The following is a 142,469-nucleotide window of genomic DNA, read 5'->3' on the forward strand; positions in this document are numbered from 1 at the left end:
AGGGTACTGTTAATTTACATTGATGGTAAAATTGGAGACAAAGTCAGCTGCTGCTGCAAATTCTCTCAAATACTTGTTTTTGAACGCACAATGAAATTACCATTGGGAAATGTTTGGCCAGCCAGCATTTAATTGTAGCCAGGCAGCTCTTTTAAGTACAAAGAATTATTGTTTCCTATAATTGCTTATTTCAGCCTGGCAGCTTTGTAAATACTATTTAAAAATGGGGGTAATGTACATGTTTTCATTGGGTGACAGGGAGAGGTAGCCCCTGTCCTATCAGCTCTGTGTGAAGTTACGTTATGACCTTGCGTATATTCAAATGTTTTATTTGGTCATCCCTGTTTATGATTGGACGTGTTAAGAATGAACAGGATAGTAATGACAGTCGGAGTCTAACCGCAAAACATCATTTTTTCATCCCAAGAGGAAGTCTGCCACACATGATAAAACATTCAGCAAACGTATAAGATGGCTTTTCTTCTTGTGTCTGTGGATCAGTAGATGAACATAGGGGCAATTACTTCTCTGCTCCATTTCAGCTGCCTTAGACTGATAACGTAAACAGCAAAGAACACTTTTCCCAATGGACAGTGAAAGGCCGACAGTATGTACCATAAAGAACAGCTTGGGAGGGACTGATGGTATTCCCGGACCCTTTATTCCCAGATCCTACAATTTTAGGCAGGAGAATAATACCATTGGTTTGGTAGGAACTCTACTCTTTGTTTCATTCCTCCCTGGAAGCTCTGTGTCTTCTAGCACCTTTAGGTGCTTCTGTGGTGATAAAGATTAGATTCTGATTTGCAGTGCTGTCAATGGATCTCTGGGCGTGGCTAAAGGTGCTCTTTTGCACCCCTCTCTCTTTCATTCACTCCACTCTCCAGGATGTTTCTGGTGTACTGAGACTTCAATGAATTTTCGGTACATAGTTGCTGCCGTTCCAGTGCTGGACATGGATGCTTGACCAGAGCGGAAAAAGTGAGATGTTGATTCAAATAAGTGGGACATCAGTGGGAATATGCAGCCAAAAGTAACACATTCACATCTCAGTAGAAAATCATACATTGCAGTTGTCAGAGAGGTGTTATGAAATGATATCCATTGCTTGTTTGTTTGCTTTTTTTAAGCACAAACTTGTGTCCTTATCCATATCAGATAAGTGGCTTCAGCTCTCTTGGTTCCAAATGACTCCTCCTTAGGGGAGCGAGTGGGCAGATCTTACCACTGATTCAGATTGTGGACACACCCGGTATGATGATAGCTCAGTCCTGAGAACACAGACCTTGTGATAATGTACTTCTGCTTTCAGTGTTGACTGAGATTCAAAAGACTTTTAAGTCAATCTTCGTACCAAGACTTCTGACACAGTCATGTAGGCAGTTTTACTTCTCAATCAGATGCAGCCTGTATTTTCAGCTCTTCTCCCATTTCAAGATTCAAGATTTTTTATTTGCTTTCTGTACTTCAGAACTTATGAATTCTTTGTCTGTGCATTCAGTAATATGTAACATGTAACAGAATCAGCAGGGCTGCCAGCTCTCACGCATCTGGTGTGACACATTTTCAGACTCTCATGGTCATGCAAGAAATCTTACGGCAAATCTATATTATTCCATTACAAACCTAAAATGAGCTGCATCAAAAGCTTTGGGGTATTTCGCAAACCCAACGGACTATTTACAAAGTAACAGAACAGTTACATGCATGTAAATACGTGTGCATGTGTGTGCAGACTTGTCTTGAATTGATCATCTCACGCCAACCAGCTGAACGAAGTAGGTAACCCTGAATTAGAAAGCAAAATAGCACAAAAAGGCACTCACAAAACAAGAAAGATATAAGTAGGAACTGCCGAGATACAATAAATAATGAATAAATATGAAATAAAGAGACCAGCTGAAAAGTACAACCTGCAGTATTGCTCTGCCCAGTAAAGTATACTGCCGATTTATGAAGCTACAGTATTATTACTCTGGATTGTATCTGGCTCCACCCTCCCACTTCCTGTGAGACCCCTCTTGCAGGGGATCAAAAAGATCACGCTCGGCACAGCCTGCTCTAGATATGTGCCACATGGCCAGATTTCTCCTCTGACCTCATTGCTCAGACGTGCTTGGAGATTTCAGCTAGAGCTCTTGTAAAATAAAAATCCACCGACCAGCAGAAGTCATCGACTGCGCTGCAACCAGCTTTTAACCAACACCGGCCAACTGTGGAAGAGCCTCCAAGTTGCTCTCCCAGAAATGTAAACATGCCGCTTCTGAAGAGGAAATGCCACTAAAAGGTCTCCGACTACAGATCTGGGGCTGAGGGCTCTGCACGATCTCCATGTTTGTCTGGGATTTTCCTGGGCCCTTGCTCCCTTGACTAATGTAAGTGATGTAGCTTTGCCCAAAACAGGAATACTGGTGAAAAGTGAAAATTATTCTCTGACCCCTTTCAAATGTGAGAAGCGCTCTTGTAAAAATGCCCATAATAAATGACTAATTTAACTTCAAAAGCCAAGCTAACCCTAACTCAAACACTGATTATAACTCTAAGACTAACATTAACACTAACCCTAACACTACCCCTAACTCTAACACTAACTCTGACACTAACTCTAACGCTAACACTAACACTAACCCTAACTCTAAGACTAACACTAAACCTAACTCTAACACTAACCCTAATCCTAACTCTAACTCTAACACTAACTCTAACAGTAAGACCAAAGGCGCCCCATTCAGACAAACTGCTGACTCAGTGAGTGACTGTATCAGTACGTAAATACGTGCACGAGCACAAAGACCAGACTGCAGTCTAAGGAGATAAACCAGCAGCATGGTAGCTAACTTGCTCCATGCCTTTCGGCAGCCAGTTGGCCTTGGACCTTCCAGTCGTTTTTTTTCGCCATTTTTTTCACCATTTTCCTGTATTTTGCCTTTTTCCTTTATTTTGCCAAGCCTACTGCACCATATTTCCAGCCAAACCCCATCTCCCAGTTCACAGGGTTAACAGGGTATTGTAAGGGAGATAAAGTTTTTCATAATAGATATGTGGTACGAACCCTCCCCCATCTGCTCCTAATTATTACCGTTGATACTTTTCTCCCCCATTTTGAGGTGATCTGCTTTGCTGGCACAAATCTCTCTGCTGGATTCAGTGTTCTGTTTGAAACAGAGATCCCTGCACATCCCACCAGTCCTCCCACAGAAAGGCCTTTAAAGCTCAAAAGTTTCAAATGCTGACGTAGAAAATCCAGCCCCACTGACAAACAGGACGCTGGGGGTGGGGTGACTGTGTCTGACATCCAGCCTTCGTCTGAAAAGGTGACCACTTCTGGAATCTTTTCTAGAGCGTGGCAGCCGGGACAAGCTGTGAGTCTTCAGAGTGTTTTTGTGTGTGTACTGGGCTGGAGGCCTGTGTGTGTGTGTGTGTGTGTGGGGGGGGGGGGGTAAGTTAAACAAAAGGACATCCTTTAAAGCTTGGCAATAACATGCAGTTTACAGACATACAGGCCCCTTGGCTCTTATTAAAATGATGATTTTTCCATCCAGGGTGCTTGTGTTGAATTCACTCCATTCATTCATGCTGGTAGCTGCTTTAAACAAGCTTGTACTGTCCATCTCTTCTCTTCTCTTCTCCTAAAAAGATGAGCATTCCCCAGTCATGGAAGAACTGATATAGAAGGTATGCAGTCACATGATTTTCTGTTTTCATGTGTGGTTCACACACCGCATGTATACAGCAGAGATTAAAAGTCAAGTCAAGTCTCTCTCTCTCACTTTTTCTCTTTCTTTCTCTCTCCCCCCCCCCCCCCCACATCTCCTCCAAGTCTCCGCCTCTGGAATTTCACATCTTGGGAGGTGTTCACCCCTACCCGCAAGCCTGCCCCCACTACATCCCAGTATGACAGACCGGGGGGAGCATTACTGGAGGGATTCCACTGGAAGAGAGAGGCCGAGGGAACAGGAACGAGGGCAGCGCTGAGGTCCTGCTCTACGGAAACACTTCACTGCTTCTCCTCTGCTGGGAGTCCAACTCCATGTGATCCAGTTTTTTTGTTTGTTTGTTTTCTGTTGCAGCACTTCAGACCAGAACATTCTTCACTTTTCCCTCAGTCCACAGCAAGTCATCCAGCCTAATTGGGACCAGTCCCAGATGTTCCTTTGCACCTGCATCTATTTGGGTGCTGGAGATTACAACCTTTGCTCTAATTCTGCGCCAGTTCTCCACATCTCACCCTCACAGTTCCTCACACAGCTCTCCTCTAAGGATTCTCATCTCTTGGAAACCTGAACCGTTCAGATTTTGCTGTTGAGTCATTTCGCGTCTGGCCAGCTCTGGTTGTTTTATTTTCCACGGCAGTTGCAGGAAACATCAGGATTTTGGAACTAGAGTTCTCCCTCCAGCTCTTCCAGGACCAGCCTGGGACCCCCCTGGACGGGTAGAAAAACACAGCCGGATTTAAGATGAGAGGCACTGGGATGGTGCTCTGTTGCGCCGCCCTACTGGTCATGGGCTATGTGTTGGCATTCGCTGAATCAGCTGACACTGTGGCCTCGGTGGCCCAGGTGCGACAAGGCGGGAGACATGCTGATCGGCGGAAGGAGGAGAGACAGGCTGAGATCAGAGAAGATGTCCTGATGGATGATCCAATCGCAAAAGGAGATGCTGAGAAAACCAAACCAAAAGTCAAGAAATCGCCAGAGGAAGTACTAGCAGGTAAAATAATTTTTTTTTATAAAAAACCTGAAAACAAAGCTTTGTGAGAAATGCGTGGCCCAGGGTAACGTCTCTGTCATTCCAAAGCACTGAATTCATCACCAGGTTGTACAGCAGTAGCATTATTGTGCAGATTTCCATTTTGATTGTTTACATATTGAATGTAGCTGTGGATTTTTTTAAATTTACTGTTTAAATTAATCTAGTCACTGGAGCTAGAAAAGCATAACGTTTCTTTGCAGATGAGAGTAACAGAGCTGTGGCCCCAGGCGTGAGCAGAGGTCTCGCTCTCTCTGTATGAGGGGAAAAAAAAGTACTGCTCACTGCACACTGGCTCAGACACCCACAGCCATCCGCATGAGGCTAAGCCTTTGATTTACAGGGCGTTTTGGAAGTACACCATGCGATTTTGGTGTTTTTCTCTTTTACAGAGGTAGGTTCATTAGTGGGATGTTTTTATCGGGATGGAAAAATGTCTGTGACCTGACAGCAGGGCAGCATTTGTTTATGGTGGTTTTTAAATGATTTGTTGACGTTTGAATACCTCCATGAGGATGGTGGTCCACGTCTTGCCTGTTATTTTTGAAATGCTTTTTTGTGGTTTTGTTAGCAAACCCCCACTGCACAGTTTACCATCAGGTCACACCACCAATAAACTGCTTATAAGACAAAATTAAACTAGCATCGTACAAAAATGTTCTACTAATTTGCTCAGCTAACAAAGAGTAGGCTTGGATGGAGTAGAGCTCGCTTTTCTGTAAGCTGATCGCCTCTGTCAGAACTTACCGATAGCAAAGGAAAAGGCTGAATCAGCAGTCTCATGGCAGAGGAGAAAGAAAAATATAATATCCTTCTGAAGGAAGTTTGCCAAGATGGCCAAGTGTGATCTGCAGAATGACTGACTGTGTGCAACTTGATTAATATAAATGCCGTGTTAGTTTTACTGGTTTGATTTATAAAGACTTACAGACTTGGTGCATAGAGAAGAAAGTTCTTAGTGAGGACTGGTGTTATAAGTCCTGGCCAAACTGAGTCATTATGTGGGATTATTTACACTAGTAGGATTTGAAGAAGGTGCCTTGTGTCCCAGCGCCAGTTAAGGCCACCTTCTGTGGCGATTAATGGACAGTCTGGCAAACCCGTGCTGGAACCTCTCTCCATGTTCTAGTCACCCCATCCTGGACCATCCACACAGCCAGACGCAAACGTCGCCAGCGTTCCTGGAATCAAGACTGTAACGTCCCCAACATAACCCATCATGACTAGCCAAAAGCTTTCATGGTGATCTGTTTAGTCTGAAATCTGTGCCAGCTATGGAATTTTCTATCCAAAAAAGAGTTTGGAACCCTGAAGCAAGTATTTCTTGGAATACCTGAGCTTGTATTTCAAAGGTACATTTGGATGCTTCTTGCAATGAGGGTCTACACTATATGTTTTGCAGATTTACTAGGCTGAAAGTTAAAGAGCAGACCTTGTTCAAGTAATGGAAAAAAATGGCAGAAGGACAAGGAAAATGGAGTTAATGGTTGACAGACTTGGGCCTCTCTTTGGCCTTTTGGGGTTATGTCTCTGCACTCTGCCCAGGTCCACTTACAGCAAAAAACACAACGGAATCATTTGAGTGCAGGAAAGACTGCTCCCCGATGACAGGATGTGCTCGGCGAGCCGTGCCAAGCTCGTGGTTTTATTGGAGCAAGTGTGAATTTGAATGAAGAACCCAAGTCCCAGTGAAGCAGGGCAGTAAAAGATCTCGCAGCCTGCAAGGCCCTCAGAAACCCAGAACCCATGTCTGTCCTCATCTCATGCATGATCCCATGATTTTGTACTGTAGAACCCAATGCAGGACAACATAGTGGCACTACCCTACTCCAGAAGATTCAACTATGTATTGCCTGTCACCCTCAGAAAACATCTCCCTGTCCATGAAGCTTGAGCAGCAGTTAATGCAGACGTCACTTTTGAAATGGGTGCCAGAGTTTTCAGGCATCTTAAAGCCATGATGCCCCAAGCTTTGAATATTAATCAGAGCACCGTAGCTTTTAATCAGAAAACTACAGAGCTGTTACTCCCACCGCAGAGAGGTAAGCAGGAGTATTTGAGTGATTAATGTGTCTGTTTTTTTTCCTTCCAACTCTTTCCAGCTAAGGCCAAGAAAGAAGAAGAAAGGGAGGCAAAAGCTAAGAAGCTGAAAGCCCCCAAGCCCACCAAGAAGCCAAAGCCCCCCAGGCCCACCAAGAAGCCAAAGCCCCCCAAGCCCACCAAGAAGCCAAAGCCCCCCAAGCCCACCAAGAAGCCGAAACCCACCAAGAAACCGACAGCCAGCAAGGAGCCCAAAGAGACAGAGGAACGACTGACCAAGAAGACAGACCTTGAGGAGAAGGAAGAGGAGCAGAAGAGCCATCCAACTAGCAAGGGTACGTATGCCCCCCTACCCACTGCGGGGCCATACCAGCCCTAAAGCCGGCTCAGTTCTGTTTGGGAGATATCCTGAGATTGATTTCATAGTACTCAGAATGTGGTTAACAGTCTGAAGCACAGCGGCATCTTACATGGCTTACTGGTTAGACTGGGATGCAGATTTAACCTCAACCTGTCAGTTCATATGATATAAGTACATATACTTGAGATTTTAACTTTCCAGATATATTAGTTCAATTTGTAACTACTAGCATCAACTCACTAAGTGAATGAATCATCTAATCATCATTTATGCTTGATCAGTGAAACTCAACACAATGAGGTAGTGGAACACTGATTTTGAAAATGGTTACAGATTTAGACAGCATCATCCTGAATTTGTTGTGGATTCATGACCCCGATCACTTTTCCCCCACAGCAATCGGCACCACAGACCATAAGGGCTCACAAGAGGAGGGAACTATATGGTCTAAACACGGTGAGAAAGCAGAATTAAATATATAAGCCAGTTACTAACCATTACGTCATGCTTTCAGCCCTGTGGTACCTTGTTTTGTTTGGGCCCAAAAGCATTGTGGTTTTAAGGAAACATGGTGACATGTCATGATGACTGGAATTTTCTTATTTTTTGGTGTTTGTGAAACCAGGGGCACCTACAGCACCAAGCACTGTGACCAAGAGCTTAAATCAATTCGAGGATCGAGACTGGGATCCCAAACGTAAGTAGGAACCATGACTAAGCTATTTAATTCCCTTGTTTAGCTCTTCTGAAAGTGTGTGTGTTGCTTGAGTTATTCTCTGTGCGTCTGTAACAGTGGCATTCAGCCAAGCTTGAGTCTGCTTACTTAATGTCTTCTGGCATTGAGTTTATTGTCAGCGATCCATGTGCTCTTGATGAGATGCTCCGGTCTTAACTTTACATCTGGATCCTTTTGATATTGACTTCTCCTCTATGAATACGCGTCCTATTCGTTCCCCGACAGATGGCGAGATAGAGATCTTCCCCGATGCCAAGGAGGTCCTTCCGACAGAGGAGTGGCACCCATTTATCCCAGGTAACTGCATTATCGGGTGAGGGCTCTGATGACATCAGCACATGAAACTCTGTGATTCGTCGTTTGTTAATGTCTCAGTCAGTCCCGTTTTTCTCTAGTCACCTGTGAACAATCAAAGACGGATCTGTCTAAATTACAAACTAATAGCCCAGGAACTTGCGAGTACAGACAGGACCCTTCTAATGAAGACAGGTTTACTACTGTACAGTAGAGCCCTGCGCGGGACTATTTTTTTAATCCCGCTCCCGCCCACTCCCGCTGAATTTCTGACCATTACCGCCCACTCCCGCTGAATTTCTGACGATTCCCGCCCAATCCCGCCCGCTGTCTCTGTCACTCCCGCCCGCTCCCACCCACGACAATCTAAAACCCGCCCAATCCCGTGAGATTTGCGTTGGGTCCCACGGGACCCGTGGGATCCCGCTCCCAATGCAGGGCTCTACCTGGGAGTACAGCAACGGGGCAGTGTGCCGCCTCAATCCTGAAGTGCCAGATTTGTGCCCGTTGTACACTATTGCTTTGCCGCACTTCACACAACACACAAAGTTCAGCTCTTTACCCTCTTTGTTTGTTACAATTTTAAAGTTTTTCCATATCTCCGATTTCCCCAGTTTTAGTTTTGTTTTATATTCTCCCTTTGCAATTTTATTAACAACATCAGCTGCATCCTCCATCCTGCTAAGCTAACAATTTTGGGACCCGCTGTCTATTTTTATCCCGCCCGCTATCTCTGTTGCTCCCGCCCGCTCCCGCCCACGACAATCTAAAACCCGCCCAATCCCGTGAGATTTGCATTGGGTCCCGCGGGACCCGCGGGATCCCGCTCCCAATGCAGGGCTCTACTGTACAGGTCTACATCAAACAATGCGACAGCCATGTCTGATAGTAACTTCAGATTCCAGACAAGGTGACAATATTGGACATAACTTATATGTATAATACCTGAAGATAAAGCTTTAGTTGCCTCCATAAAATCCATCTATCAATCTTACAGTTAGGGTCATGAAGGAACCTCTAACCTATTTCAGGCAGCACTGGGCACAAAGCAGAAGTGCACCCTGGATAAGATCATATATTTTAATCTTAGTAATTTGACTGATTTTTTTTACAAGGGTTCTAATGCTTTGCCTGTGGTTTTTCTGCATTAGAGGAGACCTCCCCTCCACCCTTCGAGATTGAATGGTACGAAGAGTACGACTATGAGCTGAATGGTGTGTGACGCGGCCATTTTCTCATATGTGTAATGTACCCAGGGCATTGCAGCTGGATATATCACTACAGAGTGGGCTATACATGACTATGCTGCTCCAGTGGATCCGAAGACCATGGCACTATGGATGTATAGTAAACTTGTTACCATGACAATATAGCTATGACATCATTTTCAGGTTATACCTAGTGGAATGGGACAGGTAGCTATCCTACATTCGTAATGACAATGAACATTTGTGGTAGGGTGTCTGTCCTCTTCTTAGGTTAAACATTAGTGCTGATTGCTTTGAGGGTGCTGCACTACACCATAGCAAACGTCCCTGATTCCTGATATATTCTGTGCCCATAGCAGGACAGAAGAAGCTTGAGGAGGAACGAGAGAAGGCGCGAAAAGAGAAAGAGGAGAAAGGTAAATATAATCAGCCAGCGATGCTTAAGCTAACTAGCTTCACCTTAAATTCAGGGGCCATTTTCAAGGTGGATTGTCGTGCAAGGTTTTCTCACAAACCGACCAGTGATCCAGGCAATATGTGAGAAAAATGTTTGTGCAATTTGACAGTTTCCTGGAATTTGTGTATAATCTGGATCCAAGAGTTTCTAGTCAAGCTGGTTATACATTATGGGGCAGTAAGAGTTGGGCTTTGATGTAGAACAGCAATAACATTGTAAATAAGCAGGCATTATTACTGTACTGGTAAAGATAGTGGAGAAGGTCAGAGGTCAGGATTGGAATGTAGGCGGGTAGACGGGCTGCTGCCCTGGTGCATTAGGGAGGGAGAGAGATGAAGAGCGAAGGACAGGCAACGGGAGAGAAGCAGAAGCATGTGTGCCACTGCGGGGGGGGGACGGGTCTTCATAAAATCAGCAGCTGGCGCCGCGTGTTGCCTCCTCTACAGAGGCTCAGAAAATGAAATATCCCAAGTCTTCAGTGAGGAAGAGGAGAGGAGCCCATAATGGACTTTCCACTCTTCCTCTCCCTGTCCCTCTCTATTCTGGAGCTCCAGTTAGACAGGAAATGATGCGAATAGCACACTGCGGAAATCGTGGTGTTTTGTTTACAGCACCTCTGGCAGAAGTTCCCGAATCTCGTTGTCTCTCCAGTCAGCCATTCTCATTGGGGTCTTCTTTGTGTAAATGGCCCTTCTTCTTCGCCATTGGATGTTCTTCTGCTTTCGTGCCAGCTGCATGACAGAAACGTCATCAACACGCCCACTCGTTTGTTCTCTGGACGACTTCCTGCTCCATTCACACATGTGGGTCAATCTGAAATTACCCCGACTTCCTACTAGGGACCTAGCAGGGTGACGTCTGTTTAATGTCCGCTACAACTGAAGTTCAGGGTGTCAGTGGATGTCTGAATGGGTCGACACACACCGAAATGGTGAAGTTTTGACTCACTGTTCGCTCTGTTGATTTATGCCACAGAAAAACAGAGGAAGAAATGGGAGGAGGAAGAGGAAGCCTATGTGAAGCCACCACCTGTTTACGCCGGACCAAAGAGTAAGAGGGCATCACCCCTCCACCCCTAACAGCCCCACACAAATCCCTCCACCAGTAGCTGGTACTACAAGGATGTCCAGTCCTGCACAGCTCAGGTTCTGTAGGTCCTCAGTGTCCCAGCATTCAGTGATTCATAAAGGGCTTGGTGAAACATGATAGGCTTAACTGGTATAGCCATTATCTGAATGACTGCAACGCTGATTTTCCTTATTTTCCAAATAGGATTTTATTTTTCATGCAACAGGAGAGTAATGTGACTTTCTTAATGTATCATGACTTTAACTGATCAACCCAATTGTTAATCTGCCGATACAGCTGAATGGACACTGGATTCAGATACTTTTGTTTGCACTGCGAAACTGCTTTAAACCACTTAAAATGATAAACTGTGTCGGCAAAGATCACTTTAATGCCAGCAAGTAGTAACATGTTTCATACACTAAAACTCCTGGAGATGTTGGATGCTGAGAAGGTATAACATGGCCCTCAGTGTGAATCAACTCACTGCTCATTCCTCACAGTTGTGACACAGACCATTTGGGGGGGCGGGGGGGGGGTAATTTCGGACGTGGCTTTTAATGTGAAACAGAGCCGTCTGTGCAACTCGACCAGACGTTTCCGATGCCCAGCGACGGGGAAGAGCCTCCTGCCAGACCCCACGTGCCTGCAGCCCAAACTAATGTGCATGGAAAAACACAGGCGGCACAGGCTGGGCTGACTGAGCCTCAGCGTTAGGCCAAGCCCTTGTCCACCTCTCAGAAAAACATATACTCCTTGTGAGCTGTGTGGATCGCAGGCTGTGCGCTGCTTGTAAGCTGTGGGAATCGCAGGCTGTGCGCTGCTTGTGAGCTGTGGGAATCGCAGGCTGTGCGCTGCTTGTGAGCTGTGAGGATCGCAGGCTGTGCACTGCTTGTGAGCTGTAGGAATCGCAGGCTGTGCACTGCTTGTGAGCTGTGAGGATCGCAGGCTGTGCGCTGCTTGTGAGCTGTGAGGATCGCAGGCTGTGCGCTGCTTGTGAGCTGTGAGGATCGCAGGCTGTGCGCTGCTTGTGAGCTGTGAGGATCGCAGGCTGTGCGCTGCTTGTGAGCTGTGAGGATCGCAGGCTGTGCGCTGCTTGTGAGCTGTGAGGATCGCAGGCTGTGCGCTGCTTGTGAGCTGTGAGGATCGCAGGCTGTGCGCTGCTTGTGAGCTGTGGTAATCGCACCTGATTAAATCTGCACTTTGTAACTCTGAAACACAAATTCACTTCTGAAAATCTGGACTCTGTGGGCGCTGTCAATCATGGAAACCCCCGCTGCTGTAGGTGCAGGAAGATTATGTGTCTTCAGCTGCTCACCCCTACTATCTGAGTAAAATAAAAGCTGAGTTTTGGGGTGTAAATCAAAGCACACCCCAAATTTATTCTCTCCCAAATAAACAGCACCGTGGCTGTGAGTAACCTCACCAGCCTCTGTGCACTGGTCCCTGAGGAGGGGTGTTCACCCCCCCCCCCCCCACAGAATGGTGGCATCACCAGGTAACCCAGGACAGCTGATATCTTTCATGTCCTCAGGATTTCAGGTCATTTCTAAAGTGTGTCTGTGTATTCTTGTGAAGGATCCCAATATTTTACTAATGTGTTGCGCCAAATAAGGTTCATTAGCAACCAGTGCAAAATTTACTTTATCTTTAACACAATAAGTAGAGACTTACATACACCCATCTTAAACCCATTCACTTGGTTCTAGAACAGTGTTGCATTTTTCGATGTAGTATCGCACAAATCAACTCTTTTCACTGTAGCTTAGCTGTTCTGGACAGTTTTAGTCAGGGTTGGACACAAAGGAGCACCAGAATTTATGTTATTTCCTTTAAAATGGATTTATTTACAACTTGTTTAAGTGGTGAGACTTTTTGGATGAGCGGCCATTTTGGCTCACTGCGTGTGTCAACATGTGCTTGCCAGTTGAAACGTAAGGTAGAGTGATGTTTCCTTCTGCCACCCTCCCCCACAGTCTGCCCGCCTTTGGGGCTGGAGTCTCACCGCGTGGACAGTGACCAGCTGCTGGCCTCCTCCATGTCTGACCATGGCTTTGGCCCTCATCGGGGACGCCTAAACATGCAGGTGGGACGTCACCTGCAACCTTCCCCTCCCCCAGGTCATGGGTGACTGCGGTCTGATCCACGGCCCCATCCCAGCATAGTCTCTGCCACGTATAACAGCCCCGCTGGCTCCCATATGTACCAGTAACAATCACGGGGCCCATCGCGGGAGGGAGGTACTGACCTTCATGTGGTGCTCATCTCACACATGGAGGTGTCAATCACAAGTACCTTTACTTTTATTAAAGTTTAGCAGAGAAATGAGGAGTAGTTTTAATGAAGATTAAACATCGTGTGTGGAGAAGGGATTTATCCAAATTGTGGAGAGGAATGAAAACAGAATCAAAGAGCAAAGACACAGGGAACAGTGTTGGGTGTTGGGTTAGGCTACAGCTGCATGTGGGACTAGGCTTCAGGGTCTGGGTGTGTGTTCTGCTGGAAAGACACAATAAGCCGATCTGGCAATGAGGCACAGGGGAAGGGAATGAATGGGCTTGTCACCTGACCTCACCCCCGCCGAAGATTATGCCCCCAAATCTCACAGTATTGTTACATGGGAATATTATGTAAAGTCTTATGTCTGCAGGGTCTGGATGACAAAGACAACATGTACGGCGGGGCCTGGTGCGCCGACCCAGAGGAACGGGACCACTGGCTGGAGGTGGACGCCCGCCGAGAGGTCCAGTTCAGCGGGATCATCCTCCAGGGCAGGGATTCTCCAATCCAGTAAGCAGGGTGCTGTTTCCTTCAATGAAAAAGTCTGGTCACGGCTAGTACAGGAAATCAGGCCTGTGTTTGCCATTTCTCCCTTGGCTATAGTGAAGACTTCGTCACCTCTTACCATGTGGCCTTCAGCAATGATAGCCGAGACTGGACTGTGCTTCATGATGGATATGCAGAATGGGTGAGTCTCCTTTACGGCTTCGAAGCTGCTCCATAACCAATAAGACCCTCTTCTGTGAAGTACTATTACAGAAGTAATATTAATTAAAAGTCAAGAATTCAGAAGTAATAACGAGTACAGTATGAAAAGGCTGAGCTCCATCCTGTGGGCTATCAAACGATCGCGGCTGACAGACGTACTTCCTTTGTCCCTCCTTCCACTCAAACTACCCCAAGCTGTTCTTCGGGAATGTCGACAAGGACACACCGGTGCAAGCGCAATTCGCAGAGCCTGTGGTGGCGCGCTACATCCGCATCCTGCCGCAGAGCTGGAATGGGAGCCTCTGCATGCGACTGGAGGTGCTGGCCTGCCCGCTGCCCAGTGAGTGACGACCCGCCCTCAGCGGCACCGCGGTGATACTTAGGCACCCTACTCTAGACTTATATGGTAAAATAGACAGAAATTAACATCTGAACAATCAACTGCTTACATACATAGAATTACACCTAAATAAAATCACCCTTTAGGTTGCTGAACACCTGTTAGGACAGATGCTAAACTCAACTGAACATTTTTTGGTCTATCTTCATGTTCTCTGACTGACATCGATAAGTCCCACAAACCATGTGTAATATCCCACAAAAACATACAACAGCAAGAGTCCTCTCAAGTTGCTCTTCTCTTAACCACAATGTTCCCTGCTTTCCATCATGATAAACAGACGTAACTTGAAATGTTCGTAACTCGTTATTCAACATCATCTTAAGGGTAATACGCAAGTACAAAGAGCTAGGATGCTGGGAGTACGCACGCTATACTGCTGCGCGACGGGAGTAGCGGCCAGAAGTCATACTAGGCGGGATTGGCGTGCAGAAAAAAAAATTGATGTTGCGGACAGGAAACGGGAGCCCAAGGAACACAATTTGGACTTACAGTCCTCTTCGTTCTTATGTCTGAAAGTTTGTAAGTTGAAAGTTCCTAAGTAGAGGAGCATCTGTATTGTCCCTGTTTGATGGGAAATATGTATACCCACCTTATGACGATTGCGACTTTGGAATACGCCCATTTTCCTCTGTCTACTACTAGCATTTCATATCTAATTGACCAATGAAAAGATGTTTTATGAAGTCATCTGTATAAGAAGATTTATGTTTGGACTAGGTAACATTTGTATTTATGCTGGTCATTTATCAGACGTGGATAGTTCAGGTCCAGAAAGTAAAAATCCAGACTAAAATTTTGTTTCAACCAACCCATTCAGTATAAAGAGTCACAGTCACAGAATACTCAACTGGTTGGTTGAAACAAAATCTTGGTCTGGATTTTTACTTTCTGGACCTGAACTATTCACCTCTGTTGTTTGTATAGATTTCTTACCTATACCACTCATTTTAACAATTTACCACTGATAGTTAGATATCAGACTAACTAACATGATTGATAATTGTGAATATAAAGTGAGACTAGTTTGTATCTTGTTGACACTGACATATTTGCCTCGCTGACAACAATTCACGCAAGTCCATTTAAGCATGTTGCTCAGTGATGACTGTGTAAAATAAACTTCCGATTGTAGTACTAAGGGTGTCTCATTACATTGTTTTCGTTTACAAGTATTTTCTGACAAAATGCATTTTATTCATGCTTCTGAAATAATGTATTGTTGGAGATACATATTTTTGTTACTAATTTATACACTGACTGGCCAAAAAAAGTCGCCATTTGAATTTATATCAGCAAATACTTCAGAGCCAATAACTGGATCATTATTACAGCTCAGCAACGTTATGCAGCAATAAAGTGAAGTCAGCTGAGAACCTGAATCTACTGGCCAGGTTACACCTCCATCCATCCATTTTTTCTTCCCTGTTGGCATGGGCATATTCCAGGACAAGAATGCCAAGATTCATTGGGTTCAAATTGTCAAAGAGTGGTTCAGGGAGCATGAGGAATCATTTTCACGCATGACTTGGTCACCACAGAGTTGTGACCTTAACCTCACTGGTCTTTGGGATGTGATGAAGGAGGCTTTATGAAGTGGTTCAACTCACTTGTCAATACAGGATCTCAGTGAGAAATTAATGCAAATCTGGATGAACATAAAACATGAGATGTTGTATAAGCTTGTGGAAACAATGTCATGACAAATGTGCGCCATAATCAAAGCTAAAGGTGGTCCAATGAAAAATTCAAATGGCGACTTTTTTTTTTGGCAGGGTAGCGTATTTGACTTCTGTGAAGCATTTTGGCTAGAGAAGCCTGGGTCCTTGGGTCCAATCAAAATGCTCCTGACATTTGAGTGTGTAAGATGCTGGGACTAACAAGTCTGTGAGCTCACCTGTGAACATTCTGGTTCTCTTATCTCCCAACAGACACCTACTACTTCAGTGAGAATGAGGTCACACCCGTAGATTACTTGGAATTCAAGCACCACAACTACAAGGAGATGAGACAGGTATGACCCCCATGCAATCAAGAACAGAAGCAAGTGACATTGGACTGGGCAGGGATCTGGATCTTTACTGAGGGTAACAGAAATTATGGGAGACTGAGTTGGGTAAAGACTAAGACGCATGAAAATACCAGATATTTTGTGGTGGCAGGGCTATTTATACAAGAGCATTCAAAACCTTGGAAGACCACCAGTCATCCTTCTCACTGACCCAACTTTGGATCTCATGAAAGGGTTCTGCTTGGTATAATACCAACGACTGTGTGCATGTAGAATGTAAATGGGTTACTACCATGTACCATGGTCTGTAGAGCTTAACATCTCACCTGAAGTCTCACCTTCCTTCATTTCCTGCAACTCCACCACTGCCTCTGTTGCCCCCCACCCCACCCCAGTTAATGAAAGTGGTGAATGAGGAGTGCCCCAACATCACCAGGATCTACAACATCGGAAAGAGCTCCCAGGGGCTGAAGATGTATGCAATGGAGATCTCCGACAACCCCGGGGAACACGAGACAGGTACCATGCTACAGGGACACCTGACGGGGAAACGCACAGTGGCAGCAGCTCAGAATCCCACACACGTCATCTGCACAGATCTCTCTGGATTCCTGCATCTGTGGAGATCACCTCCCTTTACAGAACAACACTGACATAGCTGTCACCCGAGTAGCTGTCACCATTCCACATAATCACGACATGCCATGTCTGTTATACTGAGTGAAACAGGTGAGGATATAGACAGTGCTGAAGTGAGGCTGATTGCTCTCTGGCAGGTGAACCCGAGTTCCGGTACACGGCTGGTCTCCATGGGAACGAGGTGCTGGGCCGGGAGCTGCTGCTGCTACTTATGCAGTTCCTGTGCAGGGAGTACAACGACGACAACCCTCGAGTGCGCCGCCTGGTGGACGGAGTGCGCATCCACCTAGTGCCCTCGCTCAACCCTGACGCCTATGAGCTGGCCTATGAGATGGTCAGGAAGCGGCTCTCTGCACGTTCATCCTCAATGTCATTTTCAGCTCAGTTTCTGCTGCAGTGTGTCAGCTAAGTTAGACCCTCTTCGTCGTTTCTGTGGCCCAGGGCTCTGAGATGGGCAACTGGGCTTTGGGGCACTGGACAGAAGAGGGCTACGACATCTTTGTGAACTTCCCGGACCTCAACAGCATCCTGTGGGGGGCAGAAGACAGGGGCTGGGTCCCCCGTTATGTCCCTAACCACCACATCCCCATCCCAGAAAACTACCAATCAGACAATGGCTCGGTGGGTGTGGGTATGGAACAGGGGAGCAAATGGGAATCAAAGAGTTTATAGCTCTGATCTGGGGCTGACAGCATGGGCCTAAATGGTTCTTCACCAATCATTTCAGAAGCTGCAGTTATAGACCTACAGTGATTGGTCATTTTTGAAATGCTCTTTTTATTTATTCGTTTTGATCACAGATCTCAATGTCTGTTGTGTGCGTGCAACTGTGTGCTTCTCAGGTTGCCGTGGAAACGCGAGCCATCATCGCCTGGATGGAGAAGCACCCATTTGTGCTGGGGGCCAACATTCAAGGAGGAGAGAAGCTTATAACCTACCCGTTCGACATGCAGCGCCCTCCCAAGATGACAACGAGGAGCCTTGACGGGAGGGGCAGGGGGGGTCAGGAGGCAGAGGAGGAGATGAATGAGGACGCCTGGGCCCGGGCACACTGGCAGCGAGAGGAGGGGCTGAGGGAGACCCCAGACGACGCTATGTTCAGGTGGTTGGCCACGTCCTACTCTTCCAGCCACCTCACCATGACGGAGACCTACCGCGGCTCCTGTCACACTGATGATCTCACTACTGGCCAGGGCATCATCAACCGTGCCAGCTGGAAGCCTGTCGTGGGCAGTAAGTATGAGAAATTAGCTAAATGTACAACTCACCTTTGCAACCTCGACACGATGAAAGCAGCTGAAAACCAAACGTGTAAGCATAGAACCCCTCCCTACATTAATTACATATCATTTTATACATGCGGTGTCATGCTGCAGCGTTCAGGCGGCACTGTGGCCTCATACCCCAAGGTTGGGTGTTGTTCCCAGTCTAGGTGCTGTATGTGTAGAGTGTATATGTCATGGTCTATGTTGGTAGATCTGACGTTGCCCATACATGGTCTATGTGGGTAGATCTGATATTGCCCATAGTGTGCAATCTACTGGACTCCCATTTGGACTGTCCCATGCCCTGCACCATGTTTCCTTGGATGTTCTCCAGTATTACAACAACCCTGTACTGGATAAGTGGTCATGGATGGGCCACATGTTCTGGGAAAATACATAGATTACTAGACTAGACCACAACATTGCACAGGCATTAGCCTTCATGATGTATGTTTGGGGGCTCCAATACAATACAACACACTTACAATCTCTGCCTCACTTGAACTTCCTGTAGTGACATTATTTCAGACGCAATTTAACACTTGAGTTCCATTCCTATGACTATGCTGTTAAGCAAACTGGTCGATAGGCGAGGAGCCACCCCTTACCGATACTTACTGGTAGTGGGTTTGTATCAACCATCTTTAGGTATTGTTTTAATGTCACTTTTTGCACCATTTATAACATTTTTAGTATATTTTTAGTATATATACGAAAAAAAAAAAAGTGCTAATTTATAAACGAAATACGCAGTCTTGGAGATCGCAAACGCTAGTGTAGTGAAGACTGAGTGACTGCAGGATTGAGACTGAGACTTAGAAAAGTTAATGCGAGATGAGATGCTTGATGCTGAGCCGTGCTGTCGTCTCCACGACCAAAGTTCTCCTACAGCATACGATGCTGAGTGGTCGGAGAGCTGATTGTAAGTCCAGGCGGTCGTTAAACAGGTAGGTCATTAAGTGAGGAGTGTCTTTGCCCACATTATATGACCCTTTGATACTTTAGCTCGTAGCTGCAGAGTAAACACAATAAATTGCCCCCCCTAAGGGAGTGCCTTATGGTCTGTCCAGGACTACACCACGCAGCACTTGGCTAAAACAATCCCTTTCATCTCTCAGGCATGAATGACTTCAGTTACCTGCACACCAACTGCCTTGAGCTGTCCGTCTTCGTGGGCTGTGACAAATTCCCCCATGAGGGCGAGCTGGCCCACGAGTGGGAGAACAACCGCGAGTCCCTGCTGGTCTTCATCGAACAAGTTAGGAAGGCTGCAGTGATAGCGTTGGGCTAATCCCTGCAGGGATGGCTACTTTTTATTGCTGACTGGGTCTGATAAAATCTGACGTAAATCGCTGCTGTTACAAGGATTTCCCAAAAACTATGCAGCTCTATGACGACCTTTCATTCCTGTGAACTATCACAGTAGAGCTATTTTTCTTTGAAGAATTATGTTCTGTAAATGCACAGTTTAAAGGAACCAGATGTTACAGATGTTTACTGGCCGATGATTATTCAAGGTTGTGCAGCCATCAGTATATTTACTATATAGAAATTATTTGCCCTAAGCAGATAAACATCTCCATGTGTTGCCAGGTGCACCGTGGCATCAAGGGTCTGGTAAGGGACATGGACGGAAACCCCATCGGCAACGCTACCATATCCGTGGAGGGGATCAAACATGACGTCAAAGCAGGTGACGTGAGCGTCTGTTCTGTTTGTAGCTTATCGGCATTGATCCAAGGTTGGATTACCGGGCTCTCATTCATCAACCGTGCGTACAAACAGTTTTGTGCATAAACCATGCATCGCACATTTTTACGCATGGGATAGTATTAATCAGTTTCTTCCTGTGTGTAGAAATGTGCGTATATTTACGAAAACTCCCAACCATACATACGCACAAACCCCTAATGACAGAGAAGCATAACTGAAGCAAACCGATCGGCACATAGGATACGCACAGACTCCCACTTAACATTCAACCGTGACAAATAGAATGATATAGTTATGTTCGTACAAAGTACGTGCAGGCAGGTCATGCTAATGAACAGGAGTCATTCCAATGTCATATAAGGTCCATGCTCAAAGAAATAATATATCACTGTTACTAAATATATGCAGTACAAAACAACTAACGTGTCTGGCGCAATTCATTTATGGCAACATTCACTCTTTGGTCTACTATAGTGTATGACACACATTACTTGCCACAGCCAGTTAAACACAACCACAAAAGTACCTCACCTATTTCTGTGAGCCCGGCCTCTTCCATGGGTGACGGAGCTGCACCGCCTGCCAAGCAGTGGTGGGCACAACTAACCAAAAAGTTAGCTTCTATAACTGGTAACTCCAAAGTCTAATTCGATAATAAAATTCTAATTCTAAAAATATTAGCAGAAGCTAACGATAACCAATATGTGTCATTTTACACATAAACGTTTTTGACCGTTAAACTTTATTTACCTGCAAAGAAAAGGTTCCAGATATACAGTTAGCAGAACTATATTTAGTGGAAGCTAACTGGTCCACTAACAGTTTTCAAAGTTACCAGAGACACTAATCCTCTAACGGGAAAGTTAGCTTCGCTAATTAGCAGTTAGCGGATCAGCGGAACCCTGCCCACCTGCTGTCAGGGATGTTTTGTTCCTGAATGGCAGCTTTTGTACCCAAAGCTGACACTGATGGGGTGTTTGGGCCGCCCCTGTGGGCTGCGATCCTTTTTTTTTGTGGTCATTTTCAGATCAAACCACTTCTTCCTCACCTGTGCCACTTTTCACGTTACAGGTGACACAGCATTAGCTGCATGTGTCACCATTCCCCATGCTGGGTCCGTCTGGGCTCTTTGACAGGCCACTGGTAAAGTTGCCAAAGAACTTTACCAAACAAAACCACTGGTAAAGTTGCCAAACAAAACCTATTTGATTTTTGCTATTAAGTCCAGCAAAACTTCCATCTCATTCTCAGTAAATTCAGTTGTTCCTCCTCTCCATGTGTGTGTGTGTTTTTTTTTGTGCTTTATCTCTTAACAGCAAAATAGTTACAAAATAACAATTCAAGTGTATAGTGCAAAATATATTACAAAGAGGAATAAGGATGTAAGTGTATTTGCCTCTTCGCAGTTTCCAATTATGCAACACGTTCTCCTATTTTTCGGTTAGACGTGTATTAATGCGGAAGTTGTGTTCCATATATGGTCTATAGAGGACCTTTCTTTAGTCTTTACAATGCATGTGATTTATCAACGTTTGTTTTCTCTGGCTGTTCATACAAACCAGTAATACATACCAATTTGCCTGTACGTACCAGCGATTCACAAACACACTTTTAGGACTTATTTTACATTAATGAATGAGACCCCTGGACTGTAACCTGTATTCAAATATAAAATCAGGGAAGACAAACATGATGTGTATATGATTCTTAACTGAATATTGTTCTGTGTTTGAGACACTTTAATTCATTTGTTTATTAGTTAATCAAGAGTAAATAGGTAATTGATTATTTGGAAGATCTCCCAGATCTGTCTGCATGTCAGTCATCCATAGATTAATTTTCTTGACTCATTGTAAGAATTTGTGATTCAGAATATATTTATTTTGCCATTTAATTTTGTCGTTTACTGTCATTTGGATTTTAATGACTCTTCATGCAAACAGCGGCAACGGGAGACTACTGGAGGCTGCTGAATCCCGGCGAGTACCGGGTGACCGCCAGGGCGGAGGGGTACACTCCCCAGTCGCGCCTCTGCCTGGTGGGCTACGACCAGGGTGCCACCACATGCACCTTCACGTTGAGAAAATCCAACTGGGATCGCATCCGGGAGATCATGGCAATCAACCGGAACCGGCCCGTTCGCGTGCTTCAGGGAGCAGGCAAGCCGGCGGCTCCGTCGGGAGGCGGCGTTGGCAGAGGGATCGGGAGCGGCATCAGGAGGGGCGCCGGGGGCAGCATTGAGGGCGATGGCAGGAGAGGCACTGGGAATGGTGTTGAGAGAGGAGTTGGGAATGGCATTGGGAGAGGCGTTGGGGGCAGTGTGGGGGGAGGCGTTGGGGGCAGTGTGGGGAGAGGCGTTGGGGGCAGTGTGGGGGGAGGCGTTGGGGGCAGTGTGGGGAGAGGCGTTGGGGGCGGTGTGGGGGGAGGCGTTGGGGGTGGTGTGGGGAGAGGCGTTGGGGGTGGTGTGGTGGGAGGCGTTGGGGGCAGTGTGGGGAACCCCCAGCTGCGCCGGTTGAGGTTGCTCCAGCTGCAGAAGCTGCGGCAGCAGAGGTTAAGGGCAAACATGTCCACCACTCTCCCCCCCAGCACCACCCAGCCCCCAACAACCACCCTGCCCCCTACCACCACCCTGCCTCCCACCACCACCTACGAACTCCTGACCGACACCACCTACCCGTCCGTCACCGCCCTTAGTGAGCAGCTCCAGGACACATGGCCAACACAGGACTACAACTTTGAGTACATCATAGACGATTACTGAGATTGGCTACAGTCACAGCGGGGTTAGCTGGGACCCCCTATGAATTAAAAATGCCTCAAAACACCAAAAAAAAAAAAAAACATACAATCCAATGACACAATATCCTAAATACTTAAAAAATAAACATTCAGCCCCTCAGACCCACACCTGAACAGTCAATAACCCTACACTCCTATATACCACATATATATAATATGTGTGTTTATGTATGTGAAATAAACTTAGCTGAATGTCCCACTGGGAATACAGAAATATCCATAATGCTTCTCCCTTGGCCGTTTTCATACCCACACATGTAGTGGAGCATCTTCGAAAGCCCCCCCAGCGACAGGAAACACAGTCTGCTGAGCAGAGATGTGCCTGCCTGTGTCAGTGCAGCTTCAGAGGATAGATAATAGCTCATCCTCTCCAGGATGTAAATACAAAAAGGTGTTTTTTCAGGCCCAAACCATGAATGTACCTAAAAACAAAAAAATATGTACAAACCAGTAAAACTGATTACAGGAGACTAACCTGAATGGAAATGTTGTATTCAACCAATACTAGAGCTTGTCACAAATCCAAAACAGAAGTTTCTTCTTTGCTTCACAATAAGCCTAACCCTAAGCCTAACCCTTCTTATCTGATACTTTTCCAAAGCCAGACAGAGTGGTAGTAAAAAATAACAGTGGTTAAGGGTGGCATCTCACTTATGTCATTTTTACACCAAAGCGGTGTGGAGAAATGAGATGACTCCAATGATGAGCATGCCTTACTTTTTATTGGTGGTTTTCTGAAATGCTCATTAAAGTACTGAGAGAAATTTAACATTTTGGATTTGTTGGTTGGTGTTTTTCTTTTTTTGGGTGGCAGACTCAAACCACCCCACCCAGTTATAGTCACATTTCCTGGAATCTGAAACAACAGTTAAAAAGATGTGTGATTTATGTGTTTAATGCACAGATGGGTTTTTGTTATTGAAATGCAATCTTCTCTTGTGTTAATTATTTGCTTATTACATACACAGTTTATTGGATGCATGAAATAATTGAAAAAAAATGTTAGTTGTTATACTGTAGTGACACTGGAAAGGAGCAAAATAACAGTCTACACTGACAGATTTTTCCAGAGAACCAGCTCAGCTGTGAGTAAATGGAAAGTTGATTTGAAGGAGCCCCCCCACCCCCCCTGCAAATTAAGGTGCCTGGAGGGTGGGGTGAAATGGGGACTGAGGGGGTGAAGACGGGTTTAACAAAATGGAGGAGAGGAACAAAACAAAGATATGAGGGAAACTCATAGGCAACCAAACTGAGTAGTGAGTCTTGGGAAAGGATGTGAATGAAGAATTCTGAAACAGGATGTGTTTATTGTCAATATTTAATCCAGTTTCACAAACTTATTTACAAAACATCATTCTCAAATGCTGGTCCTACAATACTTCACGATCATAGACCATATAATACAAAATATAACAACCATTTTTGTGGATTCAGATTGCTGACATACCATCTCCTGTTTGATAAACAAATCATATTTACTGAATTCCAGTAAGATTACATAATCTATCTAACACAGAAGGCTTACGCTTCAAATGCAGTACTGTACAATATCTTGCCGGCTTTTCCTGCAAAGGCAGAGTTAACAAGCATTAGTAGAACTGACAACTTTAGCAGATACGCAGATAAACATGTAGAAAACATTCAAGAAATTAAATAAACAATAAATAACAGTGTTCTGCTGCATTAACAAGGACTGTGTCTGGAGCTACATAGAAGGACATAGTAGCAAGATTTTGTGCCTGAAAAACATCACTTTTTAGGATCCTCTTCTGAATCTTCTTATATAAACCGAGGGTCAGCAAAGACAATTCCTTCCCACGACAACCTAAATCCTCCCGCACAGTAACGACCCCGCTGGAGAACAGTGAGGAACAATCCATTTCATAGTCAATAAAATCGTAGTCCTCTTCCACCCCCAAGTGGCAGGAGGCTGAATGGCACCCTTTTAGCAGCGCATCACGTGGCTGCCATCTTGGAAGCCACCGCAGAGATTAGCGCCGCCCCTCGTCCGCTCGCTTCTTCTGATTGGATGAAGGTGATGTCGCACCCAGGTGTCAGTTCCTGGACAACCGCATGAAACTTCTCCTGAAAACTGGGGAGGGAATTTCACATTAGGGTCGGAAATAGAGAACATTTGGGGGAGCTTAAAGGACCATATTACTGATGCTGTCACCAAAATGCATGACGTCTGGCTACAAACAATCCTCCATCAAAAACCAGTGACACGTGGCTTTTTGCTGCCTTGGTTACCTGGGGTGCAGTTTGTAGACGGAGCCGTCGATGCCCACAGTGATCTCCAGCAGTTCCTGGCAGCGGCTTTCCCGCATGCGGTTGATGATGCCGGCAAGCCCAGCCGCGCACATGTGAGCGGACCGCGTGGAAACACGCTCGCACACCAGTCGCACGATGTCGCAGTCCAGCTCAGAAGGCATCAGTCCCAGCGTCGTCAGGACGTTGTATATCTGCTTCCTGTCACCACAGTCACTGTGAAGAGAGCAAACACTTCTTATAATGAAGCCCTGTAACGTAATTATGGGATGCATGGTACCTGGTAATAGTACATCTATAATAAATTATAGTTTAATGTGCAATAGTTTATATAACTATTTTCAATTAAGGCTTCTTGTTAAAAGGGAAAATACACAAATAAACAAAATTAATAAAGATTGTTTTGCTTTCTTTTTGTTTTCATAAGTAATACGTTTAATGCACCATTATCTAGATCAGTGTTTCTCCACTCTGTCCCTGGAGACCCCCAAACAGTCTGCCATTTTTGCACCCTCCCACCTCCCAAGACACCAGTGTTAGGTATTTGGTGTTCTTGATTGGCTGGGAATTGTGAGGGAGCAAAAATGTGGATTGTATTGGGTTCCCCGGGAACTGGGTTGAGAAACTCTGGTCTAGACCTTCAACAATAAAACCAATAACAAAAAACAGAGTGAGACAATCAGGAATATGGAAGAGGGTATCAAAACAACTGCATTTCCTTTAAAGCAGGACATGCCAGAAATGTAGAGAGGTCATAAAACACAAACGTTTTTAAGTGTATGAATTCTACTTCCGATATAAATTAAAAAAAATGATCTCTTGATGATGTCAGAGAGTGAAATTTCTCTTAAAGGCATCAAGGTGAACACAGTCCAATGGAAATGGAAGAGCTACAATGGACGGAGGTTTGGTCATGAGGACTCTGCTCCGCTTCAGTCCTGGGGGGCCTGCTGGGTGGCCCGGTCTCGGCTTACCTCTCGATCTGTGACACGAATCGGGTCTCGAAGCTGCCCTTGGTCCTCAGCTGCTCAGAGGCCTCGCCGTGAAAGAGCAGGTCCTCGTTGACCAGCTTCAGGAGCACCAGGCGCACCAGCTCGCCCATATACTTCCCGCTGATGATCTTCTCGAAGCTGCGGGTGAGGAGTTGCGTCACAAGGAGAGAAGCGATGCGTCAAACACACCGCCTTCGCCATATGCCACCCTGGCCGCTATTACGGTGCTTAGCAAACATCCATTAGCGTCGCGGCCCGTAGGTCTGCAGTCCGCGAGTCAGATTGATGGGGGCTTTATGGCGGCCTACTGACAGGACGTCATAAAAAACAACCTGGCTGCCAGGAAACAATGCGAGAGCCAACAGAGGGAAGGATCAGCTGAGGTGAGTTAGCCTGATGGACATCTCTGGACAAAGGTTTGGTCTTCTTAGGAACACAAAACACATGGCTTCCTGTCCCCTAATTGCACCCTGAAGGCTGTTTGTGTGAAGTTGAACTGGAGATCATGCGTTTTAACATGGATTAATGTGCACTGAGCTTGCAGGACGCAAGGCTGTCAGTGCTAGATGTCCAATAGTCTGTCCTTTGTGTGACGTGTCCATGTGTTTTGGATGAAAAGAATGAAGATGTATGTGGGTTTGTGTGTTGGGAGAAACCAATGGAAATGTACATGGACATGTCAGAAGATGTAAAATAAGAAACTAGAGAAAAAGTAGCCCAGGAATGCAATGGGAGTGACTTACAGCTGCTGGCCAGGGTTGAGGGACATTTCATCTGCCTTGCGGTCGTACTCCAGGCGAAACTCCTCCAGCTCGCCATTGTCCCCAAACGCTCCCCACTCGGTGTTCACACACATGCGCCCCTCGTCACCCTCCACCAGCTCCACCATGTTCATCTCTTCCATGTAGCATGCATTGCACCCGGTGCCTAGGAGGAACCCAGCCAATCGGCACTTAACAAGATGTTGGGTGAAGCAATTTCCCATGATGCCCCAGGGCATGTTCCAAGATCAGCCACTTACCTACAATCATGCCAACTTCACAGTTGCGGTTCTCATAGTAGCAAGAGATCATGGTTGCTACGGTGTCATTCACCATGGCGACCACGTCCATCTCGAAGTCCTGAGAAAAACAGATTTCAGTCACTCAGTATATCTAATAGGATAAGCTGTTGGTGCAGGATGGATGGATGGATGGATGGATTTTAAACATTCCAGTTGACTTTGCTAGTTAAAGTTTAACTACATACATCAGCTGACCAGCAGTAGCTGACTCACCCCTCTCCTCTTGATGGCATCCCGGAGAAGTCCCACTACGTTGTTGCCCTCTGCTCCCGAGGCTTTGAAACCCTTGGTCCAGTTCAGCAAGATTCCCTGGATAAAGGTTGGGAGAAGGGAGCAGGGGATACGTCACGGCCACAGCTCCTGTTCCTCAGAGTGTCCGCGCCGTCAAGCCGCCACTGTACCCCTCACCGCATCCCTCACCGCATCCCTCACCGCATCCCTCACTTCACCCCTCACCGCATCCCTTCACCGCACCCCTCACCGCATCCCTCACTTCACCCCTCACCGCACCCCACACCGCACCCCTCACCGCTTCCCTCACCGCATCCCTCACCGCACCCCTCACCGCATCCCTCACCGCACCACTCACCGCATCCCTCACCGCACCCCTTCACCGCACCCCTCACCGCATCCCTCACCGCACCCCTTCACCGCACCCCTCACCTCACCCCTCACCGCATCCCTTCACCGCACCCCTCACCGCATCCCTCATTGCACCCCACACCGCACCCCTCACCGCACCCCTCACCGCACCCCACACCGCACCCCTCACCGCACCCCTCACCGCACCCCTCACCGCATCCCTCACCGCACCCCTCACTTCACCCCTCACTGCATTCCCTCACCACACCCCTCACCGCATCCCTCACTTCACCCCTCACCGCACCCCTCACTGCATCCCTCACCACACCCCTCACCTTGTCGATGTCTTCATGCCGCACGGGGAAGGAGAAGGTGAAGCCGAGGGGCAGCTTCTTGTGCTTCAGCTGGTGTTTAGCCAAGAAGTCAGAGATGCGTTCAGCAATGTAGTCAAAGAGCTTCACAGGGCGACAGGGAGGGAGTAAGAGAGACGGAAGGTCAACAGCCAGCGCTGAGGAGTAACGGCGCCTTTCAGACTGACTGGCTCTGGCCCAAACCGCACCATTTCTGCTGTGCCGGTCATGGCGTCCTCCGGGATTGAGTACATCTGTTGCTTGGTCTCCAGCTTCCAGCCAGTCTCCTCGTCCTCCCCAACTTTCACCAGCATCACTCGAAAGTTTGTCCCCCCAAGGTCCAGGGCCAGGAAATCTCCCACCTCTGTGAGGAACACCTCACCTTCAGTGAAACTGATAATGCAGGTTCAGTACTCCTGTACCTGCTGTGGCCATACTGTGGCCCTGAGGGGCTGGTGGAGGGGGGTGGTACGTACCCGAGCCCTCGGGGCTGGAGCGCACGTAGGTGGGAAGCATTTTGACGCTGGCCTCCTGGTGGGTCTCCAAGCGCAGCCCCCGCTCCATCTCACGCTGCAGTCGACGCATGACCTCCTCCAGATCAGCCTTCTCCAGGTTCAACTCGGACAGTATCTGATCCACCTGGGGCAGCCACCGGTGGAGGGGTTATCATTACACGTTCTTTCCTCACAACATTTTTTTCTTCTGTTTCCGCTATAAATACACTTTGAATCCCTTTATGTTATCTCTATATCATTAAGTGGGTATGGAACATGGGTGAAAGGATGAACATTCATTAGCCAACTTATTCCAAAAAAAAAAGCAAATTCAAAGATATATCAGCACTAATGTTCTTGCACTAAACATTCCATCAGGTTGACTTAGCTACTTAGCTCAGATCGGTCTCCTCGACGGTGTTGTGTCAGGAGCACGTTTTCCTGTGACCGCCTGAGGGACGGACCTTCGTAAAGACGGACCCCGCCTTACCATGAGGACTCTCTCCACCAAGGAGCTGCGTCGACGGGCCAGCCTCATCCGCTGAGGGCGGCAGGAACGGGCGCAAGGCATGGTCGCGGTGAAGAATGTGCCAGAGAGTAAGCAGAGCTGCTCGAGCGCTGACAGGGCCGACGGTACCGTGTGGCTGCAGGTTCCCAACATTTTATTCTGCTTGGACGATGGGAGGAGGGGCCAGGCATCCAGTAATATTCAGGCACACCTACATCACACTCGTCTAACCACGCCCACTCACCACACCATACCCAGATTTACACACCATAGCCCTGCGGTCAAGGCCGTGCCTTATCATACTAGGTAAGCCTCTGATCTCGGGTCAGATTGCCACAGAGTCAGGACATGCTGCCAAGAGAGAGTGCTGAGGAGTTATTTTTAGAAAGTTCATTTATCTTATCATTCATTCCTGACCCTTAACCCCGAACCTGATTCTATTTTTGGTGCACTGTTACGAAAACGTTTCTAGTGTTAAAAAATGACCCAAATGGGTCATTGAACGCAGAAATATACTCGCATTTAAAAAAATTCCTTTAAAACTCATTAGTCACCCATCTGCTAAAAAAGTGCATTATATGAAAAGTAATAAATGTTGTGTTATACAAAAACAATTGCTTATACATGTGTGTAATACAAAAATTGTGTACATGATCAATAATAGCAAATATGCTGATGCTAGTTGTTCTGAAGGAGGTCCCCTTAATGTATATAAATCGAAAAGATCCCAAAAAAGCTCGACAGACAGAATATGCAAGAAAATATGTTGCAAAATATATTTGATTAGGTTTAGCCAATAAATTGACATAATAAAGCTTCTTGAGTAGAGTGCATGTTAGTTATGGATTTACTTCAGTAATGAATAACACCAAAGTGGGAGAGAAAAGAGTATTTATATTTCCTGTCCTGTTTTTTTGTTAAAACGGTGTTTCATCTTTAGCAGTTTCAAATCAAAGGTTTCTATAAACTCCTCAATGGTGGCTTCAGTCTTTGCCCGTGATCAAAAGTGATTATGTGAATGTTTGTTCTGGTCAATGTCCTGTCCTGTAATCCTGAGGTGACGTGGTGTGAAGTTAAAAGTGAAAATATATATTTTCTCCGTATATTTCATTATTTAAAAATATATTAATTTCAAAATCTGTGCTCAGCTATGGCCGGCAATGTGTTCCAGGCTAATTACCTGGCATTAGAGATCAGAAATAGCCCCACAAGCACAAGCAGACAAATGAGTAACAAGTTTTATATGCTGTCATACGTAATTTGTTTTTTTTCCGTAATTTATCTTGATCATTTACATGAATGCACACCCAGACTTCAAGTATTTCTGAAACAATCCTTTTGAACAGGTAGATAAAAATAAATCTCATTAACCTGTTCCCTGTAGCCTCCATCCCCGAGTGTGTGATCACTAATAGCCTGCTCCTCTTGCTTGCTGATGACCTCATTCCAGGTGTCAGTCATTGCATGTGTTACTTGCTAGTGCTTCTGTTGGCTGCTTCCCTGATAAGTAGCCTGTAGTGAGTCTGCATGTTACTGCCACATTTCCTTGTGTTTGGTCCATCCTTCTATTGTCTACCTGTCTTCGTTCGTCTTTCTCCCAATCACACCCTTCCAGGTTTCACTGGGTGTTAAAGTCCCCAAATGAGTCCCCAGATGGGCCACCTTCCAGGACTCCATCCAGGGGTGGATCTAAGAGGTGGCCAGTGGTGGCCAAGCCCATCCCAAGTGAACATCTGGGCACCCCTGTTGCCACCCCACATCAAAATAAGAGGAGCCATAGAATAGATACAACAATCAGTGCCTAATCCCTAAAGGTGTGACCTCCAATGTTCTGGCACCCAACTGGTGGCCCAACTGGTGGCCTATGAATAGACCCACATGGAGCCTCTCACCAAGTTCAATACCAGAGTAGAATGGAGTCCAGCTTCTCCAGGACCATGGTTCCAGTGCCCAGGCAGTACGTTGAACAGATGTAGTAGCTGAAGATCGGCCCGCCATGGCCCCCTGCCCTCAAACGCCACTCGATCTATATGCACTTGGCCCCCCACGGCCTCCCCTGCAGGTAGTGGGCCCACAGGTGGCGGGAACCACAGAATATTTTGGGTCTGTCCGGCTGGGCCCAAGGGGAGAGACCTGGTCACCAGGTGTTTACCTATAAGCTCCCTGGAAGGGGGGGGGGGGGGGGGGGGGGGTGTCCTTTTTGTTATTTTCCATAGGGGTCTACGTGAATTGCACTTTGCCTGGCTGCTCACCTAGGACCAGTTTGCCCTGGAAGACCTTCCCAACTGTCCCGGACAACATACTGTAGCTCCTACGATTACAGAGGCACACAAACCCCTCCGCCATGATAAGGTCAGTGTGTTAAAATACTTACGCAACTCTGCTTGTGCATTTCACTGTTAAAATATACACCTACAATATTCAAGATAATTAGATGATTATTAAGTATAATAATTACTATTTCGTTGTTTACGCCGTCTGTGCTAATATAAATTTCTGCGTGTAATTTATTTTGCTAGGCTTGGGCTGAAGGTGTCATTCAGCATTAATGATACTAATAAAACGCGATTAGCAACTTAAAAATACGCATTAGGAACCACAAATATGACAACATGGCAGACTGTGGTAGTTTATTAGCTGCTATTACGCTTCTTCCCAGCACAGTACGTGAGAACGTTTTATATAATCATTTTCATCTCCTGAATTTTTTCCACGTTGCTTGACATGCACTTTTGTTCTGTTTTATTTACTTTTAAATTATCTAATACTTTTATCAAGAAAAAAATGTTCAGCGACAAGGTCACTCAACAGAATTTGATATAAAGTTGCAGACTAAGCGTTACAAATACTACACAAATGGCTAGATGGTCTCAGATTGCTTTGTACATGCAAAACCGTAATAAAATCTCCAATTATTTATTAAGTATAAAAGGATTTTGACGTTCATAAAGTGTGCATTCACACTAATTCTCACACTTAATAGGCTTACGTATTGGCGTATAACTCATTGCATTTGTTTCACAATCCTAATAACTTAAATCAAGGTTTAAGAAACTCGTGGAAGGGAATCGGTTACTGGTAGTCGCGTACACTTGTGGAAAATCCCAAGTTCTCTCATTATTTATGTAAACCCAAACACTGAGGAAACCCGGATGTCTGCCAAGTGCCTCTAAGTGGACGATTATCACGGTTGGTCAAACTCAGTGAAAGCTGCAAGTTTGCGTGCCGGCCCATGTTAATTTAGTTAATTTAGATAATACCATGACCCAATATGCCAAACGGAACAAAGCGTGTTAAAACAAATTTAATATTTAAAGCGATTGGTTCATGCTGTGCAGAATAACTTTATTAACGTAGAAATGAAAAACGACCCCGAAATTCTGTCTCATGTTGTGTGTAATTTCAGTTTCTAGTCTCATCTCGATTATTTAGTACCCCACATTTAAATGTGTGTATGCACGCAAGTGATGCAAGACAATTTGACTGGTTTTGAAAGATTGTTTCCTTAGCCTTTGGTCGTGCGAATAAACAAAGGTTTCAGTATTTGCTTGGACATTACAACCTATTACTATAGCAACCTACGTAGGTCTGTCAGGGATGAACTGCCCAAGCCATTAGCATGGAAACTCAGGATTCACTGCCTTCGAATAATGATAACGCAATAAATAGTAAACTGGAACGAAAGAAAATTTGAAAGAGACATAATAATGATAAGATGCTGCACAAAAAATGTAAAAAAGCAAATATGAACTGACATCCTTTTCATGACATTAAAAACAGAATAGTTTATTCAAATTTAAATGGATAGCAAACCATCGATCTGAATTAGTTACAAACTTTAATGGCAACATTTCTTTTTAAGCCACTGTCACAATATTAATTAAGCGTTATTCCATTCGAAATGTAAGTTAATTTAAAGAAATAAAGGCAATTGAATAAAGTGATTGTATTTATTGCTATAACAACTTTTCTTTTAAAAACTTTTTAGTTCAATTTATATATTATGAACACACGCGTTCAAATTAGTTTATATTGGTGAATGCTTACTGTTAATGTACTAAACGAGACTTAACCTGAAAGCTGCCGTTAGAAAGAACTCTTAGTTAATAACAGGTCTACGTTAGGAATAAATTAATAATAAATGAGTAGCAGCAGTAATGACAATAATGTTACCACATAAAACATATAAACTACTGATTCATGTAGCATGAATAATTTTACTATTAATCATTCAGTTTGTAAGGACAACTCTCAAACTGTCCGGAACTATTGACGCGTGTCTGTGTTGTTGGTCGGAATCTTTGGCGGGGGCGCGTCTTTCCGCTTTTGACGTGGTCCGGCAAAAAAGGAAAAGAAGGGAGTTTCTGTTTCCTATCCGATTGACTGTCTTTGGACCTTTAGTGAGTGATTGGAGTAATTGTCAGTTGAATTGTTTATTTTTTTATTTCTATTTCTGTATGTTTTTTTGCTTCTTTTATTGCTGAAGTGTCCTCGCACGAATATCAAGTGTTTAATCTGTTCCTCTTTCGGAGTTGACTGCTGAAGGCGTGAGAAAAAGGTAGCTAGGATTTGGGGCGACCAGCTGCATTTCTATCTTAATAGCAAGAAAAATAACACAGTTTAGGCAAATTTAGTGCACGCCGTACAAAGGACTAGTGACCTGCTTTAGCTGGCCTTTTTAACAAGGTGTTTGGCAGACCACTGATCTAACTAAGTATGGGCGTAACGTTGTATTTTTGAAGGAAACCTGCCTTGTTAAGCGTTTTCCCAGAACTGTTGTTCTGTTGGCTTGCCAACATAATGTAATTTGCATTTGATCTAATTTAGCTGTTCTTAATCTGTCCTGAATACTTGTTTCGGTTTCGTTCGTTAGTCTTTTTGACACATATGACTGATGATCACGAAGCTATTAGTATCGTTGATGTATATTTAAAAAGTTCATTGATCCATTTCGGTTCTCTTGTTCCCTTCATATAAGTTTGTAGTAATAATCAAGGGCGATGCTAGTTAAGGTAAGATTGGGAAGTAGAGGACCCTCATTTATCCAGCTCTGAAGTTCAGTAGTGCTTCTTGAGAGTCACTAGTCAGGAAATAATCAACAATTTAATATAACTGATTTTGCGAGTGTGATTTTATTTTGGTCCTTTGCCACTGGGGGACATTTTAGCGATCGCGAGTCTCTGCTGCATGTGGACAGGCGACACTTGGTCTGAATATCACTTTGTTGATGCAGGGGCTCCCGGGGGGCGCGAGCAGAGTCAACATGAAGCTGTACAGCCTGAGTGTCCTTTACAAAGGAATTAATAAATCCAACTTGCTCAAAGCTGCGTATGATCTTTCTTCCTTCAGCTTTTTCCAAAGGTCGAGGTAGGTGGTACAGTCCATGCTGTCTTATCTGTATTGTTATCTTTAAAAACAGCCTTAAATAATTATGCTGACTCTGTATTGTATGGTTGTAGGACTGATGAACTTAAGTCATTTATAAAGATCTGCCTGTTGGGTGATTTTCCAAGTCTCTGTATTCTGCGTTCCCTCTATTGTTATTGTAGTTGAAAATGGGCAGGTATAGGAGCCAGACACTAGCTGTGTATGTGACAGCAGCCCTACTGTTTCTATCAGCTGCTCTTATCCATTAAACATGAAGCTTTAAGTTGATAAGTCTGTACCCTGACAAGAGCAGATTGCATCATTCATATGTGCTGTTCAGTGTGCAGGAGTTCATGACGTTCACAAGCGCCCTCATCGTAGAACGCTCCTCGACCGGGACACGCTCCTCCATCAAGGAGCAAGGTAGGGGATGGGTTGTCGTCCTCCTTCATGGAAAATGTTACCACAAAGATGCTCATGGTCTTAAAACCAGGTGCTGTGAGAACATCCCCCAAACACACACACATTTTTGTTTTGCATTATTATTATTATTAATATTATTATTATTACTAAACACATCAGTTTATTTGTTCAGGATTTGGGGTGATTTTCTCTTGTGAGAGATGAAAGGAAATTACCTCAACAAAGAAAATGTTTGGATCATGGGAAATGGCCTAAAATGACGTCTTTTTTATCTCTGTACTCGGTGCTTTGAGACATTAATCTAGGTTTCAGAGTTTTTTTTCTTTATGATCACTGGAAGAGGAGGGATTAAATTGCAGGTCTTCACTAGAGCTTGTCTCCGTGAGGCTTTGGTGTTTCCCCATTTAATGAATGGTACCATGCTTTGGGTGACATTAATCCATGGCTGTCACTTGCCAGTGCTTAGAATTGGGGCTGCAGCAGTAGTGATTCTGATTTAGATTGCAGGGTTTCTCTGTCTGGTCTTTAGACTAAACGGCTTTAGATACATTATTGTTAACTTTCTCCCGTAACTGAGAAAATGGCATATTCTGTGTTCTCCATATTTTGTTCTTTGCTGTAAACCTTACTTATCTGCTTAGGGCTGTTACGACACACTACTGGGGGAGGCTGCTGAGGATAGGCGACACACTTCTGGGGGAGGCTGCTGAGGATAGGCCTACCAGCTTTTGACAGTTGTTTTCTCCTGCCAGAGTACCTGTGCCATGTGTACGTCAGGAACGACTCCCTCGGTGGCGTCGTGATTGCGGACGGTGAATATCCCTCGCGGGTGTGCTTCACGTTGCTGGATAAGGTGCGCGTCCATAGCTCAATGGCATTCTTAGATGTAGCACTGATTGTTATCGCAATGTCTTCATATTATTATTGTTATTATTCACAACAGTATTAATAATGTTTCTTTTATTATGTGCTATTACATTTGCCTGCCTATCTTATTAGTATTCTGCTGTTTTAAATTGCCTTTGCTACCAGGTCAGTAACACTCTGTTGGTGCTGCTCCTTTGTGCTCTTTCTCAGGTGCTGGATGAGTTCTCCAGGCAGGTGGACAGCATAGACTGGCCGTCTGGCTCTCCAGCCACCATCAGCTACACGGCCTTGGACAGCTACCTCGCCAAGTACCAGGTGACCGGGGGGGGCAGGGCGGAGCACGGGGGGGCACCCTGCGCTGTGTCACAGCCTCCTTCAGTCAGCTGACTTCATAGCCTCTTTCTGGGTGGTCGTTGCTTGGCGGCAGTGCCAAGCAGTTTGTTTCAGTGTCCATTTTGTGGTTGTTAATCGGTTAAATTATCCAATTGTCCCAGAATCCTCGAGAGGCTGATGCTATGACCAAAGTGCAGGCGGAGCTGGATGAGACCAAAATCATTTTGGTGCGTTTCTCCAACTAATTGTACGCCTCTGTGTGCCTGAATAATGTTTGGCTGCCACCTTTCTTTCTTTTTCTCTCTCTCTTTATTTCTATCTTTCTACCCACTTCTCTCCCCTCCATCCTTCCTACCCATCCTTATTCCCTCCTTTCTTACAGTCCTGCATGTCTCTCTCCTCAGCACAACACGATGGAGTCACTCCTGGAGCGAGGGGAGAAGCTGGATGACCTAGTGCAGAAGTCAGAGCACCTTGGCACGCAGTCCAAAGCCTTCTACAAGACTGTAAGTGAGGAGGGCCGGCGTCGGACCACCTTACGTCTCGCTCGCACTCTTGAAGGCTGTGGTTAGGGTGGCCTTTTATTTTTCAGCTGAACAGTTATACATTACTGCAGGTTAAGAGTTGTTGGTTTCTGTTCCAGGACCGGATACTTCTTTTGTACCTTGGAAATGGATATTTAATCAGAAACTTATCCCTGATATTTAGCAATATATTAAATAATTTTTAGACGGCAGGTTCAGATGCTTTTGACTTGTTACGGTTAGACCATGGTTTAACTTCATGTTTAACTGTGTTTGTGTGTGTGTCCGTCAGGCACGGAAGCAGAACTCTTGCTGCGAGGTCATGTGATGGAGATGGACGGTCATTCTAGGCCCTGCCCCCCCTCCCCTTCCCACAGATACCATTGTTACTGCGAAGGTCCTGGAAACTCGCAGCCAGTTCCGGGGGCTCGTGGAGCAGCCAGTCTGGGACTTAGTGGTGGACTGGTGGGAAAAATTTATATCTGAGGTCCTGGGTGAGGGTGAGGGGGGGTGGGGCACAGAGGGTGGGGGCAGGGGGCACAAAGTCAAACCCATAAGCGAGGCTCAGCTGTAGAGATGGGCCTGAGATGTATATCATGCGTTTTCTCTGCTTCACAATTGGTTTGGTGCAAAGCTGCTTGAGCGAATATGTGCTGTGAACGAGTCCCCCCCCCCCCCTTCTCTCTCTCCTCGTTTCCTTCCACAATGTCTGTTGACTGGGTTGGGTGTTAATGTCATTGTGCCATTCAGTGGTTTATAAAAAAAGAAAAAGCAAACTAGCCTTGTTCGGGTTTTTCTGGCCTTAATTATCCTGAATATTAAATAGGCATTCATTTAAAAAATGGTGCTGTTGTCAAGCATAGGAAACTGTGTTCCTTAAGATGCAAACGTTGGTCCTGAATGTGGAGACGGCACATTTCTGACAGTGCTGTATGTTCGCAAGCTGCTGTAGAAGCGCAAGCTGCCTCGACAGACTTTGCCACCAGATGGCGATGTCTCCCTAGTTCTGTCCCTATATTGCGGTCCAGCACGTATATTTTGATGTTAGGACCTCTGCACCATGTCGTAGCTTTAAACATCTACCAGGCATTCAGTATCAGTATAGCTAACGGCGTCCAAAACTAGGCAAGGGGCTAGAGCTTGGAGCTTTTTGAGAAACGGGGCAACCTTGGGTGGCGTTTGGGCTCTACGCCGAGAAGATATAGTGGGCTTCTGTTAACCATGACTTACACCAGGCCTTTAAAACATCTGAAAAGCTGGTCTTCTACGCTGGGCGACTCTGTGGTTTCTCACCACTTGGCATCAACAGTCCAAGCTTCTGCATACGGTAAAACAGATGGGAATAGTGCAGAACATTATGCACAGTAACCTATCCCACAATTATTATTATTATTCGTAAGAACGTCTGACTTCTAGTCTTGATGCTTGATTGAGCTGTTGTGAAACAGACGGATATTACATTTACTAAAAATTGTGGTTAATCAAATTTAGGATTTTTAACTTGTAATAAGTAACATTAGTGAGCTTATCTAAATGTTGTACTTACTGATTAACTGTAGACTGCTTATTGATGGTTAAACAACTTAATTTAGTTTATATATATAACCAGCACATGGACAAATACAGAACAGTCATGATTCACCAAAATCACATAAAATCACAGTTGAGCTTAATGATCAGCAGTGAAACCATCAGGTTTCTTAAGTGCCAGTTTAAGGGAAAATTACTTCATTATAGCAAAATGTTCAACCTTTGATGCGTTTGCCCAGGCCGTCGTAAAAGCTGCTCCAGGATGGATGGATGGATTTTTTCCACTGACAAATAAAGAACAGAATTTTGTCATTATATATGGAGGAATGTTAAACCTCATTTTCAATCGATTTAGTTTATTGTAGTAGACAAATGTTAATGATAAAATCAGGACACACGACAAATATCATCTACATTGGCAATTTTGCAAATATTCTCTAAATATGCATCCGTCTGTTAGGAGGAAGCGGTATTGTTCATGTCCGTATAAAAATTATCAAAGGACAAACCTATATTTTCCCATATAACACGATTCTTCCTAAATTAGAGACACACCGGCATTCATGTGGACTGCAGCAGTTCAGCTTCCTTACTTCAGATGGTTCTTTGCTGCTTCTTGGAGCAACTTGGGGTGCTGATGTTGTAAGGAAAAAAACATTATTTTTGAGATGCGTAAAGTTAATAAGGTAATTTCAGGAAAAATAAAGGCAATTTGAAATTCACTCCTTGAACGGTGAAAATGCATCATTTCAAGTTGTTTTTTTAATAGTCTGTAGAGTGATTATGGAAATGTTTTGTGCATCTGATGCCTTTAATACAAGTTTCATCTTTCCATTGGCTTAATGTGCTGGTATTTGGTGTGTGTGAGTGAGTTTCTTGGTGTCATTACACATTATACATGCTGTTTAAAATAAATAAATGCGTCTTGGGCTTGTCTAAGACACTGCTGTAAAATGACCCATACCGCTCAATGTGGCCTGTGTGTGTGTGTATGTGTGTGTGTGTGTGTGTGTCTTCGCGTTTTTTGTGTTAACTTCGGGATTTGACCCTCTTGACAAAATACCAAGGGTTTTGCTTCCGCCATAGGGCTTGAAAAATAGCTTGCAAATGCGTATGTACATTCAGATTAAGTTAAATGCATAAATAAGCTCAAATTTTAGTATTTGAGCAGTATTTCTCTTTTCATATTTCTGTGGTTTTGATTTAGCCCACTGTGCTTCTATTAAATATTTGACCCCCCCTATTCAAATAACATCTAGTGGTTTTCCCAGACTAATTTCTGCATATACTTGGCATTCCCAGCTCGATTTGGGTTTATTTACAGGTTTGTGCTCAATGCAGCATTGAAAGTGGAATTGTATGGAAATGTGACGTGACTCACACTACCTTATTTGTACTTGCATCTCTAAATTGATTTATAGGGTCGACGTAATGTTTGGTATTAAATATGTAATGTGTCTATTAAATTTCCTTAAAAATTAAAACTACTTGTCAGAAATTTTTTGGTCTTGTAATGGTACCAGTGTGAAGCTGCTCATTCTGTAGTGTATCAGATGACATCCATGTGTCTGTGTCTCTCTGGCTGCTTCTTCCTCCCATGTCTTTTGTTGATTTGCTTACCTGCTTATTGTTTGATGACCATGCTGCAAAGCCCCCCCAGACAGTCCATGTGGAGATGTGCCAAATTCTACTTTATGGTCAAATGCGATACTTTATTTATACGCTCCCCATAACAAAGTGGGCACCCTGGGTTTGACGTACCGTTCCCCTCCATCATTTGTATAATAAAATTAATACACGTTCGCTTGTAGTTCTTTTTCTTTTTTTTCAAACACTTCTTTGGATAATTTTATTTTAGTATTGCCTTTTCTTAATTGCTGTTTATGTACCTTGCAATCTTGTTTAAATAAAGGATATGAACTGTTTTAGGTTGTCTGAGTTTGTATAAGGTTTTTTTTTTGTCTGTTGGAAAATTGCATATATATTTGCTAAAGGAACTAAATGAATGAACTGAAATAAACATGCAATCTTTTAATAATAATTTTCCTAATTACATTTTGCATTGGTTTAAATGCACATTGGTGAATTGTATAGTTTCCTGGTATTTGTTATCTTAATAGACGCATAGATGCTCAGATTTTACAGTTAATTTTAAAATGTAGTATTGAGTAATTTAATAATCTAGTACCATTCATTTACAAATAAATAAATGGTAATAAGCAGTAACAGTGCAAAGAATGTCAGGTAAAGTATTGTTGCACGGAATTCCATAGTAACGGCTCAGAAATAAATAGAATTGCATGGTGGGTTTTAGCAATGTGCTGTGAATGTGAAATGTGTCTAACCCGTTCAGATCCATTTAGACAGTTGGCGCCCCCTAGGGTGACTTCTTGTTGAGTCCAATGGTGGAAGGTACAATATAACGACAAAAGTATTGGCACCTCTGCCCATTACACCCACAGGAACTTCCATTCTAAATCCATAGGCATCCATATGCAGTTGCCCCCCCCCCCCAGTTGCCACTGTTCTGAAAGCTTCCCAGAGGGAGTCTGTGAATTTTTGCCCATTCATCCAGAAGAGCATTTGTGAGGTCAGGCACTGATATTGGACATGAAGGCCTGACTCACAATCTCTGTTCTAGTTCATCCCAGAGATGTTCATTGAGTTTGAGGTCAGGGCTCTGTGCAGGCCAGACAAGTTCTTCCACGCCAAACTCAACCAACCGTCTCCCTAACCCTTGTTAATACTACGTGGGTCTGAATGAAACACCTGAATTCAATGCTTGAGAGGTGTGTCCCAATACTTTTGTCCGTATTGTGTAGGATTGACATTATATAGCGTTATATGCTGTCTCCATCTGTTGTTTAAAGTGCTCCTTGTTTAGTCAGTGGGAGTGCCCAGTGTTCACGATAGTCTCCCGCGAGACTGACGAGCCAGGACCTCCACACGATACAAAATGTTCATATAAATTATAAGCAACACAGCATATAAGCCTCAGCACCATATAGCCTTTTCGCAGCAGTATCTTAAAACCCACTACTGAACTCAAACATGACTGCTAAAATATCCATGGAATTACATTACACTCATTAATGTGACGATTTTATCCAAAGTACAATGAAAGGTTACAATTTACAGACATCTGAACCTTGTTAGCGCAATGTTCCAGCGGTCGAACCGTAAGAATGAAGAATTTGTTAATCTTCACGTTGTATAACTGTACCGCAGCTATGCAGTTATCAAAGACTTAGAATAACACTTTAGAAGGTACCTGAGATACCTGCAACTAGGGTTACCACTTTTAATACAAAAAAATAAGGGACGCATACTGCAGCGGGGGCCACATCCCCTATTTTCTTTACATGGGCATTATGTTGTTTATTAATGTATTAAATGTAATGTTTCATGTAATAAATTAATGCTTATGTGTCTGACTTATAACCTTAACAAACAAATCATAATATTACATTGGAATGTGATCCACTTACATTGTATTTACAGAATTTTTACAAATTACAATTTGTGACCCAGTGTGTGAAAACCACGCCAAATCTAATTCTGAGATAAAGTTTGATTTTAGCCATTCATTTCACTGTGATTTCAGTTGTTGACATGGTTTTACTCAGTTAATATTAAATACATATATTTTTATTATTTTCACAGACTGTTCTTTATTTCATGTAGAAAACAGTAAAATAATAATAAAAAAAGACTCCAGCTAGGTTTTCACAGACTGGGTCACATTTTTAACATTATTTAGCAATTAATTAATTAATGAATATTGTTGATAATAATTATACTGTCATTATCATGTCTGCTTCGGGAGAGACTTGGGGTACGAAGAACTGTCTGACTGTGCTTTGATTTTTGTGAGCTCTGTCATTGCGGGAATGCTGCTCTCCGGAGGCATGTCGTCGCCCGTCTGACAGACCACCATGAGCCACAGAGAACGCTCTCCGACAAATTGTGCAGTTGGTTTGATAACAATTTCCGCTAACACTCTGCAGCCAAGTATTTGTTTCCTCCCACTCTCTGCGGTATGTTTGCAGCCGCTTGCGTTTAAGCTCTGACGCGGGGGGTTACCTGGAGAAGCATCTGCCATTTTTTTAATATTACTCTCTGCCAACACTTTGCAGACTCTACTTAAAAGACCCGCCCTCCTCACTGGACAGTTTTACCCAATCAAAAGTAGGAAAGGAGGCATCTTCATAAAATGCGTGTGGGATGATTTGCATGAGACGCTGCTTTAAAAAAATGATAAAAAAATACGGGACAAAACCCGTCCCGTATTGATTCAAAACGGGACGCGCAATTTCATTCTCAAATACGGGACGATTCCGTATTTTAAAGGACGGGTGGCAACCCTACCTGCAACCCACTTGCAATAAATCAGTGGTTCCCAAACTGGGGGGCGTGCCCCCCTAGAGGTATTGCGGAGGGGCGCACCAATGGGATAGCCTCATATAGGCGTAATTTCCAGGGGGGTTAGGGGGGTCATGACCCCCCCCCAATAATCAGATCCAGCCAATATAACCCCCCCCCAATAATCATGTTTCCCCTGTAATCGGTGGAGACCTCGACCCCCCCAATGTTCCAGCCAAAGTTACGCTCTTGGATAGCCTCAGGGGCATGTGCCACCCTAAAAAAAAATCTTCACAGACTAGGCGATTAAACAAATAAAGCAGCGCAACATTACAATACCTAACAATAAATGAACCACTAACTTACGTGTACTATTAGAGCATTTATGTAATTTATTTAAACTTTATTTTACCAGGTAAATTAACTGCTCAGTTCTCACTGCTTTACGTGATATTCGGGAGAAATAGCAGATAACGCATCGGAACTTCCTGGGATACAAACGTCATACAAACGACACGTTCTTCAGCCCATAAGGGCAAAGTTGTGTCGCCACGGAGGCTGTTCCAGTTTGTTCAGCCGGCTGAGAGGTGCTGTACGATCTGTCTTAAGTCGTCTTGCTCTGACATGGTGACGCGTGACGACGTTTTGCAGCGCCGGACAAAAAAATCTAACCATATCATGAAAAACGAGGTCTAAAATTTTCTACATGAAGTGCAGGGAGACTATCAATTAATGGGTATAATTTAGTGTTGTTTTGTGCTATAGCATAGGCTGAAACCTGCGGTTATCATTAAAAACAAAATGCGGTAAACGTAAGACAAACTTTAATTTGTGTACGCCAATGAATATTAACAGGAATGTTAAATCTTCATTTGCATAATTTCAAACTTATGCTGGACTTTTATTTTTAATTGATTGCTCTTTTTTCTCCCACAGTGGTGAAATTGCACCATTTGTATTTTGTAATTGCATTTGTTTCGCTCAATTAGAAAAGTGAGTTGTATTTCAAATAAAGTTTGAATCTGAACCTGTAGTTTGAATGGGGGGGCTCAATAATGTTCCTATCTAGAAAAGGGGGGCCCTGCAGAGAAAGTTTGGGAACCGCTGCCCTAAATCAATCAATATTCTTAGACCCTGTTGTAACCTAATAAATGTAATTATGTTGTAGTTAATTATCTTTCTACCAACGCCAGGAATTGTATATTGTATAAGCTCCATCTAGCTGGAATATCTATCATCCCAGACTTCTGGTCGTAAGGCATCGATATCCAGTCGTTTTAATCAGCTGGGTTTACCTGACTTTGCGCAATGGGTTGCGGTGGGCTTCCTCGAGCTTTGCGGGTGCGGGCTCTTCGGCATATCGGACCGGCGCAGAGCTGCGGGAGCCAGATCAGACGACGGAGACGCACTTTCCATGAGGTCCGCAGCTGGGCGGCACGAACATGTGGACGGGCGTGAAAAACAAGAGCGACGGAGGTTCATCGCCGGTAAGGTGGTGACGGGGAAACTTGTTAGAAAAAAATGGATTTAATTTGTAAGATTATGGTATTGCTTCAGATCTTTTCATGTGCGGTATCCTCTTGCAATTGCTTTCAAAAATACTAATTAAAACCATATTGTAAACTGTAATTTATGATCAATATTAGTCTATATAAAGCTTATATTTAGGAAAATCATTCATCCCTTGTCGCTGTATCTATTTGATATATGCAAGTTATTGAATGAAAATAATCGTATATTGCTTAGGATAAGACTGATCAAATTTGGTCAAAATATCAACCAGTTAAAAGGATCTGTGTTTAATTTCATAAGGAACTATTCGGGGGGCATTTGAAAAGGCGTTTTCTGATGAGCGATTTTTAATTTGTTTATTTATTTCAAATTGTCAATGTCAGACCGTAAGTAAACCAGCAGCGTCAGTCCGCACATGTTTTGAAAAGTTTATGGCTCAACGCGGATAAGCAGGACCGCCGCTGACCGCCGGTGGGTGAGAGATAAACGCTGGACGTGCGACGGTACGGAAACGTTTTATTCCGTAGCTAATATTCCAAGTTATACTAATTAAACGATCCGCATACTTAAGTGCCACTTGCATCCGTAACATTTTCTTTAGTAATTGGGAGCAGAACTGAATTAAGCTGTTGTGTTGGCTAACTCTTAACACGGGTAGTTTAATTAATGTTATGCGTACAATTTTAACATTGGCTGAATGAGAATTGGGGAAGAGCGCAGCCGAAGTCTATCTGCACGCCTCGTAGGCGCAAATTCAAGCAGAACAGGAGGAGACACAGAGTTTTACTACGTCCGGAGGTCATGGTCTCAGTCGCTGCATTACATCACCGGGCCGTCGGAATCCAGACCAGGCAACAGACACGTACATCTCCGAATGAAAAGCCGCTCATGTCCCACTGGACCGTGTATCTCCGCGATGTTTACACACACGTGACTGCTTTTTAGTTAAAAGTACTTTACACGGGATCCTCGTCCACTGACAAACATTGCCATTATGGTCTAATGTGCAACGGAGGAAACTGACAAATTGCGCAATTTTTAGAATGAAGTACTGGCTCCAAAAGCAAGGTTATCTTCAGACTTTAAAGTATTTGCATTTTTTCCATCAGCTAATTGGATTCTTGGTTAATGTTTACTAAAATTTTTCAGAGTCAACATCACAGAGGCTTGTAGTAATGTCTGTTGAAAGGCTCTGGAAATCCGTGGGAAATTTGTTCCTCTCCTGACATAAAAACATTTTCCACTAGATGTGCTGTGCTGGTTTGTGTCCGACTGGAGACCTTTTCTACAGAAGGAAATATGAGTCACCGGCAAGTGTGCACTTGTGAATGAAGGAAATACCAGTTTTTATGTCCTGTCCATTCATCTGCCAGATGGGTCCCTTTAAGTTTCCAGAGAAGTTGCTGTGTTTAGCTGCCAGTGGAGAGCTATGCAGGTGAGACCTTTGACCCAATCTCTGTCCCTGCATTTCAGGGGGTGTTCCTGCCATCGGCTGGAGGCCCTGTCTTTGAAGTGCATGGCAATGGTGAGCATCTGTATGGGTCGCTCTTCTACTCTGAGTTGGTCACTTCTATGAGCAGTTAGCCGTTTAGCGAACAGGTGGGTTCATCACTCACATATAACCTTGAGGTGGAGCACTGGAATGCCCTGTGCTGGAAATACTGGTCTTCAATATTCTCAATTCGTAAATGGTTTTCCCCCACTGTAGAATGAGAGTATAGATTGTTAGGAGTATAAGGAGTATTAGGAGTTCATTTCCAGCCAATGAACACCAGCAGTAGCTTCTCTCGGATCGTTCCTGAATACTTCACACCTGCCAAATCCCTCTCTCATAGAGGTGGCCACACCTCCTATAGATCAGCTAGGTGCACCTTGACTTCTGCATTTTTGCTAACTTTGTTGAATAAACAATGACACAGTGAAATCTGTTGTGTCCTGTAATCGGTGGCTTAGCTTTGTGTTATTTTTAGAAGTTGGTGAGGATTAGAAGATCTGATTTATTTATGTAATACCATTGTGTCAAAGTGGTTAGCAGAATGATGTTCCATGTGGTGTTCTGCCCATAAATGTTGGTTGAATCTTATAGTTATGTGGTTGGAATGTTCAAGGAAAGCATCTTGCATCATTTAGCTTTGTCTGTTTATTGAGTATGACATTTAAACGAGTGTTGCAGTCTGTTCTGTAATATTTGTCTGTTAAAATAGCAGGTTTCCTTGTGGTTTTTGACCTGCTGATCATCCGGTCATAAATCCAGGTTCCTAAAAAAGGAACTGTATTTTTTGGCTGTATTTTTGCCAGAAGAGTCGGCAGACTTCTGGCTGTAACATTAAAAATGACTACCTCAAAAGCAAATTTCTTTCTGCAGCACTTTCATATGCTCCACATCCTGTCCTGGAAGAGGACGCTGATTAAAGCACAGTAATACACACATACAAATAGTCAGTTTACTGTTCTTCGTTCCTGTGACGATTTCCACTCGTGCTTTAGACAAGATCTTTTCAAGACTCCTAATGCTCCAGTGCTCACTGCGTTCTCATAAGTCAGGGCAAGTGCTTTTTTTAGGATGGGGGGGGACTTTCAGATGATGGACTAAAACTAAAATAATTCGTGAGACTCACAGACTTAGTCCCCCTGCCATTTGAAGCAGAACTCTTGCTGATCTGTAGGTATGGTAGCAGCTGTGATGATTTTATATGTTTTTTAACAGAATATATGTTCGGCATGTTGACACCTCAGTGGTGTCAGGTTATAAGATGGAAGGAAGGAGTGAACTGTGACCTTTGACCTGCGATTGCCCTCTTATATGTTTCCAGGTTCCTTGGCAACAGTGGACTCTCCTCAAACTGCACCCCCGGTGGACTGGGGAAGTGGCATCATCCCTGGTAAATCCTGCTCTGCTCTGCACATTTTCTCCATTTTTATTCTGTAGCTTGATGCCAATGTGGGGTAAGATGAGAACACGTTCACAGCAGACTAGGAGGGCAAAGGCTGTAAATGCAGACACTGCATTCTTGTTCCTCTTCCCCTCTTCCTCTTCCTGCCTAATAGGGCTATACTCAGTTGACGTGTGCAGTCCCATTCTTTGGTTACATTCTGTTCCTTATCCATGTGCTTGATCACACAAAGGCTGGAACTTCTGCTCAAGGTTAAGTCGACTTGCAGAATATTATGTCCAGATTTGGTGTTAGTTTTTACCCATGTAGGGTCTGTTCACACTGGGCTCTGCCGTTCTGTGAACTATGTAGAGTCGCTTAGAATGTGTTGTTCTGAACCTCCGATATCACTGCTGTGAAACATTAGGCTATGTTACAGATAATACTTCGGTTAGCATGTGAGTTTAAGTTGATATTGCGGGGTATTTAATAAAAAAAATAAATAAATAATAATAATAATACTAATACAAATAAAATCTATTATTATTGTTAATGCACTTTGCATTTAAAATAAATCTCAAAGTGCCACAAAAGTAAGTCATCCTAAAAAAGCGAATAAACACTGTAAATTTACCAGCACTGTGCAGTGTATCTTCTTCATGGCACCTTTATAGCTGTTATCCTAATAAACACTGTAAATTTACCAGCACTGTGCAGTGTATCTTCTTCATGGCACCTTTATAGCTGTTATCCTAATAAACACTGTAAATTTACCAGCACTGTGCAGTGTATCTTCTTCATGGCACCTTTATAGCTGTTATCCTAATAAACACTGTAAATTTACCAGCACTGTGCAGTGTATCTTCTTCATGGCACCTTTATAGCTGTTATCCTAATAAACACTGTAAATTTACCAGCACTGTGCAGTGTATCTTCTTCATGGCACCTTTATAGCTGTTATCCTAATAAACACTGTAAATTTACCAGCACTGTGCAGTGTATCTTCTTCATGGCACCTTTATAGCTGTTATCCTAATAAACACTGTAAATTTACCAGCACTGTGCAGTGTATCTTCTTCATGGCACCTTTATAACTGTTAAAGCTGCATAATTAAAAATCAAGGGACAGTTTATCATGGAATATTGATATTTTTAAACTGCTTTTTGCAGTGGCTGGCAGTTGAATGGTGTGTTGAGAATCCGATGCTAGACCTTCCTTCTGTAATCTTTGAGCCCCCTTACGCCGCCTCCCCCCCCTGGTCCGCTGTGTGGGCTTGGTGAACATTGACTCCCACATTCCTGTATAACTGAGTTTGCACTCTGTTATCAAAAGCTTCTATTACCATTTTCTGCAGGATTTTCTATGCTTTTGACTCAGCCGGTCTGGATCCTCCCTGAAATTTTCCTTATATAGCCTTTTTTTTGGAATCCTGACCCAGTTGTCAGACTGTCTCTCTACTGTCACCTATGGGTGTGTAAGTAGAACTGTTCTAATTAGTAGTATGTTTACCTTTGGTATTAGAGGCATTTCTTAAAATGGACCGTAATGACTTTTAGAGGCCCACCATTACTCATACCTCCCTTAACAATCCTAAAATTTGATCATGGTGACCGTGCCTGATAGCTGAAGGCCTCTGTCTTTTAAAGAGCTGCATTAGAGCTGTATACTGAGCAGAAGGGTTTAATTGGGATGCCATTTATGGGTGCAGGTGGGATCGCTGCGGCCGTGTTCATCAGCTTCCTGCTGGCCCTCTATGCAGTGCTGTGGAAGTGCATGGGGACCCCTCCCAGGAAGTAAGATCAAGCCCACCCACCCACTGGTACCCCAAATTTAAAGAAAACAGTATATAATGAGAGAAGGCAATGACTGGGGTTATGAGGAGTCTATAATTTTTAATGGCTTGAAATTTAGCCATTTTTGTTCTTTTTGTTTTCACTTTTTTTCTTTTTTTTTTAGGAAAGAGAAGAAAAGGGGGACGATTCGTGAACAGAGGGAGCAGCTGTGCTGAGAGGGGTGGGGGGGGGGGGGCATTTGCTGTGGATGTTCATCTCCAGCCTCTAAGCGGACTCTGGGTCCTGTGGGCTGGGGGGGTGCTGCACAGGGGTCCTTTATAGCGCCTTTTACCATATGGCTGACCTGCTGTGATACGTCTCCATAGCAACTGGACAGAAGTTGGAGCTCATTCTTTCTGCTTAAATGTGTCCTGCTGGTGATGTGAGCAAAAGAGCTCGTCCTACAGCCACCACAAAGACACTCGTGCTCGTGCTGCTTCGAAGCTGAGATGAACAGCGAGTCCCCTGGGATACAACCCTAACCCCTACTGATCACCGTGTTGATGTGAGGATATGGAGTGTATTACTCTTAGGTTGAGCGTTTGCTGTAACCCTAAACGGGATCCAGAAAAGTCACTGCTAAGATGCTTATGCTGTGTGACGTAGAAGAAACGGCAACGAGCTGTAGGAAAATGTTTTTATTTCTGTTAGATTTTGCACAGACAGCCTGTGAACTTCAGGGCTCTTCTGAACTGTCACTTTTTGGCCAGTTTTCCAAAATGAAAAAGAATGTATAGATAAATAGTTATACATCATAATTATGGGGGGGTTAGCGTTCCAGGCACAGTGTAAATCTCTTTTTATACGGTATATCATGCCCCATATGGCCGTCGGCAGGTTGTCCAAAATCAAACCATGTGCCGATTCCTGCTTTGCTCCCATAATCTTGAGTTGAGCTTTTAGAAGATACAGTCCAATAGCATCACTCCATCTGCCAGTAACAGCCCAAATGTAGCTGGAGGGACATAGAATTCCACCTCGCATTGGGTAATTCAGTCAGTTATAAATGAAATGTCTGCGCAAAAGGATTGATATTCCCATCGTGCTAAATCATATTTATCGACTTCAAAGGCTGCAGTCTCTTCTACCCAGAGCAGATGTTAGATATCAGGCCTTCAACACAAAAAAAGCTCATCCTGGAATTTCAGTCCCGATCCAAGGAAGTCGATCACTGCAGCCGATCCATGGAATCGCTCCCCTGATTGGCTGGTGTGGCTGTACAGCTGGTCATGAGGATTTTCTCGCCTGACTGGCGCCTCTCTTGGCCTTTTTAGTAGCACAGCGGAAGTTCTTCAGTGGATTTGCACCTTTGCGGTGACCCTGCAAAAGGCCCGAGTGTGAGCAAATGCCCCTTAACTAGATAAACCACACACTGACAGCAGCATTGCAGAATCTGGATCTCGAGACAACCAGTGAATGAGGGGTGAGGGTCATGCCATCCAAATTATGTGTCGAGGGAAATGGGACGGCATGTTGACAGCATCACCCAGGCCATTTTGGGCTCAAGGCTCAAGCTCCTCACCTTGAACTTGGTCTTTGTCACACTCAAGGGTGGGGCTCTTAGAGGTTTGTGCTTCTTTCTGCCGGTGACCGGACGGATGACGCCCTTCAGTGCGGCAGGGACTTAAAAAAAAAAAGGCAGACGTGATCATTATTAACACATTCCAGCAGGGCCATGAGAAAAGAAGTTGACATTCGATGGCTCACTGAGGTATTCCGGAACGTTCTTCAGGTGGGGCTTGATGATGGCTGGGTGCAGGTCCTTATCGTGACGCAGCAGCTGCAGGTCGCGGGGATTGTCCTCGAAGTAGGTCTGCATGGAGCGCGCGTGTCAGTCACATGACCACACCCAGATTGAAACCACTGTCTCACCAGCTGCCATCACGGTTATCAAAGGGTACATCTTGGTCTACACCCCTCTTACCTTGAGCTTCTCAGAGTTGAGTAGCTCCTGCTTTATCTCCTTCAGCCTGGCCTCCTTGATGGCCTGCTTCGTGACAGACCTCATGGCATCCTAGTGAGATGGCAACACGGGATCAGGCTTCTGTACATGGCCCCCAATCAGAAGCCAAAGGTTCGAGAAGCACACGAAGCCAAATGTGGTGGAAAGGCATCTCCACATATATATCTGACAGGGCGTCAAGCAGATGCGACCTCGCTTGTCCTGACGTGTGCAATATGCACGTGTGTCTGCTTTCGGAATAGACACGGACGGGGCTCACCGAGTCATTTACTGAGAATGTCTGTTCTGCACATGCTCACTCTCGTGAAGGACAAAGCTGTTGGCAGCCTTACCCGACATCTGTACCTGAATCCCTCGATTTCCTCCATCTTAAATGCATATGGTTTCAAAGCACAGCTTTCATTGTCTGGGGAGAAAAGCAATCAGTGAAATTTCAGCCCCAAGCCAGACACTAACTGATCCATAGAACTTATGAAATCTGCTGCTATAAAATAGCACCCAGTTCCTGTGTCATGAAGCCACCTGAGGTAAAGCATAAAACAGGACAGACCCTGGATCTACTCAATCACAAGGGACACTTACAAACTAGGTATGAAACCCAGTGTCTCACTGTGTTGCCTGACAGTAACTTCATATTTTAAAATGACAATAAGTATACTTTTCCACAAATTGCTAGCTGACCTCCTGTAAGCGCGTCCTGAATTTCAGCCAGCAGGGGGCGCTCTCTGTGTGAAATAAAGGCCAGTGCAGTGCCTGGGTTGTCGGCTCGTGCAGTTCTGATGGAGAGACATTATTTAGAAACAAAGAACATGGACATACAACCTCTTGTAACACTGACCCTACATTTGAAGGCCACGACAAAGTCAGGCCAGCTTGCTCCTGCTCTTGGTTGTCTCACCTGCCAACACGATGGATGTAGGAATCGACGGTGTTGGGAAAGTCGAAGTTAATGACATTGGCCACATTCTGGAAATCGACACCCCTGGACACACCATACTCTCTGTCTTTGCCCCTGTGAGAAGCCAAAAAGCACACAAACTCGTGATGAATTGCTCTACACCCATATGTATTACATTCTCTGCTAAAACATTCAACCTCAGTTATATCATATCTAAGATGCCAGTGTAAAGTCCATTTCCCATGATGTCACCCTTTATGACCAGCAGCTAACCTTCTTGAGTGATTATACTAAATGTTCCTATACACGCTGCTAGCCACACCTACCTCCCCTTGCCCACATTCTTCCTCTTCTTGCCCTTCGCCTGAGAGGTCACCGTGGGGTCAGCCAGGGTCTGCTCATCTGTGGCGATGATGTAATCATAGAAGCCCTGATTGAACTGGGTGATGATGTGGCACCTGGGATTGGGCGGGAACGTGAGAAAATGGGGAAAGAACGTGACGCCTGATGCTTTGGCATCAGCCAAAGTCCTATCAATTCAAAATGGCCCGTCACTCTCCACTGGGCTCCTCCCTCACGAGCTCCGCCCCCACACCTGGACTGAATGGGAAGCTCCGAGTTCAGCACGCAGGCCGGGATGCTGAACTGCTCCAGGAAGAGCTTGAGGCGGTAGCAGCGGTCGATGGAGCCCACAAAGATCAGCGTCTTTCCTCGCACCAGGCCCAGCTTCAGCAGGGTGTAGATGAGCAAGAACTTGTCCTCTTCTTCACACTGAATGCTGTACTGCTGCAGTTGGGTGCCATCTGGCAGCTGAGAGCCCTGAAGCTTCAGCGTCACCTGTAGGACAGACACCCCCCCTGACGATCAGCGTCACTTGTAGGACAGACACCCCCCCTGACGATCAGCGTCACCTGTAGGACAGACACCCCCCCTGACGATCAGCGTCACCTGTAGGACAGACACCCCCCCTGATGATCAGCGTCACCTGTAGGACACACACACCCCTCACATATCCGAAGCCAAGCAGGAGTCTAGCCAAGAAAGCTGACGTACTGGGTTATGGAGCACAAGGTCCTTCAAAGCCTGGACGTCTTCGTTCAGGGTGGCAGACATCAGGAACGCCTGGTAGATCTTGGGAAGGTGGCTGAGGAGGTTTATCAGAAGAATTGGGGTGAACAAAAATGGCCAGGTTCCACAGGACCACACATGGGCTAGCACAAAGGTCTGCAGTTTGTCAAAGGTTAGCATTAGCTCCCACAAGGTGTTTAGCACTTAGATCGATCCTGTGCTACTTTGCGTGACTGTTGCAGTGACTGCTCCGTGACTGGGATCGCAATAGCATCGCTGGCCCATGTCTGAAATAACTTCAGTATCCATATCCTGTGATTGAAAGGGTGACAGCATCTCTGGGCCATGGTAGGAACAGCACTAATGTCCATGGCCTGCGGATAAGTTAGCCACAATGGTCCGTGGTTGGGTTAGCATCAGTGCCAATAGCCTCGTATCTGGAATTGTGTTACTGTCCATGTGTAATACATGCTCACCATAGCAGACTCTTGAGGTCACTTTCAAAGCCAAAGGAGAAAAGCAAATCAGCTTCATCGATGACCAGGGTCTCCAGTGACGAGCTAAGCGTCATGTTCTGGGCGGTTAGGTGAGCCAGTACTCGTGAGGGTGTGCCCACTACTATGTCTGGCTTCTCCATCAGGATTGGCCTGTAGAATGTCACATGATTACATACCACAGATGTACCCAAGGACTCAGACATTTTCATTCTTTCAGCAGTCACACAAGAGATTAATTTCCTTTTTAAAAATTATAACCAAAGTAACTTCTAACACCACATTTCTGGGATTTGTATACAACCTTCAATTTAACTACAAAATGAACAACAACAATAACTACAATCCAGTTTGAATGTCACTGTATTATGCACGACATTGTTATACTAACCTCTGCGCTGATAGGTCAGCCTTGCTGGAGATATCGGCCACTTTCACATCCCTGGCGCAGTAGGCAATGAGCTGGCGGATCATGGTCTGGACCTGGTGACCCAGCTCCTTGGTGGGAACTAGGATCAGCGCCCGAACCGCCTGATCGCGCACCGTCTAAACAAGCACGCATAAGTCAATTCAGCTAAAGCTTTCCATATTTATTACTAGACTTTTAGACACGTAAAAGGCTGAGAAATGTAATAGTACATATTAGAACTTGTCAACAAGAGGGAAAACACTCAAGCAACTGAAGGACATGCACAATACACAAAGTGGAAATTCTTCATAAACTAATCCAATACAACTGAAATTTATCTTTGCCAAATAGAGGTCAACTGGCTTATTTTCTTCTGAAATCCCAGTGTTTAGAAGCGTGTCGTCGCCTACCTGTTTAGAAGTGAGTATTCGTTGGATAACTGGAATCCCATAAGCTGCTGTTTTACCGGAGCCGGTCCGCGCCCGGGCCAGGAGGTCCTTCCCGTCCAGAGCGAGAGGGATCGCCTTTTCTTGGATCAGCGTGGGTTGCGCCCAACCCAAGTCCGCCAGCGCCTACACAGTAATTTAGCTGAAATACATCACTGCATCGCGGGTACATATCGACCACAAGAGTCGATCGTTCGACAACTTCGGCTCACCGGTTATAATTATGTAGCGGTATTTGGTCGAGCAGCCAGCAGTAAACTTTACACACGGGTAAATCACTGTTACTACCACGAAGGCGCATCCGCATACCTTTAAGAGGCGATCCTCTAGACCCATCTCATGAAACTGCAGCCTGTCAGCAGCCATCACTCCCCCACGTGTGATTCGGCACTGCCGGGTCAGGCGGAAATGACGCACAGAGACGGTCCTACGTCAATTAAGGATCCCCTGGTACATCCTTGTTGTCAGGTTAAAATATATTTAAATATATATGTTCGTCCCTCCTTCACAATTGTGTCGCTCAGATGTGAGCAGAAAGGACTGCCGCGCTTATCCAAACAAAGAAGCGAAATGATCGATTTGGGAAAGGTGGTCGACGAAAGCTGAGTTTGTGCTTTAGGGCAGAGAAGAATCGGTCTCTAGGGGGCGGTAGAGTGTTTTTGACAAAGCGGACAATGTGGATTAGTGCAGTCCCTGATCCACTTTGTCCCTAAATAAACAAAAGCAACTGCGAGGAAGAGGAAGCGTCACCGGATCCTGAGCAGCCCAGAAGTGAGTTGCGCCGCGTTGCCTTTCAAACTTTTCCGTCTAAATAAAATCGTATTCTTTTAGCCAGGGTGGCGTTTAGACCGTCCGCAATTTTGGAAATCAGGGTGGATCTTTTCGTAAGTTTCTTAGCTAGCTGAGAGAGATCGCACAGTGAACAGATTCTCACTGTCAATACGAACGTGCTTAGCTACACCGAGTCGTCACCACATCTGCTCCATTCTTCCAGCCTCTAGAAATAATGGCTGATTTCCATCCAGAACAGTAACTTGCGGGCTCAGTAACTTGCGGGTCTCTCCTGTGTGACTGGTCTCCGGCAGCTGGCGATCCTCTTTGTGATACTGTTCAGTTAGCAAGGCAGCAGGTTTCCCTGCATCTGTAAATGTGGCTAAGCGACGAGCCACCGCAATCCCGGATTTGCATACGACCGAAAGTCATATTCGTGTTTCCATTCAAACCGCGTATGAAACTCTACAGCTACAGCCAGTCACTTATTTACTATTATTGCGGGGGGGAAGCAATTAGTTAGCTGGCATTTCCTGGTGTGCGATCATTTTTATACACTCGGTAACTATTCCTGCAAAAGCTCTCTTGCTTTGGCTGTGGATCTTTATCATTGTTAATATTAACCGCAAATCTAAAAAAATAGCAAATATAACAAGCAATTGGCCTGTTATGAAGGATACATGATCTAATGATTATTTTGCGACAGAGACCTGAGTTTTGCCGAAAGATCCCGCGGCTGTAAGCGGACCTTATCCCCAGTGCCGGCTAAAGCAGCCATGTCTGGCGGCGCTCCGGGTTTGGTGACCCAGGCTTATCGGCACATGACATTTTTGGGGCATTTTTGGACGGGATCCAGAATGAATGTTACACATGAACGTGTGCGGGCCTTTCCCTGCGAGGCATTATACAAGGGAGAGATTTAGTTATGAAAAGCAGACTTGAGTAACAGCTGTGTGACTAACCACGGGCAACACGGAGTTCCAGTTAGAAACCACTCCCAAAGCTGTTAACTGTCTTAAATTAACATATTCTTTAATGATTTGATACCTTATTTTGGGTGCCGGAAAGCTGTTTAATGTGACAAGTGTACAGAATCAAACCAGTTTCTATACCTTCCAGAGACCCCCAAGGACCCCTGAATTTCTCCCCCGTGTAGGTGCCAAATCCGTGGCCATGGAGGCGCAGGTTAGTGTCTCTCTCTCTCTCTCTCTCTTTTTTTTTTCCCTTGCCAGCCATTCACTCGTTCAGAACTCCTACAAAAAACAAAACCCAGTTTACAAGCGAATTTAAACCTCATCTCAGTAAAATTAGTCAGTACTAAAGGGTGTACTGCTCATTTTATTTCATTTAAACAAAAGCCAGTTGAGTTTGACTGTAAATATTTGCAGATGCACTGGTTTGTGTTGTACGTGTTGGTAACCTATGATGTTACTTGGCCTGCACCTGTTGTACGTTAAGATAATAATGCACTTGGCTGGTGATGCTTACCATGCCTCATAGGCTTGGTGCATTAAGCTGGTATTGCATCTGGATACATTTGGTGACGTGTGTTGTTATAGCAGCTAGCAATTTTATTATGCTGATCACTTGTTGGTGACCAGGTGTGGTGTTAGGTGGTTCCTATGGTCTGAATTAAATTAATCTGGGGAGAAAAAGGATTGGGATTGGTCTAGGGTTGCAAAGGGGCAGTACATTTCTGGAAACTTTCCATTTCATGGGAAGTTAAGCTGGGGAATTTTGAAAATATTCCAAGTTGGAAACTTTCCATGGCAATTACCAGGAATATATGAAAATTAATAGAAAATTCCCAAAGTTCTACGACATTAGATTGATGTCCACCTCCAAGGAGTTGGGTGGCAGGAGGTTTACTGAAATTTGTGTTTGTCTCAGTTGAAACAACGTGTCTTCACCGGGGTTGTCACTCAGCTGCAGGACCACTTTGGGATGGTCGATCAGGAAGTGCACTTTCAGATGAGGTAAGAGTCTTCATCAGGAAAATTACAAAAACCTCTCTGATGTTTTTGTTGGATATATGATACACCAAGGGTGTAGATTTGGGTGTGGATGGTTGAGAGAGGCTAATATTTGTAGAGTGTTTATTATTATTATTCAGGCTGATCCCTACCGATGTTGAAACCAAACCTACAGCCTTGGGATATACCAGTGCTTGCATTTTTGGCTCTCTGTAGATATTAATAACATTTTGTTGGTATAAATACAATGTTTCTTGTTGGATTTATTATTTTATCTCGATACATACGCGTTGTGGGGTTCCGTTACTGACGCGGGCTCCATACTCGTCAGTACTCCATACTAGTAAGCTAACCCTTCCATTGTGGTGTCACCTGTTCCCAGCGTGGTTGTGGGCCGGATACCCCAGCTGGGGGAGAAGGTGCTGGTGAAGGCAGTGCTTGATCCATCTGTATCGGTCAGCTGGACAGCACAGAGGGTTCAGGTCCTTAATGGCCAGGTAGGTTACTAGTCCAAAACCCCAAAGTGAACACATTGGAGTACAACTGCACAGTGAACCTGCGTCACTGGGCCTCATTCCGCTCATGATTGTTCCTGATCGGAGGGATTGGGGAGCCAGCCTTTTAAACACTGAGAATTGTCAGTTTTTCCTCCCTCTTGCTGTTTTTGGCATTTTGCTTGTTCCATACTGTTAAAAAAAAATGCTATTAATCAATCTAGCTTGAGTATGTTTGATGTTTTTTGGGTGGCCTGGGAAGATTAGAATAGAATCGTAATGTATTGTATACAGAAAGGCAAAGTACTGTTTTTCCACCTTATGATTAAATTTTGTTCTTCCTCCAGCCATTCAAATCTCCGCCCCCTCTTCTGCCGTCCATGGCGCCAAGCCAGAAGCCAGGGATTCTGGGAAATAAGCCACAACCCCTACTAAAATCCCCCAAAATACCCCCACTCATACCCAACATGCAACAGACACCCCCGAAACGTGAGTGTTAGTGACCAAACTGCCTGTGGCGTTAGGGTTTAATGAAGAGAATTCTGAAACGGGTCAAAATAAAGAAGCACAAATTTCAGTAAACTTTCTGCCACCCAACTTGGAAGAGGAGACCAATCTAGTGTTGTATATAGAACCAAAGAGTTGTATGTTGTTTTGGATGGCTAAAAATATGAAATAAATAGCCAATATATTTTTAAAATCTCGCTATGAAACTGCTACATTAATATTCGGTCAGTTTTATCAGTGATGATTATTTAATGTGCTTTAATCATGCTTTTGAAAATGTGATTTATATGAACATTTTACATACCTATCATGACACTGAGTAATTATTCCTTGCAATCATATGTTTCATATCTCTCTGTCTCTCTCTCTCTTGCAGCTGGTTTGCTGCAGACTCCCCTCCAGGCTCCCTGGGGGGCACCGTTCGATGGATGGGGCAGCGCTAACAGGAAGAGACACAACGAAGGGATGGGGGGTCGCCGTGGGGGGCGCTGGTGAGTGCGGTCGGGTCTCACGCTGCTACAGGCCTGTGCTGTGCGTGTGACCGCTGTGTCACTGCAGGCCGTCCAGGCGGGACATCTAATGGAGTTTGTGTGCGTGTGTGCGTGTGCGCGCGTGTGTGTGTGCGTGTGTGCGTGTGTGCGTGTGTGCGTGCGTGCGTGCGTGCGTGCGTGCGTGCGTGCGTGCGTGTGTGGGTGTGTGTGCGCACTCACTAGGTTCTGATTCACTTGTTAGTGTCTCTGCAGGATATAAATTGTCCCCTAGTTGGAGATGCAATAAAGAATCCGCTTAAACACAACGACACTACACACCAGCTGTACTGTGACATGTAAATCGATTCCGTGCACATGATGCATTTAAAAAGAAACTGGGGAAATTGCTTTTCATTAAAATAAACCGTTACTGAAGAGCTCATAATATATCAGAAGATAGATGCAAACTTTTTCCATAAAAAAGATATTTTCTTAACGAAAAAGTATAATACTGACTAGCAGTGATTCTGAATCATTTGTACGCGAGAGATTTGGCTCATGCTGATCCCTGTAGAATCTGTATCAGTGTTTGGTCACATGAAAACCTTCCTGCTTGAGAGGTTGTATCTTCTATTCCTGCGTCTGCATCCTCGTCCTCACGCCTCACCTCCCTTCCCCCACCTCCCACCCAACCCCAATCGCAGGGAGGACGGAGGCCCCTGGGGGGGCGACGGCCTACACCAGAAAAGGCGTCGCTGGAGGGGTATGCCGGAGGAGGGGGCTGTCAAGAAGAGTGCGCCCCCTGCTGCCCAGAGCTGCCCCCTCTTCTCCCGCTTCCCCAGGGACAGGTAGCTTCCCAGGAGACTAACATGGCTTCCATTGCTTTTGCTAAAGGGAGCCGTTTATTAACGTCTGCCTGTGTCCCTGCCCCCCCCAGCTCTGCGTGTGACAGCTTAGAGATGCGTAGGCGCTACCCCCACCTGCCCCTCCCCGACAACTTCTTCCACCTTCAGCTCTCCTGGACTGAGAGCTTCTCCCCTGACCACAGCTTCATTCTGTCTGGTCCTTGCCGCTTCCACATTGGCTCCGCCCAGCCTTCGGCACAGGCCACGCCCACATCCACCTCTGACTCCGCCTACACTGCCAAGGTAACGCACATCCAACACACTCCTTAGCCTGAAGGTAGTCAGCTGGTCCTTCTGGCAGGTTCATGTGCTGGGGGGGGGAATGAAACCCCCAAGGTTAGTCATAAATATGAATGTCGGAATTCTTGAGAATATTTAGTGTGGGTCTTTTTCTCCCCAGGTGATATTGCTGTCCATGCCCAGCGTAGAGGAGTTGTACCAGCGCTGCTGTGGCCTCTCACAAGAGCAGCAGAAGACTCAAGGGGGCGCTGTGCACCCTACCACACTTATTAAGGTTTGAGGTCATTAATACTTACCCACCCCAGGTTCATGTGTTTTCCGTGTTTAGTGTGGTTCACGTGCGGCTTTAGAGAGTCATCCTGCGTACGTCTGCACCACAGTTCCTATTGGCCGAATGCGGGGGCGAGTTTCGGATCCTCGGAGGGCGTTGGCTGTCGCAGGTGGACGGCGCCAGCCCCGCGAAAGACCCGCTCTCCCTGATCCGTACTGCGGTGCGGTGCGTCAAAGAGCAGGCGGGACTGGACCTGGGCTCCTGCAATCAATGGTGGGTGGGCAACACTGGCTGGTTTCTGATTGGCTGCTGCACTGGTAATGACAGCCAGTAGGTGGAGTGTTAGTCAATGAGCTGATTCCTGGAATGAATTTTAAACTGGTAGATGTAGAGGGAGGGGTTTGTGAATGAAATTTGGGGCGGCACATCTGGAACCAGGGTTTGAGTGTCTGCCACGGCTGCCTGTGTGTTTGCATGATCTCCCCGTGTCATCGTGGGGTTTCCTCCATGTACTCCGGTCTCCCCCCACAGTTCAAAAACATGCTGAGGCTGTGTGTGTGTGAATGGTGCGTGTGTGTGTGTGTGTGTGTGTGTGTGTGTGCCCCCTGCCATGGGTTGGTGCCCCATCCTGGGTTATTTCCTGCCTGGACGAGCAGGTACAGAAAATGGATGGATGGATGTAAATTAAATCTTGTTTTATTGTACTTGTGATTCAAAGAAGCGAATGAATTCAATTCAAATAAATGAAGTTAGAGATTGTATATAATTACATATAATTATTACTTTATTATATAAACAAAACAAATGAGTAATTTTCTGTATGAACTCCCTGGGCATCTTGTACAGGCACAGACTCGCAGAGGTGAGGTTCCTGCGTGATGGAGAAGCAGAGACCACAGTGTTATTCCTGCCCGACATTTGGCGCATCGTCCCCGGGTCCGAGGAGTGGGAGACGCTGAGGACCAAGGCGGACGGCCAGAAGGAGGTCTGTGTCACGCTCTGGTTTGTCTTCCCACAAAATACTAACCCCCGTGTGACTGGCTGATGCCAGCCTGCTGCTTGGGCCCTTAGTGCTGGTTTGTCTCCCAGCGGTGGCTTCCTGCGTTGCTGTTATCACACTTCCACGCCCTCCCTCTCCCAGGATGAGGTGCGGCCCCCTCTCCCTGTGGATCCGTCCCTGGTTCTGCACCCTTGTCCCCGGATGAACCTTTCAGTCCAGCCCCTCTCCTCGCTGCTGGAGCCCCGAAGCTCCCAGTCGTCGGATGCCTTTGAGGTATTTCCTGAGTGTGTGTGTGTTCAGGAATGCCGCAGAGCAAAACTAAAAATCAGAGCAGCCTTGGACAACCGTCAGGCCTGCAGCATGATCATGTGATTGGCACTCACTGTGTCATGTGATCTGCAGCAACCAATCATGTCTTGGGGTGGGGAGCAAAGGAATGTTGCCAGACAAATGCTGAACAGAGTTCTTTATGCAGAACTCCAGTAAGAACAGAAGCAACAGCAAATTACTCTGCATTGCCAAGGCATGGATTACGCAATGGCTAATGAATATAAAACGCACACATCCATCCATTTTCTGTAACTGTTTATCCAGTACAGGGTCATGGTGAGCTTGGAGCCCATCCCAGGAGGCACAGTGAAAGAGGCAGGGCACATCCTGCCCCCCCCCCCCCCCCACACAAACACACACAAAGTGTGAGCAATTTAGAGACACAAATTCCTTGGGAATCCTGTGCAATTCTAAGAGAACATGCAAGCCTTTCATACACAGAGCTGGGTGCTGGAGTCCATCCCATCCCCCCAGTCAGGGGGTGTGAGGGCATGGTGCAGCCCCTCCGAGCTGCTGTGCGATGCAGATCAGCGGATAATGGATAATGAGTCACGATAAGGAGCGCCATGCGTGTGCAGAGCGTGACATCACATGTGCTCTCTCTCTCCCTCCCCTCTGACTCCGTCCCCCCCCCGTCCCCCCCCAGGTGGGCCTGATGGCGGAGCTGCTCAGTGAGATACTGCAGAGGGACTTTGGCCTCAAGCTCCATGGAGGTCTGTACCGGCTGCCCCAGAGCCCCCGTGCCAGGACTGAGGGGGAGGATGGCCGGCCAACTTCCATGGTACGGCCTGTACCCGTGTGTGAGGGACACGCTGACTACTTAAATTTTGATACACTTGTTGTTATGATTGTTGTCTTTATAGCTTTGATATAATTTCCTCAACTCGCCTGAGCAAAAGTGAAACAAAAAGCACGGCACGGTTCAGGAAATAAAATTACAGTTTTTCCTGGTTATGTCTTTGCAAAACAGAGGCGCTTCTTTCAGCTCCCTGCTTTTGAAATGTCTCCCTCTGGTGGCTAGGAGGAGGAGCTGCCGAAGCGGGCTGGGAGAGCCCGGACGAGGAGTGGCTCGAAGGACCGCAACTGGAAACTGGGTCGCCAGCAGAGGGAAGACGATGCCGAGAGTGAGGAGGACCAGGCCGATGAGGATACGGACGAGGAGGCGGAAGAGAGGGACCAGAGCCACAGGGAGGAGAAGAAAGAGAGGGAAAGCAGTGAGTGGAAAGAGTGCAAGCAACCATGATCAGTCTGGGTCTTACTGTGACATTATCCGCTATTGTAATATAATCAGTCTGGGTCTTACTGTGACATTATCCGCTATTCTAATATAATATTAATACAACAATCGGTTATTATAATAACACTTCTAAGACGTGCTATTTCAGCAGTTAGAAGATGGATGATGATGCTGATTATTGTTGTTAAAGTATTATTAGGCAAGATTGATATACGTGTGTATTCTGATACCCCAATTACCTATTATTAGGTATTATGTATGTCATTTTTTTTTCCCCTTAAATTTTTCTACCTCTGCAGGGACGACAGGGGAGGATGGGAAGGCGCAGCCAGCAGCACCGTCTCATCCGGAGGGCACTGCCACCACCAAGGACGGCGTAAGCGTGTTCCTGTTCGTCTGTGCTGACATGGCAATGTCCAGGCGTGGCCCTGCAGTAGAGCAGGACGGAGCTTTCGGCTGAAATTCGTCCTGCTGTGTGACTGGGTAGGAGAGTCACCCTGGGTACGAGCGTGAGGTTGAGATCGTGTCTCCTGCAGGATGGGATGGTGGTCTTGCCCCGGGCCGTGCTGCTGGCCTGGGTCTTCTTCGACCGGCCGCTGGCTGGCAGCCTGAGGGAGGCAGACCTTCAGGACATTCTGCTTTCTCTGGGGCTCCATCTCACACCCGGCCAGGTGACGATGGGATGGGTCCTGTCCTGCTCCACACGGCTTCTGCGTGCTACTCCAGTTAGCATTACACCTGTAGTGTCGTGATCCGCTGAATCTCTGTCTGCCAGGCAAAGGAGCTGGTGAGCCGGGTATCCCTAGGAGGGCAGTGCCACTACAGGAAACTAGCTGTCCGCTGGGAGGACCCTCAGGAGCCAGAGCAGCTAAGGGCAGACCCCACGGTGCAAGGTTCGAGCACTGTCCTGCACGATGCGTCTTTCATTGGCACACTGGTAACCCGGAAGGTTGCTGGATCATATCCCTGGAGAGGCCCTGGATACCTTGAATACCTTGAGAGATGTACTTAACCTGAATTGCTCAGTCAAACTATCCAATTAAAACCCACTTAAGAGCATAATAAGCTATAAACTCGTTTATAAAAGCATAAAACATAACATTTAAACTTTCAGTGAACTTGCAAAACGATGATGATAAAAATACAGAAAATCATGAAGTTGGGATTTCATATGATCTAGTCGTTTGGCTTTTTTTCTAGGAAATGCTGCCCTCTTGCCTTCAGCCCCATCAAAGTATGGCGTCTCCACCCGGCGGTCCAGTGGAAACAGCAACGTGGACGTGGTGACTCACAAGGGGACTGTGCTCAACATCCCCAACCTTCTGCAGTCCCTGCAGAAAGGGGAAACCAAATGCCAGGGGCTGGAGCAGTGTGTCGCCTCCCTGCAGGCCAGACTGAGTAATGCAACCCATCTCTTCACTGCTATAATTTGATGCAGTGGCTGTTTGTGTAAACACGAAGGCGCCCTCTAGTGGCTGCATTTGTCTACATTCTGCTCTCAGTGCACTTTCACAGTCAGGAAAACATCCATTTCAAGAACGCAGACTCTCATGTGCATTAAGATTTAGTATTTCAATTAACTGAAATTCGTGAAGTTTGGATGCTAATGTACCCCCTCCGACCCCACCCCCCACCAGCGGAGCTGGAGGCAGGGGCTGCCACCCTATCAGCCCTGCGGGAGGGTCAGGAGGACCTGCAGGAGCAGCTGGAGCGGGCGGAGAGGCGGAACGCGGCCTACGAGCGGAGTCTGAAGGAGAACGCCGGTCACATGATCACAGTCATCGAGACCATGCAGAAGCTGGTGGATAAGGTGAAGCTCGGGGAGCCCCCACAGTGACGCGGGGGGCTAATATAAGTGGCTAGGCTAACAGGCTAACACACAGGGGTGTCTATCCTGCTTCCTGTTTCCTTTAAATTGGAAATGAGCTGAGAGTAAGCAGTAAAATATATTCTCTACAGCCACACAAACTCTGGCAACTCTGCCTTAAATTTTATATATATATATATATTTTAATTATGTAAAAACATACAGCAGCAGTGGGCTTAGAGCCTATCTGGGCATGAGGCAGGGGGACACCCTGGATGGGTTGCCAGTCCTTGGATGGGTTGCCAGTCCTTTGCAGGACACACACTCATCACAATCTCTCACTAGGGGCAAATTAATCAGCCAACCTCCAAGGCTGCCTGTTTGTTCTACAGGAAACATGTAACCAATCAAAACTACTGAGAACACAGCAGTACAGATGCATTTTGACTGAGCCACCAGATTGTTTATATTAATATAATGAGTTATTGTTGTTTTAGTCAACAGCCCTCCAAAGTGACTTCCCCATTTGATATTGCTGGATAATTTATTGAAACTAAGGTTCGGGACTTTGTTCTAAGGCAGTGTCTCCCAGTCCAGTCCTTGGGGACCTACTGACGGTCCACGTTTTTGCTCCTTCCGAGCTCCCTGCCAGACAGTCCACATTTATGCTTCCCCCCAGCTACAGTCCGGCAGAGTGTTCAGAAGGAGCAAAACATGGACCAGCTATGGGTCCCATAGGACCGGACTGGGAGAAACTACTCTAAACCACAACCGCAGAACCTTGTCTACAGGCTTAACTGGCCCCTATCAGAGTCCACTCCCTCATCCACTGCGGCCTGTTCTGTGTGTGTTCCTGTCGGGCAGACCACCAGCCTGACAGAGGCATGGAGCGACGGGGAGGAGAAGGCCTGAGGAGGGGGTGTGTGCTGACAGGACCCTGGACTGAGCTACGCCGAGGCGGCTGGGCAGGGGGGAGCTGGGGGAGCGCTTCGACATCCACATCCACATGCTTAACAATAACAATCATAAGCAGCTAGTGTGCAGAAAAGAAACATCTGGGGATAAAAAAATGAGGAAATGTCATTGTCAAAAAAAAAAAAGTATAACGTGAATTCCTGTAAAAACGAAACCTAATACCTGTATGCTTCTGTCAGACACCTAATGCTATGAAGTTTTGTGAGACAGAGGTCATTCACTGCTTTTAAAACTGTACAGAATTATTAAGGTGTAGGATATTCAGTGGCTGTGATTAATTCATAATTTTGTTTAGGCTTTTTATTATGAGTTTTTGGATTATGGTGTTGAGATACCAGGGCAGTTTAATGTTATTTTATTTTTTCCCCATTTAAATTGGGGAGGACTAATGTTTATTCACTCGTTTTCTTAATTAAAACGTATATTTGTATGTGCACTCTAAGTGTCCAACCCTTGACGAAGCATTGGATTTAAACTATCCGGAACTTCTGCTATTTCTATATTAAAGTGCCCCAAAACAGCGGGACTATTTAGTCATTTCACCTTTTATGGGAACGTTACCACAAATATTTTGCCATTTTTTGGAAATGTGGACGTGTTGAATAAACTCATTTGATTGTGGTATGTTTATTTTATATATGTGGCAGTTTCAGTATTCCACCAGTCCATGGATCAGAAACGATTTAATTACTCATCGAGAACTGCAGTGGTTCGTCTATAGTTGTACCAGTTATTTATATTAATTGTGGTGGATCCAGGTAGATGCGCAGTATTATTTCACATGTAGGTGGCGTATTACGCAACGCAGTATTTACCGTTAAAGCGCTGTTTATACATTGCATGTTTAAATATGCGGGTGTGGCGTTACCCAGACAGCAAAAGGTAACTGTGGCAGATCTGGGCCAGACATTGGATAGAATTTGGTGCAGATCCGCAAAACGGGTTTGCGCCGGGGTCTTTCTTTCCAACGGCCCAATACCGGCACGGATTTGGATTGGGGATCAGGAACAGACCTTGGCCAGTACTGGCCCGATACAGTTATTAATGCTATGATATTTGGTGTGGATCTGGCTCAGATCCGTGACTCAAACTTTACATCTGGGGCTCATTTGGCCCTGGTCTGTGATTGGTGATTAATTTTTTCAGCTACACCTGGGCCAGACATGGCCCAAATAAATCCCCACACATTTCTCATCTTCAAAACAGTTTATTTTTATTTATTTTACATTTCTGAATCTCAATCTCATCCAGAGAACACATAACATTTTTTGTCATTACAAAAACTCCAGTCAAATGAAAAATGTAAAAAATATATTCAAAAACATTGTGACAAGCTTGCGTGGAATAAATTGTTCAATTCAATATCAATTGTATTTATAAAAAAAATAATGCATCATGCAATAATTAAAATTTTTTTTTTACGAATTTACGTGTCTGCGGAGACCAAGTGTCAAATAGCAAGACATTGAAAATAACAGTCAACTTACATGATAGTTTGGATGGTTAAAGGAAAACAGGTGATCAGCAAAAGTTGGAGCCAGTGGAACCGGGTACAGGTCTGAACATAAAAAAGTACATTTATTTTACTAATCTCTGAATATACATTGATCTGTGTTTGTGTGTGTGTGGTGGTATCTTACTTGGTCTGTCACTGAAGAGTAGGAAGTAGCACGTCTGAAAGTGAACTGGGAATACAGTTTTCAGACTTTATTCAGGAGGAAAGGAATTCAACATTTGTGCTGGATGATATTGGTGGTGCCTATAGAGCAGGGGTCTCCAACTCCGGTCCTGGAGAGCTACTATCCAGTAGGTTTTCTATCCTACCTGGCTTCTGATGAGCCACACCTGTTCTCGGGTAAATAACAGGGCCAGGTGTGGCTCATCAGAAGCCAAGTGGGACAGAAAACCTACTGGATAGTAGCTCTCCAGGACCGGAGTTGGAGACCCCTGCTATAGAGTGTCATTTCTAAATCTTAATGTGTTATTCGACAGGGCATCAGGTAAGTAAGTAAGTAAGTAAGTTTCATTTATATAGCACATTTAAACAGTGAAAACTGACCAAAGTGCTGTACAATGTCAAACTAAAACTTCAACTAAACTTAAATAAAGACAGCAAGCATAAAATGCTAAAAGCATTACAGTAAACACAAACGAGAACTACCTGCATAGAAAGACGTGGACACAGTGCAACATGATAGCATGACACAATAAAAAAAAAAAATATTACATACATAAAAAGCAAAAGCAAGATGAAAAATAAAAATTAAAAAAAACTAAGAAGCAAAGGTCAAAGAGTACAAATAAGTCTTTAGTCTGGATTTAAAAATTGTGATCGTGGGTGCAGATCTAATATCTGGAGGCAAACCATTCCAAAGACGTGGAGCTGCCACGGCAAAAGCACGGTCCCCTTTGTTTTTGTGGCGGGACCGAGCAACATGAAGGAAACCTTTATCAACAGATCTGAGGGACCTGGGTGGAAATAAAGGTGGAAATAAAGATCAAGCAACAAGTTTCAAAATCAAGGTACAGGTGCATTATGTGTCTCAAAATGTGACTGTATGTATGTGATATAGCTGGTTACCTGCAAGAGATGATGGGCAGCTTGACCTCAACTTGACTAGCATCAGCAGATGGAATGGAACAAAACCTATGGAGCACAGTTCAAAGAAATAGGAGATATTTAGCTACTCAAAAAAAACTCTAACACTGCTGCAAAAATGAGAATCTGAATTTGAAATGAACAAGTAAGAAGCTGAAAAAAGGGGTGAAAATACACTTAATGTTTCACCTAATAGATAAAATACAATTCAAATCTAAATAAACATATTTATTCAAACACTATCAAAATTAAATCTGAAAAAGATTTTATGCTAACACTAGCAATAAACGTTATGCAAACATTTAACTAAACGAAGTTTGCTGATGTATCCAAAAACCGTGTAAACAGGGTCCCATCAACTGGGCCTACTAAGTTTGAGCAACTTCAAGTAACGTTTGCATGCTAACCAGATAAATGAACTGGAAGACACAAACAGGCTGGAAATGAGCTTAGATAATATTTACTGCCAAGTTGGTGACACTGAACCCAAAATTAGAATTTTACGCAGACGTACAAAAATATTGCCCGCATCTCATTGCACATAACATCCACGCGAACGGAGATATTCACCAATTTTGAGAACAGGCTTTCACCACAATCGCCAATTCTTACTTTAAGCCTACTTTCGCATTAGTTATGTTTTTTAATCGCATAGATGGAACTATCACCTGGTATATGTCAATCTTAATATAGTTTTATAATGCACTTACCAAGAACCACAAGCAGGTCTTCCTGGTTATTGTGTGACTCTTCAGTTACCTCTTACTGAGGCACGTACACGCGCATCTGCGAGATTTAAAAAAGCGCGGGTCCGGTCTGCGCTGCTGCTCCGGATCAGATACGGACCTTTCTGACGGACTGTCAGTCAGAGCTTGCGGACAAATATGCTGCAAAGCTGGCGCAGAGGTGCATAGTGAGTGTGACTGCTACGCGAATCTAGTGATTCGAAAACGGATCCGGCACAGAGGGAATTGCTGTCTGGGTAGTTTCTGGTTAGACGTGATTAGAGTTATGCATGTAGGTATGATCGCCACCCTGCCTCTGCCTGGAAGTAAAATTTAAAGTCAGCAGAATCAGTTTTGATTGGTATAAAATCCTACTCATGACTAAGCTTCTTCCTTCGTACCCCGGAGCTGTGTTTCGTGTATCTACTATGGTCACTGTGGTAGATTACGCTTAATGTTTTAATTGTTTTGCAGCATGTTTAGCTGAAGGAAACGGGAAGAGCAGAGCGGCTCTATGCCGCCTGATTCAGCGCGTCCGCCTGGCTAGACCGTCCGCGGAGGTTGGGCTGATGTCTATCGCACCGGGGGTACGGTTCCCGGGACGTACAGGGAGTTGATGCGTTGATGAGTTAAATAAAGCATAAAGCATCATCATCATGAAACACCTTGCTGTTTAACGAAGCGGTTACAAATCCTGTGGAGGTGGTAGGAACAGCATGCCAATTCCACCCGGGCCCGGGTACCGCTTACATTATTAGGATATATTGTATTCCACTTGACTAAGGTCTAAAAAATAAACCTAAAAAAAACCCCTAAACGCTTTGTTTGCGGTACAGTTGTAAAAGATCACCACTTTACCGGCGTTACCATACAACTTCGCATCTTTAGTCCATTATGGAAAATCCCACCAGCCCCCTTACCTGGGCCCACTTGTGCTGCATTCCAGACGCCGATAAACTAACGACTTCTGAATTACCTGCGTTCACACGATCAACTCGGAAAACAATATCGATGCCCGCAGTAACATCTTTGCACTTTGTTGTTGTCTGTACAAGGAACGCATACACACAACAGCCAATCGTGTTAATATCAGTGAAGCTCGAGTAAACTAGTGGGCTAATGGGCCTATCAGTTATTATGCCTACAGACATCTTTGCAAACAGTGTAATGCTGGCAGCTTCACTAAACACACGACTTGCACGTGCGTCACTTCAGGACACCTGCTTTGCACACTGGGATCAAATAAGCCAAGTTAGTGATGCATGGGCTCCATAACAATATTGTTTAACAATTGATCTGCTTCTAGGTCCCCAAATGAGAAAATGAGTGTTTTACAAGTTTTGGCGATTTATACGATCTTCACAAAAACCGGTAGCCACGATTATTAACTAATAATGGTTGATTGTAGAAAACTATTTTCTATTTTCCGGGGAAATTTCGGTGACTGGTCTTGATATTTTATTCGGAAAAATTAACTCTAATCTACAATCGTATCTGAGCTGTCTGCAACACTTTGCATCACCCACCTACATATTTGATGCATGCATAACCCCAATTAACCCCTTTCTTAGCTTTTGAGGCCAGGCCAACCGATCACGCCGAGTGGACGCCGCCGCACAGAAAGCTCAATCCTGAAACTATACATGGTAATTTTATGAAAGCGTAATCTACTTTTGATTTAAAATTAAGTCAGTCTAAATCAGTTCAAAACTTTAATTCACCATGTTCTTGTATTCAGTACTTGCTTGGACTCTACCGAGGAATTCCACTGTATTTAGCTGAAATATATGGTTAAAAAAAAGATCCAAATTACGCGACCTCTCTTCTCAGCCGGCCGGCCCAATGCGTATGGTGACGTCATCGAAGGGGACATGTTGAAGCCGGTGAGTTTTTTTTAGTTATTTTAAAGCGCACTTACAACATGCCACAGTCTGTGCTGGAGATTATCTAGTGATAAAGCGTTCATTAAATGCTTTGAATCGACCCGTAAACAGGTTCACCAACCCTATACTAAGTGGGTTTAAACATTTTCCGTACCTGACTGATAAGTTAGATGGGCACGCAGCTTCACTTGGCTGCCATAGAATGACGTCTCATTTATTATAGCTTAAGCTGCTGTCAATTTTATTTGATTCATTTTGTCATAATGACTTGAGTAGTAGCCCTGCCATGGGTTTGTGGCCCATCCTGGGATGATCCCCGCCTTGCGCGCGTTGCCACTGGGATAAGAAATCCTATACTGGAATGAGTACAGTTAGAGTTTATTGAATCTGTCGGCAAACCGTCCTGAGTTTTTTTTTCTACTGTAGGCCTAATAAGTGAGCACAGAAAGGACCACTGAACCGTAATATTAAAAGGTCCAGACGGGTTTTAATTTTGTTTGTGGTGGGAATGCTTAGGCCAAATCAAAAGCTGCAAATTTTAAAAACGGGATTTTATTTACAAATATCTCCTGTGTCGGAAGCGCGAGGACAGGAGCGCCGAAGGGCGGCTGTGGCCCGCGGAGAACGGGACGGTTACCGTGCCCTTTGTCATCGGCCCAGCGCTAAGTAAGCAAACCGACCCTGGACGCCCACCGAAGCGCCGACGGTATTGAATTTGCTTCCATCGTTTCGCAGAAAACAAGACCGCTGACATCAGGGGCGCCTTGGAATTAATTTCGCAGAAGACTTGCGTTGTGTTTGAGGAGCGCACGACTGAGACAGACTATCTGGAACTTGTCATAGGCGATGGGTAAGTGTGAAACCGGGCGTGACATATTGTAGCAACCCCTGTTATCTTAATTAATTTTAATGATCAATGCATCCAACTATGGCAAATGTACTTGGACTGAAGTTGATACAACTATTGAATTTTCAGAGTTGGGTAATTCAAGTTAAGAGAGTATAAGTCCAGACCGAGATTTTGTTTCAAAAAACCAGTTGAATTCTCTCAGTCTTTATACTCTATTGGTTGGTTGAAACAAAATCTCAGTCTGGAATTTTACTCTCTGGACCCGAATTACCCAACTCTGTGAATTTTAGTCAAGTTTTCAGGGTTGTCATTAGCTATGATATGTGTAAAATCTACAAGAGTACAAAAACGAACTAGATGGACACCCCATTTGTTACGTTTTCAGCCAAACCCTGAATAACGAATTCTGCTAAAAGTAGCGGAATCGGTTAAATCTCGCCCGTTTCCTTCCCCAGCTGCGCCTCTTCCGTGGGTCACTGTGGCGGCCGGCAGCTGGTATTTATCGGCAAAAAATGCGCGACGGGCAATATTTGTCACGAGTTGCTACACGCGCTGGGATTTTACCACGAGCACGCTCGCGGTGACCGTGATGATTACATCACTGTGCAATACCAGAACATTAAGCCAGGTAATGATGCCTTTCAGACACACCTAGTACAAAACAAATAGCAGCTGTGTTTGCCCTACTGCCTCTAAGATTACTTATGCAATATTGAACTACTGTCCAATTCATTCAACTTTGCAGCTGATTTCTCTAACCAGCTTTTGTTACTCATTATTATGGAATTGAATCTAAATTCAAACCGTTGACCAGTGTTTCTCAACCCTGAAGTAAAGCACACATGCACCAAACAATCGAGAACGCAGAATACCTGGTACAGGTGTAGTAAGAGTTGGGAGGAAGCAAAAATGTGGACTGCTGTGGGGTTTCTGAGGACTGGGTTGAGAAGTACCGCCTTTGACAATGGCTGCTTTTTCTTCAGGAAAGAAAGAAGAGTTTTTTAAAAAAGACATCGATAACCAAGGTTTGCCCTATGATCTAAACTCCATCATGCATTATGGGAGGTGAGTGTTTTTCTTCTTATGCTGTGCTATTAGTGTGAGGTGCTGTAGTGTTTAAAGGTTGTGTTCAACGTTCCAGCTATGCATTTTCTGCTAATGGGCAGCCAACAATTGTCGTCAAGAAAAAGGGAGCGGTCATTGGACAGAGGAAGGGTCTGAGCGATCTGGATGTTCAACGACTTCGAAAGCTCTACGGGTGCGATAAGCATTGAGTCACGTCACCCTTTTCAGCATCCAAGGTGTTCGAGTGGTCCTTAGTGGTCGCTTAGGGAGTTTTGTTGGTGCTGAAATTTGGCTTGGTCTTGGAAATTGCAGTGCATTTCAGCTAGTTCTGAACAGCATACTGCATACCTTTGTCAAAAAAATATATACTTGTTAAAATTAAATTGCCTTTGTGGGGGGTAATGGGCAACTTAGTGGCATGTTCTTGATTGATGCTGGATCTGTTCTGTGCTAAGAGGACATTTTGAAATGGGGGTTGGTAAAAGCAAGTTACTGGTTCTTCAAACAAGTATGAAAATCACTGTAGTCTCCAAGGTTAAATAGGGATTGTCTACAACTTGGATTATGGCTAATGCAGTACTACTGCCCAAAATTTCAGTGCTTGTAAACTCAGGATTATTTCCCAGCTGAAGTGCTTCTAGCATGTGTTTATGATGGTGGAGGTCACCTTGAAACTGTTCCGTTTCTGGCTGACCAACAAACTATATAGGGAGAGACGTAAGGTATTAAGGGACTCCAGCCCCGAATTAACTTCTAGTAACCCTGTTGTCCTGTTGCAAAACTTTTTTGAAACTTATAACATGCAGCAAATTCATTAAAAGCTTCTAAGAAAATCAGTTGTCCTGTTGTATGTGGGTTTGGGGTTTCTGGGGAGATGACGGTAGGGGCTTGCTGGCAGTTTTGTCCTACTTGTGCCGTTTCGCGAATATTTATGTCCTGTTCAGTTTTCATATTGCCACAAGATGGCGCTATTTAACCACTAAGCGACTTGCCTTAAGGCGTACGTACAAGTAAATGACGTGTAATGTCACCACAGAAAAGAAATCTGCCCTAATACTTTGATAATATTATTGCTCATTTATGGGGGGGGGTTGGACAGTGTCAGCATGGTGAGAGGTGAAACCATTGTAATGCTTCTCTCTCCAAAACTCAGGTTTAAGCTGAGATCAGCAATCCACCATTCCAGTAGGTAAAGAATTAAGTGAGGGAAGCGGTCATGGTCGGCTTTCCAGACTGATGTGGCGCTTCCTCTGTATCTGCCACCTGGTAAAATTATCCATGGGCATCAGTGCTGATGCTGATCCGTTTCACTCCAGTCATTTCGGATGTCTTCTCGAGTCATTGATTAAAATGAGCTCCCAAGTCTTCTGTTAAATATTCTGTGCCAGAATTAGTGGGTCATTTTGAATGTTTATGGGGTTTTAATTGCACAGGTCATTTTCTGAAGGATTATATTTAGGAAGATGATCCAGAGAGTAACATTTACCATTCAAACCCAGAGTATGCTTTCAGTTATTTCTAAATCTACCTACTTAAATTCTAGAACAGCTGGTTTTGGAGGTTGTGTATAATTTAACTGGCATTTGAGATTTGCCTGGGTATTCAAATTAATTCTTCTTTGAAAAATACCCACCTCAATAGAAGAATTTGGAGTTTATTAATAAATTCTCAGCTTTTTTTTCTGGACAAATGGTGCAACTAACACTGTGACAAATCAAAATAATACTACAATTTTCACATTTCTCATAACATTCAGAGTTCAGTGATCATAATCAGTTATTAACATGTCTAACATAGTATTGTCCAAAGAATACAAGTTGTATAACATTTTTTTTTTTTAAATTTAACGTGAGGCTCTGGAGAAGAGTTTTGTATAGTCTTGAGACAAATGTGTGGGTGAGATGGACTAACACTGGCTTTTATAATGGCATTAAACGTCGCTGTGATTTTTGTGTGTGTGTGTGGAGGAAGGTATGCCCGTACTGGCTTCAGATTCTGACAAGAAGGAACATGGGATGACCTCATTAGTCACAGCCTCCTGGACGATGGACTTTATTAGTTTGTTGATTCCTTTGTTTCTTTGCTTGTGCTATGATCTACAGGTTGCTTTCATGACCAGAAAGTGTTTGCAGTTATTAAAATATACGCCAACTGCATTTTTCTATGCCTTTGCAACATTCGCAGTTTAGCTGAGCTGTAATCTCTTAATGTTGCCTTGTTTATCATGGGTCAGCGGGCAGCATTTTGACCTCACATCTCCAGTTTACATGCTCTCTCTCCTTTATTGTGGGCCTCTTCCTCCAGTCCAAAAAAACATGCTGTTAGGTGAATTGGTACCTAAATTGCTGTGTGTACCCTGTGATGAACTGGCATCCTGTCCAGAATGTCCCCTGACTCATACCCTGTGGCTGCTGGCATAGGCTCCAACGTCACTGTAACCTTGTGCTGGATAAGCAGCGAGCTATTAAGTGTGTTAGGCTTTAATCTGCATGAACGACATGACTTAATAAAAGCATAAATTAAACTCTGGTCTTGGTAGGAGTCAAATCTATAATTCCACTATTTTAAGTAGATGGATGTTTTATTTTCGTCAGCTTTTGCAGTTTTTATTAAAAACTCTCCCTGTATGATCACGGGCTGTGGTGACAGAAAGAACGTTTGTTGCAATGTCGACAAGCTGACTGAATGTGGTTAGTATGTAAATAGAGCTGACCATAATTTGAGTCACATGCTTTTCACGTCCAGCTGAGATTCGGGTACTGGGAGAGGTGCCCTGCTGAAACTCCTAATTTCTTCACAGGCTGTGGGTCGACCTGTGCAGTGGGTGAGAGCTGAGGTTGAGCAGGGGGCTAATCGGGGCCAAAACCCTTGCTGGCACGCGGGGTAGGGGCAGCTGCAGCCGCTCGCCAGGGTATCTTACCTTGGCGATTCGCCAATCTGCTGGAGACTTTGAATGAGCCCAGTTGAGTGTGTGGTCACAGATGTTAGGAAGAGTGACCTTCGGGACGGTGACATTTGTGTAATCGAGGTGTTTGCTGTATGTTACACCCAGCCCAGGTCAACCTGAAATGCTGGAGAGGGCTGTGATGTCCAAAGTGTCCTAATGGGGGCATCTGCTTATATGGGCTGGTGTCTGGCAGGACGACCCTGGTGTGAAGTGCAATCCAGCCTGCCATTTGGGACCTGCAATGAACTGGCACCCCATTTAGGGTATATCCTGTTCTCTGCTTCCTGGATGGGCTCCCCTCTTACAGTACTCTACTCCTCACAGTCTTGTAGTAGTTACTTACATGATGGGTATAGATAAATATATTTGCTGCAAAAAATATTTACCCACGTGTAATTCTTTCAAATTATTTACACAGATATAATTACACACTATAACACACTTTGTCAAAAGATTAGTCAGTTTGTGGAGAAACTGCAAGGGAATGGAGTAGATTTGAGAAAATATCGTAACAGAGGCTTTGCTCAAAGAGAGATTTTGCTCAAGCCGAACGGAACGGGGTCTTTCCGTCAGTCCATTACCTAAGGACCGCTGCCCGTGACGCCAGGTCTGACATCTCCGTGCCAAGAGGGGGAAAGGCGGCGGTATTAATGCTGGGGCTGAAGCGCAGCGCTGTCAGTGCGGGGAGGGAGCCGAGGCGGGCAGGCGCTACGGGCGGACAGGAGAGAGCATGGCGGCGGGGGGGCAGCTCTGCACGGCACGGCGGCCGATACCCGCGAAACGGCGACTGTCCTGGGGAATAAGACCAACCATATGAGTGGTTCCTGATAAATGAAATGACATTTCGTCTTATTTTTTGACTAGAACTAAGTTTGATTATCTATGGCGATCTTATTGCGCCGAGAACATTTTTAAAATATCGCGATGGGAAACTTCTGTGCGCGAAATCTTTTATTTTAATTAGATGTGGTCTACAACATCATACCTTAAAGGTAGGACTAAAAACTTTTTCCAGAATACTACTAAGAAATATTTATCTTTTAATGGTCATAATTGATGGTCAATTAACTTAACCGTTTAGGAACATTAACTGGTGGGTTAATTTTTAAACCCTAATTTTACACTTTCCAATTGTTCTTTAGCCAAATGCATCGCTGTAAATATTAATAAGCTTTTGCTAAATAAGAAAACGTAATAATCCGCTTCTCTTCTCCAGCCGGTCAAAATGACATTTTAGACTTTTAAAACACCCAGAACTGTATTTCTCTGCCCTAAGTACGTATTTTAATTGATCATACAGCACAACGATAAGTCGTGGTTCTTTTCATATAGAATTTAAAATACGAATTGCCTTTTTGAATTGTTTGGCCGTGCAATATGGCAAAACATGTAAACAAAGTGCCTTGGATCCGCTAAATGTTATGCATCTTCGTTTTGATTCGATTATGAAATAAAGCACTAATAATTACGAACAATAAGAAACCTTGAGGACGAAAGTCATATGTCCATCATCTGCTGGTGAGAAAGGGCTTGATTGAGGACACAGCGTTTCTCCAACAGGCAGAACAAGAAACGCTTTTAATGCTACTGTTTCTGGCTCCTTTGGTTTAAAATTATTTCTGTTAGACGGGAAAGATACTTTTCTTTTTGCTGTGACCTCTCAGAACCTCCACCGACCGGCTTCATGATGGATTTGTCTCTGGATGGTGCATGCAAATCAGTTTGGCTCGGTCTGGCCGGCAGTAACCTCAGTACCAGCAGAGTGACGGGCGGCTCTGGTCTGGCATGCAACCACAGCATCCTGAAGCATCCATACTCTCTGGAGGCCACTGCAGCCTTCGCTACCGCTATCACCACCATGATGCTCTTCACTATCTTCGGCAACATTTTGGTCATCATTGCCGTGCTGACCAGCCGTTCCCTCCGCGGGCCACAGAACCTGTTCCTGGTGTCGCTGGCTGCCGCTGACATCCTGGTGGCCACCCTGATCATCCCCTTCTCCTTAGCCAACGAGCTGATGGGCTACTGGTATTTCCACTCGGCGTGGTGCGAGATCTACCTGGCGCTAGACGTGTTTTTCTGTACCTCGTCCATCGTGCACCTGTGCGCCATCAGCCTGGACCGTTACCTGTCGGTGTCACGGGCCATCAAGTACAACGCCCAGCGCACCCCCGGGCGCATCAAGGCTGCCATCCTGGTGGTGTGGCTCATTTCGGCTGTCATCTCCTTCCCCCCCTTACTCTCCATGAATAAAAGGCAGGAGAGCCAGCAAGGCCCGCAGTGTCAGCTCAATAACGAGCGTTGGTACATCCTCTACTCCACCGTCGGCTCCTTCTTCGCACCCTGCCTCATCATGATCCTGGTCTATGTGCGCATCTACCAGATCGCCAAGCAACACACGCGCTGTCCGCCGGGGGAGCCCAGGAAGGAGGGTGTCACTCATGCCTTGGAGATCAAGCCTGAGGCGCAGCAGAATGGCAGCGGCGATGCCGGTGGTTTGGAAATCGCTCAAAAAAGGAGCCTGCAGAGGCCCCCTGACCTTGCCGTCCCGGCGTTGGCCAACGCGGCACAGGCCGAGCAGTCTGCCAACTCCCGCGGCAAACGCCCGCTCCCCTCGCCAACACCAACTCCCAGTCCAGTGACCCCCTCTCCGATCGTCGGCCCCAAACCCTCTCCATCCATCGCCGCCACCACGGTCAGGCTGCCAGAGGACATCTTTAGACGTCAGGAGAGGAAGGGCACTATGAGGCGAAGTGCTGACAACAGCAACCGTGACAGCTCCAGCTCGGGCTCCGACGTGGAGAGGGGGACTATTGGGCCCCGAGGTGACGGGTCCTCCAGCTTGGCAGGGTCTCCAGGCGGCGGGCTTCTCACCCCAAGCTCAGCACGGCGCTGTAGAGACACTGTGGCCACATCGGAGGGAACGGTGTTGGCTGAGAGAAAGGCCAGGCTGGAGAGCACGCCCAACGCTGCCCGGCGAAAAGCCCTCGTCAACCGCGAGAAGCGGCTCACCTTCGTGCTGGCCGTGGTCATCGGGGTCTTTGTGGTCTGCTGGTTCCCCTTCTTCTTCTCCTACAGCCTGCAGGCCATCTGCCCAGAGTCCTGTAGCCTCCCGCAGCCGCTCTTTAAGTTCTTCTTCTGGATCGGCTACTGCAACAGCTCCCTCAACCCCCTGATCTACACCATCTTCAACAAGGACTTCCGCAAGGCCTTCAAGAAGATTCTCTACCGAAGAAGAAAGGACACGCTCTTCTAGAAGGTCGCTCTGCCTTTGAGAGGAGGCTGAGCTGCTTCGGGGGTGTCTGGAGTGCTGAGGTGGTGTGTGATTTCTTGAATGCGTGGGGATGTTTGTCGGACATTAGTCTCCTGTAAAAAAGACTTGATGACCTTCTAAATAAGCTGATTTGAGAGAAGAAGGAAAAAAAAACATTTTTGAAAATTGCTTGACAGAATTTATGTATTTTGTTGTGGAACCTAAACAAACATTTGTGTATCTGTAAATATCTTTCTATTATATATTTAGCTGAACATAAAGAATTCACAGGACTATTGTAAATTTGAAGAAAGATTAACCATATCAAAGTTATGGTTTTAAAACAGGTTTTTAAGGTATTCAGTTAAAAATGCACAACATTTTAAAAGGGGCCTCTAACTAAAAAATAATAATTTTGACAGATTCAAATTGCCATCGCATCTAAACCCCGGCACAAGGAAGTTTAGAAAGATGAAAATGTAGTTCAGACATGAGTGTGGTAAAGCAGGAACTGAATGATGCACTTTTGGGGGGGAATGTGTTTTTAAAGGTTTTTTAATGTATGTATTTTTTGCCCTTGTATTCCCCTCACCTCCCCCCCCCCCCTTCCCCAACATTGCTTTTAAATAACTGAATGTTGTATTATTAATATCACAAGCTGGCCAATACATTTGCCGCTGTCTTTTACTTTGACTCTATAAGGCATTAAACCAAGGGCTGCTCGTTCCATTGTAGCTGAAGAAAGTCATACAGTAATTGTGGACCTAACCATTCTCTCCCCGCTACGAGCAAACAAGTACGGATTCGCTAAAATATCATCTAAACAAAAATCAGAAGCTGGATTCTGTGTGGAATTGTCTGTGTGCGGAAAAGCTTTTTGGCATTGCGACCGCCCGTGTATAATTGTTATGCTTCTCGCACGCAGCAGCCCAGCCCGGATTTGGAATTAAAAAAAGGCCTGTTTGCGTGTGTCCATTTGAGCAGCGATGGGGACACAGGCGTGACTCCTGACCAAAACTCAGTCCCTGTGTCAGTCTTTGGTTGGCAGTGAGGGTTCCGGTGACCCGTGATGGTTACACTCATCTGCAGCGCAGCGTGGACGTCTTGCGGGGGAATTACATAACATGCAGACATTAATGCTGGTGGGATACTCAGCGTGTCCAAGAATACCCCCCCCACTCCGGAAAATGTTTATAATGAGCATACGTCTTATTACATTTCCTCTCTTCACCTCCTTATTTTGTTATTTTCATCAGCTTGTTTGCTTGTGATCACCGTTATTCTCTGGCTAATGAATTGATGGTAATTAAGCTGGAAAACAGTATTTTGTTTATATGGAAAAAAATATATAAATACCTTAAATTGTGTATGGGAGGTGTGGCCGGTGCAGTCAGCGCTGGGGAAATTGTGTTACTGCTGTTTCGTTTTTTTTTTTTGTTGTTTTTTTAAACATTGTGCAATACTGCCGGCTCTTTCAGATTGTACTGTTGGTGATTTATATTCCACTGCGCACGAATAAAGACAATTAAAGAAACGCAACTTAAAATTTTGCTCTCATTTGCGATATGAGACGGCTCCGAGTGGGAACTCGGCGGCCGGGGTCGTTAGCACCAGGGACAGAGCTGCATGGCTAAGATCTCAAAAGGGAATAGCTGTTCCTGAACTTTTTTCTTTCCTCCCAATGCTTACGTGCCTGCAAGCAGAATCACTGGATCCATCCATTTCCGGCCCAAAAGTTGCCCCTCTTTCCCGACAGTCCTGGCCGGTGTTCGAATTGTGTCTTGGGGGCCCCCTGGTGGGCAGTCTGAGCATGACATGAAAGTGCAACACAGGGCGGGACAACAGGCTGCCGTTAGAATACAGTAGGGGGTGTGGATTCTGCAGACCCAGCTGTGGGCCATGGTGACACCAGGCAGACTGGACTCCCGGTGCTGATCCGACTAAGAATACAAGAGGGTGCCCCTTACACAAGATGACACGTGTCAAAGTTTGGGATTATGCACATCAGCATGACATTTCGGGTTCTTTCCCTGCATCTTGATTAGATATGCAACAGTTTTTATGAATGGCTTAAAAAAGCAGAGAAATTTAGCATTCTTGTTATTCTTTGCAACATATGCTTTTCACTGATAAATTTATTATTTATACAGTAAAACAAATGTCCTGCATACAACATGCACAGGTCACATGGTATTTGAACACCTAGAATTATGTCAGTGTTCAGCAGGAATTGGAAGACTAGTGTTTCTTATTTAGAGAGATGGATTTCTTGGGTTTATTGTTCATGAAGTTTGAGTGAATTTCATTATATTTTTGGCTACTGCAGAAGGGAAACTAATTTAGCCAGGTCAATGCATAAAGTTACCCAATGTCACTCATTCTCTTTGTGGATTGGCATTGTATTCGTTTTGCAAAACAAAATAAAGTTTGAGGACCGATCATTTTGACACTTTATTTCAATGGAAGACATGTCAAACATATTGGTAGCATGTAACACTAAGCTGATTGGCTCTGCCTAATCACCAGAGTTCTGTGACTGGTTTGGCAGCAGTATTGGGACGGGATGTGCAAACGCTATATCTGCAATAACAAGACTGACAATTAATTTTAAAGTAGGTTGAGAAAAGAAAAACATCCGGAAGCAGATGACCCTATAAAGAAGAGTTCAACAGAAACACTGTCACTGTCACGGCATCTCTGTTTCAGTATTTACAGACGGAGGAATCGCGGACAACGCCGTCAAATAAGAAGTGATCCTTCTCAGGTCCAGCCTTTTAATTCCTAGTGAATTCTCAGGAGCGCTCTCCGGAGACACAGCCATTTCTAATCCAGGCGACGTGATATATTTCTATGGCTTTTACTAATGCAAATGAAGATACAGATGTGTAAAAGTTAATATAGACGCATATCAAATGAATAAAGCAAACACAGATAGCTTGACAGACAGACAGGACATCCCCAGTCCCACATTAATAGCAAATTAAAAACTAAAACGGAAAGTGATCTTGTTTTCCGAGGGCCGCTGATGCATTGTGGCCCATTGGGAATTGAGCGATGAGGCTTTTCCACATGAGTAAACGAGAATGAAAGCGGGACTGGGAAAAGGAGAAAAAGGATGGACATCCTGACAGTGAATGTTCCCATCCAGTTAAAAAAAAAGAGAATTTCATTGGGAATTTCTGGAAACGATGAGTTGCGGGGCACATTAAATTATAAGACAGACATATATGTATATCGCCGTTTTACACACATACACAACCAAAAGAGGTAAAATTAGATACCATAATTAGGTTACTTTAATGAATTTGTTCATGAGCCAGCAAAATGCTCTTCCTGTTTTACTGACTCAATTTGTTTTCACATGACAAATATTAAAGATTTATATGTATCCAAGTAGATAAGTAGACATGACTATTTGATTATTCACATGCAGCCATCGGGGGGGGGGGGGTCTGTCCATGGGTATAATGTGGGGCATCATTGATAATGCAGAAACAATCACCAACATATAATTTAATGCAAACTGGTTTAAAAGGCCTTAATTATATCCACATTTTTAAAAAAAACAAGGCAATGATATTGGTTACTCACTTAATATTGTGATGTGATACCAATCAACTGTACAGGAGACAAACAGGCAGGTCCAGCCATAAGAAGAAGAGACTTTCAGGGGTCAGACCGACACCCCCAGTGGCACTGGGGTATGGACTGATGTGAGCAATACCAACTGTGGTACTGCCCATCCCTAATGGTAAGGTGAGCAGGCTTAGACCATTTAAGAAAAAAGGCATAAAGGTTATATCTGAATTTTTCAAAAGCAAACAGACAAGTGATCATGATTTCATACGCCCCCTTGTTCAGAAGCGTTCCGTGGTGCATGCATACACCTGTCAGTCATCCATTTGACTGAGACTGAGAGTAATTTCTTAGGAAAATAACAGTTCTGTTAGAATTTCGACTCTGGAAACGCAATGATGGGCTCAGGACCTGGCGGGTAATCAACTTCAATTAAGTCAAGTGAAAATAAGGAATTAATCCATTATTCGGTGTCCCTTTGCTCGGGGGGGCGTTGTCCTGCTCTGACCAAACTGCTCAAGGTTCTACTCGACCCCTTCAGCTATGCAATACGTGGGCAGCATCTATGAGGCAGAAGGGACAGAATACAGCCTCAAAACCAGAAAACATCAAATGGTGTTTGGACATTTATGGTGGAAAGTGAGAAATTTCCGTTGCATATACAGTGCATAAAAAATGTTTGTCTTCAAAACGAATGCCTATGCAGCCCTTGGTATTCTACTTATTTTGTATTGCTTGCATAATTCATAAAATTGCATTTAAAATCTATACAGATAACTTTTGTTTGTTTCTCGTCGTTTGTTATGCTTGCACAGCCAGTCATCCTGCCGGGAGCCAGAGAGCAGAGTTATCGTGGGCGAGAGAGACACCAGTGGACCAACAACACTGAGAAGCAATGTATACATCCACTGTCATAACCCAGGACTGGTCCTGGCTACCACTACTGTGGGTGAAGCCAAACTTTGATCCAACTAAGCCGTTTGTGAGCCAAAATGGATTTTAACCGTTTTCTAGAATTGAAAATCCTGAACAGTAACAAATGTAAAATACATACCATATAACATAGCAGATGGATTGTTGTGGAGGATGTTAATAAATTGTGATTCTTTTTTTTTGCTGTAACCTTTAGTTATTTAAAAATAAAAACAGCTTATATGGTACCATGGAGGACGAAAGAATCATTTGTAAGACAAAATTATACAGGCTATAATTTAATAACGATTGTAAATTTAGGGCAGCAAGAAGAAATTGTTATTCAGTGTGGTAGCAGCCTGAAGGTCAGTGCCCTGCACTCCAGGAGAACTCACTGTTGTACCCTTGAGTGGCTCCAGTGAGATATTCAGTTGTGTACATGGGTAAAATTTTTATACACTTTGTGCAAAATTAAATAACGGTAGCACATCGGTAACAAAAGGGCTTTCGATTAGCTGATTACCTCTTGTTTTTCGCAGATTATCTGGGATCGGGCCAGCCCTCATCGATAACAAAACAAAGCTTAGCTAAGTTCTGATATGTCAAGTCAAGTCATGTTTTTTATAGAGCACTTTTGAACTACAATAGTTGAACCCAAAGTGCTGTACTGATAATATACCAATAAAAACAACACATATGACAAAAAAGTAACAATAGGAATTTAAATGACAATAAAAGAAACAACTGAATGACCATAACAATAAGAGCCTTAAACGGCGACGACTGGTAATCAAACAACTCTCAGACTGATGCACATTATTTCATTTCCAGGAAATGTTCTGCTCTTGTACCACTGAGGCAAGTAATTAATCCACATAGTTCCAGAGGTATTAAGATGTTTAAATGAGTGCTATCGCTCTTGGAAAAAGGTATCAGCTAAGCACCAAAATGATTCGTAGCATATTAATTTCATTTGATATACATTAGTAATATAGTAAGAATTCCTACAAATGTGATCCTTCCCCCAAGATAAATTGTAGACTGTTACGACCACATAAAATAGTGGACCAAATCGCTGGACCAAGCCGACCTTAAAATGGAATTTTATATTAAAATATTATTTTATATTAACCCTGATTTACCGTGTTCATTACATACTGTATAAGCGTGTCTTGCAGATGGTCCGCCAGCCATCTTGTTGGCTGTTTCTCATACCTCAGCACGTCGAGTCTGTCTCTCATTTTGTCTGAAAAAGATAAAGATCCACTCTGCCGACAATCACTCAGGCAAATTTCCATGGCGATTTAGAGCGTAAAAAGTCTGGCACGCTTTTGTCGAGAGTGTTGCTTTTCTGGAAGGACTGAGCTGGGTTGATCCAAGGATGTGTTTCTGTAATAAGGCTCTTCAGTACCCCTAACCTTCATTACCCTGAGAAACTCTTGTATTACACTCTGCAAAGGTGTGTAATTGCTCTGAGGTGGGTTTTTTTTGCAATAGCAGGTTTCTATTTTGGATTGAATTTCTAGATTAAGCTCATGTATCTTAAGCCAGCGACAATCTGATATGACAGAATTTTACATATGTATTTAGGGTGCCGGTGTCCCAAAACATCCTAGTAAGTCTGAATCATATCTGATGTCTATTGAGCACCTAAATCATATGCCTGACTAGGGAAATTTCAACCCTGAGAGATCAGTAAGGTATTATTTTACAAGCATTTTTCTCAATCAGGGAAGGAGAATCGTTCAATTCCCCCACAGAGATAAATGCTACAGTTCTTAAAATTTTTCTGGGTTGATATCTAAGGTATTATCGGTAAGTTGTTGTCTCTTCTGTCCGCATATAATTAGATCGCCTCCCTTCTTTCTGGCTTGTAAAAGTAGGAACATGCGGAATGTCGAGATCTTTGAATGACTAGATATTGTGCTGTTGGGTTTTCTATGTCAGCTTTGCAGAACACGGGAACACTTGTAGTCGATCATTTTAACACATCTTCCTGCATGGTCCTGTTTAGACAGGAGAAGTAAATATGAGATATTAAAAACATATATTCACCTAATTCAATCAGGATCCACGGAAACCGGAGCAGTGAAAGCTGTGTTTCCCTCTGGCGACGATTCTTGCAAACAGGTATCCATCTATCCCCATTCACATTTGATGTGATTTGATTTGGATTCACATTTGATTTGATTTGAATTCATATCATGCAGGTGTATCTTCTTACATTTATAATTACATCTGCAGAATAAATCCTAAAACATCAGCACGCTTATAATGTCTTGGGTGAAAGATTTATTTATAAGGTGATATGCAGTCAGATTGCCAGTCATGGGTTAAATGCTGATTTTTAATAATAAATGCTGACTTAACTGCTCAGCCAGGCAAGTATCAAACGAAACAGACAAAAAGACCAGTGTGAGATCACAGAGCCTGACAGTCATCAGTTATGTGCTATTAATTGCGGTTCATATCAGTTGTTCTGTGTACACACAGTTAACCGCGCGCGGTTCTCTCAGGCTTCATGCTGTATTCCCTTCATTCTTTATTTGCCGAGATCACCCTGAGCACTTTCCACATGGCTGTGGTACTCAGACATACCAAATGTACACAGAGGTAATAAAAGTGACAGTAAGGCTTGGTGGGACGGAGGACAGAACTACAGGCAGTGGGGTGGGGGGTAAAATTAGGGTCTTTGTGTGACTATGGGAGTGGAGGGATGTAAAAACATTTCAGTGGCAGGAGGAAAATACAAGGAAACAAACGAGGTATCAGATTGTGAACAGAGCTAAATCTCACCTCATCCCTTAGAAAAATGTGCAAAGAGGCATTGTTTTCATATTAATCACGAAGGGACTTTATCTCATTATTATTTTTATTTGGAAACTTGGGGTAGCCAACTTCACCATCAATATTTAATTACCACTCTTGTACACAGTCACAGTCTTGTTAACGAGCTGGTAATTCTGCAAAGCCGTTCATTAGTGATCACACTGATAAGGAATTCTCCTCCTCTATGCTTTCTTCTTTGATGCATATTCTTGCTCTTCTTTGATGACACCAATCCGACAATGTTTTTTTTTTATCTGAAAGAAAGGAGAAATTAATATTTTTTTCTTCTGTAGGATGCTGGCAATCAATTGGAAAATCACAGACTGCAATCTGAAATGAACTTTTTCATGAAGCAAGCAAACGCTTGTTATTGCTGTGTTCTGCAGCGATGAGTTAAATCATTATGTCCATCATCACGTGAAGCGAATAATATTGACAGTCTTGTAAAAATGGTGTGTGTCAAGGTCTGGGATGTATTAGATGGTTATTTAACATTTGGTTGAATGCAGGAGTAATGGGCAGGGATAAAGATTTGAGTGACTTTGACAGGGGCCAAACCGCTATGGTCAGATGACCGGGTCGGAGCTTCTCCAAAACAACAAGGCTTGTGGAGTGCTGAGGGTCAGCCATGGTGAGGACTTCCTGAAAGTGGTCCAAGGAGGGAAAAATCAGAAGCCACCGACAGGGCGATGGGTAGCCGAGATTCATCGGTGCAAGATGTGAATGGAGTCTAACCAATGTGGTACAACAGAAGGGCTGCTGTGGCTGAAATGGCAGATGTTCTTGATGATGGTCACAGGAGTAATGTGTCGTGACAGTGCATCTTTATCCCTGCCCATTTCTTCTGCATTCAACACATCGACTACAAGTACCGAATGTTGGCTTCCTATCTAATACACCACCTGGCCAAAAAATAAGTCACACACTTGAGTATTTAGTTGAACCGCCTTTAGCTTTGATTATGGTGCACATTCATCACTGCATTATTTCCACGTCCTTATGCAACATATCAACATTTTTTTCTCATCCAGATTTGCTTTCATTTCTCATTGAGATTCTGTATTGATGATATGTGAGTTGAACTATTCCATAAAGTCTTCGTCAGCACATCTCAAATACTTTCAGTAGGTCAAGACTCTGTGGTGGCCAATTCATGTGTGAAAATGATTCCTTATGCTCCCTGAACCACTCTTTGACAATTTGTGCCCGATGAATCTTGGCATTATCGTCCTGGAATATGCCCATGCCAACAGGGAAGGAAAAAATCCATTGATGAGATTACTTGGTCAATCAGTAGATTCAGGTGCTCAGCTGACTTCACTTTATTGCTGCATAACGTTGCTGAGCTGTAATAATGATCCAATCATCGGCTCTTAAGTACTTGCTGATTTAAATTCAAACGGTGACTCCTTTTTAGCCAGACAGTGTATATCATAGACCTTGACATGTGCTGATTTTAGTTAGTCAGCCTTATTCACATCAAGTAACCGTGGTCATAATGTTTTGACACATTTTTATCTCCCTGTTAGTACAGAAACTTCTTTCATACATTTGCCATCCATCCATCAACAATTAATTTGTCTCACCAGGGTTGTAGGCAATAGAAGGACTCTCAGGCTTCACAAGGCTTATTCACGCACATCCCGATTTTCTCAAGTTCAACACGTCCCTGCGTCAACAAGGGAGGCTTGCAGTTCACGTCTTTAACCGATCTCAGTCTTCATTGTGACATCACCACATTAATTAAAACCAGTGTTTCTTTTGTTAGGTGGCAAGGGGCAGAGATTTGTTAAGTACCCATTTTATTGTGTAAGCCTTTTGTTAAAGGACATGTCATAGACACAAAACACTGGGACATGTTTATCTGCAAAGGCTGTGTCTTTATTTCATAATGATTATAAGCCAGGAATTAAGGATGTTGCCCAAGGGCCCATAAACAGATGATTATACTTCCAAAGCCAGGCTCAAACCAGTGACTTTCCAAGCACAGGCACGAGGCTTAGCCTGCTGAGCCACATACCAGCCATGGTTTGATTGTTGGAAGCCTTGAGTCAAAAAAAGCAGACCAGTGTCAAACAATGAGGACTGTGACTGGAAGATCAGAAGATGTTTCTGAATTGTGGTAAGGAACCAAAACACATAGAAGAGGTAAAACACTGTCCCTCTATGCCCTGCGTGCTCTATGTGTTTAACTCTTACACACCCCTACAATAATTATGTTAGTATGAGAAGCCACCTGACATGGGCCTTTGGGGTCAATTCGACCCCAGGGTAGGGGTGAGATAAACTAGTTTTGTATTCCTACTCTTTCCATAGAATATGCGAGCATGTGAATCCGGGGGAAAGCTGTGATCCCTTATTGATTTCATCTGTTACATACACTTCAATCAGAGTAGATGAAGGAAAGAAGGCAGATTATGGAAGGATGTCTGATGCTGTAGACATCCGACATGTGCACTGTATGTGGGTCAGAAGAAAAAGATTTAAGTCCCCTTGAACAGGTTATGAGAGTTGGTGCCAGATGACCTACTTCAGAGGGTTGAGAATTCCGTTTTGGCTGTTTCTCCACATTCAGCGGTGTCCTGTGTTTGCTTAGAAAGCTCCGCCACCATAAGTACATTCAGCCAGTTCAAGTGTGGGGGCTTTAGATAGAACAGGGGCAGAATCCCCTGTGGACACCTGGGTAAGTGCATGCTGTCTGGAACCGAGATGGTTCTGAGGGCCACAGGAAGTGAAACAGTATTCGTAAGCAGTCCCAGATGTTTCATACATTTCAGGTAATACCTCTGTTGTAAAACATACCACTGGAAAGTTCTTTATGGAAGCAATTGGGACTCAAAAGTTCATTCTCCAGATTGCTGACGGCCTGGAAATGGCAGATGCTCGCATGTATTCACTGGAGGTGTGATCATGATTTGTTTGGCTCCAATTCTAATCAGAATCAATATGCATGGAGTCATAATTGGCAATCACTTGAAAACAAAGGAACTGCCTGATTATGAATATTCAGCAGCGCGTGCCAGAGAGCAGAACTCCTGAGCGGAACCTGGGGCTGCGTGGACCGCTGGAGTGCGATGCTACTGTAGGGCCACAGTAAACAAATTAAGGCTCCTCTAGACGCCGCCTGAGAAGCACCCCGTGGGGCACAGCACAGGATCTTAACGTGCTCCAAACAAATGGCCGCTTTAAGCTGAAACCCCAGTGTCAAGATTACTATTGAGGCTCGACTTGAAATTCCAGGCAGGTGAGCTTCAGCCTCAATGATTTCTGCATAATTAAATGAGTTTGTCACAATGAAATAACACCATATTCAATCAGAAGGTAATTAATTAAGCTAGTAACCACAACAATATGCTTTATGCAGAAAACAAATTCTCTACAGTCTTTTTCAAGATGTAAAAATTTTAAAAATAATTATAGAGCAATGTTCTGTCAGACTCTGCTATTATTCTAACAATGACTTATCTACCTTACGAAAGCCCCCCCCCCCCCAGCCTGACTACCAAAGTATTTCACAGTGAGGTACTTTTAAGGTATTAGAATTAGATTCATTGTGGAAATCCCAAGCCCACTTCAGGTTGGTGTTACTGTGTGTCCATCTGCTATCTCCTCCCGCCCTCCCCTGGGCGCACAAGGCTCAGTACCTCTGAGGGACAGCTCTAATTAGACGGTCCCTTGGCTCTGGAAAGAAGCCCCTGCTTAGCCTGGTAAAACAGAGTGGTTGTTTTCCTCCGCACAGTTGTCAGCTGCTTCCTTCTGGGCCGTCGCTCCCGATACCGCCCCCCCCCCCCCCCCGGGATTGCGGATGGCAACGTTACGGACGTCCAGAACACAAGTCTCGTGTCTCAGATATTTCAGGAAATGTAGATGATCAGTCCAGGGGTTGGCCGGCAGTAAGAATATGCATTTTTTTTTTTTTATCAAAATTAAACCTTCCATAGGTTCCAGATAAATATTTTTATGCGATAACTCAAAAGTAAAAAAGGAGTCTCAGTTTGACTCCCCCACATCAACATGGGGAGTTTTATTTGCAGTTTAGTTCTGGGCAGGACAACCTACTGAAATTAATCTCTGGCACCATGAGGATTGCACTGTTACAAAAGAGGTAAAAGTTACTTCCTGCTGCGACAGCACACGTCAGCTGCCCACCCCCCAGCCCCCACCGTGCCCAGCGCCAGCAGTGCCAGCCTGGTCTGCTTTGCCTGTTGGAGTCGCTCGGATTGTAACGAGAGCGGCATGACTTTGGGGGACTGCAGCTGTTTCAGGATCCTCTCTGGGGGCTTGTCCCCCTGGCGTCCCCATTCCCTGACAACGCAATGCCATACTCCAAATGCCACGTCCCCCTCGTAGGGGAACTTTCAGTGAAATCTTTTTTTTTTTTGTTGATTTAGCAGTTTTCTGATATTCCAAAACCGTCATTTAAAAAAAAAAAATTTTTGTATATCTCATCAGAAAAACGTATCTGCTGTTTTTTGTGTTCGTGGGAATAAATTATATCCATAAAGTCTATTGCAGACAGTGCAAGTGAAACTTGCAATAATTCTTTTTTAATATCATCATAATATAATAATTTTCTTTGGATTTTACTATTTTATCTTGGCATAATTAGCCTGCCATCAGCTGACCGTTTCTTTACCTGCATGCTACTCTGCCAGATGCACATCATCTATTCTAGTAGAAAAAGGGAATTTAAAATATTACATAAACTTGAATCAAAAGCTTGTGTGTGACTTAATGGCTTAAAGAGATGGATTTTATGAGTCATACAGATATAAAATATCATCAAAAGTTTAATATTCAAAGAGATTTCCCAAGATGATTATTCCTTGTACATTTAACATTCAGAAGTTAAAGTTCACATGCCTGAAACTGTAACTATCCATGTATTAAAGTGATCGAAAGCACCTCTGTATTAACAGTAGTGAAAGTTAGCTTATAGACTGATGAGTGTAAGTGTGAATTATCAGGGCCAGGAATCCATAAGAACGCATGCATTCCGCAGGTGTGCTCTCCAGTGTCCGCTTCTGGGCTGGGTAATCTTTATCAAATCCCTGGCAGTTTCACCCACCGCATCTCTACTACTCTTTCATTATCTACAAGACATCGATCGAAAACACAATTGTCTAACGCGTCTTGCGTCGTCATTTGATTTCTGGAATCTGCAGCAAATTGCCATAACTTTGTGAAATTGAGTTGTGTTGTGACGTTTGCACGGATGATGAGGTCCTGATTCGGTTAGGACTGTCTCCCTGAAGTTAGAGGAGTCAGGCCAAGCGTGACTCTGCTGTCCATCACCTGTTTGGCGTCAAGGCTTCGACAGATGCTGAAGACGTGCAAGTCACTCACCAGCACATACCAAGCAGAGTGCCATCAGCTGACTGGGTTTAACAAGCTCATGTAGGAAGGTGTTTAATATTTGCATTTTGCCATCTGTAAACAATTCCAACAGCACAGGGATACAGATGCCACCACTGACCTTGGCCAACCCTCATGATTTCTGGGTTCTTGCCAATTGAATCAGTGGTTTGTGGGAAATTGACCATTGTCCCGCAACGTCCACAGACTCAGGTGCAGATCAGAGCATGGGAAAGGAATGAGTCACAAGGGTGGTATGTGTTCCCTGCGTCTGAGGTGAAAAACCATGTTTCCTTTGCAATACACGTACAAAATGAATGACTCATTCATCTCAGTGTATCTCTTCCAAGCAGAATGACCCCTCGAAGCCCATGTGGTGCCCTATGCAAGCTTCGCCACCAGTGATTAGGCGCCCTGCCTGAAAACATGGAAGGCACTTTCCATTGGATAGCTTTCCCTCACATTCTGGCTAGAGATGCATCGATCAGCCGGCCAGGGACCGCAATCGGCCGATTTTCAGAATGCTTGGCCGGGACCGGAGACCGGCCAGGCAGCAGGCAGTCTCAGGTATTTCCCATACTGAAGTGGCCATTTTATTCATGTGCTGCACGTCATACGCACAGCGGCGCAGGGAATAACCTCACAGGGGTGCAGGCAATAACCTCACAGCGGCACAGGCAATAACCTCACAGCGGCGCGCACACTCACAGTCACATGCTAACATGTAGTTAGCGTGGAATTTCTCCACTGTGGGTGAAGACAACACAAAGCTTGCAATTTGTAATAGATGTAAAACCAAAATAATAAACTGTGGGGAAACACATGAAAGTATGAAAAAGCCCGATCATAATCTAGCTTACTAGCGATGTAAGAATGCTATGTGCATGACATGCGTTGTTAGTATTAATATTACACTGCACCTATTATTGTTTGTTAGAGTATAGTATTACTGTTTGTTAGAGTATAGTACACTTCAGTTATTTGGAGGTTTGTAACCTGCAGACTTTTTCATTTTAAGATAAGTAAAAAAAACAGACAAAAAGGTCAATGTCATGTTATCTGATGAATTTAAACATACTTGAAAATGATATCAGTAACTGACATCCATCCCTGGACCACTTAATCCCAACTGGGGTCACAGAGCCCATCCTGGGAACAACGGGCATAGGCAGGAACCAACACACCCCTGGGCCAGCTTAGACATACCAATCAGCCTACCCTGCATGCTGTTAGACTGTGGGCGGAAACCAGAGCCCCTGGCAGAAACTCACATGAACACAGGGAGAGCGTGCACACCCCCCACAGAAAGGACATGGGACCAAACCCAGGGCCTTCTTGCTGTGAGGCAGCAGTACAAACCACTGAGGCACCATGCTGCCCTAGTTTCCTTTTGTATTGTTATTTAAATCTGTTGCACCTGGTCTTGTTAGTAAAGTAAAATATGTCAGATAAAGTCGGGTGTACAGCAACTCATTTTCAGTTGTGTTAATTGTACCTCTTTCTAGTGACAGAGCTCTTTATTTTTAACTTGTTTAAGTGAGAGAAGGTTCTGTAACTTAGTGCAGTTTGGGGGAAATTGTAAAGTTTAATGATTTCTTTTATTATGAAAATAAAATTTTGCATTGGAGAAAAGATGATTTTTGTTTGTATATGCTGTCAATTATAGTACTTAGAAAGAAAATCGGAATTGGCAGATCACGACTGCAAAAAGATTGGAAATCGGAATCAGCCAAGGAAATTGGAATCGGAGCATCTCTGATTGTGGCTTTTCTGAAGGGCCTTTCCCTGCTCCTGGCAGACGTTCAGACAGAGAGTCAGTGAGCTCATCCTGTCTCAGCCCTGCACACTCTGCATTTGTTTGTGGGCCGAGTGAGCAAATAATAAGCCCCTACCGACTCCAGGAGTCAGAGATAATACAATATCAGTAATCATCATCTGCGATAATCCTTTAAGGCTCAGCCAAAATATCGGTGACAGTCCCTTGTTGCATAATTTGTAAGATATGAGCTCTTAACGTGACACTGACTCAAACTGAAACGTTACTGTTTGTTTTTTTTGGATGGATTGATGGTTTGATTGATAGATTGACAACGGGAGGGAGGGCAGATGGGAGGGGAAGATAGTGAGACTGAGAAGACCCAGAGGGAAGGTATGATGCTGATAAGGTGAGAAAAGACAGGAAGAGAGAAAGGAAAACAGAGGAAGAGAGGTGAGAAAAGTGGGGGTGGAGGGTGAAGTGAATGTTTAAAACGCTAAGGTGACTGGCATGGGGAGTTTGGCCAAATAGAAGTGTTTTTATTCCAAAATCTTTTTAGAATCCTGAATTTTTAAAGATCATTGCACACTAGCACAAAGACTAAACCCGTCAGCGATATTATAACTGAACACTTGCACAAAAGTATTGGTGATGATGCTAATAAACTGATCACGGGGTAAAGCAGATATTCTAGAAGTTTCACACAAGTAAAATCGAAAATGAAATCCTTCAGCACCCATGGAAGGGTAAATAAATGTATTTACATACAATTCAAAGAAATCTGTTGTACACAGGAAGGGTAATACTTCACAATCCGTATGTGTACAGCCAGTGTACTTTGCAGGTGGTCTGACAGTTACATAATTACATTAGAATGGGACAGGGGCAGTGTGAAAATGGCTGAATCACCTCTTGAAATGAATGCTGATTGTGCTTTTCTGTTTCCTGGCACCTGTACTCGTATGCCTGCCAAACTTAAACTTCACAGCACACAAGCTGAAGACTCCCAGCTCTGAACTTTAATTAAAAACCTAACCCCAGTAGCAGGGAATTAAGTGTGCAGTAGCATATGACCGCAGTGTCTTACTGTAAGTTAACACCACCGATCTGTATTGCTCTGTATTGGGTATTTGTCTTACCATTATATTGACAAAATGCTGTAGTTCATCTCCTCTAAGTTTGTTATTCTGAGTTTAGTTTGGAAAATCAATTATAAGATCCACTGAATCTGCTAATAACAAGAGGTACAGGGGGGTAATGTATTAAACTCAAATGGTGGTGGTTTCTTAAGCACAATTTATGCACTTCAGGTCAAAGGGGCCTACATGCATTAATGACGTGTGTCTTGATTTACTGTTGTTGTTTCTCTTTTGTTGACACTGTAAAGCATCTGTCAATGAGGCTTTAAGAACATTTCTTTTCAAAATCTGCCCCAAGGGAGAAGAAAACAAATAAATATCTCTGGACAATATGGCTACATTTGAGGAGCCCTGGTTTGCAGCACATTGAAGCTTTAGTGCAGAATCTCTCTTGTAGGATAGCAACCGGGGCAATGGACGAATTAGCAGTGACCTTAACTTCTGGTCAAACATCCTTAATTCAATTCGGTCATAATGGTGTTTGCTCTTAAGTGTTCCTTTTCTGTTAGGTTACGCTGCATTTTCTTTCGTCTCAGTGCCGGAGACGCCCATCGAGTCAGGTTAGTGCCCGTAAAAAGGCGACAGCTGAGTGGGGGTCGGCCTGGGAGTGGGGGTCGGGCCGGGAGTGAGGGTTGGGCCGGCCGTGTGAACCCAGGCCTGACGGAACCAGCTTTCAGCATGAATTTTTCTCAGACAGGAAGCAAAGTTTTCAGACACTCGGGGGGAAGAATGAGAATGATAATTTTATGACAAACCATCAAAGATAAATTTTAGGTAGCTGCACATTTTCAGGGGCGAAATTGAACTCGCTTCGCATTGAAGGAGACAAATGCTCTTCCCTTCTCCCAAGTCATATACCTACGCAGACGGATATACATTTTAACATCTGCTGATAGAGTTGTATATCTTCAATGACGTTCATTTATTAGTGATGAGAGATGTAAAGTTTCTAAACATTTGACTGGATTTTCATGCTCTATCTAAGATCAGTCTTTTCAAAAACAGGAAAGAGTAGAAAACTAAGGGAAATGGGTTAAAGCAGGCAATGAATCATGCTACTGCAGTCCCAGTTTATTGCAAGTCTCATTCCTTCCAGTATTTCTGGTGAATGTGACTGTGGGTTGGGCCTCTGTGCCTATGGTCAGGTCATGTTCTCTGCTGGGCCAGAGTGGTCACATCTCTGCTTGGCCAGAGTGGTCACATCTCTGCTGGGCCAGATCCTTAATCCCAGAAAACCTCCCCAAAGGTGCTGATCCTCCACTCTGGCCCCAAGCTGCACTCTCACCGGTATCTGTCTCATAGGAAAGCGAGACGGAATATGTGAAGATTCAGTGGTAACACATAACCTGACAGGTCGCAAATAATATATTATTATACTCTTAATGATCCATGAACCAGCTTTTACTTAATGTATTATTTAACCGTAAACTAAGTCTTAGCTACAACCAAATTAGAAGTATGTCATTGAGCTGTGTTCACATTAAATTAGACCATTAATATATAGAGTACGTAATCATTATCTACCTACTAGTTACTGGTAATTTCAGTTCTAATGAACCAATGAGTATTTGCTCAAGTGAAAAAGGGACGTGGGAGCCACCACTTACTTATTAGTTCTAATAAGTATTTATCTAGAGAGTGGGACCCCAGACCTTTCAGGCCACGACCCCATTTTGTTGGGCGGACAGGGGGGAAAGGTAGGGGGGGGGTCACTGGGGTGGTGGATGCCCCTTATCCCTCTGTAGATTTTGCCAGTTCGGGGGGGCTTTTAGGAACTTTTCTTTGCTGACTTTCCCCCCTCGGTAGGTATTTGACAACTGGGGGGGGTTTCTCTCGATAGATTTATCGGATTGGTTAAAATGTAATTTTCCTTTGCGATTTTAAGAATTTAGAAACATGTTCTACAAATAATCTTGCAACCTTCAGTGCTTAATTAGTGATTAAAAGGACATAAATGTAGCTGTAAGTACATTTTAATAAGAGCATAATAGAGTATTATTTGTGACCTCAGGAAAGTGTGACCGACTCAATTTCTTTGTACCTATACAAGGGCAATAAAAAGATTCTGTGCTTCGTTTACCATCTGTACATCATCTGAGGATATCTTTCAATTCTTATACTGCCGTTTTATACACATCTTCAATACTTAAATTATAAGACGACTATTTTGGTATTAGTTACCAATCCGTTTACTGAACCACTCGGCTGCCATTATTATCATCATTGATGATAATTAGCAGCGCTTAGTTTGTAAATCAGAAGGTGCCGGATCGCGAAAGGTGTATGAGAGTATGAGGGGGGCGCAGCTTCCGGAAACATGTACAAAACACGGTGCTGAAAACATGCTATGTACTTTTTAGAATAAATGTAAACCAATAAAGGATATAAAATCGCACGAGAACTGGTCTGAAAATGAATACACAGTTATTTTATTTTATTTATTAATTCTGTGTTACTTTTTTTTTTTTAATAGTGAGCTGTCGGATCTGCAGGAACAGCGGCCAGAACTCAGGCAGTGAAAAGCTGAGAGGTCCTGGAAGGAATTAGCCTCTAAACGAGATTGCCACATGGGTACTGAGTGGTCTGTCACTGTATCACGATGCCAAACTGAGTACCAGCAGTGGTAAGGCTCCTTGCACATCACCTCTAAATGAACACAGTCATTATTTTAGTGGATTATGCACTTCTGTGAGGTGTGCTCATTGAATGAGAGCATGAGTTTGGTTAGCCGGCTAGTATTTTCACAATAGCCTCACTTTGGTACCATCCATTCAGCTTTCAACCACTTATTCTGGACAGGGTTGGAGGCTTGCAGCATACAGCATCCAGCTTCTAAACATTTATCCAAGTCAGGGGCACCTAGAGCAAATCTGAGGAAGCGTTGGGCAAAAGGCTGATTCATACACTGGATGGGATGCACATACAAACGCAATCATACTTTATGGGCAACTTAAAGATACTTATTACCCTAAATGCATTGCAGTGCTACCTACAGGACTGCAAGGAGAGCCATGTTAAATGGGGAGAGCATAGAAAATCTGCACGCGCCAGAGCAGAGGGAGGATTTTGAAATGCAAGCAGCAGGTGTGAGACTGCAGTGCTGCCATCCCAGTCGCCCTCCCAGGTATATTGGTAACTGACGTAGATATTGTCATATGTTGTTTTGTGTGCTGGGTACACAGGCAGTGTCTGTGCCTGTCTTGAAGACTAACTACCAGGTTCAAAGCAAGCATGTGGTTCCTTGGAGAATCTTTAGCTGGTTTTTGTGTTTAATGGCCTTGTCAGTTTTTCTTAGAATATATCAAAGAATTATGATAAGAATTTTATTCTGTTTCTTCTATTTTGTGTGATGATCAGCTCCTTTTCTTGCTCCCTCATATGCATAGCTGTCAAGTCTCCCGTTTTGGCCGGGAAACTACTGTATTTTACCCCTCTTTCCCGCCGTCCTCCCATATTAGTATTTTCCCGTAAATCTCCCGTATTATAATTTCATTAAAAAAAAATCCTCTGCCTCTCCAAACTGAACTGTCAGTAGCCTCACGAGAACTGCCACCTGCAGTAATCTGCAGGTCATTTACAACATTAACCAGGTCATAAATGCGGAGGTTAAAATGGCAAAGCTGTTCCAAAAACAACGTTACTTTCACCTTCTGTGATGACTTCAACAAGGATACAAAGTCTGCAACAAATCTTTATAATAAGTCATTAGTGAATGCCAGAGAGCCACATGAGTGAACATGAGAAATTACAAGAAAATGTGTAATGAAAATAAAATGTAAATGACAAGTGGTTATTTTAGATTTCTTGTACACCTGTCTTAAAATGTAAGGGATACTGGAGCTTGGTTGGGGTGGTGGGATGGCTTGCAGTGGGTGCCGGAAAATTTCCCTTATTTTCAAATCCAAAACTTGACAGGTATGCTCATATGCCCAGAACCACCTGCATCATGGCCCATGTTTTGTCAGTGTTGGAGTCTTTGCTGTAATCTCTCCTGTTCTGACGTTGTGGGCCGGTTCCCATCAGCCCCAAGGTTGTTATGTAGTGCCTCTTGTCCACCTGAATGGAAAGAAAATAACACAAAAATGAACAGAAAGTATGTTAGACAGTTATCACATTTCTCCCTTACCAGGAATGATTAGACTATGGTAACGTTTTCTTACTCCTTTAAAACAAGTAGTTTGCAAGAGATATTTTGGTTAGTGGATGGTAAACAGCTGTAGGTCTCTTTCAAGGCCTTGACCATGGTTGGAAGTTAAACTTGCCCACTCACCTGCGGCAAAAGGCAGGGGCGTCAGAAACGGGGGAGGGGCTTGTCCCCCAATCCACCCCCCTGTGCATATCTTGTCATTGTTTCTCCTCAGTTAAACTCACGTTTCATTCTCCATGCAGCTTCAGCCTGACCTGCACCCTCTGCAGCTGTCACCAAGTCCTCAGCAGCATCAGATGAACAGATAACATTTTCCTAATTGCCGTTCATAGTGGTACTTTTTGCTATTTAATGCGTTTCTGTCATGATACAGATCAAACAGATAAGGGGAATTAAAAGCGCGTTCCTTATCTTTCATTATGAATCCACGCATTAATGACGCCAATCTGCTGCACATTCAAAGCTTGAGGACAAATCATATACCTAACGAAGACTGTAGTCCTATATCAGACCAAATCATTTTATGATATGGATCAGTTATTTTTTAAGCTGTGTTTAATTGAGAAAATGCAGCCTAGACAGTGTTTGTCTTATTTTAAATCATGAAATCATTTTTATTTTTAAATTACTTTAAAAATAATTTTTTAAATCCTTCTTACATCACATCCTTTCATGATTTAACTATTGCATGTTTGTATCGCACCACCCAATTCGGTCCCTGCAGTGTCAGTAAAAAACATTGATTGTCAGAATCCAGTTTTTACTGAACTAGCCAGAAGCAAACATTCTTAAGTTCCCCTCCTGGCCTCGACCTTGCAGGTAGTTATACATTTTTTAAGCCTTATGGTTTGTTTTCATACTCATTCGCCATGTCAGTGTCAGAATCACTGTTAACTTTTATTGTTTCCATGTGTTTATTTATTGACATGATAGCGTACACTTTAAATCAGCGGAGAGATGAAAATGAATATAAAAGACAGTGAATCATGGACAGGTGACACCCTATTCAAGTAGGAAAGACTGTTGTTTTTAAATATATCCATGTTTTTTTGGTTATTTTTCTTTAGCACCAATGCTGCATCAGTTTGACTTGTAAGGTTTAATAATGATTTCTGTTCTGAAAATTGAGAAATCAGCCAAGGTGTCGAAAGTTTAAAATACATATACTTTGGCATAATGAATAACATGAGTAGACTTGCAGATTTGATCATGTCTGACACTACAAAAAACATCGCTGGGGAAAAAGCTGAGAATTAACAGGGGGAAAACAGCCCCACTTTCTATTGAAAGCTGTGAAGAAAGGCAGACTGTTTACCACAGAATCTGACTCAGAGAGATCAATATTCCTCTGTCTGTGGTTTCATCATTAATACCTTTGTCCACCTGTGTTTGAAATCCAGCACGTGAACCTGATGACCTGAATCCTTTGAGGCACGTGACCCTGGACATGATGCCAGTCCATTGCACATGATCAAAACCAGTTTATGTAGTCACATGCCTTTGGACTGTGGGTGAAGACCTGCACAAACATAGAGAGAGGATGCAAACTCCGCAATCAAGGCTGCAGAGCCTTGGAAAGACCCCTGGAGACCTCTGGACTACCCACTACCCCATAAATATTGTCATTAATATTACAGTATGTGTTGCACCTCTAAGTTTTGCACATATACAGGAGAACACAGTAAACCAGTGCTTCCCAATCCAGTCTTCAGACAGTCCAGGTTTTTGCTCCCTAAATGTAGATTGTCTGATATGGAGCTCAGAGGGAGCAAAAATGTGGACCGTCTGTGGGTCTGCGAGTACCGGATTGGGGAACACTACTGTAAACTATAAACTGTACATAAGTTCACCTTGCTTAGTGCAAAATGTATCCTCTGTTCTCTCTCTGCTGTGTGGGTCCTATTTTCCTGGGATGTTTCTGGACCGGTGACCCCGTGTCCCTCTTCCTGACACACATGCTAGAGCTTTTCCACGTGAGATGTTTCGTTCCCCTTCGCCTCTATATTTCTGAGGCCTGTTGCCTAATTGCTCCCAGGCCAGCTGTGCTTATGGGTCCATTACCATAACAGATATGGTGTATTAACTCCCTGTAATAAACGCTGATGGCGTCCACTGCGTGCCTCAGTTTTTCCGAGGCTGAATGGCACAGAGAGAGCAAATGGCAGCATTAGAGAGGTGCATCGCTGTAGAACACCACGGTCCATCTGACTCCTGAATGGTGTGGGTTTCACAATAATCTCTCCTTTCCTCGTGTTGCTGCTCCTCAACTTTCTTTTCCTGTCCCCCATCTAAGATGAAATGCCTTAAATCCAGCTTATGGTGTTACAGTGTGGCCCCCATTGGCTTTGGTAATCTCGCGACTTGGTGGAGCTGAATATCTTCACCGAACTGAGTGCACTGAATATGTCCAGCGCTCGGCCAACTCTCTGGTACGAGGCCGGCTGTATTCAGAAAAGATTGTGTGATACATGCATCTTCTCAGCATCTATTGCCCATGATTTGATGTTGAGAAGAAGCTGTTGCCCATCTTGACGTATGAATGAAGTTTTCTTTGTGTCCTTTAAAACCCTTAATTCCAAGCAGCAGAGCTGACAGACAACGGCATCTAACAGCATCACTCTTTGGGCTTCAGCAGTGTCCAGAAAGCCCCCCTTCCTCTGACTTTTTTCTTTAACTATAATAGTCATTGTAATGAATATGTTCATCATGGTTTTTGTAAGGCTGTTCCACTTTCTAGATGAAATAGAAACATAGTGTATAATAATGAAGTATGAGTACAGGCACATATGAATTTGTCTCTTTGCTGAACCCATCTTGCTCTCCATTGCTCGGGGGTCACAGCACCGGGTCAGCCAGCACGCAGCCCCCTGGAGATGGGGGTTATGGGCCTTGCTCAAGGGTCCACAAACACGCGACTGATCTGTCGAGGCCGGGGCTTCAACTGGCGACTGTCTGATCATGGGCACAGAGACAGAGATGGCTGAACCACTCGCTGTATGAGATACGCTGTGTGATCTGGTTCCAATCCAGTTCAAAGGAGTGATTTTTTTTAAGGCACTTAACACTTAAACATCTGTGATAGTAAACAAATTTTCTAGGGAAACTGGGTGTTTATTGGAATTCATTTTGAGCTGTTTTATTGTCAGTTAATTTACATACTTAGTTCATTTTGGACATTCAAGCACAGGAGTTCCAGTGCAAAAAAGCAATGTAGTGCAGCTTAGATCCCCTTCAGTTTGCATCCTACCACAAGAGGTCTACACAGGGCGCCATCTCACTGGCACTCCATCCCACTCCAGTTCACTTGGACAACAAAAACTCCAGTGTCAGGTTGTTTCTAAACCATAGGTCTGCAATCAGCACTGTGATCCCCTCAGTGTTTGCTGCCATGTCATTGAATCTGGGACTTTGCATCTGAAACCTTCTATCTGGACTTTCTCATTGGTGGACCTTAGCATGTATGGATGAGAAACAAAGACTGCTGCCCCTAATGCTTAGCGGAAGCCTCACAGGGTGGTCAGCATTCACACCTGACAGTCTGTAAACCCTGTTCACACCTGACAGTCTGTAAACCCTGTTCACACCTGACAGTCTGTAAACACTGTTCACACCTGACAGTCTGTAAACCTTGTTCCTCACCTGACAGTCTGTAAACACTGTTCACACCTGACAGTCTGTAAACCCTGTTCACACCTGACAGTCTGTAAACACTGTTCACACCTGACAGTCTGTAAACCCTGTTCACACCTGACAGTCTGTAAACACTGTTCACACCTGACAGTCTGTAAACCCTGTTCACACCTGACAGTCTGTAAACCCTGTTCACACCTGACAGTCTGTAAACCCTGTTCACACCTGACAGTCTGTAAATGGACACAGCTGCAGTTGCATCATCATGCTCGCTAACGATACCATCCACCGTGGACCTGAGCATCAACAACGATGAATCAGCTTGCAGAGAGGATGTTAGGCTCCGTGCAGTGCGATGCCAGGACTGTGACATCTTCCTTAACGTCAGCAAGATATAGGAGCTGGTCATCAATTTCAGGAAGCAGGATTTAGAAAATGTTCTAATTTACGTCAATGGGGAGGCTGCGGAGAAGGTCAGCATCACAGCATGCAACACACAGCAACGGCAAACAAGGACGTACGTCGCCATCTGTCTTTCCTAAGACTCCTGGAGCCGGCCCAGACTCCCTCATAATCGGCGTCTGCAGATGCCCAGTGGAATCCTGACTCACGAGATACATTACACTGTGAAAACTGCTCAGCTTGGTGCTGCAGAGGGTGGTGTAGACACATCTGCCTTGACTTCAGGAAATCGTCACCACACGCAGGCAACATCATCAAGGAATGCAGTCACCCCCGCAGAGCTACTTTCCTCCCTCCTCCCTTCTAGAAATAGGCACCGAAACATCAGCACTCAAACCAGAAACTGGCATTAACCTGCGAGCCAGCCAACCTGTCAGCTGCGTGCTGTAACTTACGCGACACGACACCTGTACACTCTGCCGTCGCCACTCATTGTGATACAATTTATTATGTTTTATTTGTGTTACTTATTCTACAGTGTTTTTTATTGTTTTGTGGTCACTTACAGACCCTCTTGCCCCTAATGTCTCATGCTGTTATTTGCTGTCACTCTTTTCCCTTGTCACCCTTCGATAGCTCGGTTGATAAAGCAGAGGTCTATATTGCTGAGATCTTTAGGTCGCTGGCTCCAGTTCAGCTTGAAGGAGTGTGACTTTTTTAAGGCACTTAACACTTAGAATTGCTGACAGACTAAGAATTCCCAATATACCCGCACTCTTAGTTGTATTAATGACAAATGAAGTCTTATTATAAGTGACAGTCTGCATTGAGGAATGTGTGAGGTTACAGTGCTAAACACTGGGGCACTTTTCTAACACATTCAGTCTTTTATTTTAAGATAAATACACACTTTTTCCATTAAAGCTGAATTTGAAGTTAAACTTGAATAGAAACCTGATTTGAACCTAAACTACAGTCTCTCTTAATGCGTATCTAGCTTTATTATAAATGTTGTATTTTATGCAATTTTATTTGAAATTCTCTGCATCCAAAAGGACAATTTCTATACATTTACGCATTAATCAAATGATAATTAAGATTTTGCACCTAATTATTGCGCCTAATTAGAATAACTTAAGTTCTGTGTAACCCTACATTACTGTGCTCTACTGACTTTGTCAGGGCTGGGCTTTGACACCCCCCCCCCCTCCAAAAGAAAAAAAAAAACTTGCAGGGACAGGGTTATCTCGGTGGGGAGGGAAGGAGGGACTTGCAGAGACGCCAAGAAGCAGCCCCCCCACGGAGATTCACAGCTCTGTTGGCCACAGGACTGTGCTTCCTCCTGGCCCCTCCCACTCCTGACCTCTGGATCAGAAACATCTCTGATGGTGCCAAGGACCTCAGATCCCAGCAGCAAAGGGGGGGGGATGCCTTTAATAGGCAGTGATAGAATGGAAAGCAGGCAAGTCATTAGGGGGTATTTCATTTTCGCTCGCTTTGTTGACCATGGGTTAAGCGCACATGTTCATAGCACCGTCCGCTCACTATGATAGCTCAGAGGTGCTGTCTTCAGTTGGAATCCAAGTATCTGAGCTGGCATAATGCATTAGTCTCCCACCAAACACAAATGCATTCAAATACCCTTTTTAATGTTCAGAAAATAAGAATTGTTTTGATCTGAGTATAATCTTCACTTGGCTGAGCCCCCTCTCTGGCAAAACTTATCTGCGATCACCTCAGATCCTCCATAGGAGAGAGCTGCCAGCATTGTAGCATCACCCTCTCAGATCCTCCATAAGAGAGAGCTGCTATCATTGTGACATCACCCTCTCAGATCCTCCATAGGAGAGAGCTGCTATCATTGTGACATCACCCTCTCAGATCCTCCATAGGAGAGAGCTGCTATCATTGTAACATCACCCTCCCAGATCCTCCATAGGAGAGAGCTGCCAGCATTGTAACATCACCCTCTCAGATCCTCCATAGGAGAGAGCTGCTATCATTGTGACATCACCCTCTCAGATCCTCCATAGGAGAGAGCTGCTATCATTGTGACATCACCCTCTCAGATCCTCCATAGGGGAGAGCTGCTATCATTGTAACATCACCCTCTCAGATCCTCCATAGGAGAGAGCTGCTATCATTGTAACATCACCCTCTCAGATCCTCCATAGGAGAGAGCTGCTATCATTGTGACATCACCCTCTCAGATCCTCCATAGGGGAGAGCTGCTATCATTGTAACATCACCCTCTCAGATCCTCCATAGGAGAGAGCTGCTATCATTGTGACATCACCCTCTCAGATCCTCCATAGGGGAGAGCTGCTATCATTGTAACATCACCCTCTCAGATCCTCCATAGGAGAGAGCTGCTATCATTGTGACATCACCCTCTCAGATCCTCCATAGGAGAGAGCTGCTATCATTGTAACATCACCCTCTCAGATCCTCCATAGGAGAGAGCTGCCATCATTGTAACATCACCCTCTCAGATCCTCCATAGGAGAGAGCTGCCATCATTGTAACATCACCCTATCAGATCCTCCATAGGAGAGAGCTGCCAGCATTGTAACATCACCCTCCCAGATCCTCCATAGGAGAGAGCTGCTATCATTGTAACATCACCCACTCAGATCCTCCATAGGAGAGAGCTGCTATCATTGTAACATCACCCTCTCAGATCCTCCATAGGAGAGAGCTGCCATCATTGTAACATCACCCTATCAGATCCTCCATAGGAGAGAGCTGCCATCATTGTAACATCACCCTCCCAGATCCTCCATAGGAGAGAGCTGCCAGCATTGTAACATCACCCTCTCAGATCCTCCATAGGAGAGAGCTGCTATCATTGTGACATCACCCTCTCAGATCCTCCATAGGAGAGAGCTGCTATCATTGTGACATCACCCTCTCAGATCCTCCATAGGGGAGAGCTGCTATCATTGTAACATCACCCTCTCAGATCCTCCATAGGAGAGAGCTGCTATCATTGTGACATCACCCTCTCAGATCCTCCATAGGAGAGAGCTGCCATCATTGTAACATCACCCTATCAGATCCTCCATAGGAGAGAGCTGCTATCATTGTGACATCACCCTCTCAGATCCTCCATAGGAGAGAGCTGCTATCATTGTGACATCACCCTCCTGCTACATCATTTGTTTCCTTGCTGTGGTTAGACAGAAACCTCTGCCCCGATGCTGATACTTAATCTGAGCTAAGAGATAAAGGTTAGAGATGTTTACAGGTGGGAACGATGGTCTATGGTAAGAAGGATAAATTTAAAGCCAGATGAATTCCTGCAGCGCTGTCGTAAATTTTGAATGAAATAATAGGTAGCGATAAATGATGAGTGGTCCCACCCATAATTCCCATGTGTAAGAGTGGAAGATTGTCGTGGTAACAGATGGAGAAAGGTCAGAGGTCAAACGGGAACCCCCGCATCTGTGCACACAATCAGCCTCCCAATCCCGAGTCTGGGCGGGGGGGGGGGGGGCGGTGTCAGCAAGCTGCTCATCATCATTATCATTTTAAAATATCTTGTGGCTCCGTCTTGCCTGAAAAACAGCTCCACTCCCACGCGCGAGGGCCATTATCTGTGATTGTGCAGCTCCGAACAAGCAATCACAAGGCCACGGTGGAGAAGAGAGAAAGAGAAAGAGACAGGCAGCGTTTTTTTGTCCGCCGTGGACCGTGTGCTGCTCTGTTAATGTTTTCCTACCTAAAAGCAGGCAATCAGGCGAGCGTTGTAGTTATGAGTCATCCCGCTAACATTTAACCCCGGCATTAAGAATCCCCTTTTTTTGTTTTAATTACCACACTGACTAATGGTGCTTATTTGATTAACCTTCTGCTGAATGTGATTATTTAAAGGTTCCCCCCCAAGTCTTTTTACTACCTGATGAAAAAGGTGTAATAGAATATGGCACATTGACTGAATCTGACACGCTTGTTGGGTGGCAGTGTTATTAAGTATCATATACCGGGACTGTGCTGTAGGAGGCGATGTGACTAGTTACAAATCTGACAAACAGCACCTCCGGAGTTGGGGGTGGGGGGTGGGGGTAGGGTTATTCTCTGCAGAGCATGGTGAATAGAGGTACTTGCTGTAATGAACAGTATCTGCTCATTAATGCAGTTAAACTGCATTTGGATGCATGAGGAGTACTTGTAGGTTTGCGAAGAACGAGGGAACGAGAACGGCAGTGGTGTGGTATATTTAATGTCCCGGATAATGATCAAAATCAGCGTGACTCATAGAGATTTCTCTTGTGATTTGGTGCTGTATCTATTTCCCTTATACGAATTGGGTTACTTCTCTTCAGCTAAGGAGATTGATAAGAACTACAATCAGGGACAATTCTAGGATTCGATCCTTAAGGGGGTCCCCAGTGATAAATTGGCCGTGTATAAAAATATGGGACAAATCACTAAACGGATTTAGAAAAATTATATTTTTTTCGGGGGGGGGGGGGGCTGAGACAAAAATAGATCCACCAATGCAGGGACAAGTATATTAACTACAAGATCAATTATTACTACAAATGATAGCAGGCAGTCTCTGAGGACCAGGAATCCTCTTTAGGCAAGCAGTCTGTGAGGACCAGGAATCTTGGAATCTTCTTTGGGTAGGCAGTCTGTCAGGAGCCAGAATCTTCTTTGGGCAGGCAGTCTGTGAAAAGCAAGAATCTTCTTTGGGCTGGCAGTCTGTGAGGAGTCGGAATCCTATTTGGGCAGGCAGTCTATAAGGAGCAGGAATCTTCTTTGCGCAGGCAGTCTGTGAGGAGCCGGAATCCTATTTGGGCAGGCAGTCTATAAGGAGCAGGAATCTTCTTTGTTCAGGCAGTCTGTGAGGAGCCGGAATCCTATTTGGGCAGGCAGTCTATAAGGAGCAGGAATCTTCTTTGGGCACCGCAGTCTGTGAGGAGCCTGAATGCTATTTGGGCAGGCAGTCTATAAGGAGCAGGAATCTTCTTTGGGCAGGCAGTCTGTGAGGAGCTGGAATCCTATTTGGGCAGGCAGTCTGTGAGGAGCTGGAATCCTATTTGGGCAGGCAGTCTATAAGGAGCAGGAATCTTCTTTGGGCAAGCAGTCTGTGAGGAGCCGGAATCCTATTTGGGCAGGCAGTCTATAAGGAGCAGGAATCTTCTCTGGGCAGGCAGTCTGTGAGGAGCCGGAATCCTATTTGGGCAGGCAGTCTATAAGGAGCAGGAATCTTCTTTGGGCAGGCAGTCTATAAGGAGCAGGAATCCTATTTGGGCAGGCAGTGTATTTGGAGCAGGAATCCTATTTGAGCAGGCAGTCTATAAGGAGCAGGAATCCTATTTGGGCAGGCAGTGTATTTGGAGCAGGAATCCTATTTGGGCAGGAAGTCTATAAGGAGCAGGAATCCTATTTGGGCAGGAAGTCTATAAGGAGCAGGAATCCTATTTGGGCAGGAAGTCTATAAGGAGCAGGAATCCTATTTGGGCAGGAAGTCTATAAGGAGCAGGAATTCTATTTGGGCAGGCAGTGGCCCCTTTCCTGCGTCCGTGAAAAGTCCAAAGATTCCTAGCCCTACAACCATTGTGCTTGACTCCCCTGCAGCCCAGAGGAATACCTCGCCACTGGCATGGCTGAGAGGTGACAAACCCCAGGGAGTCTGATTTTGGAGACCCCCAGGTTTGTAGCTTACTGGGTCTAGCTCTGTTTGTAGTCTCTGATCACACCTTTACTATGGACATCCCAGTTACAGCTATTTGTGTGCCAGGCCTCTGTACCCACAAGCCAGGGACAATAATTTTGCACCAAGTCATTTAAAATACAACTGGTACTTTGTGTACTGCTAATAAAAATGCCATTTTCGTAGCTGTTTCACATAAATATTATACAGCCGAGACTACAAGATTTTTTATGAGGTCTTCAGATATTAAATTGATTTCTCTTTTACTATTGGGTGTAGAGAACTGCTGGTATTCTCAAGCTGTGCTTTTCAACCATCCAGCTCTTTACCCAGTGTCATGGTGAACATACAAACTCCACATAGTGAGGGTGGGGCCAGGATTCAGCCCCTCACATTGGAGCTGTGAAGTGTCCCTTTGGAGCCCCACATTCAGCCCTGACGACCAAATCAGATCTAAGGTTGCCATCTTGCAGTGATATGGCAGTGGGGTTTTCACTGATATACCCTCCATGGGTGATGACTGTAAAACCTGCGTTATTTGGTTACTGTGCTCCGCTACCTGCTGGACGAACCGACCGATGCCATTGGTTTAAACTGCCATCCTGTTTTTAGACAGAAATTACCCAGCTCAGTACAGGGAGATCTTACCTTTTCCTTGAATTTTCCCACTTTTCCATCCTTTGCTTTCACAGGACGTTAAATCCACTGGCTTGGTCCTGTTTGCTCTGTACGCCATGATCATAAGCTCACAATCACATTATTTTGACAAGCAATACGCCTCCGGAGATTATACTACAAACACACACAATTTAATTGAGTACATCGCCCCCCCCCCCCCCCAGCCCCATTTCCAGGACAGCAGTACAAAGGCAGCATGATTTTCAAGGTGTACTGATTGTATTAATGGAACTATCACCTTTAGTGCTGCGCATTAAGCGGGTTAAAAAAAAAAGCAGATTTGCTGGGTTGCAGCTTAACCGGGATTTCACGAAGGCTGCCCACGCTGATGTGAGTAAACACTCAGTAAAAATAAAAAGCACACGTTTATTACGACAAGAAGTGGTAAAAGGCGCCAGGTCAAGGGGCTAATGCATCACACACAGCACTTCATGTTTCTGTACAAGGTGTTGCGTCCATGTGCTGAAAAGCATGTTTTTAGATGGGATAAATACGCGAAAATCTTTCCCCTCTTGGCCGTGGATCTCTTTTATTTGACCATTGCCCTCCCCTTCTGCTGCGCTACTTTGAATCATATGAGGATCTACCCTCCATCCATCTACTTTCCATAAGCATTTATCCAGTGAAATACTGTGAAGTATCTGGATTCCAGAGGACAGTGAACCCAGAAGAATCTGGCACAAATATGGGGAGAGCTTGTGAATTCTTGGGGCCTATCATGGTCAACAGGTTAGCGTGCCATGCCTGTGAAGAGGAAGGTCAAAGCTTCAGATCCCAAAACTGGCAAAGTGATTTCACTTTTGGGCTCCTGAGCAAGGCCCTTCACCCAAGGATGGCCTGACCTTTCCTTCTCGATCGTGCACAGCTTTGGATTAAGCCGTCTGCTAAATAAATAAAATGTAGCTCCAATTACAGATCTGGAGGTAGGATTCAAACCCACAGCCCCAGAAGTGTAAAGTCATATTGTTACCCACTGAACCACCATGTGACCCAACTACTGCCCTCATTACAGGGTTATCAGATGGATGGGCCATGTGACATGGTACCGGGATCAGGAGCACAGGCGTTGTTTCGGATCAGAAGTGTAGGCGGGTTTAACAAAATCACCAGGGTGGAACAAGAACATCAGGCAGCCGTTTTCAGTTTAGCACAAAAACACACAAAAACAAAACAGGTGTCTGATCAGGAAAAAGGCCAATAGCAGGGTCAGGGTGTGTTGTGCGCTTCGTGGATGAGAATGACAAAGATTAATCTTATGTAAGGATGACTTCACCCCGCCTCTCCGGCCATGTAAACTGTCTCTCGTGACAAAATAGCCTGACACACATACAACTTGATGCTGTGTTATCAGAGCATAAAATGACGTTGTTTCCTGCAAGCACACAACTCATAACAATGTATCTAAACTAGTACATATCCCCAGGCAATGTTTGTGGTGAGACTCAAACGGCCGTCTACCTCACGCAAAGGAGCTACAATATAATGCTGTACTTATACAGACACAGTGCAAGGCAGTCATGTCTCTATGTTTTTGTACAATGTATTTCCTGCTGTATAATGAATGATCAGTTATCGCCTTTTGATGTTATTATATGGTGATGACATTACCTGTATATGGGAATGACAGTTACAGAATGACGGCATTAATCATATATGCATTTCTGGTTTTACATATGCAGTGTAACAATATAATTGACCTTTTTTAAAAAAAATTGTTAAATGATACATGTACTGTATAATCTGGTATACATGTAGACATGTTACGGGGCTGTGTTAATGGGGAGCAGGTTTAAACATTCAAGGCCAAATGCCTCCTTTAGCCTGAACTGGTTAGGCGGAAATTATATATATGATATGAAGGCTTAAATTCAATAAGCAAAACCATTTGGATTTTTCATTCGCACTGATTCACTTATTGCGTTTCTCACGGAGGTGCACCTCACTGGGGTTTTATTAGAAACTGAGAGCATAAGCAGGAACACTTTGGCTTTTTTCTTATAACGCTTCCCACCAGTTTGGTATTGGACCCTGCCTGGGGACTTCAGCCATCAATAATTGATCTTTACTAGAGGTGGATTGTTTCGGCCAGGGCTCGGGTCCCCGGGAACGGGTCCGATAACATTAAACAAGCAGTCTGTGCGACGGACCTCCACAGCATCACAGTTTGTTTCCTGCTTCTTGAGAATTACGTCCGTCTTTGATGAGTCACACTGGGGCATCGGGTGCGATTTAAACGCAGAAAAGCACTCTTTTAACTATTCGACTGCTTCTTAGCCGTAAGATTGCACGAGCAGATCAATGAGACTCACTCAGACGTGAAATTAATGCCCGTCCAGCTACCCGTCAAGAATACAGATGCATATCTTACTGCTTAAGTGTGACAAGAATCTTAATTCCATTGCATTTGCTGGGGTTGTATTAAGAATAAAATATGCCTGCAATTGGTTTCAGATGTTAGGGAAGCTATTCATGCTTGTGTTAATCAATTAATAAAAGGATTTACATGAACAAGTGTCATTTTAATTTGTCTAAATGCCGCCTATGTCAGTATCCATTTTCATTTCCATCTTTCCCACTATAAACCATTGCATTATGGGTTCGGGCCCCATTCAGCTCCAGCTAATCATGTGAATTTGTATCTCAGCATTCTCCTCTGCATGGGAACATGGTGCCCTATTCAAACACTCCTTTCCCTCCCCATGATAAATAAGTTTCCATTTGTCCTCTTATGCCAGCATTCTGGGTTCAGCTCCATTCTGTCAGGGAGCAGTTGTGGACTTCTTTGGAGAAATCATACCATGATCATTGCACTACTGGGAGAAGATTCATAGTAATGGTGATGATGATCACACAGAATATGATTATTATGATTATTATGGCTGTCAGAGCTATTCTCATTTTAAACAGCCTGCATTGTGATGAAATTCAAGATGAGGTCCCTGTAATGAAGTATTCTGTCTGTCCAGGAAGGGAGCTGCTTTTCCCTTTCTGTTCTTCCTTTTCCCACAGCTTAACTGCAGTTGGGAACCCAAGATGGCCTCTTTACCTACCAGGAAGGATCCGAACTCCAATGGCTATTTGTCATATTCTGTTTGCAAGGAATGCTGTGCTGCCCGTCACTTACCGCAAGCGTTGGACCAATTAATGAGCTCTGAGCATGCCTGTGAGGTGTCAATGCAGTGTTCAATGACAAGAAAAACGATATATCTATGTACATACATATACATAATTGGATATTTTCATGCTTTGATTGAAGTCAAAGTTGGTATATGACATGGGTCAGGCTTGAACCATGGAAACGTTCATAGCAAAGTCATTTAGTAAACTACTGACTTAGCTGAACAGGAATGAAGGAATAGGTAGAATGTATTAGTTTAAGTGGATTAATTTTAACCAATCAGTGGAGGGAAGTACATCCACAGATCGACATGAGCTCCAGAAGTAAAATGGGGTAAAATACATTCAGCCAAGAAGTGAGAGATCATGAAATAACAGATGTGTTCCTTCAGCAGAAAAAAAACGTCTCATCTGCTCCTGGGTATTTCTATCTATTTAATCTATGTCACCTTCATCTGTTTAAGACCTATATCACTTCTAAAATCTGATAATAAATGGAGCTGCAGTTTTGTTTACCTCTGGTGAAGCTCTTGTAGGGTTTCTGATTGCAAGAGGCAACTTCCTGTCATCTTCCATAAGCATGGATCACAGCAAGCCTGGAGCTCATCCCAGAAAGTCTCGGACTCGAGGCAGGAGATACCCTGGAGGGCTGCCAGGCATTGCAGGCTACAGACTCACAAACTCACAGTCACACATCCTATGGACAATTTAGAGGCAGCTGCAGAGGCAGGCTGAGCAAAGGGTTGTCGCTCAGTGGTGGAGTATGTTCTTTGCATGTGTGAGGTCCTGGGTTCAAACCCCAGCATCTCCATTTTCGCTCCTGAATGTACTTTTCAGATCAGACTTTCTGGTGCAGGTTCTTGAGGGAATAGTTTCACCCAAAAGCAAGAACTGTGCACTAATCAACCGTGTCGAATAAATATCTAATTAATAATAGTGTAAATATTTGAATTGTAGAAATACCAGGTTTCCATCTGAGATAAAGTTGCTATCTTGCATTGTGTCCTCACCTAAATCAACAAGAAACTAGATAAGCAAGATGCTTTGATATTTATGTGTGAAGAACTTCTGACTGTGAGTGCTACACCCAGACTCTGTAATATTATCAGTTAGACCACACACAGAATATTGTGTGCATCACACGTCAAAAGGATATGATTTTATTACAGCAAATTCTGCCAAGAGCAACAGGAATGATTCCTGGATTTGAAGAGTTTCCATGCAAGGCTAACTAATCCACTTATTCTCAAGTAAAGGCGAACGAGGGTACGATCAAAAAGCTCAGCTACTTCAATTTCAGTGGTGATTCTTGAGCAAGAAGCTACAAATGGAAAACTCTTGGCATCCAGCTTTGCAAGAACTTAAAATATATGGAATAAACTTCACAACTGCATAATGAAGACTGCAAATACAAATAAGCAATAAATGCAGTTATAACAGCATTTATTTTTAGGTATTCAAATAAGTAAGATCAATGACTTCTATTTGGGAACCCTAGTTATCATCCTAGGATTAAGAATGCTTCATTGTGATTACATTGTGTTTATGTAAGTCCTTGCTGTAGCCATCACAGATCTCACATCTCACTAAAAATGTCAACAGAAAAATCAAGGTTCTGACACGCCTTTCATGTCTGATTATTTATAGAATAAACAATGCATAACAGCAGGCTTCATGTAATGAAAAAGGGGAAATGAATCTTCTTTAGAAAGCGTCATAGGAGGCCTCTGAATTTCTGGGGTGGCTGATGAACGAACCAGCGCTGCAGACTATGGACACTCCAAATGATTCAGCCCTAAACTCGTTCCCGGGCCCTGGCTCAGAGGAGAACGGCTCAACCATAGCTTCTAGTTTATATTGTAGGGGTCAGGTAGAGGTTGCAGATTTTATACAGGGGTCCAAGAATTCTTAGCTACATCTCTGTAACTGACCAATAAAGTTCTACGGAGAGCAATAATAAAAGGATAATTATATTACACATAAATGGGGAGGACTGTCTTTCTTTTATAGTAGAGGAATGCCATACTGTCCCAGCCTATTCCCTTTTCATAATTCATTTAATTTATTCAGTTAGGATGTGAGTGATGATTACCTCCATTAGCTTTGCATTGACAGAGGGTGCACTCACACACAATCCACAGCGCGCCCAAGCACGTTTGACCCCCAAAGTCCAGTTCGTTTGACTAGTGCGATCGCTCTGTTCTGTGCTCAGGCACGGTACGCTTAACCATGCCCGGGGCCACTTGAAGAGGTGGGCCTGGGCACAGTTTATTTGGCCTCAGGCAGGGTACACATGCAGTGCGATCTCTAATCGTGCCTGAGCACGGAACACAGACATGATATCATAATGTGACTGGCACACGCACGTGCCCATGCGCACTATACATGAATTGGACCTGGAAGGAGCGGATTGGGTAGGCTGTACAGATCGGGTAGAGACAAACATTTAATAAAGATGGCGGCAAAGTGGTCACTTTCATCTGAGGGGCAGTGTTTGCTGGAAATTTGGGCTGACAAGAGAATCCAGGAAGAACTGGATGCAACACACAAAAACTAAAATATGGTGAAATACGGGCCTACCTTCTTATGCGTGCAGCACAATTAAATGAAAATATTTGTGCTGTGTACTCGGTAAATCTATAAGAATGCTGTGTGTCATCGCAACCGAAACAACTCCAAATAAACCACAAAATAAGGACTTTAATCGTGAACTCCATCGTGCTGCGCAGTAACGCATTTCTTCCTATGTTTTCTTTAACACAAAAGGTCACACGGTGATGACAAAAGCACGCTTAGACCTGGAATGTTAATGTGAGAACAGACCAGCTGTGGATTGGGGAGAGGGAACAATCATACTCAGGCACAGTGCAAGACACCCGGCTGAGTCTGAGTACCACCTAAGATGGACTCAGAAACAAACGTCCATGGCATTAATTGATGAAAATCATATATATGCCACTTTGTACCATTCATGTGTACCTGACACATGGTTAATATATCATTTGTTGCTATAGTAGAGAAGTTTACTAAAACACACTATCTAGAGTCTTCACCTTTAAAAATCTGTATCACCTGAAGGATGTTTCTTGCTTGGGAGACTTTTCCAGAGACTTTTTGTTATTTAAACTTTAAAACAGACACAAATACAATGGAACAGAAGTTCTGTGTTCAATTTTACAGCTTTGATGGGAGCTTATGGCCGGAAACTGCTGCAGAAATGACTAATAACTTGGATGATTATGAATTAATCTCAATGCTCTCTGCCGAATGTGCCCTGTAGCGTCTTTACCGCTCTAATGGGACATGAGGAGATGGAGAGAGAAAGCGGAGCAGGGAGGTGCTGGAATGAGAGGCGGGTGAGTGGGCGGTATCGAGAGGCTACCTTCACTGCGTGCTTGTGAAGAGTCAACCTTTTGTCTTCTAATTCACGGCAGCGAGCCAGCTACACACTCCTGCATTCCAGTGCCCTGTCGCTGCCCATTTTCAATCCCTCCTTCCATTACCCCCCCACCCCCACCCAAACTCCCTACACGGCGAAAACGAATGCGTCACATCTGCAAAGGTTTATCCAATTTTCCCGGTGTGCTGAAGGTCTATTGAACAGCAGTTCTTTGGTGTCTAAAGCATCTCTTCAAGTTGAAGGAACAATGAGACTCATTTTCAATAGGGGGCTTCAGAGAGGCCTGAATCATATTTCCTGGGGCAGCCCATTGTGAGATTGATTATGTCGAAGTACTTGGATGAAAGTCTTCATATTCTATTGAAGTACTAACTCAGCGGAGTATATGGTTTGGGGCACAGGCTGGGGGTTTGAAAACCACAGTGGATCCGTTGGATGCGTCTGCGTTTGACTGGAAGATGAAAAAAGACAAAACGGTCTGAGAATAAGACAAAAACATAAAAATGTTTACAAAAAACAAATTCGGCTGTGACATGATAAATAAAAAATGCCCGAAAGACTTACTCACACACTCACTGAGCACTTTATTAGGAACACTGTGGTAATACTGAGCAGGGCCTCTCTTAGCTCTCTAAACAGCCTCAATTCTTGATGGGATGGATTCAGCACTGGTTATAGCCTATGTGGCACCCTAGGCGAGCATCAACACTGGCGCCCCCAGTACGAGGCAAAGTAAAATTGCCTGGCAAGTCAGCGCCCCCTCAGAAGTTTTGCAGCCCTAGGCGGCCGCCTATTTCGCCTATAGGATTGACCGGCCCTAGATGGGTTTCACAAGATGTTGTAAAAATTCCTTTCATTGCAATTTCTGCAGATTTGACTGCTGCACATCCATGCTGTGAATCTCCCATTGTACCACATGCTGAAAGTGTTCCGTTGGATTCAGATCTGATGACTGGGAAGACCACTGAAGAACAATGACCCCAATGTCAAGTTCATGGAACTAGTTTGAGACGACTTTTGCTTTGTGACATGGTGCATCATCTTGCTGGAAGCAGCCATTAGAAGATGAATAAATCGTGGCCATGAAGGGATGCACATGCTCAGCAACAATACTCAGAAAGGCAGCGGGACAAAGTCTGCCAAGAAAACATTCCGCACGTGTCTCACGCCCTGCATTTCTACCCCCTTTCCCCAGTGTGGCTCTAATGATCCACCCCGTTACTAATTTGTCTTACCTCTCGTTTCAGCCCTCATGTGCCTCACTCCAGCTGCCTCTCGTCTGCTCCCTCGTCAGTAGTGTATAAGAGTGCCTCCCAGTCCTGTGCTCCCCAGTCCAGTCATTGATGTTACTACCTGCTTGTGCTCCTGAGTATGTCCTGCACCTTGTGTTCCTGCCTGACCCTCATCACCCCATTTTGACCCCTCGTGGTCCATTTGATTTGACCTGTCCGTGTTGTGGTTTCCTTTGATTTCCCTTGGCACCTGCCTTTGCCTCTGTCCTTGCCCGTGACGTGACACCTAGTTGTGACATGTGACTCTGAAATTACTCCTATTCATTGCACATTCCACTGACCTGATAATTTGCAGAGTCTTTCCTTTAGCTTTTATTTCGAGCTGAGTTGAGATACCGTGACTTTTAATAATTGTTTTTGGTTAATTTATGTGTGAGTGTCAGATATTGTTAAGCACTTTGGTTAACCACGGTTGTTGTTAAATGTGCTATATAAATAATTTATATTCAATTTATTTTTCTTTTGCACTATGACCAACATTTTCTTTGACAGTTTTGGCATGAAAGTGATATCGGTGCATTCTCTCTGTATGGAGCCCAAGTGAGGCCATGGACAGCTTTATATTTTTGTTTATTTAGTTTAACGTTTCCACAAAATGCTTAATCGAGCACATGATGTGCACACAATTATTTTCTGCTCTTAGTTTGCTATTTCGATCTCTGAAATGAATTTTTAATTAAAATAAATTTCATGTATTGATTAATTGTTCTTTGAAAATACCACCACAATGCCAGAAGTCTGAGTGAAGTGTGTAATTACTATGGGTTTTATGGTAGTAAATTAATTCCCTCAAATCTTTGTAATAATGCATAATATATCTGCCAGTCCGACCCTGCTAAATCTGGCACTTGTCCAAACAGAGCTTCTAATTCTGTGCTGGAAATGACATTATGGTCATTTAAACGACTCTTGATAAAGCTCAAAGCTGCAGGGATTTTAGGAACTGTGGCAGCTTGGATCGAAAACTGGTTAACTGACATGAAGCAGTGAGTAGTTATAAGAGGCTCAATGTCACAGTGGGCCTGCGTTCATAGTGGGGTACCGCAGGGTTCAGTTTTAGGACCACTATTGTTCCTAATTTACATCAATGATATTGACACCAATACATACAGTAAACTGGTTAAATTTGCAGATGACACCAAGGTGGGTGGTGTAGCAGATACTGATCTAGCAGCAGAGAGGCTACAACGGGATCTTGATTTAATTAGCGACTGGGCTGATACTTGGCAGATGAAATTTAACACAGATAAATGTAAGGTAATCCATGCAGGGAGCAGAAATATAAAGTACAGATATTTTATGGGTTCCACTGAAATAAAGGTAGCTGATTACGAGAAAGGTCTCGGTGTGTATGTTGATGCTTCCATGTCCCACTCTCGCCAGAGTGGGGAAGCAATAAAAAAGGCCAATAGAATGTTGGGTTATATCTTTAGGTGTGTGGAGTTTAAGTCAAGGGAGGTGATGTTACATTTATATAATTCCTTGGTAAGACCCCACCTAGAATAATGTGTGCAGGTTTGGTCACCATACCTTAAGAAGGACATTGCTGCCTTAGAAAAGGTGCAATGGAGGGCTACGAGAATGATTCCTGGTCTTAGAGGAATGTCTTATTGTCTTATGAGCTGAATCTGTTTAGCCTTGAGCAAAGGAGACTAAGGGGGGACATGATCCAGGTATATAAGATTCTAACGGGTCTGGATGCTGTTCAGCCAAATGGCTACAGCAATATTAGTTTAAATACTAGAACTCGTGGCCATAGGTGGAAATTAGCGGGAGAACATTTTAAACTGAATTTGAGAAAGCACTTCTTTACACAGCGTGTAGTTAGAGTATGGAATAGTCTTCCTGCTAGTGTAGCACAAGCTAAAACCCTGGGTTCCTTTAAATCAGAGCTAGATAAGATTTTAACAACTCTGAGTTATTAGTTAAGTTTTCCCCAAACGAGCTTGATGGGCCGAATGGCCCCCTCTCGTTTGTAAATTTCTTATGTTTTTAATTCTTAATACTGTGCATGGTAATAACCGACACATGCATACATCTTTATAATAATGCATAATATGTCTCCCATTCCAAATTTATTCTCCTTTACTTTGATTGAATGGACAAAAACTATACTTTGTGGTCTTTTAGTGATCATTTACATATTTATGTATCAGCAGCTGAAGCCTCAGATATTTTTTCTATAGCTCCGAACTTGTCCTGCCGGCTGTAAGTTGCGCTCTCTTTTGAGTAGTAATAGGTTAGCACTACCGTCACACACTTTCAACATGTTTGACCGTTTGGCTGTTGGAATCCGATTCTCAGCAATATCCCTGGTCCTCACCCCCCGCCCCCCCCATCCTCCTTACCTCTGCAGGGCTGCTGTTCAACTGTCTCAGTCTGATTCTCACCAAATGCATATACACACACACATACACACACACACACACACACACACACGCACACTAACTCCGATTATGTTCCTTTTCAAACACTTATTTTGACATGAGTAGTAAAACCTTTGTTGACATTACAGATAACATGGTTAACTTACACCGTCAGAAAAAAAGTCCCAATTTGTGCCTTTGTGGGTCACTGGAGCTGAACAGAGAAGGGTCTGCCAGCTGAACCAAAGCAGTCTAATTTAAGGTAGAGAAATCGACTGAAGAACAGTTCTATACCATTGGGTACTTTAACGTTGTTTGTACCATGGGGGACAAAACTATATCAGGGCTGTACCATTTAAAGTAATGTTGTAGACATTTGTTATCAGGCAAATTAGCCTACTGACAAATAGCTATGTTAGCTGGCTAATGTTAATAGCTAAATATGTTAGCTGGCTAATGTTAGAGCCAGCTGTTCTACTCAGTAAAATCCAATGACTTGTATAATAATAATAAAAGAATACAATTTTGTTTTCTGCTACATTTATTTTTTGTGTATTTACTTCTGGCTTATTTAAGGCTAGCTAGGTGTTGATGGACATCAGCTGCTCGGAGGAGCGCTGGAGCAGGAGCTGAGAGTACAGTTCAGCAGGAAGTAGTAGAGGCTACAGGGAGATCAGTAACCTCATTTTACGTTTCAAGGTTGAAATGATGAAATGGGAAAACCAGCCATTTTCTCGTATTAGTCAGTTACATTTAAAATGAATCCAACCAAAATGCTGACAAAAGATGTTCATGTGCGGTAACTCATAAGGGCAACATATAACAGCAAATACGAAAACACAACAGCAAATACAATGACATTAACTCTAAATGGAAAGGGTAGGGACTGTCTGAGCATCGATCCATTCTTCTTGCCTCCCTCTCTTGAGGTCTGTGATGCTGACAGACTGCTCTATCCCATGTTCATTGCTGGTGTCCAGTCAATTTTACCTCTGCCATATATAGCTACGGGTTTACCTGAAAGGATAACAATGGTGTTTAGGGTGTGTCCACTTCATATTTTAAAAACCCAACAATTTTATGTCATCAGCTTACTGCTCATATATTATGTGGCACAAGAGGCTATGAAATTTCACATTAAGTTGCATCAAATCAAACCAGATATGTTATAACAAATTTCTTATTTTTCCCTGTTTGGTTTCTCAACCTTCATGGTCCTTTTAGTTTGGTGTGTTTCTCCAGTGTGACTTACAGCAAGCAGCCGACAATCTTCAAAGTCTTTTGCTTTCAATGTCTGTGGGTCACATCCAGTAATATCAGTTTTCTCTTTATATCTTTTGCTTGCTTCTGGCAGTAGCGCACTAATGTATACAGGGGAGTCCATTACTATGAATAACAAATGCACCAAGATGGTGATAGGAGGTAATCGCAACCCTCCTGTGATAGTCGTACCCCATGTCCAATCAGAATCGAGCATGGGATGTTTATGAAGGACCTGCTGTCACGCTGCGGGAAGGACTGAGGCGAAGGCAGGCATCGGGGAAAAGATAAAGGGCTTTACTCCAACATAACACAACACGTAAGGCGAAAGGAAATCATAACCTAATCATAATCAAAACCTCTGCTAAAGTCCCCCCATTGTGTCCAGCAGCCATACAGTACACCCATGTATTTTTGACTCCGCCACTAGCACACCTCATATAGCTAATCGATATCTCATTGACTTTTTAAACTAATTAAGTTAATTAATTAAGTGAGCTGGTGGTGAAATTTAACAAATACATGGAATGGCTGGGGCGCCCTTAGGGATCAGGTTTGGGAGCTGAAGCCGTGTTCATCTAGCCGTCCAACTAGATATCAGTAACTGTTTTGGAGAACAGAAGAAATTTTGACTAGTTTTTATCATAATTTGCACATGTTAAATTCTTTTTGTTCTGAGCACATATGCACTTATTACCCAGATAAATAGCTTTAAACATTTCTTTTGACCGCCTAAGACTTTTGTACGGTACTGTATAATGAAAGTATTATTATTACAAGCTTACCCTGCACATTGTCCAATAAAGTGACACAACTTAATTCCCCCACAATAAATTTTGCTGAGCTCCCCATGATAAATTTTGCTGACTGGCTACCTGACTACTACCAGTAAAATTTGCTGAGCAGAGAGGCTGGCGATGAAAATATGTAAACTATACTTACAGAATATTTAGAGATTCAAGAATCACGGACCTGTACAGTGTTCCTGGCAAGTTTGCAAAAGGTTCCCTAGAAAACATTTAGCTGGCAGATGTTTGGGTCCTCAAGATGAAGGCCGCAGCCTCCGTTTTCTTCCTCTGCTGCCCTCTGTGCTGCAATTCCAGTTTTGGGCTGATTTGAGGTCTATCATGAGGAGGATTTCCAGGTTTACTGCATATATATAATGTGAAGTGTGAATAGGATTCATCAAAAATGACATTGAGTAAACAGAGTAATACTAACATACAGAGTTATCCTGTTCGCAAAGTTAAGCCTGTTATCAACTCATCCTATTGTTTACTATTACTATGCTGTGCTGCTTCACTTTTGGTATGATTTGTCTCAAAATTTCATCATTCAAGTGCTGAAAAAGATCTGTTGAAAACTTTTCGAGGTATTGCCCTAATGGGATCAAGTGTCTGAAATTACCATTGGATAAATGGCTTTACCATGTACTCGGACCCCACGCTTCACTCACATTTGTGTATAAATGTGTGTCTGAGTGTGTCTGAAAAGGAGAGCGATCGACCACATTTAACCATTCAAAAGGTGAGTTCAACCATCAAGCAAGATAAAGTCATTTGTTCGGCAATATTCCAAAGGATTTTTTTTTGCAATAAATACTTTGATTTGTAAATACTATTTTTGTTGATTGTAGCTAGTCCTTTGTATATACTGTAAATAAGAATGCTCACTTTTTTTTTTTTTTGGTCATCTCGCCTGGATGGTACTGTGAGGGTGGATAGATGGCTTATCACTTTACTGTGATATTTAATGTCAGGTAGACATGTGGGGGCTGACGCGTGAAAATCAAGCAGAAAGCGATCTCTCGAGGGCCTGCAGTCCATAAATCACGAGAGAAGGAGCATTTCAGCCATCGGCCTTCCTGCGCTGGAATGGGCGTTATGTTTCAAGGGGAAATAACTGCAGATGTAAAAAGTCTGCTAAGATGGCAGGTTTTTGTGTGATAAAAAAAATGAATCCAAAATAAATCATGTCAGAACTTATTCTAGCTTCATTGCAAAATTGCAATCTATAAAAAGAAGGTAAAAATAAATCAGAAACTGTTTAGAGTGAAAATAAAAACCATGTAAAAACCTGGTTGCGTAACTGTGCACACCAGAATCAACCAATCACATTCAGTCTCATCTTACACAGTAGTTAGTATATACCTAACATCAATTAAAGTGACTCTGATTGACCTCAGATAAAGTTTGTCTGTTCCTATATGATTATTCTGATATCCTCTAGGCTGCATCATGCTCATGAAGCCATGGATCACAAAGAGCTTTCAAAGCATGAACGGAATCTCATCATTGAATGGCATCAGTTAGGAGAAGGTTACAAGAATATCCAAAGCATTAAACAACCCATGGAGCACAATGAAGACAGTCGTCAACAAGTGGAGAAAATATGGCTCAACAGTGACTCTACCAAGATCAGGACGTCCCTCTAAGACTGATGAGAGGACAAGAAGAAAAGTGTTGAGGGTGGCGACCAAGAGGCCAGCAGCGACATTAAAGGAACCGCAGGGATCCCTGGCAAGAACTTGATGTTCCCTACAACCCCGTTTGCAAAAAAGTTTGGACGCTGTGTATAATGTAAATAAAAACTGAATGCAATGATTTACAAATAATATAAAACCATACTCTACTGAAAATAAAACAAAGACAGCATATCAAATGTTGAAACAGAAATGTTATTGTTTTATGACAAATATATCTACAATTGCTCATTGGAGTTTTACTTACACAAAAATGTTCTGAGGGCAGAACGAAAAATTATTGGTTCAGAGAGATGGGGGTGGGAATAACCAATCAGGTGTCTCGTCCCCCCCTCCTCTAGTTGCTTGGACCCACCTTCTCTACAATCCGATTGGTTTTCTCTGTGAATCAATCATTTTTCGTTCTGCCCTTAGAATGTTTTTGTGTAGGTAAAAGTCCCACGAGAGAATACTACAGCCATTAGTCACTGAGAAATATGAAGTTAACAGATAAAGATAACAGATATAGGTGAACATTTTGATGGATCAAGAATGATGTCCCTTCTGTTTATTTACATATAAACTGCTTGGTCCTATGTATGTCAGAGGATTTGTCCTGACAGCCACTAAATCTGCGCCATTGTAATCCACTGCAGGTTCTTATCTTGAGGTAGGTTCTGAGTGGACTCTTTTATAGAATAATCACCCTCCATTTCTCTTCCATAAAAAAATCTAATATTCCACGACCTTAGATTCTGAATTGTACCAGTAATGTTTCTGAGGCGCTGAACATGAAACACTCAGCGCTGGCTATTCCCAACCTTGCATTAACCTGCTAATAGATGTTTGTTTCTGCAAGTACTCAGCTCATTATTAACTGCAAACTGTTCAGTATCATAACAGATGTACCATACACAGAAACAGTTATTTTTCAATGCATATATTTATATATATATATATATTTTTTTATTTTAAATAGTTTCTCTATAGTCACATAACTGCTTTTATGTTGAATTTATATTTCATGTCATTTAATTTATTTAACAGACCCTTTTTTGTCCAAAGCAATGTACGTGTGAGGATCAGAGAGTAAGGTCAGCCAATCCCTGGGGCAACTGGGGTTAGGGGCCTTGCTCAAGAGCCAATCGATGAAACTGCTGAGCCGAGCGATTTGAACCTGTCACTTTCTGATACCAAGCATTAGAGTCCTAAACCACACACCCTGAAAATTAGTAAATAAATGTGTTTTTGGACACTGGCCCTGAAAATGCTCTGGATGAAGATCAACTTGACCCAATTGTGATGAGGTGCAGGAAAAAGGACTCAGGAGCAGATCGAAACTAAAGATCAGGATCTTTAATCGGCCGGGTGAAATCAGTGTCAACAATTCAAGTCAGAACCACAGAGTCCAAAACGTCAGGCAGAGTGGAGGTTGGTAAACAGGGGAAGGTCAGGCAAGGGGTGAACAGACAAATTAAGAGACAAGGCAATCTCTCATTCTAGGGACAGAGCGGGACCAGAAAAGTCACAAACCCGGAAATATCTGCTGGTGAGTGCTGGTGAATGCATCCCAGGGACTGAAATCATGCATGAAGTGAGTAATAAAATGAACCACAGCTGGGAGGAAGCATGTTCGACAACGGAAGGCAGTGGTGAACATAAGGCCAGTTGTGGAAAGTAACTATGTACAATTATTATGTACATTTTTCCACATAACTGATTAAGTAGATTTAGCCATGGACACGTTTGACTTTTGCCCTACTACATCTTGCAGCAAATATTTACACTCTACATTTCTGCTTAATGTTGTGTTACATTTTACAATCACAATGCAGAATATCATATTTCTGAAGTTCTTATTATAAACTAGCATTTCATGTTTTAAATGTTTAGATTGGGAAATACAGCACTGCCATGCCTGGACTTTTGCATTAGCAAAATATACATACTATAGACACACTTAATGGCATTTTATCTAGTTGCATCTGGGAGTACAAGTTCAAGTACTTTTACTATAATATCTTTTATTCATAAGCAAGTATTTACTTACTTTTACTTAAGTATAAAGGCCAAGTACCCTTACTGAAGTAAACTGAGTACTCCCTCCACCACTGCCTAAGGCAAGGGGTGAACCGAGCTTCCCTGATTGGGCGGAGTATACTGGCGGTGATTCCCTGCAGGGCATCTCTGACATGGTGGGAAATCCCTGCACAGGAGGTGTGACATGGATGGGGTTTCCCCGGGTTGAGAAAGTGTGTTTCTGTGTAGTGGGTGAGGGTACACAAATACACAGCTGTGTTTTATGTGCATGCCAGCGATACCTCTTATAGGACACAAAAGTGTCCTCCATTACTGACTGAAGAAATCTCAACCATCATTCACATACTCAGATAGGTGCTTGAATGCTTATATTTATGCATGTCATGTGACCATTCTGTGCCAGCTTGTTTGCAGATGTTTGGGATTGTGTGAGGGAAAGCCCATCCCTGACCCTGCAGTAATGCTGTGGACTTTAGCAGGCAGAAGAGAGGATTGCTGAATACTGGCCTGACCTGTTCACCAGCCTCGCATTTTAACTTTCTCAAGACCATCCTTCACTGTGACGCAGTGAGGGTTCAGATGCATTTATGATACAGTTCGTTCTTACAGTCTGAGAGGAGAATCGGCTTTTATTTATGTACTGAGAAGCTCTATTATTTGCATCTGTTAGCAAAATTAATTTTTGTCTGCGCCACATTCACATTTCAGTTTGTTGTTGTTGCTGGTTTCTGCCTTTCCTTATCACCTCTATTTTAACATATTATTTGCAATTTATCTTGTCAACCTCCTCTGTCTCCTTATTACTATACATAAGGTTCTTCATTGACATCATCCTCTACTCCAACTGTCACAGCAAACATTCACAGTTAATCATGATTTTCACAGCAAATATATATAAATGGAAATAGAGGTAATCTGAAATAGGACAGGTAAACAACGACTAGTCCAGGAATATTTCCATTAATAGGCATCTGACAGACCAATGAATTCCCAGCCACCTAATTCCTGAATTTTTTTAATCTTTGGTAAATGGTGACTAATTGATTCACTCCCAAATGCCCAACCGTTTATATGTTTATGTGACCTATGTGGTTTAACACTAAATATATTCAGTTTACAATTTTTTATTTTGTGCTTGATCAAAAATGATCGCAAATATGATTTCTATCCATTCACCCAATTCTGGACGTGCCATCTTGCATTCCGGATACATTCCCCCTTGGCGGATGGGTATGGGGGCAGGCAAAATTTATCATGCCCCCCCCATTCCCTGCCCCCCCAGCTTAGCAAAATTTACCATGTAGCCATGAAGGACCCCAACGTCCAGAGCTGAATTTTAGTTACAGTCCAGCCCTGCATTCACCTCAGCAGAAATTTTACAGGTACAACTTTTTTTTACAAGATTATTGATAATGAAGCTTGATTAAGGTAATGATTATGATGAATTTACCCATGTACCAGGCACTTATCCTGGTTAGGGTTGCTGAGTAATTGTGATATGATTAATTGTGTAAAATCAATCTTCAAATTATACTGATCCATTAAACATTAAATGCTCCTGCAGTAAAGCACATGCTGTCTTCGCTATTCTTTTCCCGCTTCTTGTAGGGTCTCCCCCAGCACATGATACGCACGCCAACTGAGGAGAGGAGGGGAGATGCTGCCCCAGTAGCCACACCCCTCTGGTGATATCTCATGCATCTCGCCAAGGCCGTGCTCCTCACAGAGATAGGTGTCTCTGCAGAGGGATGGGGTAAGAGAGACCCAGCTGACAGAAGAGCAGAGATGCAGCGATTTCTGGGCCTCCTCCCTGCAGACAGGCGATGAAGCACGGGCACTGCGCTGAAATCTCCTACATGCAGTGAACACCTCACTTTGACATCGGAGCCACCAGGGAAGATGGTGATGAAAATGACAACCATGATCATGATAAACAACACCTAGAAGAAGAAGGCCTCCCTGGGCTTGTAATGAATATTTTCTTTCAGTTCATGCAGTTCTTGGAACGCAGGAGTAAATGCACTCTCCCCATAACAACAACTGGGATTATTAATAGTAAATGAAGACAATTAGCCCTTCCAAAATCCTGCCATGATATTCATGTGACATTTTGCAGTTGAATGAGCAGCAGTGATCCTTTAGCTTATACTTCATTGTTGATTCATCATTAGAATGATCTGCGCTCAGTCCTTAGGGCATTCTGCCAGTTAGCCTCCCACTCACGCCCGCTGACGTTGATTTAAACGGACTTTGGTCTGCCGGCTTGTCTTGGAGCTGCTACTGACAGATATCAGGTGGGCAAATATTGACTGCAACACATCTGATCTCCCAGGTTTACTTAGCCTTGGATGACGAGTGAAGACATGAAGATGCTGGAGATCAAAAATTACTGCACATGGAAATGTAGATGCATTTTAATTTATAGTGCATGAATTTTCTAGTGCATGGGAACTAGCTGATGTCACCAAGACTTATTTGGGAAAGTTAATAATGTCTGTGTGCCAGCGATGATTTATGTGGAGGTAACTTTTTGGAGAAGGATTTACGACTTCCCTCTGTGACATTTGTCAGCCAATGCGGCTCAGACTACAGAAATGCGCCCTGAAAAGAGAAAAACATCATTAGGGAAATGAATCGTCCCTGCTTAAGTTGTGCTGGAGGACAGTTATTAGCTTTTTGATGAACTGTGCCAATGTGGATGTCGCTGCATTTATTACCGCAAGCATTGTATAATGACAGTATTAACTCCCCACAACAAGGTGCCTGTCCTGCTTACTGCACGCAGTTATCCAGGGATCCGTATTTCCGTACCATCTGGCCTTAACCGTTTATGTCTCAGGTCTACATTTAGACACTTCTGCCTGTGTAACTCTGACAGCACATGGTCGGGCACAGAGCGTTTTCGAGGTTACCGTGTGTCATAGTCTGGCTGTGTGTGGTCGAAAACATATGACAGTCCTGAGATGTGGTGACTCAAACATACAAAGATGGCCGTTATTACTAAGAAACCCGTGTATGACTCCAGGAGGGCAGGGAATACAATTTTAATAATCCTTTCTAACAGGCATTGACATTAATTATAAAGATGAATGACGGGTGGCAGGGTATCTCAGTGGGTATTACTGACAATACTGGGTTTGAATCCTGTCTCTGATATCTCACCCAGTCATAAGTGCCCTTAGTGTGTAACTGCAGGTACTTCAATGTGCCCTGCGATGGACTGGCTTCTTGTCCAGGGTTGTCCTCTACGCCTTTCTTCCTAGGATATGCTACAGGCGTACCACAACCTTGTACTAGATAAACAATAATGGAAGATGGATGGATGGATAATGAGGCCGTGTGTCTGCACTGAATCTCTCTTTTTCACCTCCAATTTCCTTGTGCTATATTAATTGCAAAGTTGGATAAAAGTCATCGCATGTCCTTCCAGCTCATTATTATAGGAAAAAGACAAAGCTAAATAGTTTCGATCAGTACCTGATTTACCCCTGTGAAAAGAAAGGAAAGGCAGAGCATATTAAATGTTCATGTTCTCTATCTACAGGCTTGTCATTGGTGGGAACGTAGACAGTGATTGGTTGGAATGGAGAGTAGGGATATGTCTCTACCAACATCGTGGGAGTTGCACCTGTGTTTAGTGGGCCGGGGGATTCTGGGCTGATTTAGTCTCTACCAATCAGGTCAGGCAGGTTGGGGGGGATGGGCTGATGTGGCGCGTTGGCGCACCCACCACACAGCGAAACTCCTCGGGATCCTGGCTGGGGACCCCCCAGGCCGACACATGGTCCAGTCCAGCATCCGTCTGCCGCAGCCAGGTGTTACGTGGGCGTCCCCTCAGCCTGCTCCAGCCGCTCGGGTCCTCAGCAATGAGGATCCTGGGAGCCGGATCACCCTCAGGGAAACAAACCACATGGCCGTACTGCCGTAACTGACGCTCCCTTACAATGCAGGTAATGTGCCTCATTTGTGACACCAAGCCAAACCAGCAGTACCCAAGGATTCTTTAGGAAACACCAATGATGAAACCAAACCCATGCCCCTGTGGTACAGTGACTCCTGCTGCTACAGGTGACATCACACCTCAAATCTGTTGATATATTAGTACGCAAGTTCAATACATGAATCATTGAATGAATCATTCTTTTAAACCAGTTCTTTTCAGTGAATTGGTTGAACTCTCTTGAGACTCGTAAGACCCATAGGAGATGTTTACCATATCATTTATTAATGTATTATTATTATTTCTTATTTAAAATGCATATATTTACATTATTGGCCACTATTTTTATTATTTAATTCATTTTGTTTCCTCTAAGTTACAAATTTTAGGAGTTACATTCCTGTAACCTTACTTTCCCCATTGGATATGTATATTTTAGTGAACACAAGGTTTTTCAGAAATGCAATAGTCACATCGTAGCATGACTGACTGTAATTTGATTTAAATACCATCTAGGATTATGAGACGAGTTGCCTCAGTATGACTCACATTTTTATGGGAGCAAAGACAGCAGTTTATAGAAAGATTCTAGATTTTCTTTTTCTATTTGCCATTTTAGAGGTATAATCATTACTTTGTGACTGATGATGACTGACTGCAAACCTACTGTAAACCACCAGGGGGTGATCAGCACCACACAGGCCAAAGGTAACCGTGGTTTCCTCAGCACTGGCCTCAAAGGATGATAACAGGACATGGCTGGTGTCTAATAACTATCCCAACCAGGGGGTGTGGCTAGAAGAGGACCATGTGCCAGGAAGAGGACCATGTGCCAGGAACAGGACCATGTGCCAGGAAGAGGACCAAGAAGGGACTGAAGAAGAAAGAGGTACACCAGAGGTGTTTGTAGATGAATGTTGGAGGATGACCACCTTAAAAGCACTGCCGACCCCCCCCCCCCCATTGTAAAGTTCCCACTAGCTGCCTCCCTTCTTCTTGCGTATGTGCATGGTGACGTGAGAGTCGTCCCTCCTGCCAGGCTGCAAGTTTGATTGGTGTTCCTGGCAAAAGTCAGGCATGGAGCATCTGACCCAGAAGGTGAGCAACCCACCACCACTGATAACCCCTATGCTGAGCTTTTCCAGCAGGTGATACACACAGGGTCATTTGCCAAAGGTCAATGACAGGATGACTGCCTCAAACATCGCAGGGGTCATCAGGACCTGAGGATCGCTTGGGTGCAGAAGATACCTGATCGCCTCCCGGCAAATAGCTAATACCTCGACAAAGAGGGGCTCCTTTGCTACTCTGTTGTCTGGTAAAGTGAAAGAAAGGATCTGCTGAGAGAGGTGATCATGGAGCTGGGCCACTCCCACCCCATGGCTGGGTATCTAGAAGCCCACAACCTAGAAGAGTAGATCCGGGACCATTTCCATTGGCCAGGAATGAATGCCACCATCAAGGACTTCTCATGAGCACAGTGTTCAATAACCCGGCTAATGAAGGACCTCCCCTCAAAGTCCACCACCTCCATACCCCTGTGTACCAGACAGATGGCCTTGTCAAATATTTTCACTAAACACTGAAGCAAATGGTCTTATGTGTTATCGACCTGGACAGCCACAACTGGGATGTAATGCGGTAGTCTGGGAGCAACGTCTCTCACCATATTGCACAATGGCGGAACACGCCCAGGAAATAAGGGAGAGGATTGAGGAGGTCATGCTGATTGTCAACGAGCGCATGTAGCAAACTCCACAGGCTTGCTAACCCAGAGAGTACAGCCTTTGCAATCGTGTCCTCATCCCAGATGTCTCCTGCAAGTTCACGCCACCTGGCTGGGGCTTCACAAAGCAGAGGAAAATGTAAGTTCTGTAAATGAATGTGTTTGACAGCCTGGCTTCTGTTTTTCAGAACAAGTTCGCCATGTCAACCAGTTGCTGCAGCCCCACCTGTCAGTGCTCTGAACAGGACCACCTGATGTAGCCCACCCCAGTGCCAGGAACTGGGGAGAATGTGGCCAGCTACCCTGATGTGTTCTCCAGCCTCCCAGGTCATACCCACCACATTGAGATTGAGTTGTCATCTACCAACGACCCTACTGCATCACTGCATCTCAGAGGCATGGCAACAGGCAGTGAAGGAAGAGGGGAAGAAGGCTGGTTTCATCTTCACTCTCCTCAAGCAGCTACCAAGGAAAAAATGGCCTTCAGCACATCTAGTACCGGTTCTCATTTTTGGGGTCCATAGGACACCTGCCACCTTCCAATGGCTCATGAACATCTCACTTCACCCTCATAATGAATTTACAATCATCTACCTAGACGACATTGTTACTCATAGTGAGAGCTGAGCGTAACACCTCGTTCACCTCGACCGCATGGTGCTGGACTCCAGCAGGCGAGACCCAAGGCAAACCCAGGCAAGTGCCACCTGTGTGTCACTGAGACCCACAACTTGGGGTTCCTCAATGCTCAGGTGACCCACTTGATCCTTGTCCTTTGAAAGTTAAATTTCACAGTGAAGCACCAGGATGCATTGCTGTGGACCACCTTGGGGGAGGAGGTCCTCTGCCTATCCCGTATGCACCCTCCCATCCATGTGTGTCTTGCTCAGAGGCGCAGGTGTGGTGCTGTGATAAATATTGTGATACCACACATGACTGCAAACCCACCACCTACCACCAGGGAGTGATCAGCACCATGTGGGGCAATGGTAACCATAGTTTCCTCACTGTTGGCCTCAAAGGGTGTTAACAGAACAGAGCTTGTGTCCAGTAACTGTCCCAACCAGAAGGTATATGGCACATTCCTGCTTCAGGACTTAAAGCCCACCACCAGGAGCAGAACCAAAGAGGGACAAAGCAGTGTCTGTTTCTACTCCCCAGGTGAATATTATGGGGGGATTGCCTGTTTTTTATATGTATGTTTTCCCATTGTTTTTCCTAGTAAAACCTGCCCCTGGGGGGGGGAGGGTATTTTCTCACATCTCCATCTCTTGAGCTTTGTCATCCACCACAATTTGCACATCTTAAAAGTCATTTTTGTTTTGCCCATCTGCCGGTTTTTGTACTTAAAATAAATAATAAAATATTTTTGTTTCTTTGACAGCACTTTTCATTTTGGGGATGGGGGTAGATTTTGGTTTTCAGTAAAGGCTCTATATGCCTAATGACAGACAAAGTGCTTTTTCTGGTAGGTGACTCCAAGCAGCCAGGGACAAACGAGGACAGCGGACTACAACATACACCCCTACTAGGGCTCATTGTTTCGATTTACCCACATTTGGGATTGTCTCTTATTGTACTTGGAGAATATGCAATGTCCCCCGTTTGCTCGGTAAACACAGTGTTCCACATGTCAGGTCGAAACCAAGCAAAAAAATGGAAAAGTCTGGCATGCCATGGAAACTTAGTTAGTGTGTTGAGGCATTAATGAGCGGGCAGAGATAGCTGGGGGGGCAGAGATAGCTGGGGGGGGGGCAGAGATAGCAGGACAGGTCTGGGGTGCTGGGGTAGGAGGAAGCTGGCACCAGCATCTGTGCTCATGTCTGTTTTTTTGTTCTGCTGCCCATGACATTCCAGCACCCTGCTCCACTTTCCTTAGGAAGCTATCAGGAGACTGGCAGACCATGCACGGGGCAGGGGGGGGGGACACTTTAATGCTTGCCCCACTTCTTCACCCCCAAGAGTCGAATCCATTGGCATGTCAGCGTTTCATCAACAGCTGGAAGCCTCCCTTGCCCCCCCCCCCCCCCCCCGGAAACCTCCCTTGCCCCCCCCCCCCTTTAAACTGCAGCACTCTTGTCGAGCCCTGTGAGCTCTCTACGCCACCTCCACCTCCCCAGGCTTAAGGCTTCAGTGAGATCTTCAACTATTCATGTCCACATGCATTCTTTTCCACCACAATAAACACCTCCCCAGAACTGAACTCTTCATTTATTTATTTATTTATTCTTTGACTGTTGTTCATTTCTAAGGTGGGTCATTAAAGGCTGCAGCACTGCGATGCATAATGTACCCAGTGCATGCATGACCCTGGAAAATGGGCCTTTCGAAACAGGCCCTTGGCCAAGGTGATAAAAGCAGGCAGCTTGCAGCCCAGGTTAGAATCCCATCCCCCCACCCTCCTTATCTGAAGGGCCAGGGGTTCAAATCCCTGGTATCAGTTGCTACGGAAATATAATGTTACCACAAAGTCAAAAGAATTGTATAGCAGTTACAGAGACTGGAGGTGGCATTTTGCAGTTTAATGAGGGAGCATTGTATCGCACTGGATGGGTACAGATGGGGGGGTGGAGTTTAGTGAGGACAGAGACCAGCATAAGCATCAGTTTGACAGACATGTCCACAGATACAGCCACTCACATCCATGTTTAATAATTAAATAATTCGTAATTTCTCAATTAAGGAATTTTATAGAGTAGGAAAAAATAGTGCCAACCTTAGATAAGATCAAAGTAGGGGCCGGACTTCTGCAGTGACTCTGCTGCAGTGAAAGTGCTGCTTGGAGCGGAGGAATGGCATCGATCAAGGCCCACAGGTTGCGGACTGTAGTTGGCAACAGCGCCACCATCAGGAAAATGCATTTCCCACGTGGCCCAACAGAAACCTGACACCCTCCTGAGCTGGAATCAGACACAGTCCATGGGGATGGGAGCCACGGACCACTGGACCAGCAGGGACAGGTGGATGTTTGCCCTGCAGATTTCCCCTGTGCCCCCACTTTGAGGGTTCGGCCAATCACAAAGACACATTTTCCCTTTATTGCAATTCTGATTGGCTACAAAATATATAAACTCGTTGTCTTCTCATGAATGAAAAATCTGTAAAAGAGTGTAGACGCCCAACTGAAATCTATAATTGCCCCCCTTCCCCAAACGAATATAGCCCCTAGCCAATTGTCCTATAAGATTCTTTTCATGTAAATGACCTTTGAATGCTCAGATGGCTGCAGATTTTACACTCTTTGAGCTTCAACTAAGGCTATCCAAGCATATTAGCTGGGTTGGACGTGACACTAATTTATTTATGAGGAGAATATTTTGCAGAGAAGCACTTCATGGCATTAGCACGTCTTAGTGTTTGTCAAGAGCTCCCACCCCGAAGATGAAGATGAAAACGGGCTTCTGAAGAGGCCTGCAGTAGCCCTGGGTGATGTTTCACAGCCGTGATCATTATGAAGGTCCTTGGGTCCCTCACCTTCACGTCTCCTAGGTGCCAATGAGGATGCTCTGGATTCCCCCGTTAATTAAAGATGCGCTCGCCTCACTCTTTGGTTCCATTGAATTTAAATATGATCTGATCCCCCCCCCCCCCCCCCATGGCATGACATTTTAAACCCCAATGGGGAATAAGAAGTGCTTGAAAGGTCAAAAACTAAACAATGGAATCTGAAATTTATGTTTTAAAGGGTGAGGTGGTATTTTTTCTGGATTCTTCCAAGGCCAACATTTCACGGGTCCTACGTATATTAAATAATAACTTCCACTTGATATGTCTGGTGTACCAGCATATGACATATATGACACTCCGGGAAACCAAGTGAGAAGTTAATAAGCAGACATGCCAGGCATTTGTTAACAACCTTCTGGGCTGATTTTTTTTCTTCAGCAATGAATTGTCAATGACCTTTATCCTACTGAAGGTACTGCAGTAAGGAAAAATCAGCTGATCTAAGCTGAATAACATTCAGGGCATGTGTCTGCTTTAATCACTGCACCCCTCATTATCTCCTTAACAACTTGTATTTTTTGAAAACTGTTGTAATGGAATTCCAGCCAATCATGTGGTAGACTTTTAAGAATGGACAACATAGGCACATGCTACTGTTTTGGTAATATCACGGAAGATACACTATGTTGACAAAAAGTATTGGGACACTTGGCCGTTACCCACAGGAACTTTTATGACATGTGGGGTTGGTCCCCCTTTGCAGCTATAACGACTGTGACTATTCCGGGGAGGCTTTCCACAAGATTTTGGAGTGTGGAATTTTTGCCCATTCACCCAGAAGAGCATTTGTGGGGTCAGACACTGATGTTGGACATGAAGGCCTGACTCACAATCTCCGTTCCAGTTCATCGCAAAGGTGTTCGCTGGGGTTGAGATCAGTGCTCTGTGTGAGCCAGTCAAGTTCTTCCACACCAAACTCACCCAACCATGTCTTTCTGGCCCTTGCTTTGTGCACTGGTGCACAGTCATGCTGGGACGTAAAATTGCCTTCCCCAAACTGTTCCCACAAAGATGGAAGCATAGAATTGTTCAAAATGCCTTGGAATGATGAAGCATTAAGAGTTCCCTTCATTTAGTCAGCATGTTGAAAATCCCTGTTACCCAGCTCTATCAAAAACTTACTTGTTTTTACATGAAGTAAATTATGATATTATTAAGCATTTGACAAATGCCTGACCAGGGAATGGCATGCATTATCTTTTTAGCACCTTTCTAAACAGTTGACTTCATGTGTTTTCTGTTCATGATGAAGCTCATGCTAAACAAGATACTGGAAAGTGAAAAGATTCACTGGACACTGGGAAGGGAGGAAAGAATGGGGACCGTGTTCAGTAACAGGAGTGGAGGCTTCAGGTCAGAGAAACCAAAAGTGTCAGTTCTTATACTGTAGCTGGGGTACTTTTTTGGTACTTTAGTACTTTGTGGTGGGATTTCGTATAATTTTACTAGGGTGGGATGTTATTGGAAAATTTTCAATTATGGTGATATGATTTTGTTGTAATTAATACTGGAGTATTTATAAAGCAAAAGAGGAGTGCACACATTTCTCACAAGCCTCTTTAGGAGTGATTATAGTTTCAGCGAACACATGTTGTACTCATGCAAAAGCAGGGTTGGTAAACTTTAAACTGATTTTAAACATATACTAGAATTTTTTTCTTAAAATCCACTTACACCATTTTCAAGAAGATTCTCACATTCGTCAATGTTTTCTTATTTGGGACTTGTTCTTAGGTAAGAACAGAATCTACTCACACTCAAGAGTACACGTACACACATTTGAGTGCTGACAAGTTTGTGTAAAATAATTGCTGATTTTTTATCAATTCTTCTTCATTTTCCTCAGGGCACGCTGGAGAGTTTACATCTTTCAACTGACCCAGGAATGCCTGTGCATTTCCCCCCCCCCCCAAGGAGATGGAGGAGGTGGCTGGGGAGACAGAGACAGGGGTCTGGGCGTCTCTGTTCGGACTGCTGCCCCTGTGACATGGACCCAGATAAGTGGCAGAAACTGGATGGATGAATGGATGGATGGATTTTTTACACACTTGTCTACGATCAAGACTGAATCTGTGAGATCAGCAGCGGGAATTTACAAACACATTTCTGCTGCACTTGCGAAAAATCCATTTCACAGCTTTCTGGAGCGTGAAAGGAAACGTTTGTGTTGCACTGAAAACCACAAGCTCTCTTAAAGTGTAGTAGTGCGTCCAGGATATCCGACAGTTGCAGGTCATGGTAAATTAAATATGAAACCAGGGATCTGAGCTGAATGCCTTCTGCGCCTGGCATCTCATCACAGCAAGGGGACAGACAATCCTCCCACAACTAGGTTAGACTGTTATTCCAATTTTTCCCCTAGAGTGAAGGATGTTCCATCCATTTTCTGTACCCACTTGTCCTATTCAGAGTCAGGGAGGGTGGGCCAGAGTCTACGGGCGCAAGGCAGGGAACAACTAAGGCTGCAGCACTAACCCATCACGGGAAACAGAAACACTCAGGATTCAGTAACTCTAATTAATCAGCATGTTTTGGGGGGAATACAGAGTTCCCTACAACAACATACCCAGAACCCGGCCAGAGACTCGAACTCTGGCCCCAGAGGTATGAAGCAGTGCAGCAATATGCCGCATGGAAGATGTTCTTTTCCTTTATTGTAATCTGTTTTTCCTGTATCTAGTATACTATTTGCTTATATATATATATATATATATATATAGTATATATAGTATATATTATATACTATTTGCTTATATATATATATATATATATATATATATATAAACCACGAAGCACGGAGACATTCTGACATTTCAGCTGCCTTTTCTTTTTTATTGAAAAAGGTTTTCTGGTCCCCCAAAATAAACAAGTGTCTAGAAACTGAAGATTTTAATACCACTGGTATATAGTTTGCTATTACTTTATTTCTCAAAGTTCTTACTTTTATGTTATGGAAAACTGTAGTCATAGTACAAAAGGCAAAAGACAAATAAATAGAATATGAATATTTAAACATATAGCATATAGAAATATAAATGATATTTTAAAACATGGACATTAACACAAACACAAAGGACTATTACTAACCACCCAATTGGTGGGGAAAGACTCTGCAAATCACCATGCAAGTGGAATGTACAATAAATGAATAGGTGTAATTTCAGAGTCACAACTAGGACTCAGGTAAAAATACATTTATTGGCTTTTATTTTTCCATTTGATTCATCCAGTACTTCTGGAAATTGTAGAGGTTGGGCGGGTGTGGGAGGAGCAAGGATAAGAGAGGCAGAGCGGGTGATTGGTCTGTCTGTCTGTTCCAACAGAGCGGGTGATTGGTCTGTCTGTCTGTTCCAACAGCCCCCTTCCTGGTTTAGATTTTTTTTTTTAGTTTCCATTTTTGTATTATTTTCAGTGTTTAATGGAAATTCAGTTTACGTTCAGTGTGGTTTTATTAGTTGTATATATAATAAGTTGAACCTGCAATAAATGAATAAGTATACTTTCAGACTTACATATTACGACAAGGACTCCCAGAATTCAGGTAAAAACACATTTATTAACTTTCATGCTCCCAGCTGATCCATCCAGTACTTCTAGAAATTGTACACATTGGTAAGTGTGGGATTAGTAGCTTGACAGGGCTGTGTGGGGAATACAGTGCAAAAAAGCACCAAATCTAGTTTTACATTTTAAAAGTAATAAGCCTAGTTTGTTTAGTACTAAACCTGCTGCATGCAAAGTTGATGGTACTGACCGTGGACAAGTATGTGGTTTAGTGAAAATTAAGCTGACTTCTCAAGTGGGTAGGGCAAACGTAATATCGAACATTTGCGATGAGAGCAGAGGTTAGCTGCTGTGTTACAGGGAAACCACAAATACTTGTGATTATGTCAGCATTAATCACCGATGGATGATAAATCCTCCATCCCGGGCTTCTGCTTTAAAGGGGATTGATTAATTCCTTAATGCCAGTAAGTAATAAGAGAGGTCCTCTGATGTGAAGGCAGGGTCTGCAGCATGCTGGGAGCATCTCAATTCTGGGACCTTTCAATAAGCAAATGAAACCTAAACAGAATGTTCATGGAGTGATTAGCCTCCCCCCCTTATGGCAGCATCAGCTCTCCCCCCCCCCCCCACCTGTTTTACACCAGAGACTGACCCTGGAGCTTCTCAACTCTTTAATCATGGTGTTTGGGGCTGTACCGGTTTGAAGCCTGCTGAGCGAGAGAGACAAGCGGGGCAGCACCGGAATTGCAATGCCTGAGAGAATGCAGGCCAGCCGGCCCAGGGCCTCTTGCTTATTTCATTTTAGTGAAATTTCCCCTTCCAGGATGAATTTATTATGCTTGGAAAGGTGGTGGAGTGAGGGGGTCTCATACTGTATGCAAATACCAGGCATATTTTCAGGGGCAAATCAAAAAAGAATCAGAATCAACTTTAATCCCCAAATACAAGTACCTGGAATCTGGGGTACCAGCCTTGGAGCATTTGAAAATAAATACTCAATTACAGTAATTTGCAGTGAAGACAAGGCACACAGTTCATTAGCATAAAACAACACAAATGACTGAAAGGACCATCTAAGATCTGCAGAACCATTTATCTAGGGTGGTGTTTCCTAGTCTGGTCCTCGGGGATCCAGTTGGTCCATATTTTTGCTCCTTCCAAGCTCCTTGCCAGACAGTTTTTGCTCCCCTTTAAAGGGAAACCACAGTTTATCTCAATTTAATAGCACATTTCATACTTTTCAACAGCTTACTGTGTCACCATAAGTCCCCAAATCAGGGTTAGCCAACTGAACCTAGGGTAGGGTTAGAAAGGTTATGGCTTTTAAAGATACAGTATCAAAGGGTGTTTTTGTGATAGTTGGGGACTAATGACACAGCATGTGGTTGGAATGTATGAAATATGCTATTAAATCAAACTAATCTGTGGTTTCTAGTTATATGGGAAATATGTCGGCCACAACAACAATTCATAACATATTTCAACAAAAGTTGAAACTGTTGTTTCCCATTATACCAGGGCCCAGAATTATCATAAAAACACCTCGTGATGTATTTAAATGTCAAAACCTTTCTAACTCTAACCATAGTTTGCTTCAGTTGGCTAACCCTAATTTGGGCACTTATGGGGCGTTCCATTTGAACTCCTAACTCATACATTCCAAGTTCCTGGTTGGAAATTTCAACTGGAATGCCATTTGAAGTCAGAATTTCAACTTGGGAACTCTGAGGAATCTACACAACCCCAGCCTCAGGATTCAAGATGTAACCTGTAGTTTTGTACTGTTTATGAGCACTTATATTTTATTTGTAGCTCATCGTGCACAGTACTGTCAAACCACGATCTGTGGACATGTTGCTACGGTGTTTGTGCGAAATACCATGTAATACAACTGATATTGCTAACAATGGCTAACAATTAACTGGGCTAGAACTGGGGTCTGTTTCAGACAGGATTTCTTGCTTAGCCGGATAACTTGTCGGATTTAAAGTAGTCTGAGCTAAATGTAAGTGAACAAAGATAAAGGCCATTTAAACAGAATCCGATAATTCGGCTATGCGAGAAATTCTTTCTTGTTTTTTGAAATGGGTCCCTGGTTTTATTAAATCGCTTAAATGTTAGGACAGAAATACTCGCAGATCAAGAAGTACCCTATTTTTCCCAAGAGGGTGTTTTTTTGCCCAAGAAAACAAAGCAAGCTGAGCAGGTAAACAGAGGCTGGATCGGAGATGTGGGGGTCTCTCTTACAAACTGGGGATTGACGGGCGAGGGCCGTGGAAAAACGGGACCTCCGGAGACTAGAGGTCAGAGATAAGAGCAAGACGGAGGGTTCGGCCAGGCTAGGCTAGGCTAGGCTAGGCTAGGCTAGGCTAGGACCCAGGCTGTGGAAAGACAGAGGGAGAGAGAGAAAGAGAGAGAGAAACACTCGGTATGTCTCGTACAATGCAACAATACCTCGCACTGTGTGTGGGTTGACAGGCCTCTTTTAAGGGGTCGGAGGCAAATGCAGCTTGTTCTGTGTGATCTACTGGCTGGCTTGCGGGGTGGCAGTGACATTAAAGACTCGCTGTACCAGAAGGCTGTTAACTCATACATGACGTCATTCCCATTCTGAGTTCCGACCTCCGATGTAAATGGAACGATGCATTAGGGTGATACAACCGGCTGTTGGAAAGTATGAAATATGCTATTAAATCAAGATATGCTGTAGTTTCCCATTATACTGAGGCACAGAACAATCATAAAAACAGCTTTTGATGCATGTAAATATCAAAACCTTTCTAACCCTAATCCTAAGCATCAGGTGGATATGACCCTGATTCTCATTAGGAATTTTTAGGAATTTAGATTTGGATTTCGACATTGAGTTCCGAATTTTGGATCTGGCCTCCTAACTTTGGAACAAAGCATCCTATTATTCGTTTTCTTCCCAAGAATTTTTCTGAAATCTACAGAATTCTAGCATTCATTTCATACCACTCTCTTATCCCTATGCTCAAAAGTTGCTTTACTTGCAGGTCTCCTCCCATCCTATGACTTTTTGAGAATGAGATTCAGGATTTTCTAAATGAATTTTCTCCAAGGTTAGGTCTTTGGAGTGAGTTTCTGGTCCTGGAATTAAATTCTATATTCTATCTCCAAATCCCTAACAGTAGTCAGTATCCATAATTTGGTTCCCTGATTCCTAATTCCCTAAATTCTATATTATGGGTCTTTTTACTGGGTCCTTCTTGAGATCCTATGCAAGTGGAGATGTACCAAAATCGGGTGGAGTTTCACAGAGGTCCAGGTACCCCGGGGTCATTTTTGTCCAGGGTCCTTCTTGAAACCTTAGCCCTAATTTGGGGACTTAGGGTGACACCATGGGCTGTTGGAAAGCAGGAAATATGCTATTAAATCAAGATAAACTGTTGTTTCCCATTATACTGGGGACCAGAATTATCATAAAACATATTTTGATGTATATAAATACCAAAACCTTTCTATACCCGACCCAAGCTTCAGTTTGCTAACCCTAACCCTAATTTGGAGATTTATGGTGACACAACAGGCTATTCCAAAGTATGAAGTATGCTATTAAATTGAGATAAACTGTTGGTTTCCATTATTCCAGGGCCCAGAACCATTATAAAAATACCTTTGATGAAGGTAAATGCCAAAATCTTTCTAACCCTATTGCTCACTTCTAACCCTAATTTGGGGACTTAGGGTGACACGATAGGTTGTTGGAAAGTATGAAAAACGTGGACTGTCTGTGGGTCCCCAAGGACCGAATTTGGAAGCAGGTTCACAGTGTGCCTAGAGTCTATCCCTGCACATACCGGGCCCACAAAAATACCCAGAAGAGTCCCTGCAGAGGACATGAAAATCCCACACACCGAGCTACATGTAGGGGCAGACCCTCAGCCTGTAAGGATCAGCAGACCCTCAGCCTGTAACCCAGTAGGGATCAGCAGACCCTCAGCCTGTAAGGATCAGCAGACCCTCAGCCTGTAAGGATCAGCAGACCCTCAGCCTGTAACCCAGTAGGGATCAGCAGACCCTCAGCCTGTAACCCATAAGGGATCAGCAGACCCTCAGCCAGTAACCCTGTAGGGATCAGCAGACCCTCAGCCAGTAACCCTGTAGGGATCAGCAGACCCTCAGCCTGTAACCCAGTAGGGATCAGCAGACCCTCAGCCAGTAACCCTGTAGGGATCAGCAGACCCTCAGCCAGTAACCCTGTAGGGATCAGCAGACCCTCAGCCAGTAACCCTGTAGGGATCAGGCCGCAGGGCTGCCCTTCATCCAAGAGCCACACAAGCCTGAAATACAGCTGTGCAAAAGTGCTAATCTGTATAATCGGTATGACATTTTAGTGGTGTCAGTTTTCACACCAAGATTTTATTGTTAAACGCAGACAGAGAGGTATACACTGCGCACTGTACAGTGGGGTGTAGAATGGCTTCTCTGAACAGCTTTTCTACTTTGAAGTGGCTCGGGAGGCAAAATATAATGATTCTGAAGTGTAGATCCTACTCACTACATGCTACCGTGTTCTTAGAAAGTCTTAGAAGACTTGCTTAATTCAGGAAAGATATTGCAAATGTATTGGTTTTAGAGCAAAACATATCACTTCATTTGTTTATAAAAAATATACAAAGAACCAGAAGATTTACGTAAAACATTAATTTCAGTTAAGTAATAAATTGAGACCCGAATTATAGTTCTAAAAGAGTTAAAAAGTTAATTGACAAGCAGTCTCATTGGGTGCTTTTTAATTAGTAAGATAATTAAAATAACATAAAACAACAGATATTTGTCATTTTTGTGATGAGCAGAATGAAGGATGTGGGAGCGGAAGTTAGAATAAACAAAAGGAGGTTCTATTAACTAAGGACTGAACAGAAACAAACTGGGTCACGTGGGATCAAACAATAAGGAAGGATAAACCGGAACTGGAGCATACAGGAGCAACAACGTTAATGTCAGGACCGGGCAAGACAGAACTGGGAAGTACCTTTATATGAAGACTAATATGGGAGCAGAAGGAAAGGCAGCTGGAATGAAGGGGAGGAACAGGAGGCAAGACAAATGCATAGGGAGGGAAACACTGGGAGCTCGGGTTAAACGAGAGGGGCAAATAAGCGGGGCGTGATAGTGTTTAGTATCCCTTTGGGAGCCAGTGATTACGATTGCAATTAATAGCAAAATGCCAAGAACAGGAGTGAATTAGTCAGACAGAAAATTATGACAAGTAATAAAAAGAAAATGTCTGTGTGGATGATATGTGCATATGTGCAAACATTGGTGGTCATTATGAAACCAATAAATCTGCAACATTTTTACTGAATTAAGCAAAGCATCCCTAGGTGTAACTGTTAGAGTGTACTACACGTGGAATTAAAAAAAATAAAACATATATAAATATAAAATAGATAGGTAATGGGTTCTGTGATACATTTACCTTGACTTGCAGTAAAAGCATTAAATATTATTGTTCCATAAATTGCACAATATGACTTGCGCTGTTCTTTTGACAGGAGCTTCTCGTCATTTTCTGTATGTTATAGATTCTAGCTTTTGATCGTAGCCATTT

General features: G+C 44.0%; 7 protein-coding genes and 1 long non-coding RNA gene across 18 annotated transcripts; 5 read left to right on the plus strand and 3 right to left on the minus strand.

Moving 5' to 3' along the window:
- The first annotated feature begins 3,630 nt into the window (after positions 1-3,630).
- Positions 3,631-23,497, plus strand: aebp1a (AE binding protein 1a). 2 transcript variants are annotated; one of them, XM_072714104.1, is made up of 21 exons: positions 3,631-3,675; positions 3,821-4,710; positions 6,852-7,124; positions 7,547-7,606; positions 7,776-7,847; positions 8,112-8,183; positions 9,332-9,394; positions 9,745-9,804; positions 10,821-10,895; positions 12,890-12,999; positions 13,564-13,703; positions 13,797-13,881; positions 14,097-14,241; positions 16,233-16,315; positions 16,708-16,831; positions 17,089-17,285; positions 17,393-17,572; positions 17,794-18,184; positions 19,335-19,474; positions 19,810-19,909; positions 21,873-23,497. In XM_072714104.1, exons 2-21 carry the CDS (start codon positions 4,458-4,460, stop codon positions 22,688-22,690), a joined length of 3,441 nt encoding a protein of 1,146 aa, XP_072570205.1. In that variant the 5' UTR covers positions 3,631-3,675; positions 3,821-4,457; the 3' UTR covers positions 22,691-23,497. The 2 variants fall into 2 exon arrangements, with proteins under 2 accessions (XP_072570205.1, XP_072570206.1); XM_072714105.1 differs by having other exon boundaries at positions 9,748-9,804.
- A 531-nt stretch (positions 23,498-24,028) lies between these two features.
- Positions 24,029-29,128, minus strand: gck (glucokinase (hexokinase 4)). Its single transcript, XM_023845549.2, has 10 exons — positions 28,968-29,128; positions 28,460-28,622; positions 28,193-28,347; positions 27,969-28,088; positions 27,265-27,360; positions 27,010-27,109; positions 26,732-26,915; positions 25,971-26,126; positions 24,979-25,212; positions 24,029-24,820 (listed from the first exon to the last, which is right to left on the minus strand). Exons 1-10 carry the CDS (start codon positions 29,046-29,048, stop codon positions 24,685-24,687), a joined length of 1,425 nt encoding a protein of 474 aa, XP_023701317.1. The 5' UTR covers positions 29,049-29,128; the 3' UTR covers positions 24,029-24,684.
- Positions 29,129-33,261: 4,133 nt separating this feature from the next.
- ykt6 (YKT6 v-SNARE homolog (S. cerevisiae)) lies at positions 33,262-39,954 on the plus strand. Of its 3 annotated transcripts, none has more exons than XM_023845560.2 (8): positions 33,262-33,385; positions 34,219-34,352; positions 34,693-34,775; positions 35,528-35,628; positions 35,853-35,957; positions 36,137-36,202; positions 36,380-36,481; positions 36,792-39,954. In XM_023845560.2, the coding sequence occupies exons 2-8, from the start codon at positions 34,249-34,251 to the stop codon at positions 36,825-36,827; spliced, it is 597 nt and encodes a 198-aa protein (XP_023701328.1). In that variant the 5' UTR covers positions 33,262-33,385; positions 34,219-34,248; the 3' UTR covers positions 36,828-39,954. The 3 variants fall into 3 exon arrangements, with proteins under 3 accessions (XP_023701328.1, XP_023701327.1, XP_023701326.1); XM_023845559.2 differs by having other exon boundaries at positions 33,288-33,543; XM_023845558.2 differs by lacking the exon at positions 33,262-33,385 and adding an exon at positions 33,621-33,997.
- Positions 39,955-49,232: 9,278 nt separating this feature from the next.
- On the minus strand, positions 49,233-54,361 carry ddx56 (DEAD (Asp-Glu-Ala-Asp) box helicase 56). 2 transcript variants are annotated; one of them, XM_023845537.2, is made up of 14 exons: positions 54,197-54,361; positions 53,852-54,013; positions 53,424-53,578; positions 53,015-53,185; positions 52,524-52,614; positions 52,066-52,307; positions 51,797-51,928; positions 51,471-51,584; positions 51,254-51,348; positions 50,905-50,978; positions 50,534-50,623; positions 50,317-50,422; positions 50,132-50,232; positions 49,233-49,929 (listed from the first exon to the last, which is right to left on the minus strand). In XM_023845537.2, exons 1-14 carry the CDS (start codon positions 54,251-54,253, stop codon positions 49,837-49,839), a joined length of 1,683 nt encoding a protein of 560 aa, XP_023701305.2. In that variant the 5' UTR covers positions 54,254-54,361; the 3' UTR covers positions 49,233-49,836. The 2 variants fall into 2 exon arrangements, with proteins under 2 accessions (XP_023701305.2, XP_023701306.2); XM_023845538.2 differs by having other exon boundaries at positions 54,100-54,214.
- Positions 54,362-54,402: 41 nt separating this feature from the next.
- Positions 54,403-65,502, plus strand: ccar2 (cell cycle and apoptosis regulator 2). The gene is made up of 20 exons (XM_023845536.2): positions 54,403-54,658; positions 55,778-55,843; positions 56,549-56,634; positions 57,014-57,128; positions 57,473-57,614; positions 58,009-58,123; positions 58,807-58,950; positions 59,040-59,250; positions 59,408-59,521; positions 59,628-59,791; positions 60,365-60,503; positions 60,660-60,791; positions 61,495-61,629; positions 61,870-62,062; positions 62,385-62,461; positions 62,622-62,756; positions 62,861-62,978; positions 63,286-63,483; positions 63,723-63,895; positions 64,757-65,502. Exons 2-20 carry the CDS (start codon positions 55,832-55,834, stop codon positions 64,802-64,804), a joined length of 2,451 nt encoding a protein of 816 aa, XP_023701304.2. The 5' UTR covers positions 54,403-54,658; positions 55,778-55,831; the 3' UTR covers positions 64,805-65,502.
- A 1,659-nt stretch (positions 65,503-67,161) lies between these two features.
- LOC140592065 (uncharacterized) lies at positions 67,162-68,446 on the minus strand. The gene is made up of 3 exons (XR_011992307.1): positions 68,177-68,446; positions 67,449-67,514; positions 67,162-67,336 (listed from the first exon to the last, which is right to left on the minus strand). It is a non-coding gene; the product is annotated as an uncharacterized lncRNA (long non-coding RNA).
- Positions 68,447-68,507: 61 nt separating this feature from the next.
- LOC111861168 (hatching enzyme 1.2) lies at positions 68,508-102,876 on the plus strand. Of its 6 annotated transcripts, none has more exons than XM_072714108.1 (9): positions 68,508-68,552; positions 68,666-68,778; positions 69,763-69,837; positions 70,022-70,074; positions 70,656-70,740; positions 70,810-70,924; positions 71,380-71,552; positions 71,908-71,989; positions 82,581-82,844. In XM_072714108.1, exons 4-9 carry the CDS (start codon positions 70,063-70,065, stop codon positions 82,729-82,731), a joined length of 618 nt encoding a protein of 205 aa, XP_072570209.1. In that variant the 5' UTR covers positions 68,508-68,552; positions 68,666-68,778; positions 69,763-69,837; positions 70,022-70,062; the 3' UTR covers positions 82,732-82,844. The 6 variants fall into 6 exon arrangements, 5 of the variants coding, with proteins under 5 accessions (XP_072570209.1, XP_023701312.2, XP_023701311.2 ...); XR_002842178.2 differs by lacking the exons at positions 68,508-68,552; positions 68,666-68,778; positions 82,581-82,844 and adding exons at positions 69,433-69,562; positions 96,230-96,379; positions 96,740-102,876; XM_023845544.2 differs by lacking the exon at positions 68,508-68,552 and having other exon boundaries at positions 68,633-68,778.
- Positions 75,360-79,836, plus strand: LOC111861167 (alpha-2B adrenergic receptor-like). 2 transcript variants are annotated; one of them, XM_072714107.1, is made up of 2 exons: positions 75,360-75,928; positions 76,497-79,836. In XM_072714107.1, the coding sequence occupies exon 2, from the start codon at positions 76,621-76,623 to the stop codon at positions 78,190-78,192; it is 1,572 nt and encodes a 523-aa protein (XP_072570208.1). In that variant the 5' UTR covers positions 75,360-75,928; positions 76,497-76,620; the 3' UTR covers positions 78,193-79,836. The 2 variants fall into 2 exon arrangements, with proteins under 2 accessions (XP_072570208.1, XP_072570207.1); XM_072714106.1 differs by having other exon boundaries at positions 76,601-79,836.
- Positions 102,877-142,469: the final 39,593 nt, after the last annotated feature.

Source organism: Paramormyrops kingsleyae, chromosome 7, assembly GCF_048594095.1.
Source record: "Paramormyrops kingsleyae isolate MSU_618 chromosome 7, PKINGS_0.4, whole genome shotgun sequence".
Taxonomy (NCBI): domain Eukaryota; kingdom Metazoa; phylum Chordata; class Actinopteri; order Osteoglossiformes; family Mormyridae; genus Paramormyrops; species Paramormyrops kingsleyae.

Bases quoted from the DNA above. Each gene is read 5' to 3' on its own strand.
- aebp1a (XM_072714104.1), top strand. From the start codon at position 4,458: ATGAGAGGCACTGGGATGGTGCTCTGTTGCGCCGCCCTACTGGTCATG. The intron at 13,704-13,796 runs GTAAGCAGGGTG...CCTTGGCTATAG, and splicing joins GGCAGGGATTCTCCAATCCA to TGAAGACTTCGTCACCTCTT. The intron at 18,185-19,334 runs GTAAGTATGAGA...TTCATCTCTCAG, and splicing joins CTGGAAGCCTGTCGTGGGCA to GCATGAATGACTTCAGTTAC.
- gck (XM_023845549.2), bottom strand. From the start codon at position 29,048: ATGCCTTGCGCCCGTTCCTGCCGCCCTCAGCGGATGAGGCTGGCCCGT. The intron at 27,110-27,264 runs GTGAGTCAGCTA...TGTTTTTCTCAG, and splicing joins ATGCCATCAAGAGGAGAGGG to GACTTCGAGATGGACGTGGT. The intron at 25,213-25,970 runs GTAAGCCGAGAC...CTCTCTTCACAG, and splicing joins TTCGTGTCACAGATCGAGAG to TGACTGTGGTGACAGGAAGC.
- ykt6 (XM_023845558.2), top strand. The intron at 35,958-36,136 runs GTGACCGGGGGG...CAATTGTCCCAG, and splicing joins GCTACCTCGCCAAGTACCAG to AATCCTCGAGAGGCTGATGC. The intron at 36,203-36,379 runs GTGCGTTTCTCC...CTCTCTCCTCAG, and splicing joins ATGAGACCAAAATCATTTTG to CACAACACGATGGAGTCACT.
- ddx56 (XM_023845537.2), bottom strand. From the start codon at position 54,253: ATGGCTGCTGACAGGCTGCAGTTTCATGAGATGGGTCTAGAGGATCGC. The intron at 50,233-50,316 runs GTGAGCCATCGA...TTTTTTTTTAAG, and splicing joins GAACGTTCCGGAATACCTCA to TCCCTGCCGCACTGAAGGGC. The intron at 49,930-50,131 runs GTGAGGAGCTTG...GGCCTTTTGCAG, and splicing joins TGACAAAGACCAAGTTCAAG to GGTCACCGCAAAGGTGCAAA.
- ccar2 (XM_023845536.2), top strand. The intron at 59,792-60,364 runs GTGGGTGGGCAA...CATCTTGTACAG, and splicing joins CTGGGCTCCTGCAATCAATG to GCACAGACTCGCAGAGGTGA. The intron at 62,757-62,860 runs GTGACGATGGGA...TCTGTCTGCCAG, and splicing joins TCCATCTCACACCCGGCCAG to GCAAAGGAGCTGGTGAGCCG.
- LOC111861168 (XM_023845541.2), top strand. From the start codon at position 69,514: ATGAGTGTTTTACAAGTTTTGGCGATTTATACGATCTTCACAAAAACC. The intron at 69,838-70,021 runs GTAATTTTATGA...CTCTCTTCTCAG, and splicing joins CAATCCTGAAACTATACATG to CCGGCCGGCCCAATGCGTAT. The intron at 70,925-71,379 runs GTAAGTGTGAAA...TTCCTTCCCCAG, and splicing joins GAACTTGTCATAGGCGATGG to CTGCGCCTCTTCCGTGGGTC.
- LOC111861167 (XM_072714106.1), top strand. From the start codon at position 75,901: ATGTGGTCTACAACATCATACCTTAAAG. The intron at 75,929-76,600 runs GTAGGACTAAAA...GTGACCTCTCAG, and splicing joins TACAACATCATACCTTAAAG to AACCTCCACCGACCGGCTTC.